Below are 111,555 nucleotides of genomic sequence, written 5' to 3'. Positions count from 1 at the left end.
CTTTATCTGAGATCTAGTTTCTCATGTGCTGTATGTAACTTGAGTTCAGATGCCTTATGTTTATTTAGTTGGTTCAGGGGCAATTAACAGGTCTGTGCTAATTACTATATTCCTGGCTTTAGTGCTGTTCAAAGTGGTTCTTACAGACATTTAGGCTCTTTCCCTGTCCTCACTAATTGAGCCAAATGTTTTCCCTTTGCTCTCTCTGTATATAGCTTCCTTTGAAATGGATAATATGAGATATCCTGGCCTGTAATTTATACCTAGTCACAGCAAAGGGGAGTCTGTGTCATCCTGAGATTTTACAGATGTGAGTTCCTTTGTTCTCAGATGTTCTGTTAATCAGGAGAAAGCAGGGTTGGTCTGTTATGGCTACAGCCCACACAATTCATGTCAAATTTGATATTAACTAAAATGAAATATCAAATCATGTGGTATATCCGTAGTTTATTTAATGTTACTCACAGATACCCTGACAGTTGCGGAATTCCGGCGTATTTGCAGTTGATGGCTTGATAAATATGCCCCCAAGACTTGTGTTGCAATATCTTTCAAATCTCATGGTTCTAACAGTTCTCCTGAGTGCATTTTTCCTGGTGAGTTGTGTGATATTTTAGATGTTTGTTTTTCTGGGTTTTTATTTTTCAGGGGTATCTTATTTCCTTGTAAAAAATGTTTCTATTAGCCCCTATTTATCTAAGAGGTTATTATCCTCTATCTTCTTCTCATGTTTCTTCACTTATTCTCTGCCGATTGACATACAGTGAATAACCTTGAAGTTCCTGTCTTAGAAATTACATTCACCCCTCTTCTATATCACCCCTTTCCAATTGTTCACTGAACACTTTTGCTTAGTATTCAGGAAAAAAAATGTATAATCATCCTTTCTTTCATGTAATTGTCAAGAGTCCATGAGCTAGTGACGTATGGGATATACGATCCTACCAGGAAGGGCAAAGTTTCCCAAACCTCAAAATGTATATAAATACACCCCTCACTATACCCACAATTCAGTTTTTACAAACTTTGCCTCCTATGGAGGTGGTGAAGTAAGTTTGTGCTTAGATTCTATGTTGATATGCGCTTTTTAGCATTTTGAAGCCCGATTCCTCTTAGAGTACAGTGAATGTCAGAGGGATGTGAAGGGAATATCACCTATTGAATGCAATGGTTTTCCTCACAGGAGATCTATTTCATAGGTTCTCTGTTATCGGTCGTAGAGATTCATCTCCTACCTCCCTTATTCAGATTGACGATATACTCTCATATTCCATTACCTCTACTGATAACTGTTTCAGTACTGGTTTGGCTATCTGCTATATGTGGATGGGTGTCTTTTGGTAAGTATGTTTTCATTACTTAAGACATTCTCAGCTATGGTTTGGTGCTTTATGTATTAATATAAAGTTCTAAATATATGTATTGTACTTATATTTGCCATGAGTCAGGTTTATGCATATTTCCTATTGCAGACTGTCAGTTTCATATTTGGGAAAAGCATTTTTTAGGAAAAAAAATTCTTACCTTGGGTATAGTCTTTTTTCAAATTGACTGTTTTTCATTAAAACTTTGCGGGCAAAATTAGGCTCGTGAGGGCGCAAAATGCCAAAGTATATTGCATCATTCTTGGCGTGAGATTTTTTTGGTGCAAAGTTACGTTCGATGACGCAAAATTCGTCATTTCCGGCGTCTTAGTTGACGCTGAGTTCCTTTCACAAGGTTGCGTGTTCAATGACGCAAGTGTGTCATTTCTGGATGTTGTTAGCACCAAAAACAATTCTGTTTGCATTGTGCGTCATACTTGGCACCAAATATTTTCATTATTTAAAACCCCATTCCTAAATGCCTCTTGCCTTTTTCTCTTTCAGAGGGCCATGCTGTTTGCATTTTTTTCCCATTCTTGAAACTGCCATATAAGGAAATTGATAATTTTGCTTTATATGTTGTTTTTTCTCTTACATTTGCAAGATGTCTCAATCTGATCCTGTCTTAGAAACCACTGTTGGAACCCTGCTTCCTGATAACAGTTCTACCAAAGCTAAGTGCATTTGTTGTAAATTTGTGGAGATTATATCTCCAGCTGTGGTATGTAATAGTTGTCATGATAAGCTTTTACATGCAGAGAATGTGTCCATCAGTAATAGTACATTGCCTGTTGCTCCTTCAACATCTAATATTCAAGCTATACCAGTGAATTTAAAAGATTTTATTGCTGATGCAATTCAGAAGGCTTTGTCTGCCATCCCGCTTTCTAATAAACGTAAAAGGTCTTTTAAAACTTCTCATAAATTTGATGAAATTTCAAATGACCAACAACATACTGAATTATCCTCTTCTGATGAGGATCTATCTGATACAGAAGATCCTGCCTCAGATATTGACACTGACAAATCTACTTATTTATTTAAAATGGAGTATATTCGTTCTTTGTTAAAAGAAGTGTTGATTACATTGGATATTGAGGAAACTAGTCCTCTAGATGTTAAAACTAGTAGACGTTTAAATTCTGTTTATAAACCTCCTTTGGTTACTCCTGAGGTTTTTCCAGTTCCTGATGCTATTTCTGATATGATTTCTAAGGAATCGAATAGGCCTGGTACTTCTTTTATTCCTTCTTCAAGGTTTAAAAAATCGTATCCTTTGCCAGCAGTTAGATTGGAGTTTTTAGAAAAGATCCCCAAAGTTGATGGGGCTATTTCTACTCTTTCTAAACGTACTACTATTCCTATGGAAGATAGTACTTCCTTTAAAGATCCTTTAGATAGGAAACTTGAATCTTACCTAAGAAAAGCCTATTTATATTCTCGTCATCTGCTCAGGCCTGCAATTTCTTTGGCTGATGTTGCAGCTGCATCAACTTTTTGGTTGGAAAGTTTAGCGCAACAGGAAACGGATACAGATTTGTCTAGCATTGTTCGCTTGCTTCAACATGCTAATCATTTTATTTGTGATGCAATTTTTTATATCATCAAAATTGATGTTAAATCTATGGTCTCTAGTTATGAAAGTCTGACGGACCTGATCCGCCAGTGCGGATCAGGTCCGCCAGATTTTGCTGAATACGGCGAGCAATATGCTTGCCGTATTCATCATTGCACCAGCAGCTCACAAGAGCTGCTGGTGCAACGCCGCCCCCTGCAGACTCGCGGCCAGCAGGGGGTGTCAATCAACCCGATCGTACTCGATCGGGTTGTATTGTTGCAATGTCTGTCCGCCTGCTCAGAGCATACGGACAGGTTATGGAGCAGCGGTCTTTGTGACCGCTGCTTCATAACTGCTGTTTCTGGCGAGTCTGATGACTCGCCAGAAACACGGGGCATCAAGCTCCATACGGAGCATGATACATATGCCCCAATGTCTTTAGCTATTTTAGCTAGGAGAGCTTTGTGGCTTAAATCTTGGAATGCTGACATGGTATCTAAGTCTAGATTACTATCTCTTTCTTTCCAAGGTAATAAGTTATTTGGTTCTCAGTTGGATTCAATTATTTCAACTGTCACTGGGGGGAAGGGAGTTTTTTTGCCTCAGGATAAAAGACCTAAGGGTAAATCTAAAGCTTCTAACCATTTTCGTTCCTTTCGACAAAATAAGGAACAGAAACCTAATCCTTCCCCCAAAGAATCTGGTTCCAATTGGAAACCTTCTGAAAGTTGGAGTAAATCCAAATCATTTAAGAAATCAAAGCCAGCCCCCAAGTCTGCATGAAGGTGTGGCCCTCATTCCAGCTCAGCGGGTAGGGGGCAGATTAAGATTCTTCCAAAAAAATTGGGCAGCTTCTGTCCAAAATCAATGGATTCAGAGTATTGTCTCTCAAGGGTACCAAATAGGATTCAGAATAAGACATCCTGTGAGAAAATTTTTCCTCTCACGCATCCCAGCAAATCCAGTAAAGGCTCAGGCTTTCCTGAAGTGTGTTTCAGACCTGGAGCTTTCAGGGGTAATCATACCAGTTCTGTTTCAGGAACAGGGTCTGGGGTTTTATTAAAATCTATTCATTGTCCCAAAGAAAGAAAATTCATTCAGGCCAGTTCTGGATCTGGAAATTTTGAATCATTATGTAAGAGTTCCAACTTTCAAAATGGTGACTATAAGAACTATTCTGCCTTTTGTTCAGCAAGGACATTATATGTCCACAATAGACTTACAGGATGCATATCTTCATATTCCGATTCATCCAGATCATTTTCAGTTTCTGAGATACTCTTTTCTAGACAAGCATTACATATTTGTCGCTCTTCCATTCGGCCTAGCGACAGCTCCAAGAATCTTTTCAAAAGATCTCGGTGCCCTACTTTCTGTAATCAGAGAACGGGGTATTGTGGTGTTTCCTTATTTGGACGATATCTTGGTACTAGCTCAGTCTTTACATTCTGCAGAATCTCACACGAATCAACTAGTGTTTTTTCTTCAAAGATATGGTTGGAGGATCAATTTAACAAAAAGTTATTTGATTCCTCAGACAAGGGTCACCTTTTTAGGTTTCCAGATAGATTCAGTGTCCATGACTCTGTCTCTAACAGACAAGAGAAGATTAAAATTGGTTTCAGCTTGTCGGAACCTTCAGTCTCAATCATTCCCTTCAGTAGCTATGTGCATGGAAGTTTTAGGTCTCATGACTGCAGCATCGGACGCGATCCCCTTTGCTCATTTTCACATGAGATCTCTCCAGCTTTGTATGCTGAACCAGTGGTGCAGGGGTTATACAAAGATATCACAATTAATATCCTTAAATCCCAATGTTCGACTATCTCTGACTTGGTGGTTAGATCACCATCTTATAGTTCTAAGGGCTTCTTTTGTTCGTCCATCCTGGACTGTAATCACAACAGATGCAAGTCGTTCAGGTTGGGGAGCTGTCTGGGGATGTCTGACAGCACAAGGGGTTTGGAAATCTCAAGAGGCGAGATTACCAATCAATATTTTGGAACTCTGTGCGATTTTCAGGGCTCTTCAGGTTTGGCCTCTGTTGAAGAGAGAACAGTTAATTTGTTTTCAAACAGACAATACCACAACTGTGGCATATGTCAATCATCAGGGTGGGACTCACAGTCCCCAAGTTATGAAAGAAGTATCTCGGATACTTGCTTGGGCGGAATCCAGCTCCTGTCTAATTTCTGTGGTTCATATCCCAGGTATAGACAATTGGGAAGCGGATTATCTCAGCCGTCAGGCTACCTGTCCAGGGATCCTCAGGCGGAAGCAGTGGATGCGTTGACAGTTCCTTGGTGTTACCAACCTGCTTATGTTTTCCCGCCTTCTTCCAAGAGTGATCTCCAAAATCATTATGGAACAATCGTTTGTGTTGCTGGTAGCTCCAGCATGGCCTCACAGGTTTTGGTATGCGGATCTTGTTCGAATGTCCAGTTGCCAACCTTGGACACTTCCATTAAGGCTAGACCTTCTATCTCAAGGTCCGTTTTTCCATCAGGATCTCAAATAATTAAATTTGAAGGTATGGAAATTGAACGCCTAGTGCTTAGTCATAGAGGTTTCTCTGACCCAGTGATTAATACTATGTTACAGGCTCGTAAATCTGTTTCTAGGAAGATTTATTATCGAGTTTGGAAGTCTTATATTTCATGGTGTTCTCATAAATTCTTTTGGCATTCTTTTAGAATTTCCAGAATTTTACAGTTTCTTCAGGATGGTTTGGATAAGGGTTTGTCTGCAAGTTCCTTGAAGGGACAAATCTCTGCTCTTTCTGTTTAATTTCACAGAAAGATTGCTAAGCTTCCTGATATTCACTGTTTTGTACAGGCTATGGTCCGTATCAAGCCTGTCATTAAATCAATCTCTCCACCTTGGAGTCTTAATTTGGTTTTGAAGGCTTCACAGGCTCCTCCTTTTGAGCCTATGCATTCTTTGGACATTAAACTACTTTCTTGGAAAGTATTGTTCCTTTTGGCCATTTCTTCTGCTAGAAGAGTTTCTGAATTATCTGCTCTTTCTGGTGAATCTCCGTTTCTGATTTTTCATCAGGATAAGGCGGTTTTGCGGACTTCATTTGAATTCTAACAACATTAATAGACATTAAACAATTTCTCTAACAATAGAGAAATTGTTGTCCCTTCTTTGTGTCCTAATCCTAAGAATTATTTGGAGAGCTCCTTACATTCTTTGGATGTGGTAAGAGCTTTGAAATATTATGTCGAAGCTACTAAAGATTTCAGGAAGACTTCTAGTCTATTTGTTATCTTTTCTGGTTCTAGGAAAGGTCAGAAAGCTTCTGCCGTTTCCTTGGCATCTTGGTTAAAGCTTTTGATTCATCAAGCTTATTTGGAGTCGGGTCAAGCCCCGTCTCAGAGAGTTACAGCTCATTCTACTAGATCAGTCTCTACTTTGTGGGCTTTTAAGAATGAAGCTTCAGTTGATCAGATTTGCAAAGCAGCAACTTTGTCTTCTTTGCATACATTTACTAAATTCTACCGTTTTGATGTATTTGCTTCTTCGGAAGCAGTTTTTGGTAGAAAAGTTCTTCAGGCAGCTGTTTCAGTTTGATTCTTCTGCTTATGTTTTAAGTTTTTTTTCTATCATTTATGAGAAAAAACTTACGGCTAGATAACGAGTTTTGCGTTATGAGGACTGCGGTTCTAACTTGCACGTTATTGTCACCGCTTACTTACCTACAGCGCTGGTATTACAGGTTTTCCTAAACCCGGCATTAAAAGGCAAGAAGTGAGCGTAGAGCAAAATTGAGCTCCATACCGCACTCCAATACCAGCGCTGCTTAAGTCAGCGGTGAGCTGGTTGTACGTGCTCGTGCACGATTTCCCCATAGACATCAATGGGGAGATCCGGCTGAAAAAAAGCCTAACACCTGCAATAAAGCAGCGTAAAGCTCCATAACGCAGCCCCATTGATTCCTTTGGGAAAACAAAATTTTTGTTTACACCTAACACCCTAGCATGAACCCTGAGTCTAAACACCCCTAATCTTACACTTATTAACCCCTAATCTGCCGCCCCCAACATCGCCGACACCTACATTATACTTATTAACCCCTAATCTGCCGCTCCAGACATCGCCAACACCTACATTATACTTATTAACCCCTAATCTGCTGCACCCAACATCCCCAACACCTACATTATATTTATTAACCCCTAATCTGAGCTTGCATGCTATTGGCTGTTCCAATCAGCCAATAGAATGCAAGCTAAATCCTATTGGCTGATTGGATCAACCAATAGGATTGAAGTTGTATCCTATTGGCTGATTGCATCAGCCAATAGGATTTTTTCAACCATAATTCCGATTGGCTGATAGAATTCTATCAGCCAATCAGAATCTAAGGGATGATATCTTGGATGACGTCACTTAAAGGAACCTTCATTTGTCGGGTAGTCGTCGGAAGAAGAGGATGCTCCGCGCAGAAGGTCTTGAAGATGGACCTGCTCCGTGCCGGATGGATGAAGATAGAAGATGCTGTCTGGATGAAGACTTCTGCCCGTCTGGAGGACCACTTCTCCCGGGTTGGATGAAGACTTTTCCCAGCTTCGTTGAGGACTTCTTGCCGCTTCGTTGAGGATGGATATATGAAATGAGGATAATCCAGCACCAGCTTCAAACCCCAAGATAGAGGGTACTCCTTTGGAGTGACTGCCACACTCCCAGCAATAGAGTATGAAGAAGAAAAATAAGGGTAACTCCTCTTGTAAAAATCCCAAAATATTTTTATTAGACAGGATCAGACACAGAACACCATAACGTTTCGGGGTCAGTACCCCTTAGTCATGTGATAACAAACATACACACCACACCTGTTTAAATAGGCTGGGCCAGGTAATTGTTTCATCATGTTAACTCTTTCAATTCTTTATAATGACAATGGTCCATTAGTATTAATGCTATACTGACCCCTACTGGTCAAGGGTGGCGTGACATGCAAAATTAAAACAAACTTGAAATATAAGGAAGCCTCAAGAAAATATTTACATGTTTACATTATTCAATTAGACTAATATACAGACATAAAAGAAATTGCAACATGTTATAAAATATATGTTTCACATTATATTTCATTCTGCAAAGCTGGAAAAGATCAATAACTTCCAAAATCAAACTTAGATTGAATCAAATAACAAGAAGGGACTGTCCCTTTTATTTTTTAAAGGTAGTAACACTATCTCAAATTAAAAAGATGACTATATATAAAGAGGAACAGAGAGTAATAACTCATTGAACCTCAAAAGGACTGTCCCTTTTCATTGATAAAAATGACTCTATCTTAAATAAAAGGATGTCTATATATAAAGAGGAGCAGAGAGTGAAAACTCATTGAACCTCAAGATGAAGAGTTTTTCGCATATAAATATACATGCTATACATCCTATACATTCCAGGAAACGTGGGGGCCGTAAGCACAGGCGGTGCTCAAAACAAGAAAACGAAGCAGGTGACAAAGGCTCAAGCGGTAAGAACTACGAGGGCTCGCAAGACATAGTGATTAACTGTTCTAATTACAACTTGGACACTAATGAAGCAGCAATATTACAGAGGGGTTTGTCTTTTTGTCCTTCAAGTGACTGTAATGTCTTTGAGACCTATAAGGACATTTTTTGGTTTTTCAGAAACATCAGGTTAAAGTATTGGCACACTAAACCCCAGGGGGTATATTCTGGACTGGGGGGAGGGAAATTGAATGCCACTTTTGTATCTAATGATGTTGCAACTCCTGTCACTGCTCATAATACTGTTAATCCTGTATTTAATCATTCACTTAAAATAGGTGATTTGGGCTTGAGAAATAAAAGTGTGTTTTATCCACAGCACACTCACCATGGCATAGAAACGTTTGAGCAATTGGTTTTGTCAGATTTAAATAAATTGCAGCAACATATGCATATACAGAAATTAAAGGGACATGTACAGAAGGGTAATTTTTCTAAAAGAGATTATCAAGCTTTGAGCAGCCTTAGGAAGAACAACAACATCATTTTGAAGCCGGCTGATAAGGGCGGTGCTACCGTTGTTCTTAATAAGTCTGATTATAAGCAGGAAATTCACCGTCAGCTCAGTGATCAGTCTGTATATAGTACTATCTCATACAACCCTGTTTTTAAATTAAAACAAGAGATAAAGATGGTGATTGACACTGCTCTGAGGTTGAATATCATTGATAAAAAAATGAATCAGTACAGGTAAAGGACCCTGTCACTCCTGTGATGAATATCCTCCCCAAGATCCATAAGTCCATGACTGCTCCACCTGGTCGCCCCATTGTGGCAGGTACCAATTCAATTTTTTCTAATATAGCCATTTATCTTGATAAAATTTTGAGACCAATGGTGGAGCAGTCATGCACTTTTTTAAAGGACACCAATGACTTTCTGGCTAAAATTCATGATCTCACATTACCCACAGATAAGGCGATACTCTTCAGCCTTGACGTCACCAGCCTTTATACATCTATATCACATGCTGGTGGGGTCGGAGCTGTAAGCAGTGCCTTACATTCAAGTGGTCTATACTCTATACCTGAGATTTCTTTCATTCTGCAATTGCTGGAAATTATCTTGTACAACAACTACTTCCTATTTGAGGATCAGTTTTACATGCAACAACAGGGAACAGCCATGGGCTCCAACGTCGCCCCCAATTATGCCAACATTTTTATGAATCTTTTTGAGGAGAAATTTGTTTTTGAACACCCGGAATATCGTCGGTGTGGCGCCACTTGGTGGCGCTACATCGATGATATTTTTGGGCTTTGGCTGGGTGACGTTGGGGCCCTGGAATCATTTGTAACTGATTTAAATCTTTCTACTAACAATATACAGTTTAAACTTGTGTGGAGTGAATTTAGTATTGACTTCTTAGATGTCACTGTGACCAAACAAGGTATGGGTTTCACAACTGACATATTTAGAAAAGCAACTGACAGAAATAGCCTTCTTCATTATGACAGTGCTCATCCATTACCCCTTGTAAAATCACTTCCACGAAGCCAAATGCTTCGTGTCAAAAGGATTGTAGATGATCCTGATAAATCCATGATTAGACTATCTGAGATGGGGGACAAATTTATTCAAAGAGGCTATCCCATGAAATTGGTTCATGACACTATACAGACAGTGGCTGCAATTGATAGAGACACGCTATTCAAAACCAAACCTCATCATGATAAGGAAAAGAGATTGGTTTTTGTCTCTGGCTATTGCAGACAAAGTCAGCAAATCACTCGAATAATTCGCAAACACTGGCCAATTCTACAAAACTGTATACCCAATGTTGAGGAGTTCTGCCATTGCCCAATGCCAGCATACAAACGGAATAAAAGTCTGAAAGATTCACTTGTTAAGGCTGATGTGGGCTCAGGCAGATCACCCCAACAAGGATACATCACTAAAAAGAATTTGGGCTGTTTTCCCTGTTTGAGCTGTATTAACTGTAGTTCCATAATCAAAAGTCCACATTTTGTACATCCTCAAACCGGGTATAAATTCAAATTCAAGGATTATTATACCTGCAATACTAACTTTGTAATCTATCTGATAAAGTGTCCGTGTGGGCGCGCCTATGTGGGCGAGTCCACTAGACGGGTAGGGGACCGCATCACGGAGCATAAAAGTAATATCAGGTGCAAGGTATTAACTGCCCCAGTAGCATATCACTTTTTGCAAGCAGGGCATCATGTGAGCCAACTTCGCTTCCAAGTTATCGACCACGTTAAGACTCCAAGACGTAGCGGTAACAGGTCTCTGTTACTGAAACAACGGGAATCCTATTGGATTTTTAAGTTGGATACCTTGGAACCGAAGGGAATGAACCGTGAAATTGACTGGTCTATTTTCTATTGATGCCCTGCTTGCCCCTCTTTACATGGATGTATAGGATGTATAGCATGTATATTTATATGCTAAAAACTCTTCATCTTGCGGTTCAATGAGTTTTCACTCTCTGCTCCTCTTTATATATAGACATCCTTTTATTTAAGATAGAGTCATTTTTATCAATGAAAAGGGACAGTCCTTTTGAGGTTCAATGAGTTATTACTCTCTGTTCCTCTTTATATATAGACATCTTTTTAATTTGAGATAGTGTTACTACCTTTAAAAAATAAAAGGGACAGTCCCTTCTTGTTATTTGATTCAATCTAAGTTTGATTTTGGAAGTTCTTGATCTTTTCCAGCTTTGCAGAATGAAATATAATGTGAAACATATATTTTATAACATGTTGCAATTTCTTTTATGTCTGTATATTAGTCTAATTGAATAATGTAAACATGTAAATATTTTCTTGAGGCTTCCTTATATTTCAAGTTTGTTTTAATTTTGCATGTCACGCCACCCTTGACCAGTAGGGGTCAGTATAGCATTAATACTAATGGGCCATTGTCATTATAAAGAATTGAAAGAGTTAACATGATGAAACAATTACCTGGCCCAGCCTATTTAAACAGGTGTGGTGTGTATGTTTGTTATCACATGACTAAGGGGTACTGACCCCGAAACGGTGTGGTGTTCTGTGTCTGATCCTGTCTAATAAAAATATTTTGGGATTTTTACAAGAGGAGTTACCCTTATTTTTCTTCTTCGTTGAGGATGGATGTCATCTCTTCAAAACTGTAAGTGGATCTTCAGGGGTTAGTGTTAGGTTTTTTTAAGGGTTTATTAGGTGGGTTTTATTTTTAGGTTAGGGTTTGGGCAGTAATAGAGCTAAATGCCCTTTTAAGAGCAATGCCCATCCAAATGCCCTTTTCAGGGCAATGGGGAGCTTAGGTTTTTTTAGTTAGGGTTTTATTTGGGGGGTTGGTTGTGTGGGTGGTGGGCCTTACTGTTGGGGGGGTTGTTTGTATTTTTTTTTTACAGGTAAAAGAGCTGATTTCTTTGGGGCAATGCCCCGCAAAAGGCTCTTTTAAGGGCTATTGGTAGTTTAGGCTAGGGTTTTTTTTATTTTTTTTGGGGGGGGGGTATTTTGATAGGGCTATTAGATTAGGTGTAATTAGTTTAAATATCTTGTAATTTGTTTTTTTATTTTGTGTAATTTAGTGGAGGGGTTTTGTTGTAATTTAGGTATTTGTATTTAATTTTGTTAATTGGATTTAATTTAGGTAATTTATTTAATTGTACTGTAAGGTTAGGTGTTAGTGTAACTAAGGTTAGGTTTTATTTTACAAGTAAATTTGTATTTATTTTAGCTAGGTAGTTAGTAAATAGTTAAAAACTATTTAGTAACTATTCTACCTAGTTAAAATACACACAAACTTGCCTGTAAAATAAAAATAAACCTTAAGCTAGATACAATGTAACTATTAGTTATATTGTAACTAGCTTAGGGTTTATTTTATAGGTAAGAATTTAGTTTTAAATAGGAATTATTTAGTTAATGATAGGATTTTTTATTTAGATTTATTTTAATTATATTTAAGTTAGGGGGTGTTAGGGTTAGACTTAGGGGTTAATAAATTTAATATAGTGGCAGCGACGTTGGGGGCGGCAGATTAGGGGTTAATAATATTTAAATAGTGTTTGCGAGGCGGGAATGTGGCGGTTTTGGGGTTAATATGTTTATTATAGTGGCGTCGATGTCAGGAGCGGCAGATTAGGGGTTAATAATTTTATTTTAGTGCTTGCGATGAGTAAGGGCCTCAGTTTAGGGGTTAATAGGTAGTTTATGGGTGTTAGTGTACTTTTTAGCACTTTAGTTATGAGTTTTATGCTACAGCTTTGTAGTGTAAAACTCATAACTACTGACTTTAGAATGCGTTACGAATCTTGCGGGATAGGCTGTTCCGCTCACTTTTTGGCCTCAAAAATAAAGCTTGTAATACTGGCGCAATGGAAGTTTTATTAAAAAAAGACTTTACGCAAATTGCGTAAGATAATTTGTGGTACGGCCAAAAAAGTGTGCGGGACAGCTGTACCTACAAGACTCGTAATAGCAGCGATAGTAAAAAAGCAGCGTTTACTCATAACGCAAAACTCGTAATCTAGCCGTTATTTTTTTGGTTGTGAATTTAATTTTTTCTGTGAAAATGGATGTTTTTATTTTATCCCTCCCTCTCTAGTGACTCTTGTGTGGAGTTCCACATCTTGGGTATTGCTATCCCATACGTCAATAGCTCATGGACTCTTGCCAATTACATGAAAGAAAACATAATTTATGTAAGAACTTACCTGATAAATTCATTTCTTTCATATTGGCAAGAGTCCATGAGTCCCACCCTTTTTTATGGTGGTTATGATTTTTTTGTATAAAGCACAATTATTTCCAAATTCCTTTCTTGATGCTTTTTACTCCTTTCTTTATCTTTTTTTTTTTTTTTTTTTTAAATCTCTTTATTAATTGCCGCACCAAAAAGAAATGACAGAGAACAATTATTAAAATAAAATATACAATATACAAGAATCTTCCCTTGTTGTCATTTACATTACTTGTCAGACTCAAGAAGTTTAAACAATACTAGACAACAGAATCTAAAAGACAACATATAATAATCTTTTGTCTGCATTTTTATATTTGACTCCTCGTGGCACTTGGCCATAAGGGGCCAAGGGGAAAAGAAGAAGAAAAGAAAAAGAACAAAAACAACAACAAAAAAAAATAAAAATTTTTTAAATGACTTATAGTATAGTATTTTCATAGTTTGATCCTCCTACTCTCTGTGTTTTTATCTCGGCAGGATTCATAATCCAAGTATATGGAAACAATTCTAATACTACCATCTCGATAAAACTAATGGAAGATAGAAAGGGTGCTAACGTCTGTTTTTGGATAGCTAGAGAATATATCTTAATAATAGAGTACCATCCATATAAAAAAATTTTGATTCTTTTTTCTGACGGGGTCTGAAGATGGTAAGATTCAAAAATGATCTGCTCCTGTATCATCTGAAAAACTACCGAGAGAGGGGGAGCTCTTCTCGCTTTCCAACTTTTTAATATACACTGTCTTACAACTAATATTGTAATGTTTAAGGGGTATACCCAGCAACAATCTTGATTACTGGAAGTCTTAAATAATAAGACGGTATCCTGGAATGTGAGGGAGATAGATGAATTATGAACAATATTAAACCAGTATGTAATTTTTCGCCATAGCTGCCTTATCTTAGGGCAGGCCCAAAACATGTGAAACAGATCGGCATTTTGGTAATGACATCTTGGACACTCTGCAGATCCAACCTGATAGAATTTAGCAATTTTCGCTGGATGTAGATAGAAGTTATTTATAAGTTTCATGTGTGATTCCTTCCAGTTTGAAGGAATTAAACACTTGTCTAGACTATTAAAGCTCTGGCAAAATCTATCCTGATCTATATCTGGAATTAACGGTATCCAGAAATTACAAATCTTATCCAAAAGGCCTTGAGTTTGTTTTGAGAGCATGATATCATACATTAATGAAATTGATGTTGTGCCGGCAATAAATCTTTGTAAAAGAGTCCTAACATCAGACCACGCAACAGGCAGAGGTAACCTCCATTTTTGTGCAGAGATAAAGTGTTGAATCTGAAAAAATGCAAATAAATCAGATCTGGGTAAATTAAATGAGGCAAACAAGGTTTCCTCTTGTAGTACTAAGTCATCCGGGCCTAATATTTGACATACCCGGTTTAATCCTTTTTCTGCCCATAGCTTAAAAGACCTCTGGTTAATACCTGGTAAAAAAAAGTGGATTACCCTGAATAGGAAGGAATTCCGAAAAAGAAAAATCTATCTCTAATATTTTACAAAATTTATGCCATGCAAAAACTATATTTTTAAATGTAATCATTGTAGAGACATTAGAAGGTAACTGTCTAGGCTTACAATGTATTATAGCTGCCAACGCAAAAGGATGTATCAAAAAAGATTCTTCTTCAAAAGTGGAATATATATTTGTTTTGGCCAGCCAGTCAATTGCAATTTTTAATAATGAAGCAATGTTATATAGTCTAATATCTGGAAATGATAGCCCGGCTGCCCCTGATTTCTGTGTTAATCTAGCTAATGAAATGCAAGGTTTTTTATTCCCCCATATAAATTTCGAAAAATGAGAACACAGTTTTCTTACATCGCTATTACGTAGAAGTAACTGTAAATTTTGTAGGGGGTATAGCAACCGTGGAAAAATAATGGTTTTAACTAGATTGACTCTCGCCGTTAAAGATAAAGGAAAAGAGGTCCATAGTTGCAGGTCAACTTTAATTTTTTGAAATAGAGAGATATAGTTATCAGTATACCAGTATTTAGGATTTTTATGTAATACAAACCCCAGATATTTAATGGTCTCCACCTCCTTAAAAGCATTAATAGAAAATCTGGAAGGTGATTTACCCACGATCATCAATTCGCTTTTCCCAGTATTTACCCTGAGAAAGAGCTAAACTCTTCCAACAACTGAATCAAGATTGGGATAGATTGCTGTAAATTCTCTATAAAAAGTAAAATATCATCCGCATATAGTAATATATTCAAACTAGACAAACCTAGTGGGATCCCAGTTAGATACTTTCTCACCTGGATCACAAGTGGTTCTAACGCTATGTTGAACAATAAGGGTGATAGTGGGCATCCTTGCCGTGTGCCACGCTGCAATAGAATTTTAGGAGAAGTAATACCATTTACCACTAGGTAAGAGATAGGTTTTGAATATATTCTATAAATGCATTGTGCAAAATTCCCTCTAATACCAAATTTTCCTAATGATAAATAAGTGTTCCCACACTATGGAATCGAACGCTTTAACTGCGTCTAATGTTAAAACTGCCATGTCATATCTTCTATTTGGCTGCTCATGATTCCATGCGTAATCCAGAAAAGTTGTTAATTTGCGTATATTCTTGCTTGAATTTCTATTGGTCATGAACCCAGTTTGATCTGGATGAATGAGTTTTTGTAAACAGAGAGCAAATCTGCTAGCTAAAATAGCTGTTAGAATCTTATAGTCAGAGTTTAAGACCGATATCGGTCTATAAGAAGCTGGATCCTCTGCGTCTTTATCTTTCTTCAATATGAGAGAGATATTAGCCATTGAAAAATAAGCTGAGATCGGCGTACTTTCTGTATAATATTTATTAAAAAACATCTCTAAAACTGGTACTAGTTCTTCCTTTAAACACTTATAAAACTCAGATGGAAATCCATCTGGGCCGGACGCTTTGTTGCCTTTCAATTTATCAATGGCATTACCAATTTCTTCTCTAGTTATAGGTTCATTTAATACCTTCAAGTCCTCCTCTGAAATTTCTGGAGTCACTATTTTTGACCAGAATATCTCTTGATTATCAGTGTTTGTCTCTACTGTAGAATATAAATTCTGATAATAAGAAGCAAAAATTTCGCAAATTTTCCCTGTTTCAAAATGTCTATTCTCATTATCTTTAATGACAGATATAAAGTTTTTTTTTCTTTCTGCATTTAGTAAGACTAGCTAGATATTTAGCTGACCTCCCATGGAATCCCCTATAAAATTGGTTTAATCTAATTTCCTCAGCTATCAGTTTTTGTTTTAAATGAAGATCTCGTTCCTTTCTGGTAGCAATATAGCTGTCCCAATTTTGCTGTGAGGGGTCCCGTTGTACCTGTATATACATCTTCTGTACACTTGTTGCCAGTGCAACTTCTCTAGCTTTAATCCTTTTCGAACGAACATTTAAATACGCAACAATCTCTCCTCTAAGCACAGCTTTGGCAGCTTCCCCAAAAATTTAAATTTTATTTCTATAATCCACATTATTCATCGCATATTCATGCCATTTTGTTTGTAACCATGAACGGAATCTGGGCTCAGAACATAGAGAACGAGGAAAGGAAAATACCGTATTCTGAAAGTTACCTTTGTTCATCAAAAAAACTGTTAAAGATATTATTGCGTGGTCCAATATCAGGATCTCTCCAATATCGGGCTTTACTTGCCAAATAGAAAGTGATTCAGAAACCAGGAACAGATCAATCCTGGAAAATGTTCTATGCGCTCGTGATTCACATGTATATCTAAGACTGTCAGGATTTTGGATCCGCCAAATGTCTGTCAATTTTAATTTATTACAAAATTTCTTAAAATATTTTGCAGAGTATCTGTTACTAACTATCGGCTAGATTTGGAGTTTGGCGGTAAAAGGGCTGTTAACGCTCCGCGGGTTTTTTTCTGGCCGCACCATAAATTTAACTCTGGTATCGAGAGTTCAAACAAATGCTGCGTTAGGCTCCAAAAAAGGAGCGTAGAGCATTTTTACCGCAAATACAACTCTCGATACCAGAGTTGCTTACGGACGCGGCCGGCCTCAAAAACGTGCTCGTGCACGATTCTCCCATAGGAAACAATGGGGCTGTTTGAGCTGAAAAAAAACCTAACACCTGCAAAAAAGCAGCGTTCAGCTCCTAACGCAGCCCCATTGTTTCCTATGGGGAAACACTTCCTACGTCTGCACCTAACACTCTAACATGTACCCCGAGTCTAAACACCCCTAGCCTTACACTTATTAACCCCTAATCTGCCGCCCCCGCTATCGCTGACCCCTGCATTACACTTTTAACCCCTAATCTGCCGCTCCGTAAACCGCCGCCACCTACGTTATCCCTATGTACCCCTAATCTGCTGCCCTAACATCGCCGACCCCTATGTTATATTTATTAACCCCTAATCTGCCCCCCACAACGTCGCCGACACCTACCTACACTTATTAACCCCTAATCTGCCGACCGGACCTGAGCGCTACTATAATAAAGTTATTAACCCCTAATCCGCCTCACTAACCCTATCATAAATAGTATTAACCCCTAATCTGCCCTCCCTAACATCGCCGACACCTACCTTCAATTATTAACCCCTAATCTGCCGACCGGAGCTCACCGCTATTCTAATAAATGGATTAACCCCTAAAGCTAAGTCTAACCCTAACACTAACACCCCCCTAAGTTAAATATAATTTTTATCTAACGAAATAAATTAACTCTTATTAAATAAATGATTCCTATTTAAAGCTAAATACTTACCTGTAAAATAAATCATAATATAGCTACAATATAAATTACATTTATATTATAGCTATTTTAGGATTAATATTTATTTTACAGGTAACTTTGTATTTATTTTAACCAGGTACAATAGCTATTAAATAGTTAAGAACTATTTAATAGTTACCTAGTTAAAATAATTACAAATTTACCTGTAAAATAAATCCTAACCTAAGTTATAATTAAACCTAACACTACCCTATCAATAAAATAATTAAATAAACTACCTACAATTACCTACAATTAACCTAACACTACACTATCAATAAATTAATTAAACACAATTGCTACAAATAAATACAATTAAATAAACTATCTAAAGTACAAAAAATAAAAAAGAACTAAGTTACAGAAAATAAAAAAATATTTACAAACATAAGAAAAATATTACAACAATTTTAAACTAATTACACCTACTCTAAGCCCCCTAATAAAATAACAAAGACCCCCAAAATAAAAAATTCCCTACCCTATTCTAAAATACAAAAATTACAAGCTCTTTTACCTTACCAGCCCTGAACAGGGCCCTTTGCGGGGCATGCCCCAAGAATTTCAGCTCTTTTGCCTGTAAAAAAAAAACATACAATACCCCCCCCCAACATTACAACCCACCACCCACATACCCCTAATCTAACCCAAACCCCCTTAAATAAACCTAACACTAATCCCCTGAAGATCTTCCTACCTTGTCTTCACCATCCAGGTATCACCGATCCGTCCTGGCTCCAAGATCTTCATCCAACCCAAGCGGGGGTTGGCGATCCATAATCCGGTGCTCCAAAGTCTTCCTCCTATCCGGCAAGAAGAGGACATCCGGACCGGCAAACATCTTCTCCAAGCGGCATCTTCTATGTTCTTCCATCCGATGACGACCGGCTCCATCTTGAAGACCTCCAGCGCGGATCCATCCTCTTCTTCCGACGACTAGACGACGAATGACGGTTCCTTTAAGGGACGTCATCCAAGATGGCGTCCCTCGAATTCCGATTGGCTGATAGGATTCTATCAGCCAATCGGAATTAAGGTAGGAATTTTCTGATTGGCTGATGGAATCAGCCAATCAGAATCAAGTTCAATCCGATTGGCTGATCCAATCAGCCAATCAGATTGAGCTCGCATTGTATTGGCTGATCGGAACAGCCAATAGAATGCGAGCTCAATCTGATTGGCTGATTGGATCAGCCAATCGGATTGAACTTGATTCTGATTGGCTGATTCCATCAGCCAATCAGAAAATTCCTACCTTAATTCTGATTGGCTGATAGAATCCTATCAGCCAATCGGAATTCGAGGGACGCCATCTTGGATGACGTCCCTTAAAGGAACCGTCATTCGTCGTCTAGTCGTCGGAAGAAGAGGATGGATCCGCGCTGGAGGTCTTCAAGATGGAGCCGGTCGTCATCGGATGGAAGAACATAGAAGATGCCGCTTGGAGAAGATGTTTGCCGGTCCGGATGTCCTCTTCTTGCCGGATAGGAGGAAGACTTTGGACCCTCTTCTGGACTTCTTCAGTGGATGTCTAGCCCCCGCTTGGGTTGGATGAAGATCTTGGAGCCAGGACGGATCGGTGAACCTGGCATGGTGAAGACAAGGTAGGAAGATCATCAGGGGCTTAGTGTTAGGTTTATTTAAGGGGGGTTTGGGTTAGATTAGGGGTATGTGGGTGGTGGGTTGTAATGTTGGGGGGGGGTATTGTATGTTTTCCTTTACAGGCAAAAGAGCTGAACTTCTTGGGGCATGCCCCGCAAAGGGCCCTGTTCAGGGCTGGTAAGGTAAAAGAGCTTGTAACTTTTTAAATTTAGAATAGGGTAGGGAATTTTTTATTTTGGGGGTCTTTGTTATTTTATTAGGGGGCTTAGAGTAGGTGTAATTAGTTTAAAATTGTTGTAATATTTTTCTTATGTTTGTAAATATTTTTTTATTTTCTGTAACTTAGTTCTTTTTTATTTTTTGTACTTTAGATAGTTTATTTAATTGTATTTATTTGTAGCAATTGTGTTTAATTAATTTATTGATAGTGTAGTGTTAGGTTAATTGTAGGTAATTGTAGGTAGTTTATTTAATTATTTTATTGATAGGGTAGTGTTAGGTTTAATTATATCTTAGGTTAGGATTTATTTTACAGGTAAATTTGTAATTATTTTAACTAGGTAACTATTAAATAGTTCTTAACTATTTAATAGCTATTGTACCTGGTTAAAATAAATACAAAGTTACCTGTAAAATAAATATTAATCCTAAAATAGCTATAATATAAATGTAATTTATATTGTAGCTATATTAGGATTTATTTTACAGGTAAGTATTTAGCTTTAAATAGGAATCATTTATTTAATAAGAGTTAATTTATTTCGTTAGATAAAAATTATATTTAACTTAGGGGGGTGTTAGTGTTAGGGTTAGACTTAGCTTTAGGGGTTAATACATTTATTAGAATAGCGGTGAGCTCCGGTCGGCAGATTAGGGGTTAATAATTGAAGGTAGGTGTCGGCGATGTTAGGGAGGGCAGATTAGGGGTTAATACTATTTATGATAGGGTTAGTGAGGCGGATTAGGGGTTAATAACTTTATTATAGTAGCGCTCAGGTCCGCTCGGCAGATTAGGGGTTAATAAGTGTAGGTAGGTGTCGGCGACGTTGTGGGGGGCAGATTAGGGGTTAATAAATATAACATAGGGGTCGGCGATGTTAGGGGCAGAAGATTAGGGGTACATAGGGATAACGTAGGTGGCGGCGATTTGCGGTCGGAAGATTAGGGGTTAATTATTTTAAGTAGCTTGCGGCGACGTTGTGTGGGGCAAGTTAGGGGTTAATAAATATAATATAGGGGTCGGCGGGGTTAAGGGCAGCAGATTAGGGGTACATAAGTATAACGTAGGTGGCGGTCGGCAGATTAGGGGTTAAAAATTTTAATCGAGTGGCGGCGATGTGGGGGGACCTCGGTTTAGGGGTACATAGGTAGTTTATGGGTGTTAGTGTAGTTTAGGGTACAGTAGTTAAGAGCTTTATGAACCGGCGTTAGCCAGAAAGCTCTTAACTCCTGCTTTTTTCAGGCGGCTGGAATCTTGTCGTTAGAGCTCTAACGCTCACTGCAGAAACGACTCTAAATACCAGCGTTAGAAAGATCCCATTGAAAAGATAGGCTACGCAAATGGCGTAGGGGGATCTGCGGTATGGAAAAGTCGCGGCTGTAAAGTGAGCGTTAGACCCTTTAATCACTGACTCCAAATACCAGCGGGCGGCCAAAACCAGCGTTAGGAGCCTCTAACGCTGGTTTTGACGGCTACCGCCGAACTCTAAATCTAGGCCTATATTTCTTTGTGAGAACCGATCTAAAGCTGGATCTAATGTCATATTAAAGTCTCCACAGATAACTAAATTTTGGTTTTTATATGGAAATACCTTATTTTGAATTTTCTCCCAAAATTCCACTGATAATCTATTCGGTGCATATATATTGCATATTACAAACTTTATATTTTTAACTACTATTTGAAGTAGGATATATCTTGCTTGACTATCAACCTCTATCTTGATTATTTTATAATCTAATTTTTTATGCAATAATATTACTACACCGCATTTTTTATTTGGACCTTTAGTAGAGATTACTTCACCCACCCATTTAATCTTTAATTTAGCTGCTTCTATCTCATTTAAATGAGTTTCCTGAAGGCAAACCACGTCGGGCTGCCTCTTACCTAAAGTTTTAATCACTAATTTGCGTTTCACTGGGGATGATATCCCCCCCCCACATTCCAGGACAACATACTAACACTTCCTGTCATTTTTGTTTATTATCAAACCATCTTCCCATGTTTTGTCTTAGAAAAAGAAAAAAAGTAAAATACCAAACCAGAAAGTAATTAATCCAGAAAGAAACCCTCATTCTAAACATCGAAATCAATAATCAAACACTTGAAGTATATTCTATACATTTCATTGTTATCCCACAGTTTTTAAAAATTCAGTAATCTCTGTTACTCCATTAAATACTTGTCTACTGCCTTTATCATCTATTACAATTCTAGCCGGGTACATCAACCATGCATTTATACCTTTATTTATTAACTGAGTACAGTATGGAGCCATGACTTTCCTTCTAGCAGAAGTTTCGCTGGAGAAATCCTGAAACAACAAAATCTTGTTGTTAACGAATATCACCGGCTCATTTTTCCTTTTCTTAAAAAGGTTCAATAATTCTATTTTATTCTAGAACTTCAGGAGTCTGAAGATAATCATTCTTGGTCTAACTGACCCATTATCCACATTCCTTCTGGAGCCAGTTCTGTGCGCCCTCTCCACAATCAAAGGTAATAAATGTGCTGGCATACCCAGGGCCTGTGGCAAAGTCATCAAAGCAAATGTCATGAGATCCTCAAACTCCGGGAGCTCCGGAAGGCCAATAACTCTAATGTTATTGCGCCTGGAGCGATCCTCCAGATCCTCCAGGCGCAATTGCATATTGTTTAATTTGTCCTCATGTTTTTTTTAGAGTTCCTTGCTGTGTGTTTGTCCTCTAATACCGAGATCCTTTCTTCAGCTTCAACTAATCTAATTGAAAAATGCTTAATTTCTGAAGTAAGTGTTACAATGTCGGTAGAGATCACTCCTAGCTCTTTCTTGATGGAGTCAAATTGGGGTGAGAAGATGGCCGACAATTGACCAATTAAGGCCTGGGTGTCTATAACTAAGGGAACTGTATCTGATATAGTATCTGCGCCAATGTCTGCCGTCTTGTTTTTTTTATCTGTAGATTTTGCCGGCATTTTTGGGGAACTAGAACTTGTTTGAGTAATACATTTTTCCATTGATAGAATAAAGAAAAGAAGAAGAAATACCAAATAATGTGAACACTCTCAAATCAGTGAAAAAACTAAAACATAATTTGTTGTGTGAAAAAAAAGAAAAAAAAAAAGAAAAGAAAAAAAGATTCCTTGGCGTGTTAAATTGAGTGAATTTAGTGTATAGTAAAACACTTAAATATGTAAAACAAAACTATTTAGTTTTGCTGATAAGAACCAGTTTATACCCTATTTAGGAGAGAGAAAACACTTTAAGTGTTAATATATGTGAATAGGAAAGATTTCCTGACAAATGAGATTAAATTTATTTTGGTGTGTGCTAAAGTGCTTACATGTGTAAGAGGAAAAACTGTATTAATTTGCTGAAAAAAGCCAGCCTATACCCTATTTAGGAGAGAAAAAACAATAGCAGTCTCTATAATAGAAAAGAGAAAAAAAAAATCACTACAAATAGCCAAGCGGCAACAAATGTAGCACAGACCTTAACTCAAATACTATAGCAAATACAAATCTCTAAAAAAAATAATTTCACTAGATCATACTTTAACTGTATCAAAGTGGGAACTCCCTTGTAACTTTTAAGAGACTCTGATCACACTTTATATAAATTTGTTTAAATTTACACTTTGCTGATAGGGCAGGGATGCATGCTTAACCCATTTATGTTTTTTTTGTTTTTTTGTTTTTTTTATACTCAATTCACATAAATGATATGACATATGACCAGCACGTCAGGACAATGAAATACATATCAGGGCAATGAATTACCTATCAGACTTGATTTGTCTTCAAAGCAAACAACAGCACAAACAACAAAAGAAAACAAAAAGGCAAAGAAAAGCAAACACACAAAAAAAAAGCCACTGAAAAAAAAAGAAAAACTATGAGCAGGCACTTTTTTTTGTTCCCTTTTCCCTGTGAACAGAGGAAAACAAAGTCATTCAGTTCACTTTACTTAAACAACAATTGCAATATGAAAAAGGTGTATTCCACCCTATATGACTTTTCCAGCAGACTACGCCAAAATGATTAACTTAATGTCAATCCATTCAGTGGATAGATTCTACCCAGACCTTCTCATGGGTGATTTTTAGCCCTTTTAACCACTTTTAGCATAAGGGAGAAATAGGTTTCCTTTCAGTGGGAACAAAGATATAAAAGTTAACGAGTATACTTGCGATTCCCAAAGTATACACTTCTAGTGCCGTCAACAAGAGGAATCTGACTTCTGGCCCCGCGCGCCTCCACCAGCAGGAGACCTCCGCTACATCTGCCGCTTGACCTGAACAGCACACAGGACCCGCTCGGACACTGGAGCCCACTTCCACCTTGCAAGTACTCTAGGCTTATCCGGGACTTTCACGTAGGATGTCAGTTAAGGATCCTTCCGCCGCACCCAGGCGGCTCTCGCGGGGACACGTCTCCAAACCAGGCTGTGACACTCGACCCGCTGTACAGGGATCCCAGATACCAACAGGATTGCGGTAATGATGCACTCACTGTCTTACTCCTACCGGGTCTCAGCTGCGGCAGTAAGTCCCTCTATGAGGGCAACACTCTTCGAATTTTAGCTTATAGGGGTTCCAATGCTTAGTTATACCACAGGGATTCTACTTTTACTGAGAGGGTATATACTATAAACGGGAACGCTTCAACAGTTTAAAACAGGAAATGTGGCTCCGCCGCTGGCCTCACAGGCCTCTTTGACTTTCTTTCTCTGGCACGACGGCCTCGCCGTGGCCCCACAAAAACCCCAGGGTCTGGGGTTATAGAGCAGAGAGAGGGGGGATAGAATGGTAGTAGTCAGCCAGCATGCCGACTTGCAACATGCGGCCAGTAGTCTCCACCCCCTGACAGGAAGTCCATCACTCCTTTCTTTATCACCCCACTACTTGGCTATTCATTAAACTGAATTGTGGGTGTGGTGAGGGGTGTATTTATAGGCATTTTGAGGTTTGGGAAACTTTGCCCCTCCTGGTAGGATTGTATATCCCATACGTCACTAGCTCATGGACTCTTGCCAATATGAAAGAAATGAATTTATCAGGTAAGTCCTTACATAAATTATGTTTTTCCTAATTTCTCTTTTCCCCCTCTTCCTCAATCTTGTTTTCTTATATACTTTAAGAGGTGCTGATATTTTTCTGTCCCTTTAAGACCACTTTTAGTGTATATTCAGTTTCTTTAAATAAAAGTCCCTGAATAAGTATGGTATACTTTAACTTATTGATCACCTTCAGATATGATTGATCATTTATCTGTACCTTTTTCAACAGAAGACAATTATTAAAACATTATGGGCCAGATTATGAGTGGAGCGCAAACATGTGAGATCTCAGGTGTTAGAAAAAAAAAGGCAGGCAAATATATACATCTTTAAACATGTATGTATATATATATATCTATACTATAATTGCGTTTGTAATGTCCGTCGCCATCGGCAGTTGCGCACGCATCCTTCGGTAGATTCTTTCATCACCCTGTCATTTTCAGAATCCACCGGGATGCAGCGAAGGCAAATGGAGCATTACAAAAAGAACAAAAAAACACCGCCCGCATGAAGTATAAAAAAAAAAAAACGAACCTCCCACACGAAGTATAAACACATACACCGTAAACCCCCACATTGCCACCCTGCCATTTTCGGAATCCACCAGGATGCAGCAAAGGCAAATGGAGCATTACAAAAAAAAAAAAAACACAGTCCACTCAAAGTATAACAAAGAAAAAACGAACCTCCCACACGAAGTATACACATACACCGCAAACCCACACATTGCAAAATAACAAAGTAATTAACACCTTAACCGTCAACCACCCACATCGCAACCACAACCACCTAAACAGCAAAAACCCCACATCGCAATAAACATAATTAACCTATTAACCCCTAAACCGCAAAACCCACACATCACAATAAACCTAATTAACCTATTAACCCCTAAACCACAAAACCCACACATCGCAATAAACCTATTTACCCCATTAACCCCTAAACCGCAAAACCCCCACATCGCAATAAACCAAATTAACCTATTAACCCCTTAAACCGCCAAAACCCACAATGCAAATAACTAATTAAATTACTAACGGCTAGATTTAGAGTTGGGCGATAGCCGTCAAAACCAGCGTTAGAGGCTCCTAACGCTGGTTTTTACCGCCCTCTGGTATTTGGAGTCAGTCAGGAAAGGGTCTAACGCTCACTTTGCAGCCGCGACTTTTCCATACCGCAGATCCCCCTACGCCATTTGCGTATCCTATCTTTTCAATGGGATCTTTCTAACGCCGGTATTTAGAGTCGTGGCTGAAGTGAGCGTTAGAAATCTAACGACAAAACTCCAGCCGCAGAAAAAAGTCAGTAGTTAAGAGCTTTCTGGGCTAACGCCGGTTTATAAAGCTCTTAAATTTTTTTAACCCCTAATCTGCCGCTCCGTACACCGCCGCCAGCTACATTATCCCTATGTACCCCTAATCTGCTGCCCCTAACATCGCCAACCCCTATATTATATTTATTAACCCCTAATCTGTCCCCCCAACGTCGCCGCTACCTTACCTACGCTTATTAACCCCTAATCTGCCGACCGAACCGCACCGCTACTATAATAAATGTATTAAACCCTAATCCGCCTCACTCCCGCCTCAATAACCCTATAATAAATAGTATTAACCCCTAATCTGCCCTCCCTAACATCGCCGACACCTAACTTCAAACATTAACCCCTAATCTGCCGACCGGAGCTCACCGCTATTCTAATAAATCTTTTAACCCCTAAAGCTAAGTCTAACCCTAACACTAACACCCCCCTAAGTTAAATATAATTTAAATCTAACGAAATAAATTAACTCTTATTATATAAATTATTCCTATTTAAAGCTAAATACTTACCTGTAAAATAAACCCTAATATAGCTACAATATAAATTACAATTATATTGTAGCTATTTTAGGATTAATATTTATTTTACAGGCAACTTTGTAATTATTTTAAACAGGTACAATAGCTATTAAATAGTTAATAACTATTTAATAGCTAAAATAGTTAAAATAATTACAAAATTACCTGTAAAATAAATCCTAACCTAAGTTACAATTAAACCTAACACTACACTATCAATAAATTAATTAAATACAATAAATTAACTAAGTTACAAAAAATAAAAAAATATTTACAAACATTAGAAAAATATCACAACAATTTTAAACTAATTACACCTACTTTAAGCCCCCTAATAAAATAACAAAGCCCCCCAAAATAAAAAAAATGCCCTACCCTATTCTAAATTAAAAAAGTTCAAAGCTCTTTTACCTTACCAGCCCTGAAAAGGGCCCTTTGCGGGGCATGCCCCAAAGAATTCAGCTCTTTTGCCTGTAAAAAAAAAAATACAATACCCCCCCCCAACATTACAACCCACCACCCACATACCCCTAATCTAACCCAAACCCCCCTTAAATAAACCTAACACTAAGCCCCTGAAGAACTCCCTACCTTGTCTTCACCTCACCGGGTTCAGCGATCGGTCCAGAAGAGGGTCCGAAGTCTTGATCCAAGCGGCGGCTGAAGAACTCCATCATCGGGCTGAAGTCGGAAGTCCATCATCGGGATGAAGTCTTTTATCAAGCCGCATCTTCAATCTTCTTTCTTCCGGAGCGGAGCCATCTTCTTCCCAGCCGACGCGGATCCAACCTCTTCAAGCGGCGCCTACTCGCCGAATGACGGTTTCTTTAAATGACGTCATCCAAGATGGCGTCCCTCGAATTCCGATTGGCTGATAGGATTCTATCAGCCAATCGGAATTAAGGTAGGAATATTCTGATTGGCTGATGGAATCAGCCAATCAGATTCAAGTTCAATCTGATTGGCTTATCCAATCAGCCAATCAGATGGAGCTCGCATTCTATTGGCTGTTCCGATCAGCCAATAGAATGCAAGCTCAATCTGATTGGCTGATTCAATCAGCCAATCAGATTTTTCCTACCTTAATTCCGATTGGCTGATAGAATCCTATCAGCCAATCGGAATTTGAGGGACGCCATCTTGGATGACGTCCCTTAAAGGAGCCTTCATTCGTCGGTAGTCCGTCGGGGAAGAAGGATGTTCCGCGTCAGCGGAATGAAGATGGATCCTGAAGAAGATTGAAGACCCCGCTTGGAAGATGACATCGCCCGGATGGAAGACTTCTTCTGCGCCGCTTGGAAGATGACATCGCCCGGATGGAAGACTTCTTCATCGCCGCCTGGAGGATCACTTCATCGGATGGAAGACTTCTTCAGCGCCCCTTGGAGGATCACTTCTGCCGCTCCGGATCTCCTCTTCGGTTCCATCGGTGGCTCGGCTGAGTGAAGACGACTCAAGGTAGGATGATCTTCAGGGGGGTAATGTTAGGTTTTTTTAAGGGGGGTTTGGGTTAGATTAGGGGTATGTGGGTGGTGGGTTTTAATGTTGGGGGGGTTGTATTTTTCTTTTACAGGCAAAAGAGCAGTTTTCTTTGGGGCATGACCCACAAAAGGCCCTTTTAAGGGCTGGTAAGGTAAAAGAGCTTTGAACTTTTTTAATTTAGAATAGGGTAGGGCATTTTTTTATTTTGGGGGGCTTTGTTATTTTATTAGGGGGCTTAGATTAGGTGTAATTAGCTTAAAATTGTTGTAATATTTTTAAAATGTTTGTAACTTATTTTTTTATTTTTTGTAACTTAGCTTTTTTTATTTTTTGTACTTTAGTTAGTTTATGTAATTGTATTTAATTGTAGTTATTTGTAGTTAATTTATTGAATTAATTTAATGATAGTGTAGTGTTAGGTTTAATTGTAACTTAGGTTAGGATTTATTTTACAGGTAATTTTGTATTTCTTTTAGCTAGGTAGTTATTAAATAGTTAATAACTATTTAATAACTATTCTAACTAGCCAAAATAAATACAAAGTTACCTGAAAAATAAATATATATCCTAAAATAGCTACAATGTAATTATTATTTATATTGTAGCTAACTTAGGGTTTATTTTACAGGTAAGTATTTAGCTTAAATAAAAATAATTTATTAAAGTATAGTGTAGTGTTAGGTGTAATTGTAACTTAGGTTAGTTTTTATTTTACAGGTAAATTTCTCTTTATTTTAGCTAGGTAGCTATTAAATAGTTAATAACTATTTAATAGCTATTGTACCTAGTTAAAATAAATTGAAAGTTGCCTGTAAAATAAAAATAAATCCTAAAATAGCTACAATATAATTATAATTTATATTGTAGCTATATTAGGGTTTATTTTACAGGTAAGTATTTAGCTTTAAATAGGAATAATTTATTTAATAAGAGTTAATTTATTTCGTTAGATTTAAATTATATTTAACTTAGGGGGGTGTTAGGGTTAGGGTTAGACTTAGCTTTAGGGGTTAATACATTTATTAGAGTAGCGGTGAGGTCCGGTCGGCAGATTAGGGGTTAATACTTAAAGTTAGCTGTCTGCGATGTTAGGGAGGGCAGATTAGGGGTTAATACTATTTATTATAAGGTTATTGAGGCGGGAGTGAGGCGGATTAGGGGTTAATAACTTTATTATAGTAGCGGTGAGGTCCGGTCAGCAGATTAGGGGTTAATAATTGTAGGTAGCTGGCGGCGACGTTGTGGGGGGCAGATTAGGGGTTAATAAATATAATATAGGGGTCGGCGGTGTTAGGGGCAGCAGATTAGGGGTACATAGGGATAACGTAGGTGGCGGCGGTGTGCGGTCGGCAGATTAGGGGTTAAACATTTTTAATAGAGTGGCGGCGATGTGGGGGGGCCTCGGTTTAGGGGTACATAGGTAGTTTATGGGTGTTAGTGTACTTTAGAGCACAGTAGTTAAGAGCTTTATGAACCGGCATTAGCCCAGAAAGCTGTTAACTACTGACTTTTTTCTGCGGCTGGAGTTTTGTCGTTAGATTTCTAACGCTCACTTCAGCCACGACTCTAAATACCGGCGTTAGAAAGATCCCATTGAAAAGATAGGATACGCAAATGGCGTAGGGGGATCTGTGGTATGGAAAAGTCGCGGCTGGAAAGTGAGCGTTAGACTCTTTCCTGACCGACTCTAAATACCAGCGGTAGCCCAAAACCAGCGTTAGGAGCCTCTAACGCTGGTTTTGACGGATAACTCCAAACTCTAAATCTAGCCGTATGTTTTTTTTTTATTAAATATATATATATTTTTTAGATTAGGGATGGGCAGCTGAATGCCCTTTTAAGGGCAATGCCCATACAAATGCCCTTTTCAGGGCAATGGATAGTTTAGGTTTTTTAGTGTTAGGTTTATTTATTTTGGGGTGTTTGGTGGGTTTTACTGTTAGGGGGGACTTAGATTTTTTGGTAACTGCAAAATAGCTGTTTAACTTAGGGCAATGCCCTACAAGAAAGCAATTTTAAGGGCTATTGGTAGTTTAGCATTAGAGTAGGGGGTGTTTTTATTTTTGGGGGCTTTTTTATTTTCATAGGGATTAGGTTTTATTTGTTTATTTTTTTTTTCTGTAGTTCAATTTTTTTTTATTAACAACACAGACTGAGAGGGGAGAGAGAGCATATGAGAGGGGGAGAGAGAGAGCAAATGAGAGGGGAGAGAGAGCAAATGAGAGGGGAGAGAGCAAATGAGAGGGGAGAGAGAGCAAAAGAGAGGGGAGAGAGACAGCAAAAGAGAGGGGAGAGAGAGCGCAAAAGAGAGGGGAGAGGGAGAGCAAAAGAGAGGGGAGAGGGAGAGCAAAAGAGAGGGGGGAGAGAGAGCAAAATAGAGGGGGGAGAGAGAGCAAAAGAGAGGGGGGAGAGAGAGCAAAAGAGAGGTGGGAGAGATCAAAAGAGAAGGGGGAGAGAGAGCAAAAGAGAGGGGGGAGAGAGCTCAAAAGAGGGGGGATAGAGAGCAAAAGAGAGGGGGGAGAGAGAGCAAAATGGGTGGTGAAAGAATCCACCTGGGTGCAGCGTAAGCTGCATCCAGGTTGATTCCAAAAATGGCAGGGTGGTTCCATCACCACTATAGACTGCCCTTCCGAAAATGGCAGGGTGCTTCGGTGGTTCCGTCACAACAATAGAGTGCCCTCTGGGCAGGCTTTCCCACTAGTATATATATATATATATATATATATATATATATATATATGTGTGTGTACATATGTATTTATATGTGTACTTTATATGTATTTACAGACATATATACACAAATAAACACATAAATACATATGCATACATATATTGATATATATCAATCAATATATATGTGAAAAACACTGGAATGTAAAAAATTCATATTTTCATGTCGAATGAGAATATGCGATCATGTTTGCGTGAGAGTGGGGTGTTAGATTTTTACGATAATGAAGATTCCCCCCCCCCAAATTGGGTTACCTTATGTCCTTAGGCAACTGTGAAACTGTTCTAACTTGGGGCAGGTGTATTATAGAACACCTTGCAGTGTTGCAGCCTCCAGTTAGTGTGTGTTTTAAACGTTGATCCCAAGTATCTCACCTTCCACTTCACTTTCTTCCCTGGGATGCCGCTGGCGATTGTTCTCCCCACTAGATACACAGGCAGCGTTGACTATCCCTGCAGTGATCAGAATCTTATGCTGATCGGTCCCAAGCAATGTATGTCTGTTTCCTCATCTGGCAGGACTCACTATGCCACCGACAAGCTCTGGGATGCAGGTGTTTTAGGCTTCCATACGAGAGACCACTGTCATTAGATGCTGTGCTGTTTGCTGCAGTAAATGATGTCACCTCCACCTTACAGCTTCCTGGGCTGTTCTTAACATTAGTATAAGTACTATGTTGTTGTGTATACGCATTATGCGTCTCTGGGGTATAAGTTGTTTATACGAGTCATTCGTTCCTGGTCTATAAGTCCTATGATATAGTGTATACACATCATGTGTTCCTGGGCTAAAAGTACTGTTATTGTGTATACGTATCATGCATTCCTCGTTTATAAGTCCTATGATATTGTGTATACGCATCATGTGTTCCTGGGCTAAGAGTACTATGTTATTGTGTATACGCTTCATGCATTCCTCATCTATAAGTCCTATGATATTGTGTATACGCATCATGTGTTCCTTGGCTAAGAGTACTATGTTATTGTGTATAAAAGCCAACCGGGTCCGCATCTCTTTTTGGAATTTGGTTTCGTTGTTCGCCATGGGTACGGCCGTACCTGCTACACGGTCTCCCTCCATGAGCTCCGCAATCAGCCTTGCTTTGGTTTTATTGCTGGCAATAATTCCTCTCGCCTCCAGTAATTCCTTCAATGCAGTTTGCTTTAGTTTGCTTTAGTCTGGTATAATCTGTCCCCATTCACCGTCCGTTCATATACATCACATGTCCTACGACTTGCTGTGCGGTTTGAATCACGTCGCTTGCCACCAATTGTAGCGGAGAGGCAGTAGGATCTGTAATATCTTTTGGGTAGGCAGAGACAAGCAAGTAACTACTCTTGGTAATTGTAATAATAACCCCTTTCCACCAAGAACTAGACGACACATAGCCTGGGAGTTAACAACAACTTATTTTTCAACGGCAAAAACAACCAACTTTTAAAACAGTCTCCCCTACAAGGGGTTTTCGAACTGATACAATGACATCATCGAACATATAATTGTATTACAGTAACATACAGTTTAACATACATATTACAGTAACATACAGTTTAACATACATTTTAACCATTAGCCTAAATAACAATTCCCGCATAGTTCATAAGTGGCGAGTTTTGCCACAATGCTCCCCCAGAACCAAGCCTGCATACCCAGTCTGATCCAAACGGATTGGCTTGGGGAGGTCCGGAGGAGTGTTCATAGATCAAGGTTCAAGTTCGGTTTGTCTGGACAACCCGTTGGCATTGCCGTTTTGCTTCCCAGGGCGGTAATGGATTGTTAAGTGAAACGGCTGCAGCACCAAACTCCAGCGCAACAGCCGGGCATTGTCTCCGGATACCCTGTTCAGCCACACCAACGGGTTGTGATCTGTGAGCAGGGAGAATTGTTGTCCATATAGATACTGCTGAAGTTTCTTGAGGGCCCACACTACGGCCAGGCATTCCTTTTCGATGGCGGCGTAGCTAACTTCTCGGGGTAACAGTTTCCTGCTTAGGTAGGCCACAGGATGCTCGCTGCCATCAGTCCTGACTTGGCTCAGCATGGCTCCCAATCCAAACATAGAAGCGTCTGTATGGACGAGAAAGCGCTTAGTTGGATCCGGGGCAGCAAGGATAGGGGCATTTACGAGAGCATTTTTCAGTTCTTGGAATGCTTGTTCACACTCTAGACTCCAGGTAACAATCTTAGGAAGGTTTTTACGGGTGAGGTCGGTGAGGGGTTTGGCTAGGGTACTATAATTAGGTATGAACTTCCTATAATAGCCTGCAGTACCTAGAAAGGCTAGCACTTGGGTCTTGGTATGGGGAGTGGGCCATTTGGCTACAGCCTCTACTTTGGCCGGTTTGGGCTTCTGCTGCCCGCTACCTACTCGGTGCCCTAGGTACTGGACCTCCGCCATCCCTATATGGCATTTTCTAGGCTTAAGGGTCAATCCTGCCTCCCTAATGCGATCTAGGATTGCCCCTATATGGTTCAAATGCTCGTCCCAGGAGCTGCTAAATATAGCTATGTCATCTAAATAGGCACATGCGTACTCTTGGGATCCATCCAGTAGCCGATCTACCATCCGCTGGAAAGTAGCCGGAGCTTTTTTCATCCTGAATGGCATGACCTTGAATTGGTACAGGCCAAACAGGGTAACGAACGCTGACTTGGGGATGGCATCCTCGGCTAGTGGGATCTGCCAGTACCCCTTACACAAATCTATGGTGGTGAGGTACTGGCCTCGAGCCATTTTATCCAGGAGCTCATCTATCCGGGGCATAGAGATGGTTTTATCATTAAGTTTCCAATAGTCTACGCAGAACCTGGTCGTGTTGTCCCGCTTTGGCACTAGAACTACCGGCGAGGCCCAGGGGCTGTCCGAGTGCTCAATCACTCCTAACTGTAGCATCTCGTCAATCTCCTTCCGCATATGTTCTCTCACTGATTCTGGTATGCAGTAAGGAGGTTGACGCATGGGGAGGTGACCTGGGGTTTCTAGCCTATGGGTGGCCAGTCGGGTATATCCAGGCATGTTGGAGAACGTGTCTCGCTTTTGCTGCAGTAGCTCCGCTATTTGAGCTCGTTCCTGAGGACTTAACCGCTCACCCAATTGTACCTCTCCCAGACCTTCGTTCCGGTTCTTCATTCCTAGGAGGTCGGGAAGAGGTAAACTGTCTGCGTCTTCCGCGGCAGGGGCGCAAATAGCATTCACCTCCTCTGCGCGTTCATGGTACGGCTTCAACATATTTACATGGAGCATGCGTTTACCGCCTGCTCCAGTACATGGGCTGATCACATAGGTGGTGTCACAGATTTGTTCCACCACCTTGTATGGGCCCTGCCAGGAGGCCTGCAGTTTATCATTTTTGACCGGTTTTAAGATTAGCACCTTCTGCCCAGTCTGAAAACTGCGGTCCCTGGCGCCCCTATCATACCACCAGCGATGACGGGTTTGAGCCGCCTGGAAATTGAATCGGATGGTCCGAGTCAGGGCCTCCAGGTGCTCCCTAAACTCCAGCACGTATGGTACGATAGGAGTACCGTCACTAGTGACTTCCCCCTCCCAATGCTCTCGGATTAAGTCTAGGGGACCCTGTACCCTCCTTCCGAATAATAATTCAAAGGGAGAGAACCCCGTGGACTCCTGAGGTACCTCCCGGTAGGCGAAAAGCAAATGGGGTAGAAACCGCTCCCAGTTCTTCTGGGTATCCATGAACGTGCAGAGCATCTTTTTCAGTGTTCCATTAAACCGTTCACAGAGCCCAATAGACTGGGGGTGATAAGCGGAATTTACAATGGGTTTCACCCCACATGCCCTCCACAACTGGTGGGTAATCTTGGCCGTAAACTGGGTTCCCCGGTCCGAAATAATCTCCTGGGGAAATCCCATGCGGGAGAAGATTTTGATGAGGGCATCTGCCACCCGGACAGCTACACAGTCTCCGGTGAGTTGATAGGTGGAAACTAAATGTTGCCGGAGCAAGGTTATGGTGGCCCCAGAGTCACGCAGCCCTTGGACACGTCGGCCCTCCATATAGACCACCTGGTGGTGGCTTTGTAGGTTTTCCAAAGCGGCCTGTACTGGGTTTACTTTGTGTAAGATGCCTAAGGGTTCCTCGTGGAAGACTGCGGGTTGGGTCTGTAGTCGGGGCTCGTTCTGGTAGCAGTGCACAGCTGCCCGGTTGTTTGACAAGTTGTTCTGGTTGTTCCAGGTGGATCGGTTCTTGTTCCTGGGACAGTCTCTCTGAATGTGCCCTTGTTGGTTACAAAGATGGCAACGGATAGCTGATCGAGTCTGGTATCGGGGAGGGGGTGGGTGGATTCCCCCTCCAGGACAGGGTAGCAGAGGTGTGGGAGCTGCAGTGGGGGTTGGGGTGACCCCAATACTGGAGCGTTGCTGTGTTCGTTGAGCTCTCCGGGCGTCTTGGTATTCGTCGGCCAAGGTCGCTGCGGTATGTACCGTGCGCGGTTTTCGATCTCTCAGCCAGTTTTGCAATTCGGTGGACACCCCTTGGAAGAATTGCTCTATCAACAGGAGTGACTTGGGCTGCCTGCAAACAGCCTTTACCGGCCCTGGTTAGCCGATGCGCCCACTCAGTGTGGGTATCTTTCTCTAGCTTCTTCAGGTCTCGGAACCGCTCTCTGTATGCCTCCGGGGTAATAGCATACCTAGTCAGGATGGCCTGTTTTACCTTCTGGTAGTCCCTGCTGTCCTCATCTGGTATGGTGCGGTAGGCTTCAGCGGCCCGTCCGGATAATTTGCCAGCCAGTAGGGGAACTTGGTCAGCGGTACTAATATTATGCAGTTGGCATAATCGCTCAAAGTCCTGTAGGTATCTATCGATATCCTCCGTGTCGGTATGATCCTTGAATGCGTGGTAGGGAATTTTAGCTTTTCCTGTACCAGCACTGGAGTGTACTGGTAGCCCCTCTCCGGGTCTCAGGGTGGTTTATCGGGTCACCATCAAGTACTCCTGTACGTCTGCTGATGTCCGTGTCAGGAGCTCCTCCGAATGGGGTAGCGGGAAAAAGCCAACCGGGTCCACATCTCTTTTTGGAATTCGGTTTCGTTGGTTCTTGTTAATTGTAGCGGAGAGGCAGTAGGATCTGTAATATCTTTTGGGTAGGCAGAGACAATGCCCGGCTGTTGCGCTGGAGTTTGGCTCTGCAGCACTTTGACTTAACAATCCATTACCGCCCTGTGAAGCAAAACGGCAACGCCGACGGGTTGTCCAGACAAACCGAACTTGAACCTTGATCTATGAACACTCCTCCGGACCTCCCCAAGCCAATCCGTTTGGATCAGACTGGGTATGCCGGCTTGGTTCTGGGGGAGCACTGTGGCAAAACTCGCCACTTATGAACTATGCGGGAATTGTTATTTAGACTAATGGTTAAAATGTATGTTAAACTGTATGTTACTGTAATATGTATGTTAAACTGTATGTTACTGTAATACAATTATATGTTCGATGATGTCATTGTATCAGTTCAAAAACCCCTTGTAGGGGAGACTGTTTTAAAAGTTGGTTGTTTTTGCCTTGAAAAAGAAGTTGTTGTTAACTCCCAGGCTATGTGTCGTCTCGTTCTTGGTGGAAAGGGGTTATTATTACAATTACCAAGAGTAGTTACTGTCTTGTCTCTGCCTACCCAAAAGATATTACAGATCCTACTGCCTCTTCGCTACAATTACCAAGAGTAGTTACTTGCTTGTTTCTGCCTACCCAAAAGATATTACAGATCCTACTGCCTCTCCGCTACACGCGTCATGCGTTCCTCGTCTATAAGTCCAATGATATTGTGTATACGCATCATGTGTCCCTGGGCTATAAGTACTATGTTATTGTATATTCACTTCATACATTCTTGGGCTATAGGTACTATGTTATTGTGTATACATATCATGTGGTCCTGGGCTATAAGTACTATATTATTGCGTATACAAGTCATGAATTCCTGGGCTATAAGTAATATGTTATTGTGTATACACGTCATGCGTTCCTGGGTTATAGGTACTATATTGTCGTGTAAACACGTCATGTGTTCCTGGGCTATAAGTACTATATTATTGCATATACAAGTCATGCATTCCTGGGCTATAGGTACTATATTGTTGTGTAAACATGTCATGCATTCCTGGGCTATAAGTACTGTTATTGTGTATGCACATCATGTGTTCCTGGGCTATAAGATATATGTTATATATATATATATATATATATATATATATATATATATATATATATATATATATATATATATATATATGTGCATACACGTCATATATTTCTGGGCTATAAGTACTATGTCTAACTGAGCTACAGATCTGTGCTTCTCTCAGTACCCAGGTGTTTAGCAGATCCTGGTTATTCATCAAAGCTGTGTCCTGGTGCATCTCTCAGCTTTATCATGTGCTGTCACTACAAAAACCTGAACCAATCTGGGAGGCTGTAAAATACATAACAAGTAAGACACCAAACTGAGTTTTGAGTTTGACATGTAAAATGCATCTAGTTGTAAAAGTGGTTTATTTTAAATTAATACTAATACAGCAGCATCAGTTGTGCACATCCTAATGTAATTGTACCAAGGAGCTAATCAACAGGAAATAAACAGCTGATACTTTTCTGATACTTTAATTGTAATTTTAATATAAAAACCTTTATCTCGGACTTCCGGTGGGTGGTGTTTCAAGATGGTCGCAAGTCTGAGAGGCTCTGCTTAAAAACCAGGATTTCATCCTTATTCCAGGATAAATCCATCGCCATCCTAGTATCCCTTAACAGATTATGCTGTTCGGGCACCTTTGAGGATGAAGAATAAAATCTCTTGGCCCCCGGGATGACAGAAAGTTATAAAGATGGAGAGTGAAGTATTACTACAGGCTGTACAAAGCAGAGAGAGGGGGATAGGAGTAAGTATGGATATCTTCCCCGCTGAGACAACACTTCGAAACAAAGACTTGTTAATCTCTCTAAAGGACCTATTCCTACCAGTGTTAGATAAACTAGAATCTGCACTGAAAGAATTACTGGCTAAAACTCGAGTTGGGAATCCCTTACGCTCTTCCTCAAAATGGCACCAACTCCCAGCAGAGCCACTTCATGATAATATCAGCGGGACTCTTGAGAAGCATCAACCAGCTCAACAGGAGAGATCACAGGAGCGGCCGATGTGGATGCAGTTACATAACTTAACTTTAATGGATCTCTGCTGCACAGCAAGCATTAAGGAACAAGCTATCAAAGATACAGTGCCGTTTGCCATACCGGCTGGCAATACATCTATGCTACAGCGGGACTCTGGCACTTACTCTTACTCCCATCAGATCCTGAACAACACAATCCTTCATGCTCTGTGCCAGCAGCATAGCAAACTATCAATCGGAGGATTGCGATTGCTGACAACTCAACTGCTGCATGTATCTGAAATGGAACCGTTTGCAGAGACTGACAGCCCCAACTCATTGAAGGAGGACAAGATACGATACATTTGCAGCACAAAGGGACTCCTGTTGCGGGATCTACTTACCTCATCGCCACTGCCCTCCAGGTTCTCTAGACCGTATGCTATCATTAACTTACTGGGAGCTACATCTGCACTGCTACATAGGAGAGGCATTGGCTGAGTTATTTAGTCTGCATTAGAAAAGGGCCTGCTGCTCTCCTTATGTTTGCCGATATTCTAGAGTGCTTATGTTTTTCTAATCGGTCCGTAAACCTAACACACCATACATAACAGGCTGACATAGCAATGGTGCTACTATCGTTTTAATTTGAACCAACCATGCAGTTTAGGTTCTCCTTCTCTCTCTTTTTGTGTTTGTTCCCCCCCCCTTTTTTTTTAATAATTTCAGGGCTAAATCATTTAACATACAGTTACATCTCACTATTTGAATATATGTAAGTTTCCTTTTTATGTGAAGATGTTGCAGAGGGTCTCTGTTATCTAACTGATTTGTAAAGCTGTCAAACCACTCCTAACATACTAGCATAATGATTTTGCCACTACTCTATTGGTGAAACTGACTACAATCTATGTTTTATTGTGTTGTTTAGCTGTGCCACAGAACTATGCAATAGTGCCGATTTGCAAATCTAGGTACATATTTTTGAGGAAAAGAGAGAGAAAACACTAGTTTCTACATTCCAATGTGAGGACCTCTAGTGGTTACTGTGGTATTGCATCTCAATACAAAGTGAAAGTCCACCTTCTTGAGTAAAGTGATACAATCTAGCAGCAACTTATTTTAAGAATGTGCTCTTCCTGACATATGCATGAAAACAAATGTGCTTCACCACTTTCTAGGTATCTACTTTCTTTTTCTTACTTTGTTTCTGTTACAATACTTGTTACGATACTTCAGTGCAAGCAACATCTTTAGAAGGATTGTTCACAGTTCAGTGATTCCCCAGACAATGGATCTAGTTATAACTATGTTTTGTCTTGTCTTGTTTTTATTTGTGTTTTTTTACTGTTTTTAAATTTACTAGTACTTACTCTCCTTATTGTAGTGGAATGTTTTGTTCTGTCACACTGTACACATATAGTGAAAAAATCATACTGTAATACACCCACATATAGCTAAATTTCGCACATTATAGGAATAAATGCCTATTTTTATTAATCCACTCCTCATTCTACTAAAGACCATGTTGTATCAGATCTGGAAATATTGTCATATCCTCTCATCCTTATAAGATCAAGTTACCAGTAACAGCCTTACCTAGAAACATATTGCAACATGGGTAATGTTCTTTCTGCAATTTTCTGTACTAGAAATATCTAAGTAATACCCTTTTGATGCTGAATAAATGTATTTTTTTTTATTATTTACCTCACTATAACAGTATGGCATACACTAATGCTTGTGCATCCCTCTGGAATCACCCTGCAGCAAATACTTAAGCAATTATATAACAAATGTTCCCTACATTAATATAGATCCAATTGGCTTGAAATATGAACACCAAAGAAGACCTCTCCTGATATATACACATAAGAGGTTTGGAAATATTGTAGAAATCACATAATGGTTAACTCTTAGAGATTTAATGGTAATACGCAGGCTTCTTGAACAATATGCATAGGATATCCCATAGATTGGTCACCCTATATAACAAATATTATCTACTTGAAAGTTTAGTCCAGATTTTACTTTGTAACTCATATTATAACTCAACCCGTTTAACACTCCCAAAGTATTACAATCCACTGCAAACTTGATATCCTAAATGGGTGGGTATCTCCATATTTACTTTACAGGATGACGTTTATTCCAAAAGGAGAATGTGCTAGTTACAGTTTGTTTTATTTGTTGATGTTTAGTTTTGTTATGTTTAATATAATAAAACCCCAACAATGTGTACATATATTCTATAGATAACTGTTACCGAAATCATAGTAGAACTTAGACAATATTGTACCAGCTTAGCTTATCCAGTACTAGCACTTATTTAAACATGTCTGTTACTTACCCCTCTAAACACTGTAAGTTATGATACTATGCCCTGCGTGGCGCAATGACATGCAACTGGTATAATTGTATACATTGTTGGTTATAAATAAAAGTTTTAAAAAAAACACGTTTATCTCAGATTTTTTTATGCATAAAAATGTGTTTGATGCTGTTCTTTTATATGAATGATATAAAGTTTTTAGCACAGTGTCACTTTAAACCAAAGTAAAGTCTGCTCCATATTAACATGAGTCTAAGCATTTTCTCTGTAATAAGTAACATCCACAATTCCCCCTTCAATACATTCTTTTTAAAGTGCAAACCATTTTATGAGACACCTCCGCTCATGCTGCATATTGTTTGGGGGGAGAATTGCTTGTAAAATATACCTATAGTTGTCCTATGTAAATTGCTTTATTTTTCAATTGAGGCAGAAATAGATATAGCTATGTCAGTACACGTTTTGTTTTAGAATACGCATCTCTGGATGTTACCCTGGTCTGTCATGGAGCATTGTCTTGTATACTGTTTGTCAGTGTGCTTTAAGTAACCAATACTGCTATTTTTTTTCTAAACAAGCTTTATTAATGTTTGAAACAGCACAATAATACAATAAGCATTTAAGACAATGGTTTTATTTACACTGGACTCAGAGGGAGCCAAGAATCAATGCAAGAACTGGTTATCTTCTGAGACCTCAGAGTTCATAATGCAGATATTAGTCTTGTGATGTATCTTTAAGACAATTTGTTTAAAGGGTATGCAAAATGCTTGCTTATTTTCCAATTTTCTGTAGTTTAAATAGAAGAACAAAAAACATATTCAAGACTGTCCTTAACTCCTTCCCGACGTTAGGACGTTCCATGCCGTACTAACTAAGCTGGGCTTTAGCGCCGTTAGGACGGCATGGAACGTCCTAGCTATTTGGCTGTACTGAAGCTATAGCAGCTTCCTAACTGGGATCACGGGCTGGAGGGCGTGCCTAGCGTCATAGGAACTCCCTCCTGGCCGATCCCATCATTGAAATCAAGCAATCGCATGAACAATCTCGTGATTTAAATTTTTACTTATTTGTTTACATCAGAACTTTACCGGTGGGAAAGGGTTAACAATTAAAAGGTAATCAGTTAACAAAGTGGTGAATGACAGCCAATGTTGCATCTTCTTTATGGTAGATCAACATATTATCATTGTTGTTTGACGGAAGGACATTAACCTATTCCAGATGTATATTCTGTGAATTATTGGTCCTGCTGCTGGTGAGTTGGTTTTTACGTAATTGCAAATCAAAAGTAAAAACATTTTATTTCTTGTTGTATTTCAGCACAATTTGTTTTATGCAGCTAAGGAGGTTGTCCTAATCCATAAAGGGCTTTTGAAGGCCTCTTGCGCTTTTGATGTTAACATAGTGGCTCACCCTGTGCACATATATACCTGGTCAATTTAAATTCTAGCTATGGAAACTTAAGGTGACAAGCTGACTTTAATGCCCTCAACATCACCTATGTTTCAAAGAGTTATATAACTTTGATGTGCATAAAGGGGCTCTCTTCTATAGACGTCTTCTCAAATACATGCATATTTCTCCAACATTGGTGTGTCCGGTCCACGGCATCATCCTTACTTGTGGGAATATCTCTTCCCCAACAGGAAATGGCAAAGAGTCCCAGCAAAGCTGGCCATATAGTCCCTCCTAGGCTCCGCCCACCCCAGTCATTCTCTTTGCCGTTGCACAGGCAACATCTCCACGGAGATGGTTAAGAGTATGTGGTGTTTAGTTGTAGTTTTTTTATTCTACTATCAAGAGTTTGTTATTTTAAAATAGTGCTGGTATGTACTATTTACTCTGAAACAGAAAAAGATGAAGAATTCTGTTTGTGAGAGGAAGATGATTTTAGCAGACAGTAACTAAAATCCTTTGCTGTTTCCACATAGGACTGTTGAGATGAAGTAACTTCAGTTGGGGGAAACAGTTAGCAGACTTTTCTGCTTAAGGTATGACTAGCCATATTTCTAACAAGACTGTGTAATGCTGGAAGGCTGTCATTTCCCCTCATGGGGACCGGTAAGCCATTTTCTTAGTCTCAAGCAGAATAAAGGGCTTAATATGGGCTATAAAACTGGTAGACACTTTTATGGGCAAAATCGATTGCTTTATTTGGGCATTTTATACATGTTTATGCTGGTTTTTCACATTTATAAACTTGGGGAACGTTTTTTAACGTCAGGCACTATGTTAGACACCTTTTCCAGTCAGGAAGGGCCTTCCCAGTTGTAGGCTGAGCCTCATTTTCGCGCCATTACTGCGCAGTTGTTTTTGAGAGCAAGACATGCAGATGCATGTGTGAGGACCTGAAAATAGTTGGAAAAGTTCCTAGAAGGCGTCATTTGGTATCGTATTCCCCTCTGGGCTTGGTAGAGTCGCAGCAAAGGCTGTAGCTGGGACTGTAGAGGGGTTAAAACTGTAACCCCTTCTAAATTATGTGATAATTGTGCCAAAGCGTCCAAACAAAGTAAGGACAGTACTGTCACAGATAATGAAGTTGCCCAAGATGATTCTTCAGATGAAGGGAGTAGACATGGTTCTACATCATCTCCTTCTGTGTCTACACCAGTTTTGCCCACGCAGGAGGCCCCTAGTACTTCTAGCGCGCCAATGCTTATTACCATGCAACAATTGACGGCTGTAATGGATAACTCCATAGCAAATATTTTATCCAAAATGCCTGCATATCAGAGAAAGCGCGATTGCTCTGTTTTAAACACTGAAGAGCAGGAGGGCGCTGATGATAATTGTTCTGTCATACCCTCACACCAATCTGAAGGGGCCATGAGGGAGGTTTTGTCAGATGGGGAAATTTCAGATTCAGGAAAAATTTCCCAACAGGCTGAACCTGATGTTGTGACATTTAAATTTAAATTAGAACATCTCCGCGCACTGCTTAAGGAGGTGTTATCTACTCTGGATGATTGTGACAACCTGGTCATTCCAGAAAAATTATGCAAGATGGACAAGTTCCTAGAGGTTCCGGTGCACCCGACGCTTTTCCTATACCCAAGCGGGTGGCGGACATAGTGAATAAGGAATGGGAGAAGCCCGGCATACCTTTTGTTCCCCCTCCTATATTTAAGAAATTATTTCCTATGGTCGACCCCAGAAAGGACTTATGGCAGACAGTCTCTAAGGTCGAGGGGGCAGTTTCTACTCTAAACAAGCGCACTACTATTCCTATCGAGGATAATTGTGCTTTCAAAGATCCTATGGATAAAAAATTGGAGGGTTTGCTTAAAAAGATTTTTATATAGCAAGGTTACCTTCTTCAACCCATTTCGTGCATTGTTCCTGTCACTACAGCAGCGTGGTTCTGGTTCGAGGAACTAGAAAAGTCGCTCAGTAGAGAGACTCCATATGAGGAGGTTATGGACAGAGTTCACGCACTTAAGTTGGCTAACTCCTTTATTTTAGATGCCGCTTTGCAAATAGCTAGATTAGCAGCGAAAAATTCAGGGTTTGCAATTGTGGCGCGCAGAGCGCTTTGGCTAAAGTCTTGGTCAGCGGATGTATCATCCAAGACAAAATTGCTTAATATCCCCTTCAAGGGTAAAACTCTCTTTGGGCCAGAATTGAAAGAGATTATCTCAGACATCACTGGGGGAAAGGGCCACGCCCTCCCACAAGATAGGCCTTTCAAAGCCAAGAATAAGTCTAATTTTCGTTCCTTTCGTAATTTCAGGAATGGACCGGGCTCTAATTCTGCATCCTCTAAGCAAGAGGGTAATACCTCACAGACCAAACCAGCCTGGAAACCGATGCAAGGCTGGAACAAGGGTAAGCAGGCCAAGAAGCAGCCTGCCGCTGCTAACAAAACAGCATGAAGGAGTAGCCCCCGATCCGGGACCGGATCTAGTGGGGGGCAGACTCTCTCTCTTTGCTCAGGCTTGGGCAAGAGATGTTCAGGATCCCTGGACGCTAGAAATAGTTTCTCAGGGTTATCTTCTGGAATTCAAGGAACTACCCCCAAGGGGAAGGTTCCACATGTCTCACTTATCCTCAAACCAAATAAAGAGACAGGCATTCTTACATTGTGTAGAAGACCTGTTAAAGATGGGGGTGATACACCCAGTTCCATCGGCGGAACAAGGAATGGGATTTTACTCAAATCTGTTTGTAGTTCCCAAAAAAGAGGGAACTTTCAGACCAATCCTGGATTTAAAGATCCTAAACAAATTTCTCAGAGTACCATCGTTCAAGATGGAAACCATTCGAATGATTCTACCCACAATTCAGGAAGGTCAATTTATGACTACCGTGGATCTAAAGGATGCGTATCTACATATCCCTATCCACAAAAAACATCATCAGTTCCTAAGGTTCGCCTTTCTGGACAAACATTACCAGTTTGTGGCACTCCCATTCGGGTTAGCCACTGCTCCAAGGATTTTCACAAAGGTACTCGGATCCCTTCTAGCGGTTCTAAGACCAAGGGGCATTGCAGTAGTACCGTACTTGGACGACATTCTAGTACAAGCGTCGTCTCTTTCAAAGGCAAAGGCTCACTCAGACATCGTTCTGGCCTTTCTCAGATCTCACGGATGGAAGGTGAACATAGAAAAAAGTTCCCTGTCTCCGTCGACAAGAGTTCCCTTCTTGGGAACAATAATAGATTCCTTAGAAATAAGGATTTTCTTGACAGAAGTCAGAAAGTCAAAACTTCTAAACGCTTGTCAAGTTCTTCATTCTATTCCTCGTCCTTCCGTAGCTCAGTGCATGGAAGTAGTAGGTTTGATGGTTGCAGCAATGGACATAGTTCCTTTTGCGCGAATTCATCTAAGACCATTACAACTGTGCATGCTGAAACAGTGGAATGGGGACTATACAGACTTGTCTCCAGTGATTCAAGTAGATCAGAAGACCAGAGACTCACTCCGTTGGTGGCTAACCCAGGATCACCTATACCAGGGAATGAGCTTCCGCAGTCCAGAGTGGGTCATCGTCACGACCGACGCCAGCCTAGTGGGCTGGGGCGCGGTCTGGGAATCCCTGAAAGCTCAGGGACTGTGGTCTCGGGAAGAGTCTCTTCTTCCGATAAACATTCTGGAACTAAGAGCGATATTCAATGCTCTCAGGGCTTGGCCTCAGCTAGCAAAGGCCAGATTCATAAGATTCCAATCAGACAACATGACGACTGTTGCGTATCTCAATAATCAGGGGGGAACAAGGAGTTCACTAGCGATGAAAGAAGTGACCAAAATAATACAATGGGCGGAGAATCACTCCTGCCACCTATCTGCGATCCACATCCCAGGTGTGGAAAACTGGGAAGCGGATTATTTGAGTCGTCAGACATTCCATCCGGGGGAGTGGGAACTCCACCCGGAGCTCTTTGCCCAGTTGACGCAACTATGGGGCATTCCAGATATGGATCTGATGGCGTCTCGTCAGAACTTCAAGGTTACTTGCTACGGGTCCAGATCCAGGGATCCCAAGGCGACTCTAGTGGATGCACTAGTAGCGCCTTGGACCTTCAACCTAGCTTATGTGATTCCACCGTTTCCTCTCATTCCCAGGCTGGTAGCCAGGATCAAACAGGAGAGGACCTCTGTGATCTTGATAGCTCCTGCGTGGCCACGCAGGACTTGGTATGCAGACCTGGTGAATATGTCATCGGTTCCACCATGGAAGCTACCTTTGAGACAGGACCTTCTTGTTCAGGGTCCATTCGAACATCCAAATCTGGTCTCCCTCCAGCTGACGGCTTGGAGATTGAACGCTTGATTCTATCAAAGCGTGGGTTTTCAGATTCCGTTATAGATACTCTGGTTCAAGCCAGAAAACCGGTAACTAGAAAGATTTACCATAAAATATGGAAAAGATATATCTGCTGGTGTGAATCCAAGGGATTCCCATGGAATAAGATAAAGATTCCTAGGATTCTTTCCTTTCTACAAGAAGGTTTGGATAAAGGATTATCTGCGAGTTCTCTAAAGGGACAGATTTCTGCTTTATCTGTCCTACTACACAAACGACTGGCAGTTGTGCCAGATGTTCAAGCATTTGTTCAGGCTTTGGTTAGGATCAAGCCTGTTTACAGACCTTTGACTCCTCCCTGGAGTTTAAATCTAGTTCTTTCAGTTCTTCAAGGGGTTCCGTTTGAACCTTTACATTCCATAGATATTAAGTTGTTATCTTGGAAAGTTTTGTTTTTGGTTGCTATTTCTTCTGCTAGAAGAGTTTCTGAGTTATCTGCTCTACAGTGTACTCCACCCTATCTGGTGTTCCATTCAGATAAGGTTGTTCTGCGTATTAAGCCTGGTTTTCTACCAAAGGTTGTTTCCAACAAAAATATTAATCAGGAGATAGTTGTACCTTCTTTGTGTCCGAATCCAGTTTCAAAGAAGGAACGTTTGCTACACAATTTAGATGTAGTCCGTGCTCTAAAGTTCTACTTAGAAGCTACAAAAGAGTTCAGACAAACTTCTTCTCTGTTTGTCGTCTATTCTGGTAAAAGGAGAGGTCAAAAAGCAACTTCTACCTCTCTTTCCTTTTGGCTTAAAAGCATCATCCGATTGGCTTATGAGACTGCCGGACGGCAGCCTCCTGAAAGAATCACAGCTCACTCCACTAGGGCTGTAGCTTCCACATGGGCCTTCAAGAACGAGGCTTCTGTTGATCAGATATGTAAGGCAGCGACTTGGTCTTCACTGCACACTTTTGCCAAATTTTACAAATTTGATACTTTTGCTTCTTCGGAGGCTATTTTTGGGAGAAAGGTTTTGCAAGCCGTGGTGCCTTCCGTTTAGGTAACCTGATTTGCTCCCTCCCCTCATCCGTGTCCTAAAGCTTTGGTATTGGTTCCCACAAGTAAGGATGACGCCGTGGACCGGACACACCAATGTTGGAGAAAACAGAATTTATGCTTACCTGATAAATTACTTTCTCCAACGGTGTGTCCGGTCCACGGCCCGCCCTGGTTTTTTAATCAGGTCCGATGAATTATTTTCTTTAACTACAGTCACCACGACACCCTATGGTTTCTCCTATTTTTTCCTCCTGTCCGTCGGTCGAATGACTGGGGTGGGCGGAGCCTAGGAGGGACTATATGGCCAGCTTTGCTGGGACTCTTTGCCATTTCCTGTTGGGGAAGAGATATTCCCACAAGTAAGGATGACGCCGTGGACCGGACACACCGTTGGAGAAAGTAATTTATCAGGTAAGCATAAATTCTGTTTTTATTTATGCTAGGTGATTACTTGGTTATTCAAACCTATAACCTCAGACATTATGGGATGACAAACACACTGGGCCATCTCATAACTGCTTTAGGTACAAACGGTGCCTCAAAAAGCTCTGAAAGTGTGCACCCCAGAGGACAACATGTAGTCATCATCAGCACTTTAGACATTATGCTGATGACAACTATGCGTTGCACTCTGCATTTAAGAGGTTCAGCTTAGATTCCCCCAATGTCCTTTAATATGAATTTTCTGATGTGTAAGAAGATTTCCCTTTAGGGTAAAAGATTTCCCACAGTCAGAACATGTAAATGCTTTCTCTCCTGTATGAGTTTTCTGATGATTATTAAGAGTTGTTTTCAGAGCAAAACATTTTCCACATTCAGAACATAAAAATGCTTTCTCTCCTGTATGGATTTTCTGATGAGTAATGAGATGTGATTTCTGAGTAAAAGATTTCCCACATACAGAACATGAAAATGGTTTATCACCTGTATGAATTTTCACATGGTCAATGAGATTTGATTTCCAGTTAAAAGATTTCCCACATACAGAACACAAAAATGCTTTACCTCTTGTATGAATTTTCTGATGATTATTTAGAGATTTTTTCAGAGCAAAACATTTCCCACATTCAGAACACAAAAATGCTTCCTCTCCTGTATGAATTTGCTGATGTGTAATAAGAGATGATTTCAAAGTAAAACATTCCCCACAGTCAGAACATAAAAATGATTTATCACCTGTATGAATCTTTATATGTTCAGTAAGATTTGATTTCCAGTTAAAACATTTCCCACAATCAGAACATGAAAAGGATTTCTTTCCTATATGCATTTTATGTTCAGTAAGTTGTAATTTCTTGGTAAAACAATTCCCACATTCAGTACATAAATTTTCTACGTAACTTTTTTGAAGAAGATCACAAGAAGCATCTGCACTTTGACCATGACTAGGCTTACTGGAGTTTGTGAAACTACCTGTTGAAAAGAAACACAATGAGGATAATGTAAATTATTAAGCCTTTCACTGCTAAGGCATTTTCACACCCTAGTGCTAAATCAATTTTGAAAACCCCCATGTATTGTTTGTACTTTTTTGAAAACATTTGGTTTGTTGTGGTTTTCTAAAATCAAAACCATTTGAAGAAGGAACTGAATTTTTTTCAAATGAGGGGTCTTGGCGGTTTGTGGCTTATAAGGGAGCTGAGATTGTTAGATTTGAACAACAACCCTCCAACTTGCTCCCTTACCTGCCTGTCATATTGTGGTCCTGTCCTGTCAGTAATGTCTCCACACATCACACATTTGCAGTCACATCGCTGTCCTGGTCCTGTGATCAATAATTCCCCTTCATAACCTAACCACTTAACGACCAAGGACGTACATCCTACAAAAACTGCTAGTTAATGACCAAGGACGTACCCTGCATGTCCTCAGTGTTTTCAGGTGCTGGAAGCGATCGTGATGGCTTCCAGACGCTTTCAGCGTATTGCAGTGATGCCTTGATATTGAGGCATCCTGCAATACCCTTTTTTTATCCAACGATCTGTGTCTCTCTCTGCATCAGTCAGCAGTTCCGGCCGCTGTTCCAGGAGTGCGTGTGAGGGGGGCGGGAGCAAATGATGGGGGGGCAGGTGTGCGCGTGACAGCTACACACATAATGTGTAAGGGAAGGAGAGAGAGGGAGGGAGGGAGGGGGGAATAATTGTTGGGAAAGGGATCTGGGAGGGGAAGGAGGATAGGATATTGGGGGGGGGGCAGCTACACTACAGAAAAAATGGGGCTATAAAAAAAAAATAACTGAGCAAATTTTATTACAAACTGGGTACTGGCAGACAGCTACGATGGCCACAAATAGGAAGAGGGGGTTTGGGGGGGTTGTGGAGGTTGGGGGTTAGAGGGAAACCTACACTGCAGAAACTATATATATATATATATATATATATATATATATATATATGATTAAAAAAAATATTTAAAAAAAGGTTTTTATTTTCGTATTGGCAGACTTTCTGCCAATACTTAAGATGGCGGTGACAATTGTGGGGTGGGGGAGGGAAAATAGCTGTTTGAGAGGGGTCAGGGAGGGATCAGGGGGTGGGATGTGTCAGGTGGAAGACTGATCTCTACACTAAAGCTAAAATTAACCCTATGAGTTACCTAATTAACCCCTTCACTGCTGGGCATAATACAATTGTGGTGCACAGCGGCATTTAGAGACCTTTAAATACCAAAAAGTTATGCCAAAACCATAAATGTCTGCTATTGCTAAACAAAGGGGATCCCAGAGAAGCATTTAGAACCATATTTTTTTTATTTGATCGCATTTGGCGGTGAAATGGTGGCATTAAATATACCAAAATAGGCCTAGATCAATACTTTGGGTTGTCTACTAAAAAATATATATATATACATGTGAAGGGTTATTCAGGGATTCCTCACAGATATCAGTGCTACAATGTAACTATCGCTAATTTAGAAAAAAAAATGTTTGGAAATAGCAAAATGCTACTTGTACTTACTGCCCTATAACTTACAAAAAAAGCAAAGAACAATTAAACATTGGGTATTTCTAAACTCAGGAAAAAATTTAGAAACTATTTAGCATGGATGTTTTTGGTGGTTGTAGATGTGTAACAGATTTTGGGGGTCAAAGTTAGAAAAAGTGTGTTTTTTCTCAATTTATTCATCCTATTTTATATTTTTTTTATAGTAAATTATAAAATATGATGAAAATAATGGTAACTTTAGAAAGTTCATTTAATGGCGAGAAAAACAGAATATAATATGTGTGGGTACAGTAAATGAGTAAGAGGAAAATTACAGCTAAACACAAACACAGCAGTAATGTAAAAATAGTCCTGGTCCTTAACGGTAAGAAAATGTAAAAAATGGTCTGACAATTTAAAAAAAAGTTTCCTATTTACTTCTGTTATGAATTTTGCTTTGTTCCCTTTATATTGTGTGTTTAAGAAATACCTAGGTAGGTGTCTGAAGTACTACACGACAGGAAATAGTGCTGCCATTTTGAAGGATAATATTCTTGCAAAGTTGCTGTCATATAGTGCTTCAGAAATGGGCTGGCTTCTAAGCATTTATCCCTGATTTTAAACAAACAATACCAAGAGAATGAAGAAAACATAATTTATGCTTACCAGATAAATTCCTTTACTTCCTGGCAGGGAGAGTCTACAACTTCATTCCTTACTGTTGGGAAATACAACACCTGGCCACCAGGAGGAGGCAAAGACACCCCAGCCAAAGGCTTAAATATCCCTCCCACTTCCCCTATCCGCCAGTCAGTCTGCCGAGGGAACAAGGAAAAGTAGGAGAAACATCAGGGTATAAAGGTGCCAGAAGAAATAATATAAAAAGGGAGCAGCCCATCAAAAAAAAAAAAACTCTCCCTGCCAGGAAGGAAAGGAATTTATCTGGTAAGCATAAATGATGTTTTCCTTCCATAAGACAGGGAGAGTCCACAACTTTATTCCTTACTGTTGGGAAAACTATACTCAAGCTACAGAGGGCACTAAATGAATAACGGGAGGTAACAAAAAAAGAGGTGGACCCTATTCTGAGGGCACCACAACCTGCAAAACTTTTCTCTCAAAAGCTGCTTCAGCCGAAGCAAACACATCAAACTCGTAAAATTTAGAAAAAGTGTGTAAGGAGGATCAGGTAGCCGCCTTACAAATCTGATCCTTTGAGGCTTCGTTCTTAAAAGCCCAGGAGGAAGCGACTGCTCTAGTGCAGGGCCGGCCTTTGGGCAAGGCGGCCGCATAGTAAAAATAATTTAACCCCTTAATGACCAGACAATTTTTCAATTTTCATTTCTGCTGTGTTTGTGTTTAGCTGTAATTTTCCTCTTATTCATTTACTGTACCCACACATATTATATACCGTTTTTCTCGCCATTAAATGGACTTTCTAAAGATACCATTATTTTCATCATATCTTATAATTTACTATAAAAACATTATAAAATATGAGGAAAAAATGGAAAAAAACACACTTTTTCTAACTTTGACCCCCAAAATCTGTTACACATCTACAATCACCAAAAAACACCCATGCTAAATAGTTTCTAAATTTTGTCCTGAGTTTAGAAATACCCAATGTTTACATGTTCTTTGTTTTTTTTGCAAGTTATAGGGCAATAAATACAAGTAGCACTTTGCTATTTCCAAACCACTTTTTTTCAAAAACATAATTTATGCTTACCTGATAAATTCCTTTCTTCTGTAGTGTGATCAGTCCACGGGTCATCATTACTTCTGGGATATTACTCCTCCCCAACAGGAAGTGCAAGAGGATTCACCCAGCAGAGCTGCATATAGCTCCTCCCCTCTACGTCACTCCCAGTCATTCGACCAAGGACCAACGAGAAAGGAAAAGCCAAGGGTGAAGTGGTGACTGGAGTATAAATTAAAAAATATTTACCTGCCTTAAAAACAGGGCGGGCCGTGGACTGATCACACTACAGAAGAAATGAATTTATCAGGTAAGCATAAATTATGTTTTCTTCTGTTAAGTGTGATCAGTCCACGGGTCATCATTACTTCTGGGATACCAATACCAAAGCAAAAGTACACGGATGACGGGAGGGATAGGCAGGCTCTTTATACAGAAGGAACCACTGCCTGAAGAACCTTTCTCCCAAAAATAGCCTCCGATGAAGCAAAAGTGTCAAATTTGAAAAATTTGGAAAAAGTATGAAGCGAAGACCAAGTTGCAGCCTTGCAAATCTGTTCAACAGAGGCCTCATTCTTGAAGGCCCAAGTGGAAGCCACAGCTCTAGTAGAATGAGCTGTAATTCTTTCAGGAGGCTGCTGTCCAGCAGTCTCATAAGCTAAACGAATTATGCTACGAAGCCAAAAAGAAAGAGAGGTAGCGGAAGCTTTTTGACCTCTCCTCTGCCCAGAGTAAATGACAAACAGAGAAGACGTTTGTCGAAATTCCTTAGTTGCCTGTAAGTAAAATTTTAGAGCACGGACTACATCCAGGTTGTGCAGTAGACGTTCCTTCTTTGAAGAAGGATTTGGGCATAAAGAAGGAACAACAATCTCTTGATTGATATTCCTGTTAGTAACTACCTTAGGTAAGAACCCAGGTTTAGTATGCAGGACTACCTTATCCGAATGAAAAATCAAATAAGGAGAATCACAATGTAAGGCTGATAATTCAGAGACTCTTCGAGCCGAGGAAATAGCCATTAAAAATAGAACTTTCCAAGATAACAACTTTATATCAATGGAATGAAGGGGTTCAAACGGAACGCCCTGTAAAACATTAAGAACAAGGTTTAAACTCCATGGTGGAGCAACAGTTTTAAACACAGGCTTAATCCTGGCCAAAGCCTGACAAAAAGCCTGGACGTCAGGAACTTCTGACAGACGTTTGTGTAACAGAATGGACAGAGCTGAGATCTGTCCCTTTAATGAACTAGCAGATAAACCCTTTTCTAAACCTTCTTGTAGAAAAGACAATATCCTAGGAATCCTAACCTTACTCCAAGAGTAACCTTTGGATTCACACCAATATAGGTATTTACGCCATATCTTATGGTAAATCTTTCTGGTAACAGGTGTCCTAGCCTGTATTAAGGTATCAATAACTGACTCAGAAAACCCACGTCTTGATAAAATCAAGCGTTCAATTTCCAAGCAGTCAGCTTCAGAGAAGTTAGATTTTGATGTTTGAAGGGACCCTGTATCAGAAGGTCCTGTTTCAGAGGTAGAGACCAAGGTGGACAGGATGACATGTCCACCAGGTCTGCATACCAAGTCCTGCGTGGCCACGCAGGTGCTATTAGAATCACTGATGCTCTCTCTTGTTTGATTCTGGCAATCAATCGAGGAAGCAACGGGAAGGGTGGAAACACGTAAGCCATCCTGAAGTCCCAAGGTGCTGTCAGAGCATCTATCAGGACTGCTCCTGGATCCCTGGATCTGGACCCGTAACGAGGAAGCTTGGCGTTCTGTCGAGACGCCATGAGATCTATCTCTGGTTTGCCCCAACGTCGAAGTATTTGGGCAAAGACCTCCGGATGAAGTTCCCACTCCCCCGGATGAAAAGTCTGACGACTTAAGAAATCCGCCTCCCAGTTCTCCACTCCCGGGATGTGGATTGCTGACAGATGGCAAGAGTGAGACTCTGCCCAGCGAATTATCTTTGATACTTCCATCATAGCTAGGGAGCTTCTTGTCCCTCCCTGATGGTTGATGTAAGCTACAGTCGTGATGTTGTCCGACTGAAACCTGATGAACCCCCGAGTTGTCAACTGGGGCCAAGCCAGGAGGGCATTGAGAACTGCTCTCAATTCCAGAATGTTTATTGGCAGGAGACTCTCCTCCTGACTCCATTGTCCCTGAGCCTTCAGAGAATTCCAGACGGCACCCCAACCTAGAAGGCTGGCGTCTGTTGTTACAATTGTCCAGTCTGGTCTGCTGAATGGCATCCCCCTGGACAGATGTGGCCGAGAAAGCCACCATAGAAGAGAATTTCTGGTCTCTTGATCCAGATTCAGAGAAGGGGATAAGTCTGAGTAATCCCCATTCCACTGACTTAGCATGCACAGTTGCAGTGGTCTGAGGTGTAAGCGTGCAAAGGGTACTATGTCCATTGCCGCTACCATTAAGCCGATTACCTCCATGCATTGAGCCACTGACGGGTGTTGAATGGAATGAAGGGTGCGGCAAGCACTTTGAAGTCTTGTTAGCCTGTCCTCTGTCAGGTAAATCTTCATTTCTACAGAATCTATAAGAGTCCCCAGGAAGGGAACTCTTGTGAGTGGAACGAGTGAAGTTTTCTTTTCGTTCACCTTCCATCCATGTGACCTTAGAAATGCCAGCACTAACTCTGTATGAGACTTGGCAGTTTGAAAGCTTGAAGCTTGTATCAGAATGTCGTCTAGGTATGGAGCTACCGAGATTCCCCGCGGTCTTAGTACCGCCAGAAGAGCACCCAGAACCTTTGTGAAGATTCTTGGAGCTGTAGCCAATCCGAATGGAAGAGCCACAAACTGGTAATGCCTGTCTAGGAAGGCAAACCTTAGGTACCGATAATGATCTTTGTGAATCGGTATGTGAAGGTAAGCATCTTTTAAATCTACAGTGGTCATGTACTGACCCTCTTGGATCATAGGTAAAATTGTCCGAATAGTCTCCATCTTGAACGATGGAACTCTTAGGAATTTGTTTAGGATCTTTAAGTCCAGGATTGGTCTGAAAGTTCCCTCTTTTTTGGGAACCACAAACAGATTTGAGTAAAACCCCTGTCCCTGTTCCGATCGTGGAACTGGATGGATTACTCCCATTAACAAGAGCTCTTGTACGCAGCGTAGAAACGCCTCTTTCTTTGTCTGGATTGTTGACAATCTTGACAGATGAAATCTCTCTCTTGGAGGAGAGTATTTGAAGTCCAGGAGGTATCCCTGAGATATTATCTCTAGCGCCCAGGGATCCTGAACATCTCTTGCCCAAGCCTGGGCGAAGAGAGAAAGTCTGCCCCCCACTAGATCCGATCCCGGATCGGGGGCCCTCAATTCATGCTGTTTTAGGGGCAGCAGCAGGTTTCCTAGTCTGCTTGCCCTTGTTCCAGGACTGGTTAGGTTTCCAGCCTTGTCTGTAGCGAGCAACAGCTCCTTCCTGTTTTGGTGCAGAGGAAGTTGATGCTGCTCCTGCTTTGAAATTACGAAAGGAACGAAAATTAGACTGTCTAGTCTTGGCTTTGGCTTTGTCCTGAGGCAGGGCATGGCCTTTACCTCCTGTAATGTCAGCGATAATCTCTTTCAACCCGGGCCCGAATAAGGTCTGCCCTTTGAAAGGTATATTAAGCAATTTAGACTTAGAAGTAACATCAGCTGACCAGGATTTTAGCCACAGCGCCCTGCGTGCCTGAATGGCGAATCCTGAATTCTTCGCCGTAAGTTTAGTAAGATGTACTACGGCCTCCGAAATGAATGAATTAGCTAGTTTAAGGACTCTAAGCCTGTCCGTAATGTCGTCCAGAGTAGCTGAACCAATGTTCTCTTCCAGAGACTCAATCCAGAATGCCGCTGCAGCCGTGATAGGCGCAATGCATGCAAGGGGTTGCAATATAAAACCTTGTTGAACAAACATTTTCTTAAGGTAACCCTCTAATTTTTTATCCATTGGATCTGAAAAAGCACAGCTATCCTCCACCGGGATAGTGGTACGCTTAGCTAAGGTAGAAACTGCTCCCTCCACCTTAGGGACCGTTTGCCATAAGTCCCTTGTGGTGGCGTCTATTGGAAACATTTTTCTAAATATCGGAGGGGGTGAGAACGGCACACCGGGTCTATCCCACTCCTTAGTAACAATTTCAGTAAGTCTCTTAGGTATAGGAAAAACCTCAGTACTCGTCGGTACCGCAAAATATTTATCCAACCTACACATTTTCTCTGGTATTGCAACTGTGTTACAATCATTCAGAGCCGCTAACACCTCCCCTAGTAATACACGGAGGTTTTCCAGTTTAAATTTAAAATTTGAAATATCTGAATCCAGTCTGTTTGGATCAGAACCGTCACCCACAGAATGAAGTTCTCCGTCCTCATGTTCTGCCACCTGTGACGCAGTGTCTGACATGGCCCTAATATTATCAGCGCACTCTGTTCTCACCCCAGAGTGATCACGCTTACCTCTTAGTTCTGGTAATTTAGCCAAAACCTCAGTCATAACAGTAGCCATATCCTGTAATGTGATTTGTAATGGCCGCCCAGATGTACTCGGCGCTACAATATCACGCACCTCCCTCTGAGCGGGAGATGTAGGTACTGACACGTGAGGCGAGTTAGTCGGCATAACTCTCCCCTCGTTGTTTGGTGAAATTTGTTCAATTTGTACAGATTGACTTTTATTTAAAGTAGCATCAATACAGTTAGTACATAAATTTCTATTGGGCTCCACTTTGGCATTGCAACAAATGACACAGGTATCATCCTCTGAATCAGACATGTTTAACACACTAGCAAATAAACTTGCAACTTGGAAATACAATTCAATTAGAATAATATTAAAACGTACTGTGCCTTTAAGAAGCACAGAAGATCTATGACAGTTGAAAATTAATAAATTGAAACAGTTATAGCCTCAATCCTTGTAAACAACACAACTTTATCAAAGGTTTAATCCCATTAGCAAAGATAACAAATTCTGAAAGCAGGAAACAAATTACAGAATAAACGTTTTTTATCTCAGTCAAACTATAATTCTCACAGCTCTGCTGAGAGAAATTACCTCCCTCAAAATAAGTTTTGAAGACCCCTGAGCTCTGTAGAGATGAACCGGATCATGCAGGGAATACAATGAGTTGCTGACTGAAATATTTGATGCATAGTAAAAGCGCCAAAAAACGGCCCCTCCCCCTCACACACAGCAGTGAGGGAGAACAGAAACTGTCAGAAAAACAGATTAAGCAACTGCCAAGTGGAAAAATAGTGCCCAAACATTTATTCACACAGTACCTCAGCAAATGAAAACGATTTTACATTCCAGCAAAAACGTTAAACATAATCTCTAGTTATTAAACAGCTTTATGTATTTCTTACAGTGTAATTCTAGTGAAGTACCATTCCCCAGAATACTGAAGTGTAAAGTATACATACATGACATTATATCGGTATGGCAGGATTTTCTCATCAATTCCATTGTCAGAAAATAAAAACTGCTACATACCTCTATGCAGATTCATCTGCCCGCTGTCCCCTGATCTGAAGTTTACCTCACTCCTCAGATGGCCGAGAACAGCAATATGATCTTAACTACTCCGGCTAAAATCATAGCAAAACTCTGGTAGATTCTTCTTCAAACTCTGCCAGAGAGGTAATAACACACTCCGGTGCTATTTTAAAATAACAAACTTTTGATTGAAGATATAAAACTAATTATAATCACCATAGTCCTCTCACACATCCTATCTAGTCATTGGGTGCAAGAGAATGACTGGGAGTGACGTAGAGGGGAGGAGCTATATGCAGCTCTGCTGGGTGAATCCTCTTGCACTTCCTGTTGGGGAGGAGTAATATCCCAGAAGTAATGATGACCCGTGGACTGATCACACTTAACAGAAGAAATTAGCGCTAGTTACATTGTAACACTGATATCTGTCATGAATACCTGAATAACCCTTCACATGTATATATTTTTTTAGAAGACATCCCAAAGTATTGATCTAGGCCCATTTTGGTATATTTCATGCCACCATTTCACCGCCAAATGCGATCAAATAAAAAAAAAAGTTAACTTTTTCACAAATTTTGTCACAAACTTTAGGTTTCCCACTGAAATTATTTACAAACAGCTTCTGTGCAATTATGGCACAAATGGTTGTAAATGCTTCTCTGGGATCCCCTTTGTTCAGAAATAGACTTAAATGGCTTTGGGGTTGCTTTTTGGTAATTAGAAGGCAGCTAAATGCCGCTGCGCACCACACGTGTTTTATGCCCAGCAGTGAAGGGGTTAATTAGGGAGCTTGTAGGGAGCTTGTGTAGTGTGGTAGACAACCCCAAGTATTGATCTAGGCCCATTTTGGTATATTTCATGTCACCATTTCAACGCCAAATGCGAGCAAATGAAAAATAAAACTTTACATTTTTCACAATTTTAGGTTTCTCACTGAAATTATTTACAAACAGCTTGTGCTATTATGGCACACATTGTTGTAAAAGCTTCTCTGGGATCTCCTTTGTTCAGAAATAGCAGACTTATATGGCTTTGCCGTTGCTTTTTGGTAATTAGAAGGCCGCTAAATGCTGCTGCGCACCACACGTGAATTATGCCCAGCAGTGAAGGGGTTAATTAGGTAGCTTGTAGGGAGCTTGCAAGGTTAATTTTAGCTTTAGGGTAGAGATCAGCCTCCCACCTGACACATCCCTCCCAAACAGTTCTCTTCCCTCCCCCACCCCACAATTGTCCCCGCCATCTTAAGTACTGGCAGAAAGTCTGCCAGTACTAAATAAAAGGAGTTTTTTTTTTTTTTTTTTTATAAAAATAATAAAATATTTTAGCTGTGATGGACCCCTGCCTTAACCCCAACCTCCCTGATCCCCCCCCCCCCCAGCTCTCTAACCCTCTCCCCTACCTAATTGCCGCCATCTTGGGTACTGGCAGCTGTCTGCCAGTACCCAGTTTACCCCCAAAAACAAAAGTATTTTTTAATTTTTTTCTGTAGTGTAGCAGCCCCCCCACAATACCCCCATCCCCCTCCCCCTCCCAGATCCTTTTATATTTAATTTTTTTTAATCTTTCTCCCCCCTCTCCGTCCTCATTGGTGTCAGTGGCTAATGCACACGCGCACCTGCAGGCCCCCCGCACGCTCCCAGCACCCGACGTGCACATTGCACTTACAGGAACCGGATGCCGGGTAGCGATGGGCCGCCCACCCGCCTCCCTGTTACGCTCCCACCCACCAACGAACGGCACCATCGCTACCGGTGCAGAGAGGGCCACAGAGTGGCTCTCTCTGCATCGGAGTCTTCTAAAAAGGTATTGCAGGATGCCTCCATATCGAGGCATCACTGCAATACCCTGAGAGCTGCTGGAAACGATTGTGATCGCTTCCAGCACTCTGTTAGACAACTGACGTACCAGGTACGTCTATTGTCATTAACTGTTCGTTTCTGCATGACGTACCTGGTACGTCAGTTGTCATTAAGGGGTTAAAAAAAAAATTCAACTTTTATTTTTTTAAAATAATATATTTTTCTTTTTAGCGCCATTTTTATTTTTTGGCGCAATTTTTAGGTCCAACTCCAATCATTCGGTGCTGAGAGGGTCAGGGGAGAAGGCGGAGCACCGGAGGGCGGAGCATGGACTTCAGTGCGCAGCAGGCAGTCTCTGGAATTAGCTGAGTGCTGAGCGAGGAGCAGGACGCTGTTGTGGTGGTGCCAAGGCAAGAGGCGCACCGCGGGGCTGTAGGGTTTTGGGAGGCAGGGTGCCAGGAGCGCAGTGCTGGGGCCAATTTGTGCCAGATGTGCCTGGTAGTTGGTACCCACCGGCAGTTGCCGCCCAGAGGGAGGGAGTAGTATGGAGCCCGGTGCCCAATCCTAGACTCAGCGGTTGGTGGAGCTGCTGGAGCAGAACAGGACCGGTCTGGGAGTCGTTTCCAGGTTAAGAGGTGAGAGCTGGGGCATAAGGGGGCAGCAAACACCGACCATCTAGCCCAGGGGCTACTCACATTGTGATCTGATCACTTACCAGGTGCTACTCATAGACGACTCACAGTATGACCACTTATCAATGGGCAACTCACACACCATATCTCTGTATCATCAACTCACACTGGCAGTTTACACCCCAACCTACACTGCTGACCACTAGTGCAGGGAGGGCAGGCTGTATAGGGTCACCTAACCCTAAGGTCACACGCTATGTAACACTGGGGCAGCAACAAAACTGCCACCAAATTATTGAGCAAATCCCACACTGACCACCTAACTATGAGAAAACAAACCCCACACTGACCACCTAACTATGAAAAAACAAACCCCACACTGACCACCTAACTATGAGAAAACAGACCCCACACTGACCACCTATGAGAAAACAGACCCCACACTGACCACCTAACTATGAGGAAACCCCACAAATACAGATCCCATTAATGAGGTGCAAACCTATGGCACAAGTACAAAATACTGTTTGGTTTAATGGACTGCAGCAATGGTATATTTTTTGTTGTCTTATTAATATATATATATTCTTATAAATCTTTAAGTGCTGATATAAATTTATAATAACATTAACTTACATTCTTTTTATGTCTCTTTACATTTTATAAAGGTGCAATGTGTACTCAACAGGTTTTTAGAGGGTTAGTTACAGTTTAGATCATCTAGTCACTGTACACTAATACTGGAGCAACACACGCCCCATCTACATAACATTAGGGCCGCACACAACTGGACACCCAGCAACAAGTCAACTCACACTCCATCACTTGGCAGTTTGGAACTTATCCGGCTAAGTTTCATTCCCCAGTATCCAATACCCAAGTATCCCAAAACGTAGTATCCAATACCCAAGTATCTAATGCTCCAGTATCGAATACCCCATTAACCCATGCTCCAGTATCAAAACCCCATTAACCCATGCTCCAGTATCCAATACCCCATTAGCCCATGCTCCAGTATCCAATACCCCATTAACCCATGCTCCAGTATCCAAAGCTCCAGTATCCAATACCTCAGTAACTTATGCCCCAGTATCCAATAACCCATGCTCCAGTATTCAATACCCCAGTGTCCAGTACCACTTTATTCCATGCCCCGATATCCCACATCCTAACTGCCAGATTCAGACTGCTGTAGGGCCTTGGGTAATACACTTTTCTGGGGCTCCATAAACCAATCAAATCTGCTGCAGTTCCTTATTGACCCGGCTGCACCACATCTAGACACCCCACACCTTATAGACAGAATGTTTGCAGTATTAAACCTTCTGCTCTTTCCTGGGAAATATAGAATACGGACATAGGTGTAGAGGGCACTTGAGAACCCCTCTATTTGTGACAGGTTGTTAAAGGGACAGTCAACTCAGTTTTTTTATTGTAAAAGATAGATAATCCCTTTATTACCCATTCCCCAGAGCTCAGAATGGAGACAGACTGACTAAGTCGAGTAGAGTAGTCAGGGGCTGGCCTAGATGGACATTTTTTTTTCTTTGAAAAAAATTCAAAATTTAACTTATTGAGCCAAAGTCTACTGACCTAGCAATATATTTGGTAAATTGCCATAAAAAATCATAATCTAATTGGACTGCAAGATATATATTTTTTCCTGAAGGAAATTTTCATAAAAAGAAAAAATTCTAAATAGACAATTATCTTCCTTATAGCACTACTATGTCACTATCTGCTGCACAAGGTACAATACTCTCTCCAGTGTGATGCTCACCACATGTATTTAGCACTGCTATGTCACTATATGCTGCACAAGGTACAATACTCTCTTCATTCTGATGCTCACCACTTGTATTTAGCACTGCTATGTCACTATCTGCTGCACAAGGTACAATACTCTCTTCATTCTGATGCTCACCACTTGTATTTAGCACTATGTCACTATCTGCTGCACAATCTACAATACTCTCTCCAAACTGATGCTTACCACTTGTATGTAGTACTGCTGTGTCACTATCTGCTGCACAAGGTACAATACTCTCTCCAGTGTGATGCTCACCACATGTATTTAGCACTGCTGTGTCACTATCTGCTACACAAGGTACAATACTCTCTCCAGTGTGATGCTCACCAAATGTATTTAGCACTGCTGTGTCACTATCTGCTGCACAAGGTACAATACTCTCTCCAGTGTGATGCTCACCACATGTATTTAGCACTGCTGTGTCATTATCTGCTGCACAAGATACAATACTCTCTCCAGTGTGATGCTCACCACATGTATTTAGCACTGCTGTGTCACAATCTGCTGCACAATGTACAATACTCTCTCCAGTGTGATGCTCACCACATGTATTTAGCACTGCTGTGTCATTATCTGCTGCACAAGGTACAATACTCTCTCCAGTATGATGCTCACCACATGTATTTAGCACTGCTGTGTCACTATCTGCTGCACAAGGTACAATACTCTCTTCATTCTGATGCTCACCACTTGTATTTAGCACTATGTCACTATCTGCTGCACAATGTACAATACTCTCTCCAATCTGATGCTCACCACTTGTATGTAGTACTGCTGTGTCACTATCTGCTGCACAAGGTACAATATTCTCTTCATTCTGATGCTCACCACTTGTATTTAGCACTGCTGTGTCACTATCTGCTGCACATTTTACAATACTCTCTCCAGTGTGATGCTCACCACATGTATTTAGCACTGTTGTGTCACTATCTGCTGCACAAGGTACAATACTCTCTCCAGTGTGATGCTCACCACATGTATTTAGCACTGCTGTGTCAGTATCTGCTGCACAAGGTACAATACTCTCTCCAATGTGATCCTTACCACATGTATTTTGCACTGCTGTGTCACTATCTGCTGCACAAGGTACAATACTCTCTCCAGTGTGATGCTCACCACATGTATTTAGCACTGCTGTGTCACTATCTGCTGCACAAGGTACAATATTCTCTTCATTCTGATGCTCACCACAGGTATTTAGCACGGCTATGTCACTATCTGCTGCACAATGTACAATACTCTCCAATCTGATGCTCACCACTTGTATTTAGCACTGCTATGTTACTATCTGCTGCACAATGTACAATACTCTCTCCAATCTGATGCTCACCACTTGTATATAGTACTGCTGTGTCACTATCTGCTGCACAAGGTACAATACTCTCTCCAGTGTGATGCTCACCACATGTATTTAGCACTGCTGTGTCACTATATGCTGCACAAGGTACAATATTCTCTTCATTCTGATGCTCACCACTTGTATGTAGCACTGCTGTGTCACTATCTGCTGCACAAGGTACAATACTCTCTCCAGTGTTATCCTCACCACATGTACTTACCACTGCTGTGTCACTATCTACTGCACATTTTACAATACTCTATCCAAAGTGATGCTCACCTCATTTATTTAGCACTGCTGTGTCACTATTTACTGCACACTTTACAATACTTTCCAATGTGATGCTCACCACATTTATTTAGCACTGCTATGTCACTATCTACTGCACATTTTACAATACTCAGTGGAGAGAGTATTGTAAAATGTGCAGTAGACGTAGCGGTGCTAAATAAATGTGGTGAGCATCACACTGGAGAGTGTATTGTACATTGTGCAGCAGATAGTGACACAGTAGAGCTAAATAAATGTGGTGAGCATCACATTGGAGAGAGAGTATTGTAAAGTATGCAGTAAATAGTGACATAGCAGTGCTAAATAAATGTGGTGAGCATCACATTGGTGAGAGAGTATTGTAAAATGTGCAGCAGATAGTGACATAGCAGTGCTAAATAAAAGTGGTGAGCATCACACTGGAGAGTGTATTGTGCAGCATATAGTGACACAGCAGTGCTAAATAAATGTGGTGAGCATCACACTGGAGAATGTATTGTACATTGTGCAGCAGATAGTGACACAGCAGAGCTAAATAAATATGGTGAGCATCACTCTTTGGAGAGAGTATTGTAAAATGTGCAGCAGAAAGTGACATAGCAGTGCTAAATAAATGTGGTGAGCATCACAATGGAGAGTGTATTGTACATTGTACATTGTGCAGCAGATAGTGACACAGCAGTGCTAAATAAATGTGGTGAGCATCACATTGGAGAGAGGAGTATTGTAAAATGTGCAGCAGATAGTGACATAGCAGAGATAAATAAATGTGGTGAGCATCACACTGGAGAGTGTATTGTACATTGTACAGCAGATAGTGGCACAGCAGTGCTAAATAAATGTGGTGAGTATCACATTGGAGAGAGAGTATTGTAAAGTATGCAGTAAATAGTGACATAGCAGTGATAAATAAATGTGGTGAGCATCACATTGGAGAGAGTAATGTAAAATGTGCATTAGATTGTGACATAGCAGTGCTAAATACAAGTGGTGAGCATCAGATTGAAGAGTATTGTGTGTGTATATACATACACACATATGCAAAATTAGAAGGTGGGTAATATAAGTATGCACTCTGTGGTGTCCTGTTGGCAATATCATCTTCAAGTAAATTTGTATAAGGTAATTTGGGGAGACAAGCTAAGAGGAGCACAAATACTAAGGTTATAGTATATACAGGGAGTGCAGAATTATTAGGTAAATGAGTATTTTGACCACATCATCCTCTTTATGCATGTTGTCTTACTCCAAGCTGTATAGGCTCGAAAGCCTACTACCAATTAAGCATATTAGGTGATGTGCATCTCTGTAATGAGAAGGGGTGTGGTCTAATGACATCAACACCCTATATCAGGTGTGCATAATTATTAGGCAACTTCCTTTCCTTTGGCAAAATGGGTCAAAAGAAGGACTTGACAGGCTCAGAAAAGTCAAAAATAGTGAGATATCTTGCAGAGGGATGCAGCACTCTTAAAATTGCAAAGCTTCTGAAGCGTGATCATTGAACAATCAAGCGTTTCATTCAAAATAGTCAACAGGGTCGCAAGAAGCGTGTGGAAAAACCAAGGCGCAAAATAACTGCCCATGAACTGAGAAAAGTCAAGCGTGCAGCTGCCAAGATGCCACTTGCCACCAGTTTGGCCATATTTCAGAGCTGCAACATCACTGGAGTGCCCAAAAGCACAAGGTGTGCAATACTCAGAGACATGGCCAAGGTAAGAAAGGCTGAAAGACGACCACCACTGAACAAGACACACAAGCTGAAACGTCAAGACTGGGCCAAGAAATATCTCAAGACTGATTTTTCTAAGGTTTTATGGACTGATGAAATGAGAGTGAGTCTTGATGGGCCAGATGGATGGGCCCGTGGCTGGATTGGTAAAGGGCAGAGAGCTCCAGTCCGACTCAGACGCCATTAAGGTGGAGGTGGAGTACTGGTTTGGGCTGGTGTCATCAAAGATGAGCTTGTGGGGCCTTTTCGGGTTGAGGATGGAGTCAAGCTCAACTCCCAGTCCTACTGCCAGTTTCTGGAAGACACCTTCTTCAAGCAGTGGTACAGGAAGAAGTCTGCATCCTTCAAGAAAAACATGATTTTCATGCAGGACAATGCTCCATCACACGCGTCCAAATACTCCACAGCGTGGCTGGCAAGAAAGGGTATAAAAGAAGAAAATCTAATGACATGGCCTCCTTGTTCACCTGATCTGAACCCCATTGAGAACCTGTGGTCCATCATCAAATGTGAGATTTACAAGGAGGGAAAACAGTACACCTCTCTGAACAGTGTCTGGGAGGCTGTGGTTGCTGCTGCACGCAATGTTGATGGTGAACAGATCAAAACACTGACAGAATCCATGGATGGCAGGCTTTTGAGTGTCCTTGCAAAGAAAGGTGGCTATATTGGTCACTGATTTGTTTTTGTTTGTTTTTGAATGTCAGAAATGTATATTTGTGAATGTTGAGATGTTATATTGGTTTCACTGGTAAAAATAAATAATAACACAGATATCCCCCTAAAATAGCTATAACTAAAAACAAACTAAAAACTACTTCAGCTTTGATATTAATGAGTTTTTTGGGTTAATTGAGAACATGGTTGTTGTTCAATAATAAAATTAATCCTCAAAAATACAACTTGCCTAATAATTCTGCACTCCCTGTATGTTTAAAGAGTTTCTGATGCTAATGAAGCTATTTTTTTCTGTTTTTCTTGTGATACATTTGTGGCATGGACCATTAAGTTGTGGTATGGCAAGTGCTTTGATTTCTGTGACATCCAAAAATAATGCATCCCACTGTTGTGATAAATTAAATTTACTTTCATATGCTTATCAATCTCAATTTGACAATTACTAAAATGTGTCCACCACTAAAATGCATTGTGTCTATGTGAGACAGAGTGAAAGTGTGTTTGTGTGAGAGAGAATGTGTGTGTGGGCTGTGTGTGTGGGCACCTCTGTATGTATATATCTGTGTACCTGTGTATGTGTGTGGATGTATGTGTATATAAGTATCTCTCTGTGTGTGTATTATATCTATTCTGTGTGTTTGTGTGGTACAGTGCATTGCCCCATTTCTTTTAAGTATTTTTTTGTTCTGGGTAGAGGCCCCGCGCTATCAATCTGCCTAGGGACCTGCACTTGCTAGGGCCGGCCCTGGTGTCTCTAATGTTCTTGTTATCATAAGAAAACACATAAAAATAAGGCCCAGTTCAACCCAACTGTTCCTAATTGTCAGCATAATTCTTCATTATATACATAACAGTTGTTCCAATAGTACAAATGGTATATTGCAATATATACAATGTTATAGTGCTCCACATTAGTGGATTTATGTTTTTATATATATATATATATATATATATATATATATAAAATGTTGTGCATTACTTGAAATTATTATTATTTTTTTTTTCATTTTAAAAGCTTTGGGGGCGGAGAGTGGGTGGAGTTGTGGGCGGGGTTGGGGCGGAGACTGGGTGGGTTTGGGGGCCCCATTTTGTCATCCTGCCTTGGGCCCCGCAATGGCTAGGGCCGGCCCTGCTCTAGTGGAATGAGCCATTATCCTCTCAGGAGGCTGTCACCCCTCTGTTTCATAAGCTAAGCGGATAACACTACTCAACCAGAAAGATAGGGAAGTCGTAGTAGCCTTCTGCCCCTTACGCTTCCCCGTATAGATGACAAACAAAGAGAAGATTGTCTGAATTCCTTAGTAGCCTGAAGATAGAACTTCAAGGCACGAACCACATCCAGATTGTGAAGCAAGCGTTCCTTCGCTGAAGAAGGATTAGGTCACAAGAAAGGAACAACAATTTCTTGATTAATGTTACGATCCAACACCACCTTAGGGAGGAACCCTAATTTAGTATGTAAAACCGCCTTATCGGCATGGAAAACAAGATAAGGGGAGTCAAATTGTAAAGCAGAAGTCTCAGAAACTCTGCGCGCAGAGGCAATACCCAGCAAAAAAAGAACCTTCCAAGGTAACAATTTAATGTCAACAGTATGCATAGGCTCAAACAGAGCCTGCTGCAAAACACTAAGAACAAGATTTAGGCTCCAAGGCGGAGCCCCAGATCTAAACACTGGTCTGATCCTAGCCGGAGCCTTAACAAAGGACTGCACATCTGGAAGCTCAGCCAATCTCTTGTGCAGTAACACCGACAGGGCCAATATCTGTCTCTTCAGGGAACTAGTAGATAGGCCCTTCTCCATTCCATCCTGGAGAAAAGATAAAATTCTGGCAACCTTAATCTTATGTAAAAAGTGAGAAAATTTGGAGGAAACGTAGTGGTCCTTAAATTTCAGTATAGCACTCTATGAGGTGCCCTGTGTCTGCCATATATTCATGTCCCTGTTATCAGACTAGATAGTGTGTATCGGGAGAGCACTTAGTTGCTGTGATATGCAAAAGCACTGATAGTAAACACACTTACTTGAGTGAAGATCGGAGTACTAAAGTTCATGGCTCGCAGCCAGTCTCACTTGTCCTGGTGGTTGTTTGGCTTCCGATCACTTCTATCAAGCGTGCTTCACCTATATTCCTGCTTGCTCGGCTTACCCTCTATGGCAGTAGTTCAGCACTCGACGGAGGTAACCGCGTCTCAGTCGCGGAGGTCCTCCTCCTCTGGCAGTGTACTTATTCAGCGGTGGGGGTGTTCCGGTGCAGGCGTGACAGGGAAAGATCAGGCAGTCAACACAGGCGGAACACGGAGCTCTGTTTAGGAGTAATCCATAAGAACGGGAATGAGATTATCGAAAAAAACGAGGCTGCTGGATACTCCTTATGATAAAAAATATATAAGGCTTTATTTCATCAGTTTAAAATGACATGAGAAGACAAATAATAGACAATTTGCAGGCGCAGCACCAGGGCTGGAAAGCCGTAGTCATAACATACAGGTGCTGTGCCACACAGGTGATTTCAAAACTTGTGCTTCAATATTATTGGTTGTAAAATCAGAAACCCGTCTGCTGTGTTGGGTCTAAGTATACAAGCATTAGTACAGAGATAAATGGAACATAGGTTGATACACATAAATTTATAATGCTGGTAATAATAATCTTGTATAGATATAGTTAATATACGGCATGAGACTGTTTGCGCTAGTTAAATAGTATAGGCTAGCTGAATCAAAACTTAGCTATAATCATAATGTGCACGCTGCAAACGGATACATAGAAACTTCTGAGTTAGCCTCTATAAAATACACAAAACTAGAAAGCAGAAGTGCCAAAAGCAGGAGTAATAATGCTCACAAGGTCAAATGAATATAAACAATAAATGCAAATGAGTATATAAATAAGAAATAACAAGATTAACGAAAACAAATGCAAATAGGTAAATAAAATAACCACACCCTTGGTTCAACATTTTCATGACAAACATGGCAATAATCTAAATTCCTTCAGATGGTGCACAATTGAAAAAGTTACTCTGCCAAGTAGAGGGGTAATCTAGACCAACTCTTGGCCAAGCGAGAGATATTCTGGATGTTCAAGCTGGACACCAGAATACCTAAGGGACTCAACTCCAAATTTGATTTAATAAATTTCTGGGAATAATACAATTTTTTGCTATGGACCTGTTGTCCTATTTATCTAATTTGTATAGTACTCTACATATATCATCCTAAAGTATCAGCATATTTTTGGTTCTATTTTGGTTATGTTTATTTGTTTATTCATTTGCTTCACTTCATTTCTTTCTATTTTATTTCCTTTAATTTTATTTTCCCTATTTGCATTTGTTTTCGTTCATCTTGTTATTTCTTATTTATATACTCATTTGCATTTATTGTTTATATTCATTTGACCAGTGGAAGCATTATTACTCCTGCTTTTGGCACTTCTGCTTTCTAGTTTGGTTTGTTACCTCCTTTTGTGTATTTTATAGAGGCTAACTCAGAAGTTTCTATGTATCCGCTTGCAGCGTGCACATTATGATTATAGCTTATAGATAACAAGTTTTGATTCAGCTAGCCTATACTATTTAACTAGCGCAAACAGTCTCATGCCGTATATTAACTAAATCTTTACAAGATTATTATTACCAGCATTATAAATTTATGTGTATCAACCTATGTCGCATTTATCTCTGTACTAATGCTTGTATACTTAGACCCAACCCAGCAGGCGGGTTTCTGATTTTACAACCAATAATATTGAAGCACAAGTTTTAAAATCACCTGTGTGGCACAGCACCTGTATGCTATGACTACGGCTTTCCAGCCGAAACGCGTAAGCCCTGGTGCTGCGCCTGCAAATTGTCTATTTGTCTTCTCATGTCATTTTAAACTGATGAAATAAAGCCTTATATATTTTTTATCATAAGGAGTATCCAGCACCCTTTTTTCGATAACCTTAATCTTATGCCAGGAAAAGCCACGCTCCTCACACCTGTACAAGTAAGTCCTCTACACTTTATGGTAGATACGACGAGTAACTGGCTTACGAGCTTGAACCAGAGTGTCGAGAACCCTCTCTTGGCTAAGACTAAGCGTTCAATCTACACGCAGTCAGCCTCAGAGAATCTAGATTTTGATGAATGAAGGGACCCTGTATCAGCACATCTCTGCGACAAGGTAACCACCACTGAGGAGATGAGGACATCCCCACCAGATCCGCAAGCCACGTCCTTTGCGGCCACGATGGAGCAATCAGAATCACTGCTCCTGCTTGATACGAGCCACCATACGAGGGAGAAGCGGTAATGGAGGAAAAAGATATATGAGTCTGAACCTCCATGGTACTGCTAGGACATCTATCAATTCCACCTGAGGATCCCTCGACCCGTACCTGGGTAGATTGGTATTGAGGTGGGATGCCAAGATATTAATCTCTGGCGTCCCCCACTCACTGCATATCTCTGCAAACACCTCGGGTGGAGAGACCATTCCTCTGGGCGAAAGGATTGCCTGCTGAGGAAGTCCGCTTCCCAGTTGTCCACACATGGAATGTGGATCGCTGACAGCATACATCTGTGAGTCTCCCCCGACTGTAGTATCTGAGATACTTCTCTCATCGCCAAGGAACTTCTCGTTCTCCCCTGATGGTTGATGTAGGCAACCAAGGTTATATTGTCTGATTGGAATCTGATAAACTGGGACGAACCCAGAAGGGGCCAAGCCTTCAAGGCATTGAAGATTGCCCGGAGATCCAATATATTGATCGGAAGGCCACAGTCCTTGTGCCTTCTTGGAACCCCAAATGGCTCCCCAGCCGGAAAGGCTTGCGTCCGTAGTCACAATCTCCCAGGATGGTCTCAAGAAGCATGTGCCTTGGGACAGATAATCTGGACAGAGCCACCAAGAGAGCGAGTCTCTCGACAGGTTGTCCAGCACAATCCGTTGAGACAGATCTGAATGGTTGCCATTCCATTGTCTCAGCATGCATAGTTGTAAGGGTCTGAGACAGAATCTGGCAAAAGGAATGATGTCCATACAAGACACCATGAGTCCGATCACCTCCATACACTGAGCCACTGAGGGTCTCAAGGAGGCCTGGAGGGCAAGACATGCAGAAGTTAGCTTGCAACGTCTCTGGTCTGTGAGGAATATTCTCATAGATATGGTGTCTATTATTATCCCCAGGAAATTCTCCCTTGAACTTGGAGTAAGAGAACTCTTTGCCAAGTTTATCTTCCATCCTTGTGATCGAAGAAGATTGAGAAGGGACTTTGAATGTTCTTTCGCTAGAAGAAAAGATGGTGCCTGTACCAAGATATAGTCCAGGTAAGGCGCTACTGCAATACCTCGTGCTCTGGCAATGGCTAGAAGAGTCCCCAGAACCTTTGTAAATATCCTTGGAGCAGTAGCTAGGCCAAACGGAAGAGCTATGAAGTGCTGGTCCAGAAAGGCAAACTTCAGGAATTGAAAATGTTCCCTGTATATCGGAACGTGAAGGTATGCATCCTTCAGGTCTATGGTGGTCATAAACTGTCCTTCCTGAACCAGAGGAAAGATTGACCGTATTGTCTCCATCTTGAAAGAGGGAACACTCAGAAACTTGTTTAGGCACTTTAGACCCAGAATTGGACGAAAAGTTGCCTCCTTCTTTGGAACCACGAAAAGGTTTGAATAAAACCCCAAATCTCTTTCTTCTGTAGGTACCGGGACAATTACTCCTAGAGAGGAGAGATCCCATACACAACCTAAGAAGGCAGGCCTCTTTTCTGTTCTTGTAGACAGACTGGTGACTAGAACTCTGTCCCTGGGCGGATGAGACTTGAATCCTATCCTGTATCCTTGAGATACAACCTCCAGGACCCAAGGATCCTGTACATGCTGGGACCAAACATCTGAAAAAAGAGACAGTCTGCCTCCTACTCGATCCGTACCCAGATCGGGGGCCGCCCCTTCATGCCGATTTTTTCTCTGCCGGCTTCTTAGTCTGTTTGGACTTATTCCAGGACTGAGTCGGCTTCCAAGTACTCTTGGGCTACTCGTACTTGGATGAGGATTGCTGTTGTTGTGATTTGTCAGAATGAAAGGAATGAAAATTAGACAATTGCCGTCCCTTAGGCCTATTTTTCTTATCCTGCGGTAGGAAGGCACCTTTCCCTCCGGTAACCGTAGAAATAATGGAGTCCAGCCCTGGACTGAATAAAATATTCCCCTTGAAAGGAAGGTAAAGGAGTCTGAATTTAGAAGTCATATCCGCAGACCAAGACTTCAACCAGAGAGCCCGGTGGGCTAGGACTGCAAAGCCAGAAGTCTTTGCATTTAGGCAATCTGCATATTCGCGTCACAGATGAAGGAGTTAGCAATTTTTAGGGCCTTAATTCTCTCCTGAATATCCTAGAGGAGAGTCTTTATCTCAATGAGCTCCAACAGAGTGTCACACCAGTAGGTAGCTGCTCCAGCAACCACCGGCTACAGCTGCCGCCGGTTGAAATAAAAACCCTGTATGTTACAACATCTTTCTCAGAAATGTCTCCATTTCCTTATTCATAGGCTCTCTAAAAGAAGAACTATCCTACAGATGGATAGTAGTACGCTTAGCCAGCGTAGAAATAGCACCATCCACCTTAGGAATGCAGCCCAACAAATCCAATTGAGAGTCAGGGACCGGGAATCATTTTTTAAAAGTAGACGAGGGGGAAAAAGAATATCCTATTCTTTCTTATTAGTTACTAATTATGTTTGCCATCTTAACTGGCACAGGAAAAGTCAGAGGGACCTTCCGGTCTTTATAAACCCTGTCTAGTTTAGGGATCTTAGGTTCCTCAGGGAGTGTAGCCTCTGGAACCTCTAGTGTAGACAGAACATTAACGCAGATGCTCAATGTTAAACCTAAAGGAGGGTTCCTCCGCTGAAGGAGGTTTAGAAACTGAAGTCTCCAGCTCAAAAAGTTCACCCTCTGAAGCTACAGAGGTTAACTCATCCTCGGATAGCTGGGACATAGTAGCTAAATCCGACAAATATTTAGATGACTCTAGGTCAGGAGAACTATGCTTAACCTTTCTCTTATGTTTGCTAGAGCGAGGTAAGGCACTCAGGGCCGCAGACACCGCCGATTGTAACTATGCAGTAAAGTCCGCTGGAAAAAAGCCCCCTCCAGATGGAGGATTAGTTGAGCCGCAGGGAACTGCATGTAGAGCGGGTAGTGTAGAAAGGGTAGTAATCTCTCGGGACACAGATTCCTGAGAGGTAGACGGCTCAGAGGGGCTAATAGCGCTATGAGGATTAGCAGGCTTCTCTCCCTTCTTAGACTTTAGAACAGTGCTTAGGTAAATGGAACAAAATTGAGCAGGTGGGCAAACCACGGCCTCCTCACAATATAAACAGGAATTATTAATCAGTACAGTAGTAGTGGAACATTCTAATGTAATAACAAAGTCCTCCATAGCTAAGATATATTGACAGAAAGACAGACAAAAAGTAAACGCTTTATTCAAAAAACGGCACCTTTATAATCCCAATGGCTGGGGAACTCACCACCTCCTAGACCCAGACAGCTAACAGTGAAATGCTCTCCTTAGGAGTGATGTTTGCAGCAAAAGGAAAATGAAAAGACCGCACCTGGTTATGTGGTGCATAGGACAGGACTTCCCCTGCTATGAAAAAAGGCGCTAAGCTATTATGAGCTGCGCAACACACAAAAACGAAAGTGAAACCTGTTTGTGCCAAGCCAAAAGCACACAGTCTATGAGCCCAAAAACTCTCACATTAAAGCAGTAATAAATAACCCCTTGCTGTTCAAATAATCTCCCTCAAGGAGATATTAACCCTTGATCCTATTGAGGCATAAAGGAGCCACACTGTGACCCTGTATAGCAAAAGTGTATATATAAACCTCCAGGATCCATTCTGTGGAACAGACACAGCCTCTCAAGTGTGACAGTCTTGCAGGACTTGAGTGTGTAGCAGCAAGCAGTGAAACTGTCATGCTTTGGTCTTCCTTTCCCTTTAAATTGACCAGAACTCTGATCCTCATGTTCTTTATAAGGCACCTCCTACTAAGGCTCATTGCTTGGTAATGTACTCATTGAGGTGTTTGCACCTTTACTTTTTGATCACTCACTGAAGCCCTATTTTTGCTTTCTGGACTGCTAATCCTCCTACCTTCCTATCAGAGTTGGATCTGATATATCCAGGAATTCTTTATCTGATGCTATCCTGTATGAGGATCTTTTGCTATCCTTTCTAACTGAATCGTTTCTCAACAGCTGAGTCCGGCACTGCAGTCCTCTTTCATGCTGACGGGTGACGTCATCATCCTGCTCATGGCTTCACCGCGGTGTCTCCTACACTCCAGGATGTTTTCCTGCATCACAAGTCGGATCTCCAAGTAACTCTCATCCTTACTGTAAGAATTTGTATCCTACAGTCTCTGAAGCTGATCCTGCTTATTTCACTGACGGTACTTCAGGTACTTATTAATTCGACTACTTTCTTGTCTGTTATTATAAAAACTGTTTTCCTGTGTTTTACCACTACATATTTACCTGCTAATTTCCAAGCCTGCTTTCTACACCTGATATGCTTTAACGCTTCCAATAACTTCTGCTTTGGAACACTAACCTGCTATAGCAGTTTGCTCATTTCAGAATTAACCCCTTAACTACCTCATCTTGTGCTGGAAGCAGTTACAGAACTATTAACTATCCGCTTTCTGTTTGTTCCAACTTATATGACACAGGTAATGTCCTTTGTTAATTGTTGGTTCTACTAAAGGATCTATTTACTCCAGTTCTCCTGAGTACTTGTATATTTGCACTAATTAACCTATGGTACGTATTCCTTCTGAGGATCCATAGAGTTACCCTCAGTTTATGATCAAGAAAGAACCTTAGTGTAACAACTTCTGGATTTGCCTATATGCGAGACTGAGTGGTATACAATAAGAGTTGAATTTGAGCAGTTCTTACATATTACCAAGCCCGAATTATTGTATTTATGTATATCACAGAGTTAAAAAACCATGTGACTGCTTTATCTCAAAACATGGAAGTGTTAATACAGCGGTTAAGGGATTTGCAAACAGAAAACCAGCAACTCAAGGCATATGTTAACCAGAATTTAACTACAAGGACATTGCATACTGACAATACTCCTGAACCTCAGGTTTGTCCCCCTGAACGTTTTTCTGGTGACAGAACCCTATTTAGGTAATTTAAGAATTCCTTTAATTTATATTTTTTCATTAAAACCAAAAAACCTATCCCAGTGAGCACACAAAGATTCTCACTGTTATTTCTTATTTAAGAGGCAAAGCTAGATCATGGGCTAATGCCTATTTTGAGTCTGACCATACAGTTTTGAATTCACTAGACTCCTTTTTTAAGGAGATGTTATTGATCTACGAGGATAACAATAAACAAAACACTGCAGAGGCAGCAATAAGAAATTTTAAACAAATGAAACGTCCAGTAGAGGACTACATCACTGAGTTTAAGAGCTGGGCACCTGATACCCTATGGAATGATCATGCTCTCAAAAACCAGTTCCGCCTAGGCCTCTCTGAAAGCTGTGAAGGACAAATTGGCAAGAACAGAATAACCTACTAGTCTTGAGTCTCTAACATCTCTTTTGTCCCATTAATCGTTGAATAAGAGAGAGAAGACATGAGAAAGGGGCAAATTATTACCGAGCAACAAAACCTGTATCCACGACTAGTACCCATCTTCATCCAAGACCCATAGATGAACCAATGGATATAGCCTTCATTAAAGGACCATTAAAACCTTTTAACCTTTTACTGTGCCTCCAAGGACCATGTTGTGAAGGAATGACCTATATTACTGCGGCAACAGGTTAGATGGAATCTTATTTTCTCTAGATTTAACTTTTACCTTACATACAGACCGGGAACAAAAAACGGCAAAACAGACGCTCTCTAGAAAAGTAGCTAGACCTGATTATCACACTACACCGTCCACCATAATACTACATAACGGTATCATTGGTTTGACTACAGATCAAGTATCTTACTTCCAGGAGTCCCAACTCCTGGACCCACACCTACCATTATCAGATCTACAAAAAAAATCTGATGGATTATTCTGCCACAATAATCTGGTTTATGTACCTGATACACTTCGTGCTGACATCCTGCATGCAATCCATGACTCACTTATTGCTGGACATCATGGATTTCACTAAATCGATCACATCCTTAGGAGAGATTATTGGTGGCCAAAAATGTTAACAGATGTAAAGGATTATATAACTGATGTAAAGGATTATATTAAAACCTGCCCTTCTTGTACTAAGTGTAAACACAGAAAAAACAACCCTATGTTTTCCTGATATCCCGTTTAGTACCTGATAGGCCCTGGAGAGACATTGCCATTGATTTTATTGTAAACTCCCGGCTTCTTCTATTTATAACACTATAATGGTAGTAGCGGATTTGTTCACTAAGATGGCACACTTCATCCCTAGTCATTTATTACCAACTGCCTCAGAAACTGCTACACTCTTCCTTAATCATATTCAGTTCGAGTTGTGCGTTTGTGTTTTAACGCTGAAAAAAATGGTCATTACAGCCATTACAAGTCTTGTTGCTATAGCTGTACCGCAAGCCTTTTAGCCTGTAACGCAACGCCAGTCCCGCACTAGTAAAAATTACGTTTTTTTCATGGGACTTCCATAGCGCAGCCATTACGAGTTTTTCAGTAAGGCTAAAAAGCTTGCGTTCCAGCCTATACCGACAAGATCCGTACCGCCATCTGAGAGCAGTAGTTATGAGTTTTACGCTACAAAGTTGTTAGATTAAACTCATAGCTAAACTGTTACAAAGTATGCTAACACCCATAAACTACCTATTAACCCCTAAACCGAGGCCCTCCCGCATCGCAAATACTATATGAGAGTTAATAACCCCTAACCTGCTGCTCCCGACATCGCCGCCACTAATAAAATGTATTTACCCCTATTCTGATGCTCCCCGACATCGTCACCACTATAATAAAGTTATTAACCCCTAAACCGCCGCCCTCTTGCATCGCAAACACTATTTAAATATTATTAACCCCTAATCTGCCATCCGCCCACATCGCCCCCCCACTATACTAAAGTTATGAACCCCTATTCCGTCGCTCCCCAACCCCCGCCGCCACTATAATAAACCTATTAACCCCTAAACCGCAAGCCCCCCACAACGAAATTGTAAGGTCCCTTTAAGTAATCTCCTCCTTTTCCTACCTTCCCTATAAAACATCACTTCCTTTGTACACCATTGCTTGATTATTTTGTTTCCTAGTCAATTGGGATTAACCTTCTCTGACTTCTTAGTACTTCTCAAGCTCATTGTGTTTGATATCAGCCTGAACGCCTTTGCTACTCCAGCTGGGACATCTCTTTCTGCAAACCACAGTAAACAGACTTCCTCATACTCTACAGCTTCAGACACTGCTCTGATCGGCATCACACAGCGCAACATTGATTACGCAACTCTCTGCATCTTCCTCCAGCAGATATCCGGTCTCTCAGCTGTTACCTGCATAAGTGATCGCTTACATCAGACGCTGTGCACACTTCACTGTTACCAGCCTTGTGTAAGTATAAAGTATCTTGTAACTTTCCTATTAACTGTCAAGTGTATCAAATAGAAACCGTCCCCATACTCAGTATTGTTTATAGCTATGTATCACACTTAAGAACTCTCAGTTAAACCAAGTGGATACAACTACCTATCCGCAGTATTGTTATGATTGCTTACTGATTCAGGCTCCTCAATTCTATAACCTGCTGCTATTTATTCGATAGTTGTTGCTCCTAAGCTTTTCTTATAATCACTGATATCAATAAATAAGCAGCCTCCAACAATATATATAAATTGTGGGATTCATGATATACAATTAACCTGCTGATTAATTCAGAACCAAGTCGTACCTTATACCTCTTGGGATCTAATACCTCAGCTACAAATACATAATTTCTATCTTAAGTCAGGTATACCAATACCTTACAGAAATATACTAAATTAAACTATTAATCCCTAAACCAAAAGCCCCCCACATCACAATAAACTAATTTAAACTAGTAACCCCTAAACCTAACGCCCTAACTTTATATTAAAATTACAATTTCCCTATCTTAAATTAAATTAAAACTTACCTGTCAAATTAAAAAAACTAAGTTTAAACTAACAATTAAACTAATATAACTATTAAACTAAAATTATATTCGAATCAGCCAATAGAATGAGAGCTGTTTAAATCCTATTGGCTGATTTGAACAGTCAATAGGATTTTAGCAGCCCTAATTCCTATTGGCTGATTCAAAATTTTCAGCCAATAGGAATGCACTGGTACCCCCAGTATAAAAGGAGTACCTTGCATTTCAATCCTCAGTGTGCTGCGGACAATCACATGAAGAGGACCTCAACGTCAGATCGATGGACCTCCGCCTTGGACCTTCGCCTGGACCTCCGCCTTGGACCTTCGCCTGGACCTCTGCCTATCGACCGCTCCGCCTCCGCAGGGATGAAGAAGATGCCGGTCCCGCGATGGATGAAGATGGAGCCGCCTGGATGAAGATGCCGCCTGGATGAAGATAGAACCGCTGGGATGAAGATCGTTCAAGCGGGACTTCAACAACTGTGAGTACCTAAAGAGGGGATAGTGTTAGATTTTTTGGGATGTTTTTTTTTTTTTAGATTAGGGTGGGCACTCTTAAAAGAGCTGAATGCCCTTTTAAGGGCAGCAAAAGAGCTGAATGCCTTTTCCGGGCAATGCCCATACAAATGGGTAGATTAGGTTTTTTAGATAGTTTTTTTTATTTTGTGGGTCGGAGGGTGGACGTTTGTAGTGAGTCTTTGTATTTTTTTTTTTAAAAAGAGTTGATATATTTAGGGCATTGCCCTAAAAAAGGCCCTTTTAAGGGCTATTGGTAGTTTATTCTACATTAGCCTGATTAGCATTAGCCTGATGAAATGGCTCTGTATAGCCGAGAAACGCGTTGCTGATTTTAAAGACATTTTAATAAATTTGTTTTCTCTTTGTACATCGCTGGAGTGGATCTCCTCTTTTTCCATAACACTACACACTTTTTGAGTGTCTGCAGTATTTGATTCCCGAGCCTATCGCTACCACACATCCCTCTGTCAACCTCCCCGAGGATTGGAGTAAAGAGAAGGAAGGTGTGTTTGCTGATCGGATCCCGATTGGCCAGACGAACCACGTGATCGGCTGGGGTTTGCTGCTTGCCATTGTGTGGTCTTCCGGGCGACAGTGAGGTCCCGGTCTGCGTTTTCAGGCACGCCATAGTGCTGCTTCGTTTGTAAGTATTGCTCTCTCCACCACAGCACATCGTAGTGTATTGGCGATATTACCCTATTTCTGCGTCTTCTTGTCTTGTTGTAGATTGATTTACTATTCTACATTAGGTTTCTTTTTTTTTTTTTTTTTTTTAATGGATATTAGAATAGGAATAATTTTTATTATTTGGATAATTCGTTTGTTATTTTGTGTAATGTTTTTTTTTGTTTTGGCGTGGGTTTTTATTTTTAGATTAGGGGTTGGGCATTTCATAAAAGAGCTGAATGCCCATACAAATGCCATTTTTAGGGCAATGGGAAAATTATGTTTTATTTTATTTTTATTTTGTGGGTTTGGGGGGTGGGGGTTTGTATACTGTTAGTTGGTGTTTGTTTTTCTTTTGTAGGAAAAGAGCTGTTATCTTTAGGGCAATGCCATACAAAAGGCCCTTTTAAGGGCTCTTGGTAGTTTATTATAGATTAGGCTTTTTTTATTTTGGCGTTTATTTTTTATGTTTTTTAAACAGGGTATTAGAATAGGAATAATTGTATGTATTTAGTTTTAAATAGGTATTATTAAGTTAATAATTGTAACTTTAATTTAGCTCTATTTTAATTATGTTAAAATTAGGGGATGTTAGGTTTAGGGTTAGGGGTTAATAGTTTAATTTAGGTTGTTGCAATGTGGGGAGCTGGCGGTTTAGGGGTTAATAGGTTTATTTAGTGGTAGTGATGTGGGAGGCCAGAGGTTTAGGGGTTAATAGCTTTATTTAGTGGCGGCGATGTCGGGGAGCGGAGGAATAGGGGTTAATAGATTTATTATAGTGTGGGCGATGTTGCGGTGCAGAAGAATAGGGGTTAATAACTTTAGTATAGTGGCGACGATATCGGGAGTGGCAGATTAGGGGTTAATAGATTTATTTAGGTGGCAGCGATATTGGGAGTGGCAGATTAGGGGTTAATAACATTATGTAGGTGGCGGCGATGTTGGGGGCAGCAGATTAGGGGTGTTTAGACTTAGGGTTTATGTTACAGTGTTAGGTTTAAACGTCCCCATAGACATCAATAAGGCTGCGTTACGAAGCTTTTCATTCCGCGATCGCAGGTGTCAGTTTTTTTTCTAACACTCTCTCCCCATTGATGTCTATGGGGAAAGCATGCACAAGCACGTCAAAACAACGCTTGTATTTTGTGCGGTATAGAGCTCAAAGCAACCATATCGCACGCACAAGGTGGCTGTTTCAAAACTTGTAATGACAGCGCTATGGAGGGTAAAATAACGCAACGTTCGTTAAAAACCCTCTAACGTGCATAACTCGTAATCTACCTGATTGTTAGGTTACATGGTCTTCCTAACACTATTACTTCAGATAGAAGTACGCAGTTCACCTCTAGATTTTGTACCCAGTTTTGCGAATCACTTCAGATACAGAGGAGATTAAGCTCCGCTTATCATCCCCAAACAATTGGGCAAACTAAGCGCAGAAACCAAAGTTTGGAGCAATACCTTAGATGTTACTGCACAACCGAACAAGAACTGAGTTTACATATAACAATACTGTCAACTCATGAACAATTGTTTCCCTATTTTACGCAAATTATTGATTTCATCCTAGTTTCCATCTTTTCCCACGTACTGAGTCTTTCTTCCCTTTAGTCAACAATACCATCAATAGCCTGGCATTAGGTTTCAAGATGCTTCAGCAGGACATCCAGTTGGCTCAGGCTAAGCAAAAACATTACTATGACCTTAGAAGAAGACCTGCTCCGGATTACCGTATTGGAGACTTGGTTTGGCTTTCTACAAAATAGCTCAAATTGCGTATTCCCAGCAAAAAGCGTGGGGGTCTGTTTGTAGGACCCTTTGAAATATTTTTTTTTTATCAACCTTAACTCTGTAACCCTTAAACTACCTGAATCCTACCATATTCATCCCACATTCCATGTGTTGCTTCTGAAACCGTATATTCCATTGAGAGCTGTATCCCCTACTCCTGGGGATTTGGTTCCCTTGAGTGGGGAAGTGGAGTATGAGGTTGATTCTATCTTGGACTCTAGATATCACGGGAATACAATACTATGGGGATTTATCATGGTGCGGGCAGACATGATCCCCTATAGCGAATCATGTCCGCCGCACATCGATAAATGCCGACAGCATACGCTGTTGGCATTTATCATTGCACCAGCAGTTCTTGTGAACTGCTGATGCAATACCGCCCCCTACAGATTGGTGTCAATCAGCCCGATCGCATTCGATCGGGCTGAATGCTGTCCACCACCTCAGAGGTGGTGGACGAGTTAAGGAGCACCGGTCTTAGGGCCGCTGCTTCTTAACTTCCGCTTCAGTCGGAACTGAAGCGGAGTGGGTCGGAAGCAGCATCTGCTGCTTCATAAATTGACCCCTATATGTTTCTATTTTTGACAATGGAAATAAATATGCTTTAAAATCCAAGGACCAAAACATCAGATCAACAAGAAACTGCCTTCTTGGGTTCGCCAGGCTCAAAGTCCGGCGAGCAGTGATGTCTCTCCCATAGAAGTCCATGGGAGCGTGGCGTCACCACCCGCATTGCCGACATCGCCACTCTGTATTTTGCTGCTTAATCTTCCCAAAATTAAACATGGGGCTAAGGGGCCGATTTATCATATGTCTGTCCGACATGATCTGCTCAGCGGATCATGTCCGACAGATATCGCTGAATCCCGACAGCATACACTGTTGGCATTTAGCATTGCACAAGCAGTTCTGGTGAACTGCTTGTGCAATGCGGCTCCCTGCAGATTTGCGGCCAATCGCTGTTAGCAGGGGGTGTCAATCAATCCAATCGTATAATAGGCGGAGGACCAGTTAAGGAGCAGCGGTCTTAAGTTATTAGACTGTAAGCAGCGGTCTGCTTCTTAACTGCTGTTTCTAGCAAGCCTGAAGGCCCACACAGAAACAGATGTATTAGGCACCATACGGCCTTACTGATGGTGTTGATGCTAATCAGTGCAAAAAGCTTGATTCCCAAACACTGGAAATCTCCTGCTCCCTTCACAAAGACAGAATGGGAGGCCTAGGTCACAAATGCTCTGCAACTGGAACGTGTTCATTATTACAAAATAGGTAAAATAGCAATAGACAAACTGATGCTGCAGTTATGGAACAATAGAGGCTAAAGGTGCATGTGTCATCTCTCTCCTTTTCTGCCCTTCCTCTCTTCTTAGGTAACATTATTTTTTTTAAAGTATTATTATTATAATTTTTTTGTTAACACGTTTCTGTTTATATCAATGTACACATCCAGCTACTGTACACCTCAGATATTGTTAATCTTTAGCTGTTAAGATACATATACACTGAAACCATGGACTCTTTTAGCGCTATGCTTCAAAAAACTTTTTCAATAGCTTGCTTTCTCTTTGGAGATGTAGAGAAGCACAGAGACTCGATTATGTGAATGTTTAATACTATATGTTTATTTTATTGATAATAAAAATAAATATGCTTTAAAACCCAAGGACACTTCTTGACAAAAAAATTGTTAACGCTTCCCTTGTGCCCCGATATTCTAAACATTAAAAGACCAAGAAAAAAAAAGATTTCTTGGGTTCATCAGGCTTGCAGTCTGGCGAGCGGCAATGCCTCTCCCATAGAAGTCAATATTTGTAAAATATAAATTTATGTTATAAAAGAGAGTTGCATTATAATTATAGTATTAATTAACTGCATGCCTGTTATGTAATAATACAATTGCAATACTAATGACTTTTGTAACATAAATATAAATGGGAAAAAAAATTATGCTTACCTGATAAATTTTCTTTCTTTCCGGACATGGAGAGTCCACAACGTCATTCCAAATACTAGTGGGCTATTCACTCTTGGCCAGCAGGAGGAGGCAAAGTGTCACTTCCCTTACCCATAACCCCCAGTCATTCAGCCAAAGGGAAATTGAAATAAAAGATAACACAAAGGTGCAGAGGTGCCTGAGGTTTAGTAAAAAATGACTGTCTAATCTAAAGGGTGGGGTCATGGACTATCCATGTCCGGAAAGAAAGAAATTTATCAGGTAAGCATGAATTTTGTTTTCTTTACTAAGACATGGGGGGTCCACAACGTAATTCCAATTACTAGTGGGAACCAATACCCAAGCTAGAGGACACGGAATGAATAGGGAGGGAGAATAAGACAGGCAGACCTAAACAGAAGGCACTACCGCTTGAAGAACCTTCCTCCCAAAGGAAGCAGAGGCAAAAGTATCAAATTTGTATAATTTGGAAAAAGTGTGCAGAGAGGACCAAGTTGCAGCCTTGCAAATCTGTTCCACAGAAGCTTCATTTTTGAAAGCCCAAGAAGAGGAGACAGCCCTAGTGGAATGAGCTGTGAGTCTCTCAGGAGGCTGCTGTCCAGCAGTCTCATAAGCAAAACAAATCATACTTCTCAACCAGAGGGAAAGTAGAAGTAGCCTTCTACCCTTACGCTTTCCAGAGAAACAAACAAACAGGGCAGAAGACTGGCGAAAATCCTTAGTAGTCTGTAGGTAGAATTTTAGAGCATGCACCACATCCAAGTTGTGCAACAGACATTCCTTATAAGAGGAAGGATTAGGAAAGAGAGAAGGAACAACAATTTCCTGATTAATATTGCTATCTAAAACCACCTTAGGGAGAAACCCCAATTTAGTACGAAGGACCGCCTTATAGGCATGAAAAATAAGGTAAGGCGAATCGCACTGCAAAGTCGAGAGTTCAGAAACTCTCTGAGCATAAGAAATAGCAATAAGAAACAAAACCTTCCAAGATAACAGCTTAATATCTATGGAATGCAATGGCTCAAACGGAGCCTGCTGCAAAAATCTAAGAACTAGATTAAGACTCAAAGGAGGAGTAACAGGTTTAAACACAAGCCTGATTCTAACTAGGGCCTGACAAAAAGATTAAACATCTGGCACATCCGCAAGACGCTTATGTAGATAATGCAGAAATCTGACCCTTCAGAGAACTGACTGACCACCCTTTCTCCAGACCATCCTGGAGAAAAGACAAAATTCTAGGAATCCTGACCCTACTCCAAGAGTAGCCTTTTGATTCACACCAATAAAAGTATTTACGCCATACCTTATGTTAAATCTTACGAGTAATATGCTAGCGAGCCTGAATCATAGTATCAATGACAAACTCCGAAAACCCACGCTTAGCCAGAACTAAGCGTTCAATCTCCAAGCAGTCAGCTTCAGAGAAACAAGATTTTGATGGAGGGAAAGGACCCTGAGTTAGAAGGTCCTTTCTCAGAGGTAACCTCCAAGGTGGAAGAGATGACATCCTCACTAGGTCCGCAAACCAGATCCTGCAGGAGCTATTAGAATTACAGACGCTCTCTCCTGTTTGATACGAACAATGACTCGTGGAAGGAGAGCAAACGGAGGAAACAGGTATGCTAGACCGAAATCCTACGGAACCACCAGAGCATCTATCAGAGCAGCCTGAGGATCTCTTGACCTTGAACCGTACATTGGAAGCTTGGCATTCTGATGAGACGCCATCATATCCAACTCCGGCACCCCCCCACAGGGTTAACCTGGAGAACATCCCTGGATGGAGAGCACACTATCCGGGATGAAAAGTCTGTCTGCCCAGTTTTCCACTTCTAGGATGTGGATGGCAGATAGAAGACAATTGTGAGCTTCCGCCCTCTGCAGAACGCCAGTCATCTCCTTCATGGCCAAGGAACTCCGAGTTCCTCCCTGGTGGTTGATGTAAGCCATTGAGGTGATGTTGTCCGACTGGAATCTGATAAACCTGGCTAAAGACAACTGAGGCCAGGCCACTAGAGCATTGAAGATCGCTCTCAACTCCAAGATATTTATCGGAAGAGAAGACTCCTCTCGAGTCCATAGGCCCTGAGCCTTTAGAGAGTCCCAAACTGCTCCCCAACCTAGCAGACTGGCGTCCATGGTCACAATCACCCAAGAGCGTCTCTGAAAGCATGTTCCCTGAGACAGATGATCCTGAGATATCCACCACAAAAGAGAATCGATTTTCAACTGGTCCAGATCTATCCACTAGGACAGATTTGAATGGTTTCTGTTCCATTGTTTGAGCATCCAGAGTTGTAGAGCTCTCAAATGGAACCAAGCAAAGGAAACAATGTCCATGGAGGCGACCATCAGACCAATTACCTCCTTGCATTGAGCGACTGATGGCCGGACAGTAGACTGAAGAGAGAGGCAAGAAGAGGTAATCCTTGCTTTTCTGACCTCTGTCAGAAAAATATTCATAGATAGGGAATCTATGATGGTTCCTAAGAAAACCACCCTTGTAGCTGGAACAAGGGAACTATTTTCCAGATTCCCTTTCCATCCGTTGGAACAAAGAAAATACAACAAGATCTCCGTATGAGATTCTGCTAGATGAAAAGATGGCGTCTGAACAAAAATGTCATCTAGATAAGGCACCACTGCGATTCCCTGAGACCTGATAACTGCCAAAAGAGCCCCCAGAACTTTTGAAAAAATTCTGGGAGTTGTGGCAAGGCCAAACTGAAGAGCTACAAACAAAGTGCTTGTCCAGGAAAGCGTATCTCAGGAATTTGTGATGATCCCCATGGATGGGAATATGAAGATATGTGTCCTTCAGGTCTATGGTCATCATATTCTCCCACTTGGACCAAAGGGGGAGTGGAACAAATGGTTTCCATTTTGAAGGACGGTACCCTGAGAATTTTGTTGAGACACTTTAGGTCTAAAATTGGACGAAAAGTTCCCTCTTTTTGGGAACCGCAAACAGATTTGAATAAAATCCTAGTCCCTGTTCCCTTAGTGGAACTGGAACAATCACAAGCAGTTCAAGAATGCCTCTCTTTTTACCTGGTCTGCAGATAATCTTGAGAGGAGAAATCTGCCCCTGGGAGTACAAGACTTGAAGTCTATTTTGTAACCCTGGGATACTATGTCCACAGCCCAAGGGTCTGGGACATCGCGTATCCAAGCTTGATGAAACAAGGAAAGTCTAGCCCCCCACTTGATCCAGTACCGGACCAGGGGCGGACTCTTCATGCTGACTTAGTCTCAGATGAGGGCTTCTTTGATTGTTTCCCCTTATTCCAAGATTGATTGGGTGTCCAAGAGGACTGGGACTGCTCAGCCTTGGAAGAGGAAGACTTCTGACCTTTGAAGTTACGAAAGGAGCGAAAATTAGAATTTTAATGCCCCTTAGGTCTATTCTTCTTGTCTTGCGGTAGAAAAGACCCTTTTCCATCCGTAATTTCAGAAATTATCTCTGCCAGACCAGGACCAAACAGGGTCTTGCCCTTGTAAGGTAGCGACAGAAGCTTGGACTTGGAGGTACCATCAGCTGACCAAGATTTCAGCCACAAAGCCTTGCGGGCTAGAACAGTGAAGTCAGACATCTTGGCTTACAGTCTAATAACTTGCATGTTCGCGTCAGAAATAAAATAATTGGCTACTTTGAGGGCCTTAATCCTATCTTGGATCTCCTCAAACAGAGTTTCCTCTAAAACCAACTCTAACAAAGCATTGTACTAATAAGATGCCGTACTTGCCACTGTGGCAAAACAGACTGCAGGTTGCCATTGTAAACCCTGATGAACATACATTTTCTTTAAATAAGACTCCAGCTTTTTGTCCATGGGCTCCTTAAAGAAACAGCAATCCTCAATAGGAATTGTGGTTCTCTTAGCCAAAGTAGATATAGCCCCTACTACCTTAGGCACTGTGTGCCATGAGTCTCGAATGGAGTCAGCAACAGTAAACATCTTTTTAAAAACAGGAGTCGGAGAGAAAGATATCCCAGGCTTATCCAACTCCTGAGCAATGATCTCCGACACACGGTCTGGAACAGGAAACACTTCCACAAGGGAAGGAACATCTTAGTATTTGTTAGGTTTACTAGATTTCTTAGGGTTGACAGCATCAGAAGAATCGGAGTCATCCAAAGTAGCCAGTACCTCCTTTAACAGTACACGGAGGTGTACAAGCTTAAATCTGAAGTTTACCTCTTCAGAGTCAGTCAAAGGAATTATACTTTCCGAATCTGAGATTTCACCCTCAGAAGCTACCTAGGTATCCTCCTCATCAGACTTAGGATTGAGGTCCTTTGCAGCAGCAGAGGCGACAAACACCTAACTATCAGAAAAATGTTTAGATTTCCTCTTGCGCTTCCCTAACATGGGAAAAGCAGATAATGCTGCAGATACCGCAGAAGATATCTGTGCCACAAAATCTACAGGCAAATATACGCCTACAGGAGGCTGAGAGGAACTGCAGGGCACTGTATGTGACGCCATTGAAGCTTGGGACATTTGAGGAGAAAGCTGTGGTATTGCCTGAACAGCATCATCCTGAGAGACATTAGGCTCAGAAAAAAAGGAAATTTATACTTACCTGATAAATTTATTTCTTTTACGATATGACGAGTCCACGGATTTCATCCTTACTTGTGGGATTTATCCTCCTGCTAACAGGAAATGGCAAAGAGCACCACAGCAGAGCTGTATATATAGCTCCTCCCTTCACCTCCAGTCATTCGACCGAAGTTATGAAGAGAAAGGAAAAGCCAAAGGTGCAGAGGTGACTGAAGTTTAATAAAAATAAGAACATACCTGTCTTAGAAATGACAGGGTGGGCCGTGGACTCGTCATATCGTAAAATAAATACATTTATCAGGTAAGCATAAATTTCCTTTTCTTTTACAAGATATGACAAGTCCACGGATTTCATCCTTACTTGTGGGATACAATACCAAAGCTACAGGACACGGATGAAAGGGAGGGACAAGACAGGAACCTAAACGGAAGGCACCACTGCTTGAAGAACCTTTCTCCCAAAAACAGCTTCAGAAAAAGCAAAAGTATCAAATTTGTAAAATTTGGAAAAAGTGTGAAGAGACGACCAAGTTGCAGCTTTGCAAATCTGTTCAACAGAAGCATCGTTTTTAAATGCCCATGAGGAAGCCACAGCCCTAGTAGAATGAGCCGTAATTCTTTCAGGAGGCTGCTGTCCAGCAGTCTCATACGCCAGACGGATGATACTCCAGCCAAAAAGAAAGAGAGGTAGCCGTAGCTTTCTGACCACTATGCTTTCCAGAAAAAACAATGAATAATGAAGATGATTGACGGAAATCCTTCTTCACTTCACTTCAGGGCACGGGCCACGTCCAAGTTATGCAACATACGCTCCTTCTTAGAAGAAGGGTTAGGACATAAGGAAGGAACAACAATTTCCTGATTAATATTCTTATTAGAAACAACCTTAGGAAGGAAACCAGATTTGGTACGTAAGACCACCATATCAGAATGGAAGATAAGATAAGGTGAATCACATTGTAACGCTGAAAGCTCAGAAACTCTACAAGCAGAAGAAATAGCAACCAAAAAAAAACTTTCCAAGATAACAACTTAATATCTATGGAATGCATGGGTTCAAACGGAACCCCTTGAAGAACATTAAGAACTAAATTCAAACTCCAGGGTGGAGCAATTGGTATAAACACAGGCTTAATTCTGGTTAGAACCTGACAAAAAGAATGAACGTCTGGAACATCTGCCAAACATTTGTTTAGTAAAATTGACAAAGCAGAGATCTGTCCCTTTAAGGAACTCGCTGATAACCCTTTCTCCAATCCTTCTTGGAGAAAAGACAGAATCTTGGGAATCCTAACTCTACTCCATGAGTAGCCTTTGGATTCACACCAAAAAAGATATTTACACCATATCTTATGATAGATCTTTCTAGTGACAGGCTTACGTGCCTGAATCAAAGTATCAATGACTGAATCAGAGAATCCCCGCTTAGATAAAATCAAGCGTTCAATCTCCAATCAGTCAGTTGAAACTAGATTTGGGTGTTGGAAAGGTCCCTGAATGAGAAGGTCCTGCCTCAATGGAAGCTTCCATGGCGGCAGAGAGGACATGTCCACTAGATCGGCATACCAAGTCTTGCGAGGCCACGCAGGCGCAATTAGAATTACTGAAGCCCTCTCCTGTTTGACCCGAGCAATTACCCGGGGCAGGAGAGCAAATGGTGGAAACACATAAGCTAGGTTGAATGACCAAGGCACTGCCAAGGCATCTATCAGTTCGGCCTGAGGGTCCCTTGACCTGGATCTGTATCTTGGAAGCTTGGTATTCTGACGAGATGCCATCAGATCCAAATCCGGTCTGCCCCATCTGAGGATCAGAGTGGCAAAGACCTCCGGATGGAGTTCCCACTCCCCCGGATGAAACGTCTGTCTGCTTAAAAAGTCTGCTTCCCAGTTGTCTACTCCTGGGATGTAAATTGCTGACAGATATCTTGGATACTTCTGTCATCGCTAAGGAACTCCTTGTTCCTCCCTGATGATTGATGTAAGCCACAGTCGTGATGTTGTCCAACTGAAAGCGAATGAATTTGGCCGAAGCCAACTGAGGCCACGCCTGAAGAGAATTGAATATTGCTCTTAATTCCAGAATATTGATTGGAAGAAGTGACTCCGACTGAGTCCACACACCCTGAGCCTTCAGGGAATTCCAGACTGCACCCCAACCTAGAAGGCTGGCGTCCTTCGTTACTATCACCCATGAGGGTCTGCGGAAGCACGTCCCTTGGGACAGATGATCCTGAGACAACCACCAAAGAAGAGAGTCTCTTGTCTCCTAATCCAGATCTATCTGAGGAGACAAATTTGCATAATCTCCATTCCACTGTCTGAGCATGCTCAGCTGTAGTGGTCTGAGATGAAAACGAGCAAACGGAATGATATCCATTGCTGCTACCATTAATCCAATTACCTTCATGCACTGGGCCACTGATGGCCGAGGATTGGACTGAAGGATTCGGCATGTATTCAGAATTTTTAACTTTCTGACCTTTGTCAAGAAAATTTTCATGGATATGGAATCTATTAGAGTTCCCAGGAAGGGAACCCTGTTCTGTGGAATTAATGAACTCTTTTCTAGATTCACCTTCCACCCGTGAGTCCTAAGAAAGAACAGGACCATGTCTGTATGAGACTTTGTCAGATGGTAAGATGACGCCTGAATCAGAATATCGTCCAGATAAGGCGCCACTGCAATACTCCGCGGCCTGAGAACCACCAGAAGGGACCCTAAAACCTTTGTGAAGATCCTGGGTGCTGTGGCCAACCCGAAGGGAAGAGCCACAAACTGAAAATGCTTGTCCAGGAAGGCAAACCTTAGGAACTGATGATCCTTGTGGATAGGAATATGAAGGTATGCGTCCTTCAAGTCCACGGTAGTCATATATTGACCCTCCTGGATCAATGGCAGAATTGTTCGAATAGTCTCCATTTCGAAGGATGGGACTCTGAGAAACTTGTTTACTCTTTAGATCTAAAATGGGTCGAAACGTGCCCTCCTTTTTGGGAACCACGAAAAGATTTGAGTAAAACCCCTGTCCCTGTTCCAGTCTTGGAACGGGATGAATTACTCCCATAGTAGAGAGGTCTTTTACACAACGTAAGAACACCTCTCTTTTTGTCTGGTCTGCAGACAATCGTGAACGAAGAAACCTCCCCCTTGGGGGAGAACCTTTGAATTCCAGCTGATACCCTTGGGACACGATTTCCAGTGTCCAAGGATCCTGAACATCTCTTACCCAAGCCTGGGCAAAGAGAGAAAGTCTGCCCCCTACTAGATCCGGTCCCGGATCGGGGGCCGCCCCTTCATGCTGTTTTGGTAGCAGTGGGCTTCTTGGGTTATTTACCCTTGTTCCATTCCAAGCATGGTTGGGTCTCCAGACGGACTTGGCCTGAGCAAAATTCCCTTCCTGCTTGGCAGAAGAAGAGGAAGAAGAGGGGACTCCCTTAAATTTCCGAAAGAAACGAACATTATTTTGTTTACCCCTCAGTTTAGCAGTTCTATCCTGAGGTAGGAGATGACCCTTACCTCCCGTAATGTCAGAAATGATCTCTTTCAAATCAGGCCCGAATAGGGTCTTCCCTTTGAAAGGAATAGCCAAAAGCCTTGACTTAGATGACACATCAGCAGACCAAGATTTTAACCATAATGCTCTACGTGCTAAAATAGTAAATCCGGCATTCTTAGCCGCCAACTTGGCAATCTGAAAGGCGGCATCTGTAATAAAAGAATTAGCCAGCTTAAGAGCCTTAATTCTATCTAAAATATCCTCTAATGGAGTCTCAGTCTTAAGAGACTCTTCTAAAGCATCAAACCAGAAGGCTGCCGAAGTGGTAACTGGTACAATGCAGGCCGTTGGTTGTAAAAGGAAACCCTGATGAATAAACATTTCTTATCCATTGAGTCTTTAAAAGCACAACTGTCCTCAAAAGGAATAGTTGTACGCTTAGCCAGGGTAGATATAGCTCCTTCCACCTTAGGGACTGTTTGCCAAGAGTCCCTAACAGTGTCAGATATAGGATACATTTTCTTGAAATTAGGAGAGGGTGAGAACGGAATACCCGGTCTGTCCCATTCCCTCTTAATAACTTCCGAAATCCTCTTAGGAACCGGAAAAACATTAGTGTAAGCAGGGACCTCTAAGTATTTGTCCATTTTACACAATTTCTCTGGTGGTACCACAATAGAATCACAGTCATCCAGAGTCACTAAAACCTCCCGAAGTAACAGGCGGAGGTGTTAAAGCTTAAACCTATAGGACATGATGTCCGAGTCCGTCTGAGGTAACGCACTTCCCGAATCGGAAAGTTCCCCCTCAGACATGAGTTCCCTGACCCCCAAATCAGATCCCTGTGAGGGTACATCGGATATAGCTAACAAAGCATCAGAGGACTCAGTATTCACATTGATTTCTGTCCTACTGCGTTTGCCCTGTAACACTGGTAACTTAGATAATACCTCTGTAAGGGTAGTTGACATAACTGCAGCCATATCCTGCAGAGTAAATTAATTAGACGCGGTTGAGGAACCTGGCGTCGCTTGGGTGGGCGTTAAAGGTTGTGACACTTGTGGAGAATTTGGCGGCATATCCTAATTCTCCTCAGACTGAGAATCATCCTTAGGCACACTTTCTTTACATAAAATATGCTTTTTACATTGTAAGACCCTTTCAGTACAAGAGGTACACAAAGTAAGAGGGGGTTCCACAATGGACTCTAAACACATAGAACAAGGAGTTTCCTCAAGTTCAGACATGTTAAAAAGACTAGCAATAACAACAATAGTCATTTTTAACCTTATTTATTGACTAAAAAAAAATTCAAAAAATAGTACTGCGCCTTTAAATAATAAAAGCGCAACAATTTTTCTGCATCTTACAAAAAAAACGATTTGTCAGCAATGAAAACTCTAATAAGGAGCTCAAATTAGCTAATTAATATTTCACAGTTTGATAGAAAATGCTAGATCACATTTATAGCATGTTTATTCGATATAACCAAGTGTTGAAAATAAAATCAGCCCCTGCACCTCCCTGCCCTCAGAGTACTCAAGTCTGTGACAATAACGATCCGGTGATGGAAAAACTAACTTGGGCCCCAGCAGAGTTAGGGCTTTGCTGCCTTATACTGAAGAAACTGCGCGTCTAAGCGCACGAAATAGGCCCCGCCCACCATGGTCGTCGTATTAGCCTTCCCCGTAACCGCATGGGAAGAAAATTTAGTGAAGCCATGTGGTCCCCTAATGTATAATAAAAACTATTACAATAAACAGCCATCTTTTTATGCCAACTCACACTAAACAGCCATCTTACTAGGTCAATTATCCATAATAGGACAGTCTCTCAAACGCATCTCCCAGTGTCTAGCGCATATTGAGTCACATAAAAAATATAGTATTCAATATAAAACACAGTAATACCAGTACCACCTCAAAGCCTATAGGTCTACTGCATACCCCTTCCCCTGTAGGGAATAATGTCAGCCAGTTCTGATATAACAAGTCTCCCCAGAAGTAAAAGGCTGAACATACCTCAATGCGGCTTGTAGCATGACACCGTTCTCCACACTGAAGATTTTTCTTGCACTACCTTCAGAAGCTCTGAGGAAACCAGAATGGATCTTAGATAACGTTTGCTAAGATCATCAACATCAGGGCAGAAAAAATAAATGTCTCCATTCCACCTGGGAATCCAGACTGACGATTTCTCCCTGAGGAAAATAGTACTCACTGGCACCATTTTAAAATAAAAAAATTCTTGATTTAAGAATCTAAAACTAACACCTCACTTTACCTCTTCCTAGTACTAACACAGGCAAAGAGAATGACTGGAGGTGGAGGGAAGGGAGGAGCTATATATACAGCTCTGCTGTGGTGCTCTTTGCCACTTCCTGTTAGCAGGAGGATAAATCCCACAAGTAAGGATAAAATCCGTGGACTTAATTTATCTTTACATTTCAATGTGCTTTCTAAACATGAGGAACAAAATTGCATAGGTAAAACTATTTGGGCCTCTAGACACAATAAACATTTATCCATAAGAACAGACTCCTGTTCCATATCCATAGTAGACATAATTCCCAAAAATTATTGGAATGACAATTCTATTTAAAATGAGACTGTTACTTTAAAAATTAAATTCCCTCAGAGCGAATTGTACTTCAGATAAAAAAAAACTATAAATGAGGACCTCTACACCTCAGACAGTCTGAGGTGCCCTACCTGACACTTCTGAGTAAATACAATTTTGCACCAAGGAGAAATCCTGCAGATCGCAGCAAAACGCTTCCTGAAGATCTCTAGAGAGGATGAGACGCAAACCGCCGCACCGCTCATAGACTGTGAACGGAAGCGCAGTGAGTCACGTGATTGGCCAAAAAGAAACTGCGCAACACAAGAAAAGTGCACGTTTCTCAATATAGCCAATGTGAAAGACGTAAGAGTAAAAATGTCAGTGTCTTAATAAATGTAAAAAAAAACACACAAAAAACCCACACTGTTAAAAACTCAACAGTCCTTGCAAATATCACTCTGCTGAGCTTGTAAACCATAAAAGAAGCTGTTAATACAGCCCTCACTATAAGCCCCAATCAATAACCAATGAGCCACATATAAAAATGTATAGGCTAAGGAAAATCCTCCCCACACAAGTAAGGAGATTAACCCCTAAGTCTCTGTCACATAAGTGCCTGCACCCTGCCAAGATAAATCCCCAATAAAGGATAATTGTGTCCCAATTAATTATTGCAGCAATATCCTCTGAAGTGCAAGTCTCCAGTATCTAGAAGACAAAAGCACTTCTGCAAATCCAGCTGTCCAGCAGGAGGACAGCGCACAAGGTGTGAAAGGACACATACTCCTTACAGAGACCTGTAGAAAAAGAAAGAACAGAGTAACCAACTCTGGCTTTCTATACCAAATGCAGCAATATACTGTATGTTAGAAAAGCTGAGCAAGGACCACCTCACTACTTTCTAACTGCTTAAAAGCCACCGCTAATCTTACTCAAGAGATTGACGTGGACACAGCTATACCCAAATCCTTGCTTGCAAGGAAAAGTACCCCCCAAAAAATGAAAAATATCTTCAGACACCTAACTTCACCTCAAATACAAGAATAGGTTAATTCATAGATACTACACTCTTTAGCTAATCCCACAGGAGATGATATAACCTCAAAAGATCATCTCAAATGAATACTGGAGTAGGGGGATGTGAGATAGCGCTGCAGGAGCTCAGAGTCGGTATGCTCTAAATAATAGTGTGATAATCTGATGTGTTCAAATGGGTAGAGATATACAGGGAGTGCAGAATTATTAGGCAAGTTGTATTTTTGAGGATTAATTTTATTATTGAACAACAACCATGTTCTCAATGAACCCAAAAAACTCATTAATATCAAAGCTGAATAGTTTTGGAAGTAGTTTTTAGTTTGTTTTTAGTTATAGCTATTTTAGGGGGATATCTGTGTGTGCAGGTGACTATTACTGTGCATAATTATTAGGCAACTTAACAAAAAACAAATATATACCCATTTCAATTATTTATTTTTACCAGTGAAACCAATATAACATCTCAAAATTCACAAATATACATTTCTGACATTCAAAAACAAAACAAAAACAAATCAGTGACCAATATAGCCACCTTTCTTTGCAAGGACACTCAAAAGCCTGCCATCCATGGATTCTGTCAGTGTTTTGATCTGTTCACCATCAACATTGCGTGCAGCAGCAACCACAGCCTCCCAGACACTGTTCAGAGAGGTGTACTGTTTTCCCTCCTTGTAAATCTCACATTTGATGATGGACCACAGGTTCTCAATGGGGTTCAGATCAGGTGAACAAGGAGGCCATGTCATTAGATTTTCTTCTTTTATACCCTTTCTTGCCAGCCACGCTGTGGAGTACTTGGACGCGTGTGATGGAGCATTGTCCTGCATGAACATCATGTTTTTCTTGAAGGATGCAGACTTCTTCCTATACCACTGCTTGAAGAAGGTGTCGTCCAGAAACTGGCAGTAGGACTGGGAGTTGAGCTTGACTCCATCCTCAACCCGAAAAGGCCCCACAAGCTCATCTTTGATGATACCAGCCCAAACCAGTACTCCACCTCCACCTTGCTGGCGTCTGAGTCGGACTGGAGCTCTCTGCCCTTTACCAATCCAGCCACGGGCCCATCCATCTGGCCCATCAAGACTCACTCTCATTTCATCAGTCCATAAAACCTTAGAAAAATCAGTCTTGAGATATTTCTTGGCCCAGTCTTGACGTTTCAGCTTGTGTGTCTTGTTCAGTGGTGGTCGTCTTTCAGCCTTTCTTACCTTGGCCATGTCTCTGAGTATTGCACACCTTGTGCTTTTGGGCACTCCAGTGATGTTGCAGCTCTGAAATATGGCCAAACTGGTGGCAAGTGGCATCTTGGCAGCTGCACGCTTGACTTTTCTCAGTTCATGGGCAGTTATTTTGCGCCTTGGTTTTTCCACACGCTTCTTGCGACCCTGTTGACTATTTTGAATGAAACGCTTGATTGTTCGATGATCACGCTTCAGAAGCTTTGCAATTTTAAGAGTGCTGCATCCCTCTGCAAGATATCTCACTATTTTTGACTTTTCTGAGCCTGTCAAATCCTTCTTTTGACCCATTTTGCCAAAGGAAAGGAAGTTGCCTAATAATTATGCACACCTGATATAGGGTGTTGATGTCATTAGACCACACCCCTTCTCATTACAGAGATGCACATCACCTAATATGCTTAATTGGTAGTAGGCTTTCGAGCCTATACAGCTTGGAGTAAGACAACATGCATAAAGAGGATGATGTGGTCAAAATACTCATTTGCCTAATAATTCTGCACTCCCTGTATATCTTATGTCGTTAAGATGAATGCTAGTATTTGTCCTAATTAGGAGAGTGGGGTGTGTCAAATTCTTAAGTAGGTTATAAACCTGACCTTAAGATATCGATGTTTTGTGATATAACCAAAAATAATCTAATCCACAAGTGTAATTTAACCTCAGTGTGGGCGAGAGATACTATCCTAGAAGGTAGTTAAAATGTATCAGTATATCAAGTAAAAGATGGGATTTAAAGGAGATGTCAATCCAGTGGCGAAAATGCTTTGAATCAAAATTAATTTAATCAGGTGTAATATGGGTTAATACCCAGAAAATAAGTTCCTCCCACAGAACTAATTTGTATTAAAACTTATTTAATATTGTACATAAGAAAACATTTAAAAAACATTTAAAAACATCTAATGTAAAGAATATATATGGAATCATCCACATTTAAAACCAAATAGAAACAATAAATCCTATGAGTGATGCCGGCATCTGAAAAATGATAAATCTTAAATCGAGTTATAAGTGTATATTGTATCTTTAACGTTTTCAGTACACAGAATGACTTGATACTGATTCAGCGTAACTTGATACTTATTAGGCGTGTTGAATAAAGAGCAATATATTATTGACTCAAACAATAGATTTGTTTCAAGTTATACAATAGGTATTCTATTCATATACATTACAGTATTAGTCTCATATGTTAAAGCGGATACCGTAATGCATCCTGATGGTATGTTATCGGTAATAGATACCACAAATAGCGAGTGTTATTAAAGAATAACCTTATTACAGTGTCCGTTCCCGTGGATGCTGTTAGCAAGTTCACAAACAGACTGAGCCGTTGTATTTCCTCAGGGGAGTCCAGTAGTCGATACTACTCTTTAGATGTGGTTCCGGGTTAGGTGTCACATACAGTCTGTGATACACTGAAAAAGGATTGTGGTATCAAGTGATTTTCCGCTTGATTAGAATGAATTTCAGACTGGTACGTGAGTTTGGAAATACCGGATCATGGGGCAGGGATTATACATACAGAGACTATTCCTATTTGGTATATAGCTCAATGTACCTGTCCTAGCCGGTATATATTGCTGAGTATAGAATGCACATTTAAAAACATCTAATGTAAAGAATATATATGGAATCATCCACATTTAAAGCCAAATAGAAACAATAAATCCTATGAGTGATGCCGGCATCTGAAAAATGATAAATCTTAAATCGAGTTATAAGTGTATATTGTATCTTTAACGTTTTGAGTACACAGAATGACTTGATACTGATTCAGCATAACTTGATACTTATTAGGCGTGTTGAATAAAGAGCAATATATTATTGACTCAAACAATAGATTTGTTTCAAGTTGTACAATAGGTATTCTATCATATACATTACAGTGTTAGTCTCATATGTTAAAGCGGATACCGTAATGCATCCTGATGGTATGTTATCGGTAATAGATACCACAAATAGCGAGTGTTATTAAAGAATAACCTTATTACAGTGTCCGTTCCCGTGGATGCTGTTAGCAAGTTCACAAACAGACTGAGCCGTTGTATTTCCTCAGGGGAGTCCAGTAGTCGATACTACTCTTTAGATGTGGTTCCGGGTTAGGTGTCACATACAGTCCGTGATACACCAAAAAAGGATTGTAGTATCAAGTGATTTTCCGCTTGATTAGAATGAATTTCAGACTGGTACGTGAGTTTGGAAATACCGGATCATGGGGCAGGGATTATACATACAGAGACTATTCCTATTTGGGATATAGCTCAATGTACCTGTCCTAGCCGGTATATATTGCTGAGTATAGAATGCACCAGCTGGTAGTGTAGGGGTTCAGGGTCAACAGTCTCTACGCGTTTCAGCCGCCAGGGGCCTTTATCAAGATGAATTGAAATGTTCTTGATAAAGGCCCCTGGCGGCTGAAACGCGTAGAGACTGTTGACCCTGAACCCCTACACTACCAGCTGGTGCATTCTATACTCAGCAATATATACCGGCTAGGACAGGTACATTGAGCTATATCCCAAATAGGAATAGTCTCTGTATGTATAATCCCTGCCCCATGATCCGGTATTTCCAAACTCACGTACCAGTCTGAAATTCATTCTAATCAAGCGGAAAATCACTTGATACCACAATCCTTTTTCGGTGTATCACGGACTGTATGTGACACCTAACCCGGAACCACATCTAAAGAGTAGTATCAACTACTGGACTCCCCTGAGGAAATACAACGGCTCAGTCTGTTTGTGAACTTGCTAACAGCATCCACGGGAACGGACACTGTAATAAGGTTATTCTTTAACAACACTCGCTATTTGTGGTATCTATTACCGATAACACACCATCAGGATGCATTACGGTATCCGCTTTAACATATGAGACTAACACTGTAATGTATATGAATAGAATACCTATTGTATAACTTGAAACAAATCTATTGTTTGAGTCAATAATATATTGCTCTTTATTCAACACGCCTAATAAGTATCAAGTTACGCTGAATCAGTATCAAGTCATTCTGTGTACTGAAAACGTTAAAGATACAATATACACTTATAACTCGATTTAAGATTTATCATTTTTCAGATGCCGGCATCACTCATAGGATTTATTGTTTCTATTTGGTTTTAAATGTGGATGATTCCATATATATTCTTTACATTAGATGTTTTTAAATGTTTTTTTAAATGTTTTCTTATGTACAATATTAAATACGTTTTAATATAAATTAGTTCTGTGGGAGGAACTTATTTTCTGGGTATTAACCCATATTACACCTGATTAAATTAATTTTGATTCAAAGCATTTTCGCCACTGGATTGACATCTCCTTTAAATCCCATCTTTTACTTGATATACTGATACATTTTAACTACCTTCTAGGATAGTATCTCTCGCCCACACTGAGGTTAAATTACACTTGTGGATTAGATTATTTTTGGTTATATCACAAAACATCGATACCTTAAGGTCAGGTTTATCACCTACTTAAGAATTTGACACACCCCACTCTCCTAATTAGGACAAATACTAGCGTTCATCTTAACGACATAAGATATATATCTTTACCCATTTGAACACATCAGATTATCACACTATTATTTAGAGCATACCGACTCTGAGCTCCTGCAGCGCTATCTCACATCCCCCCTACTCCACCTAACTTCACCTCCTCCATTGACAGAGGCAAAGAGAATGACTGGGGGTTATGGGTAAGGGAAGTGACAATTAACAGCTTTGTTGTGGTGCTCTTTGCCTCCTCCTGCTGGCCAGGAGTGAATATCCCACTAGTAATTGGAATGATGTTGTAGACTCTCCATGTCTTAGGAAAGAAATATATTTATGTTTACAAAAATAAACACAAGAAATAATAAATACATTTTAACTTATTTACAATACTTAAACTAATATGTATCATACATGAGAATGCATACTTTTTTAAACATTGCAGATAAGTGCTAAAATACACTATTAACCCTAAGCTACCCTAGCCTAATCACCTGACCCCCCCATATATGTAGGGGGGTATTAAGGGATTTAAGAGGGTAGAGACAAAAAATTATTAAAAGTAATAAAAATATCATCACCAAGCCATATAATCCCACTGTGTTGCAGCCATTTTGATTATTTTGCATTTAGACATACTATGATGATTCAAATAACATCCAAGTGTTTTATTTGGAGGAGATAATGCTCTAAAAAGTCTATTTCCCTGTGCCTAGTGGGGCAGGTGATCTGTACTCCTCAGACACATCACCAACATGCACTCACCTGTACTGATATTGTCACTGATTTCCTGCTGACTCTTTAAATACAGGTATTTTGTTTGTTCAGCATTAAGTGTAACTTCAGTCTTCACATAACCTGCATAGATCATATAAATATGGTCACATTTTAACTTTTTAGAACTGCACAAGCAAACTGTGATATCTGAATTTCACACAAATACATTCACCTGTGCCTTGAATCCCTCAGATATGTCACATATACAGACTCACTAGTGGCCTGTTTCTTTCAGAAATGTCACATACATAGTCACCTGTGCCCTTCACCCCTCAGACACATCTACTCACCTGTGCCATGCATCCTTTAGATACATAACACCTGTGCAATCACTTGTGCCCTGCATCTCTCAGGCATGTCACATGTATACTCACATGTACCCTGCGTCCCACAGGCACATCACACCAGTACACTTACCTGTAACCTGCATTCCTCAGATACGTCATATAAGTACACAGACTTGTGTCCCTCAGACACGTCACACATGTGCACTCACCTATCTCCTTCAGACATGTCATACAAATACACTGACCTGTGCCCTGCGTCCTTCAGACATGTCACATATATACACTGACCTGTGCCCTGCGTCCTTTAGACATGTCACATATATACACTGACCTGTGCCCTGCGTCCTTCAGACATGTCATACAGATACACTGACCTGTGCTCTGCGTCCTTCAGACATGTCACACATATACACTGACCTGTGCCCTGCGTCCTTCAGACATGTCATACAGATACACAGACCTTTGCCCTGCGTCCTTCAGACATGTCACACATATACACTGACCTGTGCCCTGCGTCCTTCAGACATGTCATACAGATACACTGACCTTTGCCCTGTCTCCTTCAGACATGTCACACATATACACTGACCTGTGCCCTGCGTCCTTCAGACATGTCATACAGATACACTGACCTTTGCCCTGTCTCCTTCAGACATGTCACACATATACACTGACCTGTGCCCTGCGTCCGTCAGACATGTCATACAGATACACTGACCCGTGCCCTGCGTCCTTCAGACATGTCACACATATACACTGACCTGTGCCCTGCGTCCTTCAGACATGTCATACAGATACACTGACCTTTGCCCTGCGTCCTTCAGACATGTCACACATATACACTGACCTGTGCCCTGTCTCCTTCAGACATGTGACACATATACACTGACCTGTGCCCTGCGTCCTTCAAACATGTCATACAGATACACTGACCTTTTCCCTGCGTCCTTCAGACATGTCACACATATACACTGACCTGTGCCCTGCGTCCTTCAGACATGTCATACAGATACACTGACCTTTGCCCTGCGTCCTTCAGACATGTCACACATATACACTGACCTGTGCCCTGCGTCCTTCAGACATGTCATACAGATACACTGACCTTTGCCCTGTCTCCTTCAGACATGTCACACATATACACTGACCTGTGCCATGCGTCCTTCAAACATGTCATACAGATACACTGACCTTTGCCCTGCGTCCTTCAGACATGTCATACAGATACACTGACCTGTGCCCTGCGTCCTTCAGACATGTAACACATATACACTGACCTGTGCCATGCGTCCTTCAGACATGTCACACATACAAACTGACCTGTGCCCTGCGTCCTTCAGACATGTCATACAGATACACTGACCTTTGCCCTGCGTCCTTCAGACATGTCACACATATACACTGACCTGTGCTGCTGTTCGTTCCTGGCAGACTGCTTCTCATTCTGTTTTGCATATGGAAATATGACCCTGGGGATAGTCTCCCTAAGGGTGATGGGGGAAACCAGACGTGGACTCCTTGCCCAATGTGCTTAGAGGGATATGGCTGCACCTCACTGACGAGGCCCAAAGGAGGCCGAAACGATCATCTGGGGTTGTCATGTTCCTTGTTCAGAGGAGAATTGCCTGGTATTTCGGTACTGGACTGACCATGTAGGCGGGATCAGACTGATATACTACAGGAAAGTTTTCCTCTGTGAAAAGCACAATTGGGCAGAAAGCTACTACCAGGTGGCAACCGGGCCATAGAACAAGCTATTGATGCTGCTGTTCGTTCCTGGCAGACTGCTTCTCATTCTGTTTTGCATATGTAAATATGACCCTGGGGATAGTCTCCCTAAGGGTGATGGGGGAAACCAGACGTGGACTCCTTGCCCAATGTGCTTAGAGGGATATGGCTGCACCTCACTGACGAGGCCCAAAGGAGGCCGAAACGATCGTCTGGGGTTGTCATGTTCCTTGTTCAGAGAAGAATTGCCTGGTATTTCGGTGCTGGACTGACCATGTAGGCGGGATCAGACTGATATACTACAGGAAAGTTTTCCTCTGTGAAAAGCACAATTGGGCAGAAAGAAGCTACTACCAGGTGGCAACCGGGCCATAGAACAAGCTATTGATGCTGCTGTTCGTTCCTGGCAGACTGCTTCTCATTCTGTTTTGCATATGTAAATATGACCCTGGGGATAGTCTCCCTAAGGGTGATGGGGGAAACCAGACGTGGACTCCTTGCCCAATGTGCTTAGAGGGATATGGCTGCACCTCACTGACGAGGCCCAAAGGAGGCCGAAACGATCGTCTGGGGTTGTCATGTTCCTTGTTCAGAGAAGAATTGCCTGGTATTTCGGTGCTGGACTGACCATGTAGGCGGGATCAGACTGATATACTACAGGAAAGTTTTCCTCTGTGAAAAGCACAATTGGGCAGAAAGAAGCTACTACCAGGTGGCAACCGGGCCATAGAACAAGCTATTGATGCTGCTGTTCGTTCCTGGCAGACTGCTTCTCATTCTGTTTTGCATATGTAAATATGACCCTGGGGATAGTCTCCCTAAGGGTGATGGGGGAAACCAGACGTGGACTCCTTGCCTCCTTGCCCAATGTGCTTAGAAGGATATGGCTGCACCTCACTGACGAGGCCCAAAGGAGGCCGAAACGATCGTCTGGGGTTGTCATGTTCCTTGTTCAGAGGAGAATTGCCTGGTATTTTGGTGCTGGACTGACCATGTAGGCGGGATCAGACTGATATACTACAGGAAAGTTTCCCTCTGTGAAAAGCACAATTGGGCAGAAAGAAGCTACTACCAGGTGGCAACCGGGCCATAGAACAAGCTATTGATGCTGCTGTTCGTTCCTGGCAGACTGCTTCTCATTCTGTTTTGCATATGTAAATATGACCCTGGGGATAGTCTCCCTAAGGGTGATGGGGGAAACCAGACGTGGACTCCTTGCCCAATGTGCTTAGAGGGATATGGCTGCACCTCACTGACGAGGCCCAAAGGAGGCCGAAACGATCGTCTGGGGTTGTCATGTTCCTTGTTCAGAGGAGAATTGCCTGGTATTTCGGTGCTGGACTGACCATGTAGGCGGGATCAGACTGATATACTACAGGAAAGTTTTCCTCTGTGAAAAGCACAATTGGGCAGAAAGAAGCTACTACCAGGTGGCAACCGGGCCATAGAACAAGCTATTGATGCTGCTGTTCGTTCCTGGCAGACTGCTTCTCATTCTGTTTTGCATATGTAAATATGACCCTGGGGATAGTCTCCCTAAGGGTGATGGGGGAAACCAGACGTGGACTCCTTGCCCAATGTGCTTAGAGGGATATGGCTGCACCTCACTGACGAGGCCCAAAGGAGGCCGAAACGATCGTCTGGGGTTGTCATGTTCCTTGTTCAGAGGAGAATTGCCTGGCATTTCGGTGCTGGACTGACCATGTAGGCGGGATCAGACTGATATACTACAGGAAAGTTTTCCTCTGTGAAAAGCACAATTGGGCAGAAAGAAGCTACTACCAGGTGGCAACCGGGCCATAGAACAAGCTATTGATGCTGCTGTTCGTTCCTGGCAGACTGCTTCTCATTCTGTTTTGCATATGTAAATATGACCCTGGGGATAGTCTCCCTAAGGGTGATGGGGGAAACCAGACGTGGACTCCTTGCCCAATGTGCTTAGAGGGATATGGCTGCACCTCACTGACGAGGCCCAAAGGAGGCCGAAACGATCATCTGGGGTTGTCATGTTCCTTGTTCAGAGGAGAATTGCCTGGTATTTCGGTACTGGACTGACCATGTAGGCGGGATCAGACTGATATACTACAGGAAAGTTTTCCTCTGTGAAAAGCACAATTGGGCAGAAAGCTACTACCAGGTGGCAACCGGGCCATAGAACAAGCTATTGATGCTGCTGTTCGTTCCTGGCAGACTGCTTCTCATTCTGTTTTGCATATGTAAATATGACCCTGGGGATAGTCTCCCTAAGGGTGATGGGGGAAACCAGACGTGGACTCCTTGCCCAATGTGCTTAGAGGGATATGGCTGCACCTCACTGACGAGGCCCAAAGGAGGCCGAAACGATCGTCTGGGGTTGTCATGTTCCTTGTTCAGAGGAGAATTGCCTGGTATTTCGGTGCTGGACTGACCATGTAGGCGGGATCAGACTGATATACTACAGGAAAGTTTTCCTCTGTGAAAAGCACAATTGGGCAGAAAGAAGCTACTACCAGGTGGCAACCGGGCCATAGAACAAGCTACTGATGCTGCTGTTCGTTCCTGGCAGACTGCTTCTCATTCTGTTTTGCATATGTAAATATGACCCTGGGGATAGTCTCCCTAAGGGTGATGGGGGAAACCAGACGTGGACTCCTTGCCCAATGTGCTTAGAGGGATATGGCTGCACCTCACTGACGAGGCCCAAAGGAGGCCGAAACGATCGTCTGGGGTTGTCATGTTCCTTGTTCAGAGAATTGCCTGGCATTTCGGTGCTGGACTGACCATGTAGGCGGGATCAGACTGATATACTACAGGAAAGTTTTCCTCTGTGAAAAGCACAATTGGGCAGAAAGAAGCTACTACCAGGTGGCAACCGGGCCATAGAACAAGCTATTGATGCTGCTGTTCGTTCCTGGCAGACTGCTTCTCATTCTGTTTTGCATATGTAAATATGACCCTGGGGATAGTCTCCCTAAGGGTGATGGGGGAAACCAGACGTGGACTCCTTGCCCAATGTGCTTAGAGGGATATGGCTGCACCTCACTGACGAGGCCCAAAGGAGGCCGAAACGATCGTCTGGGGTTGTCATGTTCCTTGTTCAGAGGAGAATTGCCTGGTATTTCGGTGCTGGACTGACCATGTAGGCGGGATCAGACTGATATACTACAGGAAAGTTTTCCTCTGTGAAAAGCACAATAGGGCAGAAAGAAGCTACTACCAGGTGGCAACCGGGCCATAGAACAAGCTATTGATGCTGCTGTTTGTTCCTGGCAGACTGCTTCTCATTCTGTTTTGCATATGTAAATATGACCCTGGGGATAGTCTCCCTAAGGGTGATGGGGGAAACCAGACGTGGACTCCTTGCCCAATGTGCTTAGAGGGATATGGCTGCACCTCACTGACGAGGCCCAAAGGAGGCCGAAACGATCGTCTGGGGTTGTCATGTTCCTTGTTCAGAGGAGAATTGCCTGGTATTTCGGTGCTGGACTGACCATGTAGGCGGGATCAGACTGATATACTACAGGAAAGTTTTCCTCTGTGAAAAGCACAATTGGGCAGAAAGAAGCTACTACCAGGTGGCAACCGGGCCATAGAACAAGCTATTGATGCTGCTGTTCGTTCCTGGCAGACTGCTTCTCATTCTGTTTTGCATATGTAAATATGACCCTGGGGATAGTCTCCCTAAGGGTGATGGGGGAAACCAGACGTGGACTCCTTGCCCAATGTGCTTAGAGGGATATGGCTGCACCTCACTGACGAGGCCCAAAGGAGGCCGAAACGATCGTCTGGGGTTGTCATGTTCCTTGTTCAGAGGAGAATTGCCTGGTATTTCGGTGCTGGACTGACCATGTAGGCGGGATCAGACTGATATACTACAGGAAAGTTTTCCTCTGTGAAAAGCACAATTGGGCAGAAAGAAGCTACTACCAGGTGGCAACCGGGCCATAGAACAAGCTATTGATGCTGCTGTTCGTTCCTGGCAGACTGCTTCTCATTCTGTTTTGCATATGTAAATATGACCCTGGGGATAGTCTCCCTAAGGGTGATGGGGGAAACCAGACGTGGACTCCTTGCCCAATGTGCTTAGAGGGATATGGCTGCACCTCACTGACGAGGCCCAAAGGAGGCTGAAACGATCGTCTGGGGTTGTCGTGTTCCTTGTTCAGAGGAGAATTGCCTGGTATTTCGGTGCTGGACTGACCATGTAGGCGGGATCAGACTGATATACTACAGGAAAGTTTTCCTCTGTGAAAAGCACAATTGGGCAGAAAGAAGCTACTACCAGGTGGCAACCGGGCCATAGAACAAGCTATTGATGCTGCTGTTCGTTCCTGGCAGACTGCTTCTCATTCTGTTTTGCATATGTAAATATGACCCTGGGGATAGTCTCCCTAAGGGTGATGGGGGAAACCAGACGTGGACTCCTTGCCCAATGTGCTTAGAGGGATATGGCTGCACCTCACTGACGAGGCCCAAAGGAGGCCGAAACGATCGTCTGGGGTTGTCATGTTCCTTGTTCAGAGGAGAATTGCCTGGTATTTCGGTGCTGGACTGACCATGTAGGCGGGATCAGACTGATATACTACAGGAAAGTTTTCCTCTGTGAAAAGCACAATAGGGCAGAAAGAAGCTACTACCAGGTGGCAACCGGGCCATAGAACAAGCTATTGATGCTGCTGTTTGTTCCTGGCAGACTGCTTCTCATTCTGTTTTGCATATGTAAATATGACCCTGGGGATAGTCTCCCTAAGGGTGATGGGGGAAACCAGACGTGGACTCCTTGCCCAATGTGCTTAGAGGGATATGGCTGCACCTCACTGACGAGGCCCAAAGGAGGCCGAAACGATCGTCTGGGGTTGTCATGTTCCTTGTTCAGAGGAGAATTGCCTGGTATTTCGGTGCTGGACTGACCATGTAGGCGGGATCAGACTGATATACTACAGGAAAGTTTTCCTCTGTGAAAAGCACAATTGGGCAGAAAGAAGCTACTACCAGGTGGCAACCGGGCCATAGAACAAGCTATTGATGCTGCTGTTCGTTCCTGGCAGACTGCTTCTCATTCTGTTTTGCATATGTCATACAGATACACTGACCTGTGCCCTGCGTCCTTCAGACATGTCACACATATACACTGACCTGTGCCCTGCGTCCTTCAGACATGTCATACAGATACACTGACCTGTGCCCTGCGTCCTTCAGACATGTCACACATATACACTGACCTGTGCCCTGCGTCCTTCAGACATGTCATACAGATACACTGACCTGTGCCCTGCGTCCTTCAGACATGTCACACATATACACTGACCTGTGCCCTGCGTCCTTCAGACATGTCATACAGATACACTGACCTGTGCCCTGCGTCCTTCATACATGTCACACATATACACTGACCTGTGCCCTGCGTCCTTCAGACATGTCATACATATACACTGACCTGTGCCCTGCGTCCTTCAGACATGTCATACAGATACACTGACCTTTGCCCTGTCTCCTTCAGACATGTCACACATATACACTGCCCTGTGCCCTGCGTCCTTCAAACATGTCATACAGATACACTGACCTGTGCCCTGCGTCCTTCAGACATGTCACACATGTACACTCACTTGTACCCTGTTTCCCTCAGACATGATGCAAATGTACACTCACCTGAACTGATATTGTCACAGATTTCCTGCTTCACAGCTACCAGCTGACTCTGTACATACAGATCATTTTTTTGTTCAGCATTAAGTGTGACTTCAGTTTTAAGATCACCTGCATAAACACATACAGTAAATAAGGTCATGTTGTAGCTTTTTAACACTGCACAAGGAAGTTGTAATATCTGAATGTCAGTCACATACCCTCACCTGTGTCCCTCAGACACATTACACACATACCCTCACCTGTGTCCCTCAGACACATTACACACATACACTCACCTGTGCCCTGAGTCCCTAGGGCAGGTCACACATGTACACTCACCTGTGCCCTGAGTCCCTAGGGCAGGTCACACATGTACACTCACCTGTGCCCTGAGCTCCTAGAGCAGGTCACACATGTACAATCGCCTGTGCCCTGAGCTCCTAGAGCAGGTCACACATGTACAATCGCCTGTGCCCTGAGTCCCTAGGGCAGGTCACACATGTACACTCACCTGTGCCCTGAGTCCCTAGGACAGGTCACACATGTACACTCACCTGTGCCCTGAGTCCCTAGGGCAGGTCACACATGTACAATCGCCTGTGCCCTGAGTCCCTAGGGCAGGTCACACATGTACACTCACCTGTGCCCTGAGTCGCTAGGGCAGGTCACACATGTACACTCACCTGTGCCCTGAGTCGCTAGGGCAGGTCACACACATACACTCACCTGTGCCCTGAGTCCCTAGGGCAGGTCACACATGTACACTCACCTGTGCCCTGAGTCCCTAGGGCAGGTCACACATGTACACTCACCTGTGCCCTGAGTCCCTAAGGCAGGTCACACATGTACACTCACCTGTGCCCTGAGTCCCTAGGGCAGGTCACACATGTACACTCACCTGTGCCCTGAGTTCCTAGAGCAGGTCACACATGTACACTCACCTGTGCCCTGAGTCCCTAGGGCAGGTCACACATGTACACTCACCTGTGCCCTGAGTCCCTAGGGCAGGTCACACATGTACACTCACCTGTGCCCTGAGTCCCTAGGGCAGGTCACACATGTACACTCACCTGTGCCCTGAGTCCCTAGGGCAGGTCACACATGTACAATCGCCTGTGCCCTGAGTCCCTAGGGCAGGTCACACATGTACACTCACCTGTGCCCTGAGTCCCTAGGGCAGGTCACACATGTACACTCACCTGTGCCCTGAGTCCCTAAGGCAGGTCACACATGTACACTCACCTGTGCCCTGAGTCCCTAGGGCAGGTCACACATGTACACTCACCTGTGCCCTGAGTTCCTAGAGCAGGTCACACATGTACACTCACCTGTGCCCTGAGTTCCTAGAGCAGGTCACACATGTACACTCACCTGTGCCCTGAGTTCCTAGAGCAGGTCACACATGTACACTCACCTGTGCCCTGAGTCCCTAGGGCAGGTCACACATGTACACTCACCTGTGCCCTGAGTCCCTAGGGCAGGTCACACATGTACACTCACCTGTGCCCTGAGTCCCTAGGGCAGGTCACACATGTACAATCGCCTGTGCCCTGAGTCCCTAGGGCAGGTCACACATGTACACTCACCTGTGCCCTGAGTCCCTAGGACAGGTCACACATGTACACTCACCTGTGCCCTGAGTCCCTAGGACAGGTCACACATGTACACTCACCTGTGCCCTGAGTCCCTAGGGCAGGTCACACATGTACACTCACCTGTGACCTGTCCCTCAGATATATTACACACGAACATTCACTTGTAAACTGCGTCCCTTACACATATCACACATGTACACTAACTTGTACCCTGTTTCCCTCAGACATGCCACAAATGTACACTCACCTGTACGGATATTGTCACTGATTTCCTGCTTCACAGCTTCCCGCTGACTATTTACATACAGATCATTAGTCTGTTCAGCATTAAGTGTAACTTCAGTCTTAACATCACCTGCATAGATCATATAAATATAGTCACATTTTAGCTGTAATATTGGAATGTCACACATGTACCCTCAGATGCGTCCTTCATACACATCAACAAACGTACACTTACCTGTGCCCTGCGTCCCTTAAGCACATACTCACCTGTTACCCTCAGACATGTCCCACATGTACACTCACCTGTGCCCTGCTTCCCTCGGACACATCACACATGTACACTCATTTGTGTCCTGTTTCCCTCAGACATGTCACACACATACACTCAAATGTGTCCTTTAGACATGCCACAAATGTAAACTCACCTGTACTGATATTTTCACAGATTTCCTGCTGCACAGCTTCCCGCTGACTCTTTACATACAGATAATTTGTTTGTTCAGCATTAAGTGCGACTTCAGTCTTAAAATCACCTGCATAGATCACATAAATGTGGTCACATTGTAGTTTTGTAGCACTGCACAATGAAGTTGTAATATCAGACACACACACACTCACCTGCGTCCCTCAGAAGCATCACACACATACACTAACCTGTGTTCTGCATCTCTTGAACACGTTCCACAAGAACACTCACTTGTGCTGTTTTATTCAGACACCTCACATACGTACACTCACCTGTGCCCTGGATCCCTCAGACACATCACACACGTACACTCAACTGTGCCCTGCATCCATCAGACACATCACACATGCACACTCACCTGTGCCCTGTGTTCCTCAGACACATCACACACGTACACTCACCTGTGCCCTGTATCCCTCAGACACAACACATGTACACTCACCTGTGCCCTGCATCCCTCAGACACATCACATACGTACACTCACCTGTGCCCTGTATCCCTCAGACACATCACATGTACACTTACCTGTGTTCTGCATCCCTTAGACACATTCCACACAAAAAACTCACTTGTGCTCTGTATCCCTCAGACACATCACACACATACACTCACCTGTGCCCTGGATCCCTCAGACACATCACACACATACACTCACCTGTGCCCTGTATCCCTCAGACACATCACACACATACACTCACCTGTGCCCTGGATCCCTCAGACACATCACACACATACACTCACCTGTGCCCTGGATCCCTCAGACACATCACACACGTACACTCACCTGTGCCCTGGATCCCTCAGACACATCACACACGTACACTCACTTGTGCCCTGTATCCCTCAGACACATCACACACGTACATTCACGTGTGCCCTGCATCCCTCAGACACATCACACACGTATACTCACCTGTGCCCTGCATCCCTCAGACACATCACACACGTACACTCACCTGTGCCCTGCATCCCTCAGACACATCACACGTACACTCACCTGTGCCCTGTATCCCTCAGGCACATCACACACATACACTCACCTGTGCCCTGTATCCCTCAGGCACATCACACACGTACACTCACCTGTGCCCTGTATCCCTCAGGCACATCACACACGTACACTCACCTGTGCCCTGTATCCCTCAGACACATCACACATGTACACTCACCTGTGCCCTGTATCCCTCAGACACATCACACATGTACACTCACCTGTGCCCTGTATCTCTCAGACACATCACACACGTACACTCACCTGTGCCCTGTATCCCTCAGACACATCACACATGTACACTCACCTGTGCCCTGTATCCCTCAGACACATCACACATGTACACTCACCTATGCCCTCTATCCCTCAGACACATCACACATGTACACTCACCTGTACCCTGTATCCCTCAGACCCATCGCACATGCACACTCACATGTACCCTGCTCAGACACATCACACAAGTACACTCACCTGTGCCCTGTATCCCTCAGGCACATCACACATGTACACTCACCTGTGCCCTGTATCCCTAAGACACATCACACATGTACACTCACCTGTACCCTGCATCCCTCAGACACATCACACACGTACACTCACCTGTGCCCTGTATCCCTCAGACACATCACACATGTACACTCACCTGTACCCTGTATCCCTCAGACACATCACACACGTGCACTCACCTGTGCCCTGTATCTCTCAGACACATCACACACATACACTCACCTGTACCCTCTATCCCTCAGACACATTACACATGTACACTCACCTGTACCCTGTATCCCTCAAACACATCACACATGTACACTCACCTGTACCCTGTATCCCTTAGACACATCACAAACGTAAGTCACCTGTGCCC

General features: G+C 41.9%; 1 protein-coding gene across 1 annotated transcript; it reads right to left on the bottom strand.

Moving 5' to 3' along the window:
• Positions 1-47,512: 47,512 nt before the first annotated feature.
• On the bottom strand, positions 47,513-110,234 carry LOC128657861 (oocyte zinc finger protein XlCOF6.1-like). The gene is made up of 6 exons (XM_053712289.1): positions 110,222-110,234; positions 109,655-109,855; positions 109,252-109,359; positions 107,431-107,538; positions 99,773-99,865; positions 47,513-48,510 (listed from the first exon to the last, which is right to left on the bottom strand). The coding sequence occupies exons 1-6, from the start codon at positions 110,232-110,234 to the stop codon at positions 47,744-47,746; spliced, it is 1,290 nt and encodes a 429-aa protein (XP_053568264.1). The 3' UTR covers positions 47,513-47,743.
• Positions 110,235-111,555: the final 1,321 nt, after the last annotated feature.

This window comes from Bombina bombina, chromosome 4 (assembly GCF_027579735.1).
Source record: "Bombina bombina isolate aBomBom1 chromosome 4, aBomBom1.pri, whole genome shotgun sequence".
In the NCBI taxonomy this organism is placed as follows: Eukaryota; Metazoa; Chordata; class Amphibia; order Anura; family Bombinatoridae; genus Bombina; species Bombina bombina.
The sequence above is the reverse complement of the archived record's forward strand: the minus strand, read 5'-3'. Positions and strand labels throughout refer to the sequence as shown.

Coding starts and splice junctions, on each gene's coding strand:
- LOC128657861 (XM_053712289.1), bottom strand. Junction 107,539..109,251: donor CAGTGACAATATCCGTACAG/GTGAGTGTACAT, acceptor GTGTTTATGCAG/GTGATCTTAAAACTGAAGTC. Junction 48,511..99,772: donor CAGTGACAATATCAGTACAG/GTGAGTGCATGT, acceptor TCTTTTCAACAG/GTAGTTTCACAAACTCCAGT.